The sequence below is a fragment of the Felis catus genome, chromosome F2, assembly GCF_018350175.1.
Source record: "Felis catus isolate Fca126 chromosome F2, F.catus_Fca126_mat1.0, whole genome shotgun sequence".
NCBI lineage: Eukaryota > Metazoa > Chordata > Mammalia > Carnivora > Felidae > Felis > Felis catus.
In genome coordinates this window covers 36,441,117-36,585,295 of record NC_058385.1, presented here as the reverse complement: position 1 = coordinate 36,585,295, position 144,179 = coordinate 36,441,117, and the positions used below count along the sequence as shown (strand labels likewise).

Below are 144,179 nucleotides of genomic sequence, written 5' to 3'. Positions count from 1 at the left end.
TAAAAAAATCCAGGAGTATGAGGGGAAAATTAGAGAAATAACTGACACGCTAAAAAGAAATAATATACGCATAATTGGTATCCCAGAGGAGGAAGAGAGAGGGAAAGGTGCTGAAGGTGTACTTGAAGAAATAATAGCTGAGAACTTCCTGATCTGGGGAAGGAAAAAGGCATTGAAATCCAAGAGGCACAGAGAACTCCCTTCAGACATAACTTGAATCAATCTTCTGCACGACATATCATAGTCAAACTGGCAAAATACAAGGATAAAGAGAAAATTCTGAAAGCAGCAAGGGATAAACGTGCCCTAACTTATAAAGGGAGACCTATAAGACTCGCGGCTGATCTCTCTTTTGAAACTTGTCAGGCCAGAAAGGATTGGCAGGAGATCTTCAATGTATTGAACAGAAAAAAAATACACAGCTGAGATTCCTTTATCCAGCAAATCTGTCATTTAGGATAGAAGGAGAGATAAAGGTCTTCCCAAACAAACAAAAACTGAAGGAATTTGTCACCACTAAACCAGCCCTACAAGAGATCCTAAAGGGGACCCTGTGAGACAAAGTACCAAGACATCACTACAAGCATAAAACATACAGACATCACAATCACTCTAAACCCATATCTTTCTATAATAACACTGAATGTAAATGGACTAAATGCACCAACCAAAAGACATAGGGTATCAGAATGGATAAAAAAACAAGACCCATCTATTTGCTGTCTACAAGAGACTCATTTTAGATCTGAGGACACCTTTAGATTGAGAGTGAGGGGATGGAGAACTATTTATCATGCTACTAGAAGCCAAAAGAAAGCTGGAGTAGCCATACTTATATCAGACAAACTATACTTTAAATTAAAGGCTGTAACAAGAGATGAAGAAGGGCATTATATAATCATTACAGGGTCTATCCATCAGGAAGAGCTAACAATTATAAATGTCTATGCACCTAATACAGGAGCCCCCAAATATATAAAACAATTACTCATAAACATAAGCAACCTTATTGACAAGAATGTGGTAATTGCAGGGGACTTTAACACCCCACTTACAGAAATGGATAGATCATCTAGACACACAGTCAATAAAGAAACAAGGGCCCTGAATGACACATTGGATCAGATGGACTTGACAGATATATTTAGAACTCTGCATCCCAAAGCAACAGAATATACTTTCTTCTCGAGTGCACATGGAACATTCTCCAAGATAGATCATATACTGGGTCACAAAACAGCCCTTCATAAGTATACAAGAATTGAAATTATACCATGCATACTTTCAGACCACAATGCTATGAAGCTTGAAATCAACCACAGGAAAAAGTCTGGAAAACCTCCAAATGCATGGAGGTTAAAGAACACCCTACTAAAGAATGAGTGGGTCAACCAGGCAATTAGAGAATAAATTAAAAAAAATATATGGAAACAAACAAAAATGAAAATACAACAATCCAAATGCTTTGGGACGCAGCGAAGGCAGTCCTGAGAGGAAAATACATTGCAATCCAGGCCTATCTCAAGAAACAAGAAAAATCCCAAATACAAAATCTAACAGCACACCTAAAGGAACTAGAAGCAGAACAGCAAAGGCAGCCTAAACCTAGCAGAAGAAGAGAAATAATAAAGATCAGAGCAGAAATAAACAACATAGAATCTAAAAAAACTGTAGAGCAGATCAACGAAACCAAGAGTTGGTTTTTTGAAAACATGAACAAAATTGACAAACCTCTAGCCAGGCTTCTCAAAAAGAAAAGGGAGATGACCCAAATAGATAAAATCATGAATGAAAATGGAATTATTACAACCAATCCCTCAGAGATACAAACAATTATCAGGGAATACTATGAAAAATTATATGCCAACAAATTGGACAACCTGGAAGAAATGGACAAATTCCTGAACACCCACACGCTTCCAAAACTCAATCAGAAGGAAATAGAAAGCTTGAACAGACCCATAACCAGCGAAGAAATTGAATCGGTTATCAAAAATCTCCCAACAAATAAGAGTCCAGGACCAGATGGCTTCCCAGGGGAGTTCTACCAGACGTTTAAAGCAGAGATAATACCTATCCTTCTCAAGCTATTCCAAGAAATAGAAAGGGAAGGAAAACTTCCAGACTCATTCTATGAAGCCAGTATTACTTTGATTCCTAAACCAGACAGAGACCCAGTAAAAAAAGAGAACTACAGGCCAATATCCCTGATGAATATGGATGCAAAAATTCTCAATAAGATACTAGCAAATCGAATTCAACGGCATATAAAAAGAATTATTCACCATGATCAAGTGGGATTCATTCCTGGGATGCAGGGCTGGTTTAACATTCGCAAATCAATCAACGTGATACATCACATTAATAAAAGAAAAGATAAGAACCATATGATCCTGTCAATCGATGCAGAAAAGTCCTTTGACAAAATCCAGCACCCTTTCTTAATAAAAACCCTTGAGAAAGTCGGGATAGAAGGAACATACTTAAAGATCATAAAAGCCATTTATGAAAAGCCCACAGCTGACATCATCCTCAATGGGGAAAAACTGAGAGCTTTTTCCCTGAGATCGGGAACACGACAGGGATGTCCACTCTCACCACTGTTGTTTAATATAGTGTTGGAAGTTCTAGCATCAGCAATCAGACAACAAAAGGAAATCAAAGGCATCAAAATTGGCAAAGATGAAGTCAAACTTTTGCTTTTTGCAGATGACATGATAGTATACATGGAAAATCCAATAGACTCCACCAAAAGTCTGCTAGAACTGATACAGGAATTCAGCAAAGTTGCAGGATACAAAATCAATGTACAGAAATCAGTTGCATTCTTATACACTAACAATGAAGCAACAGAAAGACAAATAAAGAAACTGATCCCATTCACAATTGTGCCAAGAAGCATAAAATACCTAGGAATAAATCTAACCAAAGATGTAAAAGATCTGTATGCTGAAAACTATAGAAAGCTTATGAAGGTATTTGAAGAAGATATAAAGAAATGGAAAGACATTCCCTGCTCATGGATTGGAAGAATAAATATTGTCAAAGTGTCAATACCACCCAAAGCTATCTACACATTCAATGCAATCCCAATCAAAATTGCACCAGCATTCTTCTCAAAACTAGAACAAGCAATCCTAAAATTCATATGGAACCACAAAAGGCCCCAAATAGCCAAAGGAATTTTGAAGAAGACGACCACAGCGGGAGGCATCACAATCCCAGACTTTAGCCTCTACTACAAAGCTGTCTTCATCAAGACAGCATGGTATTGGCACAAAAACAGACACATAGACCAATGGAATAGAATAGAAACCCCAGAACTAGACCCACAAACGTATGGCCAACTCATCTTTGACAAAGCAGGAAAGAACATCCAATGGAAAAAAGACAGTCTCTTTAACAAATGGTGCTGGGAGAACTGGACAGCAACATGCAGAAGGTTGAAACTAGACCACTTTCTCACACCATTCACAAAAATAAACTCAAAGTGGATAAAAGACCTGAATGTGAGACAGGAAACCATCAAAACCTTAGAGGAGAAAGCAGGAAAAGACCTCTCTGACCTCAGCGGTAGCAATCTCTTACTCGACACATCCCCAAAGGCAAGGGAATTAAAAGCAAAAATGAATTACTGGGACCTTATGAAGATAAAAAGCTTCTGCACAGCAAAGGAAACCACCAACAAAACTAAAAGGCAACCAACGGAACGGGAAAAGATATTTGCAAATGACATATCGGACAAAGGGCTAGTATCCAAAATCTATAAAGAGCTCACCAAACTCCACACCCGAAAAACAAATAACCCAGTGAAGAAATGGGCAGAAAACATGAATAGACACTTCTCTAAAGAAGACATCCGGATGGCCAACAGGCACATGAAAAGATGCTCAGCGTCGCTCCTTATCAGGGAAATACAAATCAAAACCACACTCAGATGTCACCTCACGCCAGTCAGAATGGCCAAAATGAACAAATCAGGAGACTATAGATGCCGGAGAGGATGTGGAGAAACGGGAACCCTCTTGCACTGTTGGTGGGAATGCAAACTGGTGCAGCCACTCTGGAAGACAGTGTGGAGGTTCCTCAGAAAATTAAAAATAGACCTACCCTATGACCCAGCAATAGCACTACTAGGAATTTACCCAAGGGACACAGGAGTATTGATGCATAGGGGCACTTGTACCCCAATGTTCATAGCAGCACTCTCAACAATAGCCAAATTATGGAAAGAGCCTAAATGTCCATCAACTGATGAATGGATAAAGAAATTGTGGTTTATATACACAATGGAGTACTACATGGCAATGAGAAAGAACGAAATATGGCCCTTTGTAGCAACGTGGATGGAACTGGAGAGTGTGATGCTAAGTGAAATAAGCCATACAGAGAAAGACAGATACCATATGGTTTCACTGTTATGTGGATCCTGAGAAACTTAACAGAAACCCATGGGGGAGGGGAAAAAAAAAAGAGGTTAGAGTGGGAGAGAGCCAAAGCATAAGAGACTCTTAAAAACTGAGAACAAACTGAGGTTTTTGGGGGGTGGGAGGGAGGGGAGGGTGGGTGATGTGTATTGAGTAGGGCACCTTTTGGGATGAGCACTGGGTGTTGTATGGAAACCAATTTGACAATAAATTTCATATATTGAAAAAAAACATATTGATTGCCAATTCTTTTGTTAATTTTGTTCATATTTATTGAGATGACAAATCTATAGACTATATTTTTTATGTTAAAATTTGATCTGAATATTAACCTTGAAATGTTGTGATACAACTTTGTCCTTTTTTCCCCACAGTTTGATATATTATTCTTCAATGACATTGTTGAAATTTTACACTTTTTTTGGTTATTTAAAAAATGTGGGGTGCCTAGGTGGCTCAGGTGGTAAAGAGTCCGACTTCAGCTCAGGTCATGATCTCGGGGTTTGTGAGTTCAAGCCCTGCGTCAGGCTCTGTGCTGAAAGCTCAGAGCCTGGACCCTGGTTCAGATTCTGTGTCTCCCTCACTCTCTTCCCATCCATGCTCATGCTTTGTCTGTCTGTCTCTCTTGGCAAAAAAAAAAAAAAAAAAAGTTAAAAAAAATGAAAAATTATATTGAAAATGCAACAACTATTGATTATTTATTTTAGAAATATTCTCCATTTATGTTGGACTGCAAACTGAGTTTCTTCCTAGTTAGGTCTAGGACAGCTAGGACTGAGAATGTAAAAGGTCTTTGACAGTACAGAAGGAAAACAGCTTTGATATATAGCTTCCAACAGGAAGGAAAAAGAAAACCTTTGACTCCTGTGTGCCCATCTCAAGACATCCTAATTGCAGATTTGAGGTTCTGTGGTCCAGGTTTGGAGTTTTCCAATGTTAATGCAAACAGAACTGGCACACACACATTAACATGAATGTGATTATTACTCCTTTTGCTGGTTACTACCGTTGCTTTCTATTTCTCTTTTTTTTTGTATAAATTCTTTAAAGGAAAAACTTCTTCTAATGACCATTTGCAGTTTAAAAATCAATATATACCATACTTTCTTAAAGTTTGTTTATTTATTTATGGAGGAGGGAGGGAGGGAGAGAGACAGACAGACAGACAGACAGACACAGAATCCCAAGCAGGCTTTACACTGTCAGCACAAAGCCAGATGGGGAGATCATGACCTGAGCTGAAACCAAGAGTTGGATGCTTAACGAAAACCAACTATGCCACCCAGGCACCCCTATCTCATATTGGCAGAGGGGTGTTGGGAGAAAAGGAAAGACAAGAGAAAACTTTCAGTTTTCACCACTCAGTACAGGATTAGCTGTGAGTTTATCATGTTATGGCCTTTATTGTGTTATGTGTCCTCTGTACCCACTTGGAGTTTTTATCACAGATGTTGAATTTTGTCAAATGCTTTTCTATACCTATTGAGACAGTTATGATTTTTATCCTCCATTTTGTTAGTGTGGTTCATCATGTTAGTTAATTTGTGAATGTTGATCCATTCTTGTGCCCATGGAATAAATCTCACTTGATCATGGTATATCATCTTTCTAATGTATTGTTTATTTCTTCTCTGTTCTGTTCTCCCCCTCCTGTCCCTTCCTCTTTATTATTATTATTATTATTATTATTATTATTATTATAGTTATTATTATTATTTATCATTATTATTATTTGAGAGGGGGAGAGAGCACACGAGCTGGGGAGAGGGCCAGAGGGGAAGACACAGAGGGAGAATTTTAAGTAGACTCCACACTCAATGCAAAACCTGACATAGAACTCAGTCCCACAATCCTGGGATCACAGCCTGAGCTGAAATCAAGAGTTGGATGCCCAACCGACTCAGTCACCTAGTTGCTCCAGGCCAAAGACTTTTAGGATCACAGTAATGCTGTCCTCAGACAGGATTTGGAAGTGTTCCTCTTCCATTCTTGTGGAAAAGTTTAAAAGGATAGTATTAATTCTTCTTTAAATGATTGGATAGTATTCACTAGTGAAGCCTTGTGGCCCTGGACTTTGATTTGTTCAAAAATTTTGGTTACTTATTGGATTTCCTTGCTAGTAATCAATCTGTTCAGATTTTCTATTTCTTCATAATTCAGTTTTGGTAGTGTGTGTGTTTCTAGGAATTTTTCTCTTTTGTCAGTTGTCCAATTTGGCACAATGATTGTTCATAGCAATCTCTTATGATCCTTTGTATTTCTGTGGCCTCAGTTTTATCATCTGTCTTTCATTTCTGATTTTTGAGTCCTCTTTTTTTCCTTGACAATTCCAGCTAAAGATTTATGAGTTTTGTGTATCTTGAAATACACAGCTTCTAATTTCATTATTTTTTTTGTCTGTATTGTTTTATTTTTGCTCTGATCTTTGTTATTTTCTCTCCTATTAATTTGAGCTTCATTTCTTCTTTTCTTTTCTAATTCCTTGAGACTAAGCACCTCAGCCTCTTCCCTCTCCATTGTGGCTCAGGGGAGGTAGCCAGCTAAAAACTTCCTCTGTTTGGGGCACCTGGGTGCCTCAGTCGGTTGAGCGTCCGACTTCGGTTCAGGGCATGATCTCACGGTTTGTGAGTTTGAGCCCCGCGTCGGGCTCTGTGTTGACAGCTCGGAGCCTGGAGCCTGCTTCACATTCTGTGTCTCCCCATCTCTCCACCCCTCCCCTGCTCATGCTCTGTCTCTCGATAATAAATGTCAAAAAAAAAATTGAAAAACTTCCTCTGTTTGTTACAATCCTGTCACTTGTTAGCATAAGCCCAAGTGGCTACCAGAGCTGGGCAATCCAAAGCTATGTCATGAGTAGCAGCCATAAAACTCAGGGAACCAGATGAGTACAGAAGCTGCTTTCCAGGAGATACTGGTGAGCTGGAGCCAGGCAGAGGGAGTATATAAAAATGGTACTCACTGGCCTCCATTTTGGAAGTGTATTTCATTAGGCCCCTAAAGGCATGTTAAATGAAGATGTCTGCTCCCCAAGCTGACGCTTTAAGAGAAGCAATAGTCTTCTTTCACAAAAAGTCTGGGTGTTTTTCAGTCAGCTGCCTCTGCTACGTGAGTCCATGTGTGTGAGCACTTTAAGGAAAGAGTCTCTGCTATAACCTCGTGGGTCTTCTGAATATAAGCCAGAAGTTGGCTCTCAAAGCTAGATGTTTTGGGACTTGTTTCTCAGGTTTAGGTTTTAAAAATTGTGCTAGATGTGAGGTTCAAATCCTTACCTCCTCAGGGGAAGCTCAGGGTTTTGAGGCCCCTCTCAATTGTGTGTTGTTGTGTCAGTGGTGGGGTTTGTGGTGAAATTGTGTAGGCCTCTCCTACCCACTTGAATTTGTTTTTTTTTTTTTTCCTAATTTACCCCCTATGTAAAAGTCACTCAGCCAATCTTGGGGTTACTTTTAGAAAATATTGTTGCACGTGTAGCTATAAAACCTGTGTATCTGTTGGAGGAGGTGAGTTCAAGATTCTCCTATGCTACCATCTTGAACCGGAACATTATTTTTTTTCCTTGAGCTCTTACCATTCTCAGATACACTCTATCTTATTTTTATTGCCTCTTTCCCCCCTTATGGTCCATGGCAGCAGATTTTGGTCTGTTTTATTACCTCTTTTATCTCTAGCACATACACTCGTGTTTGAGGTAAAATATGTATTCAATTAATTTGTCATAAATGAATGATTAAATGAACAAATAATAGAAACATCTTTTATACTGAAGTGACCCGTGGATGGCAAATAGTAGAAAATGATTGTACAAGAAATACTTGGTGTTCTTTTTTATTGAATCCATTTTATATTTGCTTTATTATTTTGTATCTTGTGCAGTTCTAAACCCGAGTTGCAAAGGGCAGACTTCACCAGCAAGAGCATTCACATGAAATAAGAGCCCACGGTGATCAGAACATAAATTCTGGCTTCACCACTTACTCGCTTTGTAATTTTTGTCCAGTTACTACCTTAAGTATCAGTGTTTAAAGTACAAAATAGAAAATAAAGTAGCACCTACTTTAAGTATTATGAAGATTTAGTGAGATAATCTCCATAAGATAATTGAAATGAAGTAGCTAATAACTGGGAGCTGCTGCTACTTTTACTATAACCATTATTATAGACAGACTAAAACATGAATACAGCCTTTTTTAGAAATGGAGTTCCATAGAATAGAGAAACACACTCCACCTGCTTCAGTAAATTAAGAAATTTATTAGAAGATCATTTGCGTGACTACTATTAAATAAGTAATAGATAGATATCTATTAGAACATTCTCTATAAAATTAAGAATCATGCTCACAACTAGAATGAATATTTTCTAGGACACAACACGTCATGCACTTTCCATCAGATTATTTCTCCAAAACAACCCTTGCTCTGGCGGAGGCTTTCCGCGAGGCTTTCAGCCCTAAGATTTCTCTGCCAGGATTACTGTAGCCATTTCCCTGTGGTCTTCAGCTGTCCAATGGAAGGTAGAGTTTGGAAAATGTAAGAAATTTTTTTGATTGTAAAAAGTTTTGGCCTCATCGTTAAAACCTTAATGACATTGAAAGTAAGCATGATCACTGATACCAATTCTAATTTTTAGAATATTTCAGCTTTCCTGTTGTGACAGTAATTTGTTTGTAATTTGTTTGAAAAGGCCTCTTGCTTTTTCGATCGTTGCTTTATCCTACTCCAGGGAAAGCAGAACATGAATCAACATCATGCTATCTATTCATTTTTTCATGTTCGGCTTTCTTGCACAGTTCAGGGGTTGTAGAGCTGGAGAAGTTCAAGGTCCTGGATGGCCCCTTCCAGAAGCAGGCAGTACCAGCATTGAGAAGTCTCATGGTATGAAAACTAGGAATGCTGCTTATCCTGTATATCTGAGAATACCATGCATGAGAACAAGGCGAGGGTGTAGAAATAAGAGAGAAGAAACAGCCCAGAAAGGGCTTCTGTAGCCCAGATAGATAGAACCCATCTCAGAATCTAGGTGTATATGCATGGACACGATACCACAAAACAAAATTTAACTTGGGTATAACAATATGCAGATAGAAGAACATGATCTAAAGGTGAAGCTGAAGTGTGGCAAGGCCAGAGCCCTGAGAAACCAGGTAAAATCGTATTGGATCCTTTATATCGTCACTGTCCCTCTTCAGGGTCTGCTGCCCATGTTCTAGTGGATCTTAATAATCTTATACTCCAGTTGTGTCGTTTGTTACTATTTTCTCTTCCTTCAGCATCTGAGACCTGAGGTTATACAACAGCTATTTGTACAGCTCTCGTTTGTACAATGTTAGCATGATTCTTCTAAGTTAAAAACACTTACTGAGGGCCTACTGTGTGCATTGCTTTAGATTGGAATTAGATACAAATCATTGCTTTCTAGTAGTGTAAACTATAATGGGGGAGTTGTATGAAAAAATAAAAAAAAAAACTAAGACTGAGACATACGTTACAAAACTTTTTTATAACTGAAAAAGATAAGAGCTAAGGGACTGTGGGAATACTGACGGCTCTCAAACCTCCATAATGACTTTCAACATCTTATTTACATTATAAAATGGGATGGTGATGGTCCTGCTCACATCAGACGGCTGTGAGCACTCAGTGAGCAGATTCTCAAGTGCTTAGCACTGTGTCTGGGCCCAAGAAACAATCAATCAACATTGGCTTTTACTTGAAATTTTTTCTATAACTTTTATCTTGGAAGGCCTTTTGGAGGTAGCTCTTCCTTGGTTTTAATGTTTATTTATTTTTGAGAGACAGACAGAGCTCAAGTCGGGGAGTGGCAGAGAGAGAGGCAGACACAGAATTGAAGCAGGCTCCAGGGCACAGAGCCCCCCATGCGGGGCTCGAACTCAGGAACCGCGACATCATGACCTGAGCCGAAGTCAGACGCTTAACCGACTGAGCCACCCAGACGCCCCGTCTTCCTTGGTTTTAGGAGAGACAAATTTGGGGGCTTTCTTGTCTGTCCTTCTGTAACCCCTTATATATGATTTCATTATGACACTTCACACTACTCTCATTGTTTGTTTCTGCTGATGGAATGTGCTCTTCTGGAGACGGACCATGCTCCATTCACTTTCCATTTCCAACGTCCAGCACAGAGCTTGGTGCACAATAAGAGTTTAATAAATGTTAAATGAAAGTTACTTAGGTTCTGTAATTATGTTCTGTTTTCACATAGAGTGAGCCACAGTGGCATAGCTTGCAATATGTCTCCAAATCTTACTGGCATCCTTGTTTTGCTGTCATCTATGGCAGTGTTTCAAAGATTCAGATGTGTTTTCACACTTCATTTCATCCTATGAGCAATCTATCCTTTATTAGCTTGCCACAAAGAAATAACTCGGGAATGCAGCTGTTCTCCATCAGTCTCCCATACCCTACTCACTGAAGCTAAATCTCCGTGGATGTTGTCCTTCCCTCAAAGGCGGGCAAGTTCCCTGGGGTTTGGTTAGCGGCAGGGATAGAGGACAGGCAACAGTGCCCGAGATGGGAAGGGTGGAGCAGGAGAATCCAGTTCTGATCCTGGGGAGACACTCAAAGGCCTCAGGATTCTTGGCTTAAACCAGAAAGCCAGCCAATATCCTCATGTTCCTGCCACGCTTCATCTTTACTAAATGAGTACATTTTGCTTGGAGCTCATTTGTAAAATTGGAGAAGGTGGGGATCCTCTCTCTAGACTGTTTTAATAAAATTATATATATATATATATATATATATATATATATATATATATATATACATATTTTATGTTTAGATAGATCGCTTTAATAAAATTATATATATAAATGCTTTATGTTGATAAATATAAATGTTTTGTGAACTATGAAGCAATAGACAATGAAATGTAGTATTAGTCATTATCTACTTACATATTAGGCTGTTCCTGAAGAAGCATTGTTATTTGTTGACAGCTAATTTTTAAGTTTAGCATTTTTGAGGTCGCCGGGGTGGTTCTTGCCTGTCTGCAAGGCATGGTTTGTGAGGGTTTGCAGGGCAGAGTGGTGGGTTGGCTTGTGGTTGCTGCCTGGGTTGTCAAGGTATGGCCTCTCTGCATGCTGCCCCAGGTGCTGTGGTGTCATAGCCTTGGGGTCTAAAGTGCTCTCTTGTCTCACAAAAGAGCGGGACACAGGATTGAAAATGAGCGATGGCTGATGTCCGGGAAAAGAAAAGAACTCCAAGTAAGGGTCCTTGCCCTGTTTTTGTTAGGATCAGAAGACTTACAAATATGGCAATGGATGTGCACAAAGAGACAATGAATCTGTGAACGTTAACTTGTGGATGTGAAGGAGAGTGGGGGTCTTGAAGATATTCGTGGTTAGGGGTTTGGGTTAATACAAAACAAAATCTGGGCACTGGGCAGTCCGGAGGAGGGTTGTTTACAATGGACATGAGGCAGCACCTGTGTTTATCTTAGCCTAGGGGATGAGACAGGTAGGAGACATAACCTCAGGGGTAATAAGTCACCTTTTCTTTTGTTAACCATCTCCGCTCTGGGCTGCTTTGCCTGCAGCGCAGGTGTCCATAGTCCAATTCACCGATTTACCTAACCTGGCCCTCTCCTCCTGTGAAAGCAGCTTTCCTGCCATAGTACTAAATTGGGGGTGCTTTCACCCTGAACATCTAATCTTGTTTATTTCATATACCTATGTATTGGGCACCTTTGCATCATTTGTATTTCAGGCCTTTGCCTCTCCCTCTCTATTTTGGAGGCTCTGCACCCCCTCTCTATTTTGGGGTGCATCACACCTCCCTATTCCTGGCACCTTTGCACCCCCCTATTCTTGGGGTGCCAATCTGGTTTACCCAAATGCGGGTGTGGGCATTTTATGGCTTTGTATTTCCTATGCCTTGTTAACCTGTTGGTGTAAGCCCAGGGGATTCCGAAGCTTATCCTTCACACTGTGGGTCACTTGCTTCTTAGCAGACCATTTGGTCATTGAGGGCCAAGCTCTCCCTGTGCCACACTGGACACTGGTGTGTTGTGGGGCTGGAGCATTGGCTCCTTCTCTTTTGCCCTCCACTCTTGTTAGAGGTATCTTAAGGAATCAGTTTGTGTGCCAATGCACTGCACAGTTTGCTGCAACACTCAGAGAACAAACCAAAGTTCTGGGGACTGATTCAGGTAAAAGGGATCTTCGTGACTCTGAATCCCACCTCCTCCTTTGTGTTGACAAGACAAGCTATTTGTCTGGATTCTTCTCCACTGAAGGTCAATAGTTATGTCCAAAGAATCTCTTGCATCCCATATATCACCTTCTCTGCCCTGTAAAATACTTGGGAAGACTTTGGTTGACAGTGCTGACATCATACCCAGGTTGTGCATGACTATCAGCAACAGACTCAGCTTGCAGCCTTCCCCTGTAGTCTTCTTGGAAACTGTAGTATTTTGTAATGTCTCTACTACCAGATCAGTGAACATATCTTAAACTTCCAATGAGGAGTTTTAGAAAGTTATGGCCGATGGCTATACTCTGGAGCATCTAAAATAATTGTAAAGTTTTCTAGTATTAAAAAAGTGGTGTTTCACGTAATGACTTTCATTTATACCAAAGGACAGGAGGAAAAGCCATTAAAGAAACCTGTTCATTGAAGGTATCGGCCAGCTCTTCACCTTAAAGAATCTTCAATGGTGCTTGCCTAACTCTGTGCGTGTACACAAGGTCAAGCAATAATCTGATGTAGTTAATCATTTTTATTAATGGCGAAAAATACTGAGCCATGTCTCAGGACTTGGTAAAGTTAACAATAAAGCTAAAATCTTCTCTGTGAGCTCCTGTTGAATCAAAAACCTAATAGCATGGTCTTTATATTGGGAATGCTGTATGTTTCACCTTTGACATATGTATATTGATTTTTGTTTACTTGCCTTGACTAAGATGTGAAAAGAATTTCATTTCCTAATTCTCATTCCCCAGATAACTACAGTGCATTCTACATAGTGTTTTGCTTACTGAAACTTGACCTGATTAATACAGTGTCCTATGAAAACAGAAAAAAAACACTATTGACACTTTACTATTGATGGTATCCTGAATACATTGAATTGCTCTTAAAAGATCTAAACTTAGTAGATCATATTCTTGTTGAGAATAAAAAAATGTTTTCTTAGGATTATGTCATCCTATCCAGAGTGTTTAGAGGACATTAGTATTCCAGACTTGTGTGTGTTGCTATGTACAACAGCTGTACCTAGCAAATTTGCTGTTTTGGTGACATTGGCCATTTTGATGAGCCTGCAGAAAAGAAAAAAAACCATGCCAAATAGAGTACAAACTCTTAAATAAAATGTACTTTAGAATTACCAGTTTGACTTTGCAGGGTTAGCTTTCAGAGGAAAACCACAGCAAGCAAAACAAAAAATTGACAAGGTTGATAGACCTAAAAAAAAGGGGGGGGGGTTTAATGATATGTCAATACACTACAAAAGCAGCAGAACATAACATTAAATGAAGAATTCAAGGTAAAGTTTATGTCTAAAGGAAAACACAGGCTTATTACTATCTGATCTGGAATCTATTGGGAACTGATTACCTCTTTGAAATAATTTCTGTAGATCATTCCTTCCTTCTGAGCTCCAAATTAGCTGCCCCTATTGGGTAGTGACAGTGATTTTCATTGTAAAGTTAGTTCAGCATTGAAACGTTATGTCACAGTTCAGTGTGGCTTGTTGTAAGCATTAACATAACTCCAGATGAATATAACTTGCACATTCCAGTCACAATCTTTCTCAAAACTGTAAAGCTAAAGCTTGAACTGAAGTTATGATGACTTTTCTCAAGAGTTCTAGAGAAAAATATACATCCTTTCTTAAAAGCAGTCTTTGATATTAGAGAAACACTTTATGGGATAAAGGACATCTTTCCGCATTTTGAAAAGTACTTTTATATATCATTAAAGTATATAGATAGCTGGCCACTTAACAAAATTTTTTGACTTCAATTTATGAGTGTTGATATAGTAAAAGCAAATGGTTTAAGGATGCTTCAATATTTGTACATTCAACTTCAGAAGCTTTCAGGGAGGATAATATACCTTCATGCATTTAAATTATGCATTATATCATACAAACTGGGAACGTTCTGAAGAGATAGTAAGTGAAATTCCAGCTTCAGCTCTTGGATAATGAGGTCATTGAATAGAGAAGAGAAATTGAACAAATTATCCTGAGAGTTGAAGTGATGTGAATTTTATTTTTTACATGTGATTCACTTAAATTTCAACCCTTTTCAAGCTGAAGAGAAAGAAAGAAAGTGCCTATCAGGAGACTTTTAAAAATCCACTTACTAATTGCAGAGATAGGATGGGTAAACCCAAACTCATGAATATCAGAATATTTAGTATATATGGAAATAGACTTAACCAACCATAGAGTATTACTCTTCTTGAACATCATAGGTGCTTTTGGCCATATTCATTTATAAATGGTGTAAAGGCCATTTTAGTTGGCCAGGGCTACAATGGTGTTGAACAATACAACTTAAGTTACTGGAAAGCGTACTACAAAAGGCTAAGCACTGTGTTTGGTAGATATGTAGGAATCATAGATCTATTAATGCAGAGCAAGTGTAAGTCCAGTCCTAGAGAAATCTGCCATCTCAAACATGAGATCTATGGCACACCACAAAAGAGAATATACTACAGAGTGCCTATACAGTCCAGAGTAAGGGGGATACATCTAAATCGTTGAGAACATATTACCTGCCTTCTTAGAGTTTTGCATAGTTAACTTCTGGGAACAACGTCCATTTCTCTTGATAGAATGCCGAGAAAATTTTTGAGGCAGGGAAGGAAAACAATGCATTCCCCCCTTCATAGCTGTTATCTATAATATCTAAAGATTTATAATCGTGAAAATCTTGACCAAATTACCACATAAGCTTTCCATTTTATTTGCCAGTGTAATCGAGTAAACTATGTATTTGCTGAAGGCACTGCTTTATAAGTTACCTCCAAAAAGCATGTGCCATGCATGGGGTTTTGCACCATTCTTTAACCATAGGTAACAAAATTAATTTAATATCATCCTGATCTCTCTTTTCCCACTATTTCTCAAATTTTCTTCTTATTCCTTCCATTGATATCCTTTGACGTTTAATCTAACGGGTGTGAACACCTTTTTTTTTTTTTCCTGTATTTTTGTGGCTCCTGGCCAGCTACTGCAGCTCTGTTAGAGCTGGGCTGAATTCCTGGCAGGTGGTGATCATAAGCTGACTTAGAATTTTCCCTGAAGTGCTTGGGTTGTTAGAAAAGGGGCCAAATGGACATCACACACCATGGTGTGGTGTGCATCCAAGCTCTCTATTTGATCTTACTTTGATATGAAGAATAGTTACAGAGGAACATGTACAAAAAAGGCTCTCCTGAGAAATAGGCACACATAGCCCATTCGAGCAGATACAATACTAATGACTGTGGTTTAATTTCAGAGTTGCAATATCATCGCTAGTTTAATGGTCTTGATATGCTTTAATAAAGCCTGAGCTGTTTTCCCATGTTGTGTAATAGGGCTGGTCTTAATTAAGTCTCTAAACATTATTGGTTGCGTCAGCACAAAATGTCTATCTGGTCAAAGATTCATATTTTGTTATCACTGTCTACATGGTTATGAACAAGATTTTCTTCTTAGTATGCCTTTGGCAGATTTTACAATACTTCTAATTAAAAAACTTACAATGTTAAGAACTGGACTAGCCTCAGGTCTGTAGTGGGAAAAATTAACAATGTTTTTTTTTCCTTTGAGTATCATATCTTAAAGGTTATCTTTTCCAATTCAAACTTATATGCTCAAGACCTTTAAAATGAAGAGGATAAAGACAAATTACATCGGCAAGAATATAAGAGAAGACTTGTCCATGTTAGGCAGAAAGAAAAAGATACCAAATGTAAATCTACACAAATAAATGAAGAGATCAGAAATGGTAAAAGTGAGATCAATATAAGTCAATATTTTCCCATCTTAATGGCTTAACAAACTGTTTGATCTTCTAAGAATATAAGTAACAATATGCTGTGTTTATAACCTACAACATAGTAAAATATGGCAATAGTATAGAAGATGAGTAGGTACAAATGGAAGTATAACACAAAGGTTTCTACTGTAATTCTACGTGCAAGTAGGCTATTACATGTTCACAGTACACATTATGTGCCTTAGCTCAACCACTAAACCAATAAAAAGAGGTATAACTAATAAACTCATATTAGATATTAAATTGATCCTTAAATCTAAAACAAGGGAGAAAACAAAGAGCACAAGAGGGCAATAATTAGAAAACAAGACAGTAATTTGAAATCTATATGAGTAATTAAAATGTAAGTGATCGAAAACTCCCATTTGAAAGGCAGAAAATGTCAGCCTCAAGTGGATTAAAAAAAAGGGATAATGAACTATGTGTTCTATACAGGAAACTATGGTAAATATTAAGACAAAGGTAAAGACAAGGATCAGAAAAAAACATTCCATGCAAACACTAATCAAAAGAGGGCTGGAGTGATGGCATAATCACAGAAAGGAAATTTCAGGGTCAGGGTATGATATATAATATTAGATGTATTATAGACAATACTAGATAATAGATTAAAGATAGACATTACATAATGCTAAGAGTCTCCTAGAAGAAATAACCATCCTAAATGTGCATGCATCGAGCAACAATACTTTGAAGTTCATAAAGAAAAAAAGTGAAAAAAGTGACAAAAGTGATAGAAATAGAGAAACCCACAATTACAGCTGGAGACTTTGTGTCCCTTTAACTGATTGAACAAAGTAAGAATTTGGAAAATTAGAACACTATGAACCATATTCAGAGTATTCCATACAACTGTAAAATGAACATACTTTTCAAGTGGAAATGCAGTGTTTCTCAAGATAGACCGTGTTCTGAGACATAATACAAGTCTCAACATACTTATTTTTTTAATTATAAAAATAAAGACCAAGTATTTCCAATAAACGAAAGAGAAGCTAAAAATTAATAACAAAGTTATCTAGGAAATCTCCAAATGTTTGGAAATAATGACACACCATGTGGATGAAAAACTAAATCTCAAAGGAAATTGGAAACTACTTTGAATTTCAAAAATGAAAACATATCAAAACTTGTGGGATAGAACTAAAATGGTGCTTGGAAGGAAATTTACAGCAGCGATTTCTTTCTTAGAAAAGACATGATCGCAAAACAAGCTAAATTTTCTTAAACTAGAAAAAGAGCAAATTAAACCCAAATAAGCTAAGGAAAGGAATAAAAAAAACCCGTAAAATTAGATATTAAAGAAATTGGAAATGGAAAAAAAAGAAAAGTAGCAAACTCGGAAGAATGCAAATTGTAAACTTCCAATTATATCAAGAAAAGACCCACATTACCAATATCAACAATGAAAGAAGAGACATTAATACAGATCTTCCATATGCTTTATGATAATAAGGGAAGTGTATGAATGTGTTGCCAATAAATTTGATAAGTTAAGTGAAAAGAACAAATTTCTTGACTGATTGACCTGTAAAAATCAACAAGACAGATAATGTGAGAAGATTGTAGTTACCTTCCTGCAAATAATAAAACAACAAAACTTCTTGCCACTTGGAATCACTAGTAAATTTTATCACAGTTATGAAGAATCAATAATACCCTTTCTATATAGAGTTTTCAAATAGCGAAGGAAAATATTCATATCAACAAGGTCCTCAGTATCCCAATATTAAAAACTAAGTCAAAACATTACAAGACTTCAGACCAATATTTCTCAAAGAAGTAGACAAAGATCCTTAAACAGAATATAGTTAGATTAAATCCAGTGGTACCGAGTCATGATTTATTGTTGTTTTATGTATTGTATGCCAGGAATGTATGGTTTGTTCAATGTTCAAAAGTGAATGTACTTCTCCTTAGCAACAGACTGAAAACACGTAAAAACAAAACACATGACCATAGATGCAGAGAAAAGCATTTGGTAAAAGTCAACATCCATTTATGATAGAAACTCTCAAACTAGAAATAGAAATTACATCAACCTGAAAAAGGTTATCTAAGTCATATTTAACATTATACTTAATGGTTGAAAAACCAAATGCTTTTTCCCTAAACTAGATTAGAAGTATTAAGAATAGACACACTTGTCTTTTCAAAACTATGCTGGAAATTCTAGCTAGTACAATAATACAAGATCCATATAGATTGAAAAGGAAGGAAAGGAAGAAATGAAATAATCTTTATTCTCAGCAGCATGATAATCCATATGGAAAAGCACAATGTACAAAAAGCTACTGGAATTAGTAAATGAGTTAAGCAAAACCATCACAAGATAAAAGGTCAAGTGAGCAGACTCCTGCAGACTGCCACTACCATGACCATTTGAACTATACTTATGATAAACACAAATTAAAAAAAAATGACATTGACAGTAAATGTATTTCCATTGTATTAAAGTGCAAAAGTTACCTTGTGTTTAAAACAATTTGAGGATTCCGGTTTTTGAGCTAAAATGCTAAGTAGGTTAGGAAACATCATTTTTGTTGTAATTTGCAACATTTATTAAGTGTAATATATATACTAGGTACTACTGTGTTTTGCACTATTTTAAAAAATTTTAATGACAATCCTGAGTCAAAAAGCAATAAGATCTTAAATTTGTAGATGAGGTACTGAGGTTTAAGAAAAGCTAAGTAACTTGCCTAATGTCAGTCTACCTAATGTCATGCAATTAGTAAGTGTAGAACTATGATTCAGACTCATCAATAACTATTAAAATTGCATTAATAGATATGGCCAAATGGTTCAGGAGTCAAGCGGTATTGGCTTTAAAAAGCAGCATTTAAAATTATTGACCATAAGGTTGGCAGAAAATCAGTATAATTCTGAGCCATGATACAGACTAGTTTTAAAAAAATTTTTTTTAATGTTTATTTTTGAGACAGGGAGACAGAGCGCGAGTGGGAGAGGGGAAGAGAGAGAGGGAGACATAGAATCTGAAACAGGCTCCAGGCTCTGAGCTGTCAGCACAGAGCCCTACGCAGGGCTCAAACCCATGAACCACAGTATCATGACCTGAGCAAAAGTCAGACACTTAACCGACTGAGCCACTTAGGCACCCCCAGAATAGTGTTGATAAAAACTATAATCCATTAATATTGTATTAATGTAAAATCACACACAAAGCTGTTTTTGTGTGTGTGCGTGTTTACATATTTCAAAATTGTGTATTTCTACTGCTATCTTGAACTATCATTAGGGGTTAAAACATTTATAATCTCCAATTCTTTTGACTATACCCATCTATTCAATACATTTATAACTCAAACCAAAATTGTTCATTAAGTTACTGTTTAATGTTTATATTTTTAGGACTATTTTCCAACTTTTCTTTTGGGTGAGATACTCTCTTTATCTACCCAATCATCCCTTGCATCGTTATTTTTTCCTTCAACCTCAAAATTTTGTTTTTCCTGTCTGTTTTCTTTGCTGGGAATGTTGTCCCTTCCTGTCCCGACTCTGCCTTCCTGTTGGTTCCTACTACTCTAGCTTTATGTATCTGCCTATGCTTCATAGGCATCCTTCAGGTCCTGACTCAAATTTCATCTCAGTGAGGTCTTCTCCAATAGTCTTGGTAGCTTCCTCATCCTATGTTAGCTATCACTGTACAATATTTTTCTCCATTTCTTACACCTGTGCTCATTTGTACACATGTATATAATGATACACATACTAGAATCTAGCATACATTTATACCTCAGGAAGCACCAATAAATTGAATGAATAAAGGAATGCATGATTAAAATGGCTTGAAGCAATCCAATGAACCATAGAAATAGTAATGCATCAGAATAACCCTGGAATACAAGAGTATATGACTTGTAATATGAATTTGAAAGCTGATAAATGTTTTTTCCTCAAGAACATTTATTTTTAATTCTCTCGCCAAAACATACATCTATCTTTTCCCTCACCCAAATCTAATGTTTTAATCTCCTTAAAGTTGTTGAGGTCTGAGATATCTGCTTTTCTGGAAAATCTGTGTTAGAATAAATTGAAGTTAGGCTTTGAGAACTGAGCATCAAGTATGGTCAAAGCTGTTTGCCAGCTGGGGAGAATTCTTTTCCTCTGAGAAGTGCATTGGATTCTTTTAGATGTAACTTCAGCCACAATTTCATTAAGTTCCTCTTCAGCAGTTTCTGGTAAATTGTCTTGAAAATTAGCAAACATTTCAATAATGCAGTCTGGGAAATTCAGTATGTAATTTTTAGCATATTTTATTGCAATAATAAGGTCTTGACAATTTTGCTTTTGCTTAGCCATTATATTCTTTGTTGGCTTTAATTGAACACTGACAAGCTTGATTGCAGATCAGGGCAGTAAGTCCCAGCAGCAATGGACTGAGTGATTTGGAAAATTGTCCCACTGGAAATGAGGAAACATCACATAGAAGCCATTGGCAAAACCAATTAAAGTCTCACAAAAGTAAATTCTAAATGTATTAAACAAATTTCATTGAAATATAGCCTAAAAACAAAAGTGTGTACAAATCATACATGCAGAACTCAAAGAATTCTTACCAAGTACATGTATGTAGTAACAAGCTGCTTCAAGAAATAAAACATGGCTACCACCTCAGAAACCTCCTTCATGACCTCTTCTACTCTTTATTCACACCTGAATGTAGCTCCTTTTCTTACTTAAAGAAAAAACAAATTACTTTTGTCCATTGCTCAGCTTTTTATAAAACAAAAAACAAAAAACATAATAGATAACTTCTCTGGGCTTCTTTCACTCAACATGATGTTATACATAATAGCAATGTATTCATTTTCATTACTCTGAGTATTTAATTGGATGCATATGCCATTATTCGTTTAGTCATTCCACAATTAATGGACCTATGAGTGTTTTCCAGTTTGGGGAATAGATAAATACTGGTGCCAACCTTTTCATACCAAACATTTGTAGCTCATTTCTTTAACAGAAGAATTGCTTCTTAATAAGTTAGAAGTACATTCGCTTTATGAAATTATCTCACACAATATTTACAAAGTTAGAAACTGGGGAAATAGATTCTACTTCCATAAGTGGGTTAGAAAAAAGCTTTGGGCAGAAATCTGCCACCATGGGGCAAAAAGACCCGAGGTTAGCTAGCGAGATCACAAGTAACTTGTTATCACCTTCAGGAAATTCCTTTCCGTCTGGCACCCAGGTATCTTGATCACAAACACCACTTGTCCCCCAAACCCCTTGCCTCTTACACACACAGGTTAATGATTACTGTCTGTTTTCTCCATATTCATGTGTGTAAGTTCTTGTTTCCTTCATGTTCACCGCGTGGGTAATATCTTGCGAGCTCAAATACAGAGACGAAACCCCTGTTCGGGGCTCTTGTCACCTCACAAATATTAGCCTCTCTTGTATTCAATTCTGAATCCATTCTCTTGCTAGACGAGAGAACTCCTTCCTGACTTGTAGTCTGTGACAATATACTGTTTTTTGTTTTTGTTTTTGTTTTTTTTTTTAATGCCAGTAGGCTGTGAGAATTCCAATTGCTTCATGGCCTTACCAAGACTTAATATTTTTCATAGTTCCAAATTTTGCCTTTTGGGTGTATGAGTGGTTATTCTTCATTGTGGCTTAAATTTTGTGCCGATAATTTTTATATCCCTCTTTTTTTTTTTTTCAACGTTTATTTATTTTTGGGACAGAGAGAGACAGAGCATGAACGGGGGAGGGGCAGAGAGAGAGGGAGACACAGAATCGGAAACAGGCTCCAGGCTCTGAGCCATCAGCCCAGAGCCTGACGCGGGGCTGGAACTCACGGACCGCGAGATCGTGACCTGGCTGAAGTCGGAGGCTTAACCGACTGCGCCACCCAGGCGCCCCTATATCCCCTTTTAAAAGCATGTATTTTCATCTTTCCATATTTAAAATAGTATTTTTCTGTATTTTTCTCCTTATTGGAGTTGTTTTTAAGTTCTGGATCTGTGTTGTCCAATCTGGTAGACACTAACAATGTGTGGTCATCAAGCAGTTGAAATGTGCCTAGTCAGAACTGTGAAGTCTCATATTCTGTTTCTATTAGCGTTGTTTAAAAAACTGTCAAGTACATGTTTTACAGATATTTTCTCCCACTTGTGTGGTTTTCATTTGCACTCTTAGTGGTTTCTTTTGCTTAGCAAAATCTATAACTTTAAAGAAGTCCAATGTTTTGAACTTTTCCTTTATGATTATTGCTCTTTGCGTTCAAAAAATTGTCTACTCAAGAACTTAGAAATACTTTACCATTTAATCTCATACAGGCTTTCTTCTGTTTACTCTTCCCGTTTATATCCATAACCTCACCTGGAAATGACTTCTTGATTTTATGTGAATTAGAAATCAAAATTACTTTCTTAGAATTTTTTAAAGATAACTGTAGATTCACATGCAGTTACGAGAAATAAGATTCCATGTACACTTAAAACACTTTTTCAGAACTATGGTACAATATCACAAACAGGATGCAGAACCTCTCAAACACCACAGGGATCCCTTGTTTCCCCTTTATAGCCATCCCCTTTCCTCCTACCCCTACTCACATACCCCTAATTCTTGGCAACCACTAATTCTCTATTTCTATAATTTGTCCTCTAAAGAATGTCCTATAAATGGAATAGTATAGTATGTAAGCTTTGGGGTTGGCTTTTCTCACTTAGAAAAATTCTCTGGCAATCCAGGTTGTTGCCTGGATTTATTAATTAAGGTTTTTGAGTGAACCTAAGATTTCATGCCCAACAGTACAAAAGCCAACTCATATGGTAGTTGTAGGTTTAGTTTTATAAGAAACAGCCAAACTATTTTCCACAGTGGCCACACCATTAGGCATTCCACCAGTAATGTATGAGTGATCTAATTTCTCCACATCATCACTAACATTGAGTGTCACTATTTTTTATGTGAACCATTTTGATAGGTGTATAGTATTATTTCATTTGGGATTTAAATTTGTAAATTTTTAATTTGTAATTTCTCAATTGAAAATGATGTTGAACATATTTTCATGTGCTTCTTTGACATCTGTATATTCTCTGGTAAAACAACAGCTCATGTATTTCTCCATTTTAAAATATTTTATTGAGTTTTGAGAGTTATTTGTATGTTCTAGATATAAGGGGTTTCTAGAAAAACAGAACCTGTTGGTGCCATATCCATAAAATCATTGCTAGGATCAACATCAAAAATTTTTCTTCTGTTTTCTTCTAGGGATTTTACAGTTTCAGGTCTTTTAAATGTTTAATCCACTTTGGGTTAATTTTTGTGAATGATTTAAGACAGGTGTGCAGGATCATTGTTCAGCATGTAAATATCAAGTTCTCTCAACACCCTTTATTGAAGAGACTGTCTTTTCTCCATTGGGTATTCTTGGCTTCCTTGTGAACTAATAGTTGACCAAATATGCATGGGTTTATTTCTGTGTTCTCAGTTCTGTTCCATTTGTCTATTTGTCTGTTTTCATATCCATACCATTATTATTTAAATTACTATAGCTTAGTACTATAGTTTGAAATCAAGAATTGTATGCTTCTAGCTTTGCTCTTTCTCCAGACTGCTTTGGATCTTTGGGTATTTTGTGGTTCAAAGTAAATATTAGGATTGTTTTTTATATTTCTGTGAGAAATGCCACTGGCATGTTAATAGGTATTGCATAGTATCTATGATGGCTTTTGGTGGTATGTACATTTTAATATTAAGTCTTCCATACATGACTGTGGATATTGTTCCATTTATTTGTGTTGTCTTCAGATTCTTTCATCATTGTCTTCTAGTTTTCAGTGTATGGGTGTTTCCTTGGTAAAATTTATTCCTACATATTTTATTGTTTTTGATTGTATTATATACCAATTACTTTCTTGATTTCTTTTCCAGAGAATTTGTTGCTGTATAGAAACACAACTGACATTTGTATATTGAGTTTTGTATCCTACAACTTTATTGAGTTTGTTGATCAATGCTAACATTTATTTATTTTTTTTTTGGTGGAGACTAGGATTTTATATACATACATATATATATATATATATACACACATATATATGTATATATGTAAACATATATATGTATATATGTAAACATATATATGTATTTACATATGTAAATACATTTACATATATGTAAGTGTGTGTGTGTGTGTTTGTGTGTGTAAATATATAAAATCCTAAAGAAATAAAAAGTATATAAATTGAAGAGGTATTGTGGATGGCATGATCATATATATTATATAATTTTTATATATTAAATTTAATATTATATATAATATACATATGATCATATATATATGTATATATATGATAATGCCATCTCCAATACTTCTCCAAGTTAGATTCTTTTTATTTCTCTTTTTTTTCTTGCCTGTTAAGTCTGGCTAGAACTTCTAGTACTACGTTTAATAGGAGTGGTGAAAGTAGGCACCCTTGTCTTATTCCTGATCTTAGAGGAAAATCTTTCAACTTTTAACCACTAAGTATGATGTTAACTCGGGCTTGTGATTATTATGGGCCTTTATTATGTTGAGATACATTCCCTTCACATCTAATTTGTTGAGTTTTTATCATAAATTATTGTTGAGATTTATCCAATTCCTTTTCTGTATCCATTGAGATAATCATATATTTTTATTTTTCATTCTATTATGTGATATCACAGTAATTGATTTTCACGTGTTCAATAATACTTTCATCAGAGTTAGATTTCACCTGATAATGGTGTATGATCATTTTAATGTGCTATTGTGTTTGATTTGCTAGTATTTTGTTAAAAATTTGCTTCTATTTCAATTGGGAAAATTGATCCATAGTTTTCTTGCAATATCAGTATCTGGTTTTGGTATCAGGGTAGTACTGGCCTTGTAAAATGAAATTGGGAGTGTTCCGTCCTCTTCAGGTTTTTCTTTTCTTTTCTTTTCTTTTTTTTTGAAGAGTTTGAGAAGAATTTGCATCAACTCTTTACATGTTTGGCAGAATTTACTAATGACACCATCTAGTCTTGAACTTTTTGGTTAGCGATTTTTAAAATAGTAATTCAATCTTCTTATTACTAGTCAGTTCAGATTTCAATTTCTTCATGGTTTAGACTTGGTTGTATGTTTCTAGGAATCCATCCGTTTCTTTGAGATAGTCCAATTTATTGGCATATTACTCATAGAAGTCTCATGACCCTTTGTATTTCTGTAGTATCAATGTCTCCTCTTTCACTTAAATTTTATTTACTTGGGTCGTCTCTCTTCTTGGTTAACCTAGCTAAATCTTGCCAATTTTGATTATCTTTTCAAAGAATAAATGGTTTTTTAAACATTCTACTTTTGTATTTATTTCATTTATTTCTCATCCAACTTTTATTTCCCTTTTGCTAAACTTGTGTTTAGTTTGTTCTTTTTCTAGAGCTTTAAGATACAAACTAGTTTGGGCATTTTGGATCTTGATGTAGTCATTTGTTGGTATAAACTACCATCTTACAAGTGCCTTGCCATATCCCATAATTTTTTTATATGTTGTGATTCCATTTTTTCCTCTGTATCTTCCATATATGTGTGTATATATGTATATATAATTTTCCTTTCTCTTTTTAATGTTTATTTTATTTTTGAGACAGAGAGAGAGACAGACCATCAGCGGGGGAAGGGCAGAGAGAGAGAGAGATCTAGGCTCCAAGCTGTCAGCGCAGAGCCCCATGTGGGGCTCGAACTCAAGGACCACCAGATCATGACCCCAGCTGAAGTCAGACACTCAACTGACTGAGCCACCCAGGCTCTGCTCTAATTTTCCTTTCGATTACCTCTTTGATCCATCAGTTCTTCAAGAGTATAGTTTAATTTTCATATATTTGTGTATTTTCTTGGTTTCCCCATGTTTCTGATTTCTAGTTTCCTATCATTCTGTGAAAAGATACTTGCTATTTCTATCTTCTTTAATTGGTTGAGACTTGTGGACTAACATATAATCTATCCTAGAAAACATTTCATGTGTGCTTGGAAGAATGCATATTCTGCTTCTGTTGAATGTAGTGTCTTCTGTGTATGTCTGCTGGGTCCATTTAGTCTATAATGTTCAAATACTCTGCTCCGTTATTGATTCTTTGAATGATCTGTTCATTGTTGAGACTGGGCTATTAAAATCCCAACTATTGGGGCACCTGGGTGGCTCAGTGGGTTAAGCGTCTGACCCTTGATTTGGCTCAGGTCATGATCTCACAGGTTTGTGAGATCAACCCTCGTGTTGTGCTCTGTACTGACAGTGCAGAGCCTGCTTGGGATTCTCTCTCTCCCTCTTTCTCTGCCCCTCCCCTGCTTTTGTGCATGTGTTCCCTCTAAAAATAAATGAATAAACATTAAAAAAATAAAGTCCCAACTATTATTGTATTAATGTTTATTCCTCTTTTTAGTTTTGTTAGTATTCACTTTATATTTTTAGGTGATCTGATGTTGGGTGCAAAAATACTTAGAATTGTTGTGTCTTCTTGATGGATTGACCTTATTATCCTTACATAATGACTTTATATAATTATACGGTTTCTATAATTTTTATATAACTCTATAATTTCTATGTAATTTGTGTAACTTTTATATAATTGCCATAGTGTTTATATAATATAATTTCTATAATTTTTATATAATTACATAGTGATTGGCTAGAAGCTATACTTAACAGTTGGGCAAAGCTGCTGGCTTGGTTCCCTCTCTGTCTATAAGATGCACTTGGTGTCTATTTATGTTGTCTGGTCAGGCTTCCTCATTAGGTGGGACTAGAGGCTGTACTCAGAAGTTGGGTGAAAGAGGTTGCAAATTTCCTTTTTTGCCAGAGTGGGGCTGTAGAATAGACCCCATAGCCAGTAAGGCTTTTTGTCTGAACCCAAATAAGGCACAACTTCCAGGTGGACTCCCTGGCCAGATGGTGTCACCAGCTCAGCACTGCTGATGGTCAGAGCTACCGGCTGTGATCTCTGCTCTACTGTAAGTAGGAATGCAGTCTGATAAATTACGAGCACTAGTTGCTGTAATCCGCACTCTTCTCTTCCATTGCTGTTTGATCTCTGATGGTCAAACCCGACAAGATGCCCCCATTGATCCCCATGAGGCAAAACCCAAGTGGAAGTGCCCTGCCATGGTAGGTGAGCTGGATGTACACCAGAGACACTCTTCTTCTCACTGGAGAAACCATAAGCCTGAGAGGAAGTCCTGGGTGTGGCACTGTGCCAGCCTGGGAGAGGGGTGATGCAATCAGGCTGTAGTCACTCTTCTTACCCTTCTACTGCAGTCCCTTTTGATTAAGTCCAACTTAACTTTCAGGTTGTGGAATTTTCACAATGGTTTCTCATCTACGAAGAGTTGCTATTTGGTCATCTTGTGAGGGGTACTGAAGTTGGTAATAACTCATATTGCTAAATCTGATTACTTCACTTTTTAATTTTTGTTTTTTAACCTGTTTATATGATGGATTAAATTGACTTTTTAATACAGAAACAAACTTGTATCCCTGGAATAAGCGCATTTGATCATGGGGTATACTTCTTTTTATATATTTCAGACGTCAATTTGCTAATATCTTTTAAGGATTTTTGTATATACATGAAGGATATTGCTCTCTAGCTATATTTGTCTTTGAACTACCTCTGGTTTTAGTTTCATGATAATATTCACTTCATTAGATGAATTAGGAAGTGTTTCCTCTTCTATTTTCTAGGAGGAGTTGTGTACAACTGGTGTTAATCCTTATTGAAACATCTGGAAGAATTCTCTAGAGAACAATTCTTAGCCTGGAAAATAAAGTGGAGAGGTAGTTCTTAAATTATAAATTCATTTTCCTTAATAGTTATTATCAGCTTAAATTGACTGACTTGTAGTAGTTTTTGTCAAAGAATAAGTCTATCTTGCCTAAGTTGTCAAATGTATGTGTTTAGGGTTGTGTTGTAACAGCTTCTTTTACTATCTTTCTGAAATCTATAGTCTATAGTGAATCTCTGTTTCATTTTATTGCCATTGATGTTTATTTTCCTTTATCAGTCTTTCTAAAGGTTGGCCAATTTTATCTTTTCAAAAAGCCAACTCTTCACCATTGATTTTTTCCTGTTTTTTCTATTTTCTATTTCATTGATTTATTGTTGTTGTTATTTCATTACCTCTGCTTGTTTTGAGGTTTTGTTTAGATTTTTCTTTCTTTGATTCTTATTGTAGGAGGTTAGTTTACTGATTTGAGATTTTTCTCTTATGTGTACATTTAAATGCTATAAATATCACTCTACCGAATTAGCTGTGTATTTTCATTTAGTTCAATCTTTATATTCTCTCTCTCTTTTTTTAGAATTTAAATTCCATTTAGTTAACAGGAGCACCTGGGTGGTGCAGTTGGCTCAGCATCTCTTGATTTCAGCTCAGATCATGATCTCATTGTTCATGAGTTTGAGCCCTGCATCAGATTCTGTAATGACAGTGTGGAGCCTGCTTGGGGTTCTATCTGCATCTCTCTTTGCCAATTGTGCACGAGTGCATGTTCTCTCTCAAAATAAATAAATAAACATTAAAAAATACATTCCATTTAGTTAATATACAGTGTGATACTCATTACAGGTATACAATATAGTGATTCAACACTTTTTTACAATGCCTGGTACTCATCACAAGTGCCTTCCTTAATCCTCATCACCTATTTAACCCTTTCTCCCCATCCCCTCCCCTCTGGTAACCATCAGTTTGTTCTCTATAATTAAGAGTCTGTTTCTTTGTTTGCCACTCCCCTTTTTTCCCTTTGCTCACCTGTTTCATTTTAAAAATTTTACATATTGGTGAAATCATATGGTATTTGTCTTTCTCTGAGTGACTTACTTCACTTAGCATAATACTTTGTAGTTCCATCCATATTGTTGCTGAGTAATATTCCATTGTACATACATATCACATCTTCTTTATCCATTTATATATTGATGAAGACTTGGGCTGCTTCCATAATTTGGCTGTTGTAGATAATGCTGCTATAAACATTGGGGTGCATGTATCCCTTTGACTTAGTGTTTTTATTTTCTTTGGGTAAATACCTAGTAGTGCAATTGCTGGATTGTAGGGTAGCTCTATTTTTAACTTTTTGAGAAAACTCCATACTCTTTTCAAGAGGGGTTGTGCCAGTTTGCATTTCTACCAACAGTGCAAGAGAGTTTCCCCTTTGCCACATCCTCACCAACACCTGTTGTTTCTTGTGTTGTTTATGTTAGCTGTTATGACAGGTGTGAGGTGATCTCTTATTGTAGTTTTGATTTACATTTCCCTGAGTATCAGTGATGTTGAGCATCTTATCTATATGTCTTCTTTAGAAAAAGGCCTAGGTCTTTTGAATTTTAAATTGGATTATTCAGTTATGTGGTGTTGAATTGTAGCAGTTCTTTGTATATTTTGAATACTATCCTTTCATCAGATAGGTCATTTTCAAATATCTTCTCCCATTCTGTAGGTTGCCTTTTAGAGTTGTTGATGGTTTTCTTCACTGTGTATAAGCTTTTTATTATCATGAGGTTTCAATAGTTTATTTTTGTTTTTGTTTCCCTTGCCTCAGGAGACCTATCTAAAAACAAGTTGCTATGGCTGATAGAAAAGTCACTGCCTGTGTTCTCTTCTAATTCTTATGGCTTCAGGTCTCACATTAAGGTCTTTTATCCATTTTGAATTTGTTCTTGTGTATAGTATAAGAAACTGATCCAGTTTCATTCTTTTGAATGTTGCTGTCCAGTTTTCCCAGCACCACTTGTTGAAGAGACTTTCTTCTTCCCATTGGATATTATTTCCTTCTCTGTCAAAGATTAATTGACAATATAATTGTGGGTTTACTTCTGGGCTTTCTTTTCTGTTCTGATGATCTATGTGTTTGTTTTGTTTATTTATTTATTTAGCCAGTACCATACTGTTTTGATCACCACAGCTTTGTGGTATAACTTGAATTCTGGAATTGTGATACCACAAGCTTTGTTTTTCTTTTTCAAGGTTGCTTTTGCTATTTGGGGTCTTGTAGTTGCATACAAATTTAAAGACTTTTTTCGTTTCAGTTCTGTGAAAAATGCTGTTGGCATTTTTATTAAGACTGCTGTAAATGTATAGATTGTTTTGGGAAGTATAGAAATTTTAACAATATTTGTTATTCCAGTCCATGAGCATGGGATACCTTTGCATTTTTTGTGTCCCCTTCAATTTCTTTCATTGGTTTTTATAGTTTCCACATTACAGGTCTTTTACCTCTTTGATTAGGTTTATTCCTAGTTATCTTATGGTTTTTGGTCCATTTGTAAATGGGATTGATTGCTTAATTTCTTTCTGCTGCTTCATTACTAGTGAATAGAAATGCAACAGATTTCTGTATGTTGAAATTGTACTCTGTGACTTTAGTAACTTCATTTATCAGTTCTAGCAGTTTTTGAGTGGAGATTTTTGGGTTTTCTCTATATAGTGTTGTGTCATCTGCAGATAGTGGAAGTTTGACTTCTTCCTGGCTTATTTGGATGCCTTTTATTTCTTTTTGTTGTCTGATTATTATAGCTAGGACTTCTAGTACTATGTTGAATAAAAGTGGTGAGAGCGGACATTCCTTTCTTTTTCCTGACTGTAGAGGGAATGCTCTCAGTTTTTACTCCATTAAGGATGATATTACATGTTCATTTTTCAAATATGGTCTTTATTATATTGAAGTATGTTCTCTCTAAACCTACTTGGTTGAGGGTTTTTATCATGAATGGATGTTGTACTTTGTCAAATGCTTTTTCTTTGTCTATTGAAATGATCTTAAAGTTCTTACCCTTTCTTTTATTTATGTGATGCATCATGTTGATTTGATTTGTGAATATTGAACCACCCTTGCAACCCAAGAATAAATCCCACTTGATCATGGTGAATGATTTTTTAAATGTATTGCTGAATTCTGTTCACTAGTTAGTATTTTACTAAGATTTTTTGCATCTGTGTTCATTAGGGATATTGGCCTGTAGTTCTCTTTTTCACTGGTACATTTATTTGGTTTTGGTATCAGGGTGATACTTGCTTCATTGCATGTATTTGGAAGTATTTCTTTCTCTTCTATTTTGCAATATTTTGAGAAGAATAGATCTTAACTGTTTTTTAAGTGTTTGTTAGTTGCTTGTGAAGACATTTGGTCCTGGGCTTTTGTTTGTTGGGAGCTTTCTGATTACCAGCTCACATCCTTTGTTGGTTATTCATCTGTTCAAGTTTTCTGTTTCTTCCTGTTGCAGTTTTATTAGTTTATATGCTTCTGGGAATTTACCCACTTCTTTCAGATTGTCCAATTTGTTGGCATAAAATTTTTTATAATATCCTCTTATAATTGTTTGTTTTCCTGTGGTGTTGGTTGTTATTTCTACTCTCTCATTTGTGATTTTATTTATTTTGTGAATTTTATCCTTTCTTTTAGATAAATCTGGCTAGGGGTTTATCAATTATATTAATTTTTTCAAAGAACCAGCTCCTGGTTTTATTGGTCTGGTCTATTATTATTTTTTTAGTTTCTCTATCACTTATTTCTGCTTTAATATTTATTATTTCCTTACTTCTGCTGGCTTTAGGCTTCATCTGTTGTTCTTTTTCTAGCTCCTTTAAGTGTAAAGTTAGTTTGTTTATTTCAGCTTTTTCTTCTTGAAGTAGGCCTGTATTGCTATATACTTCCCACTTAGGACCACTTGTATTGCCTCCCAAAGGTTTTGGATTGTTGGATTGTCATTTGTTTCCATGTATTTTTTAAAATTTATTCTTGGATTTCCTTGCTTACCTATTCATTGTTGATTAGCATATTGTTTAATCTCCATGTATTTGTGGTCTTTCCAGATTTTTTCTTGTGGTTGGCTTCTAGTTTCATAGTATTGTGGTCAGAAAAGGTGCATGGTATGACTTCAATGTTTTCTTATTTTTGAGGACTGTTTTGTGACCTAATATGTAATCTATTCTGTAGAATCTCCACATGCACATGAAAAGAATGTACATTCTATTTTTTTAGGATGAAAATATCTGTTAAGTCCATCTGGTCCAGTCATTCAAAGCAATTTCTTCCCTTTTGACTTTATGTTTAGATAACTTTCCTTTGGTATAAATGATTGTTAAATTCCCCTATTATTACTGTTATTATCAATGAGTTCCTTTGTGTTTGTTATTGATTGTTTTATATATTTGCGTGTTCATGTGTTGGACACATAAATATTTACAATTGTACTATTTTCTTGTTGGATTGTCCCCTTTATCATTATATGGTGTCCATTTTTAAGTTTATTTATTTTGAAAGAGGCTCCACATGAGCAAGGGAAGAGCAGAGAGAGATGAAGAAGGAGAGAATCCCAAGCAGGCTTCATGCTGTTAGTGCAGAGCTTGACATGAAGCTTGATCTCACAAACCATGGAATCATGACCTGAGCTGAGATCAAGAGTCAGACACTTAACCAACTGAACCTCCAAGGAACCCTATAGTTTCCTTGGTCTCTTGTTCGTCTGTGTTTTAAAGCTTATTTTGTCCAATAAGTTTTGCTACTCTGGCTTTCTCTAGACATCCATTTTCATGTTAACTGTTTCTCCATGCCCTCACTTTAAGTCTGAAGGTGTTTTTAGGTCTAAAATGAGTCTCTTGTAGGTAGCATATAGGTAGGTCTTGTTTTTTAATCCACTCTATGTCCTTTAATTGCAGCGTTTAATCCTTTTATGTTTGAAGTAATTATTGACATGTTTTATTGCCATTTTATTACTCGTTTTGTGGTTGTTTCTGGAGATATTCTGTGATCCTTTCTTAAAGTCCTTGTCAGATAATTCTAACATCTGTCATATTTAAATTGGCATCTATTGACAGTGTTCTTCAATAAATCTGTTATCTTTTTGGTTCTGGTTCTTGGAGCCCAGCATGGAGACCAACAAGGAATTTGGTCTCATGAACTGTGAGATCTTGATATGAGCCAAAAGAGTTGGATACTTTGCTGACTGATCCACCCAGAAGCCCCTAGCCCATTCTTTATTGAGCATACAATTCCAGATTTTCTACTTGGCCTCCAGTAACACCCAAGAGGATATACCCCTCATTGCTGGGAGATGGTGTGAATTTGGGTTTTCTACTAGCTCTCTGGCTGAAAGTGACATTTGTACCTCATTATTTTCCCAATGGAACATCAACTGACAGACTGGGGCATGACTTTTTTTTACTGCTGAGTGTGGTTAATTTTAACCTGTCACCAAGTTTCCTCTGAGATTATTCCAGTGGGGAGGGAGGAGAAGTTCATCATTACTGCTGAGTATGCATGGAAGTCCAATGTCTCTACTAAGCTAAATTCACTTATTAGTGCTAGTGTTTTGTTGTGATTGTTATTGTTTCAATCTCCATATCCCAGCATCTACATTTTGTTTTCCAAGTCTTCATACTTTTATTTTAAATTCTTTACTGAAATGATGTGATGTCGAGTGTTAATGAAGAGATTAGACATCTTGTATTTTTGCTATTTCTAGTATTTAACCAGTAAGTATAGTATTGACTATACTTTTTTCATAGATGAGCTTTATCACAATGAAGTAGTTCCATTTTATCCCTGGTTTGATGAATGATTTTGTCATAGGTAGGGACTGTCAAATACTATTACTTGATCCAATGAGATAATCATGTGTTTATTTCCCTTCATCTTGTTGATAGGATGTTTAGCATGAATTCACTTTTCTAATGTTAAATTTGAATTAAAATCTGTTTCATTATAATGTAGGATCCTTTTTATATTCTGCAAAATTTAATTGGCTAACATTTTCTATAAGATTTTTATAGCTTATGTTCATGAAAGAAGCTAGTCTCTAATTTTTAAATGTGTCATATTTTGGTAACATGATTATGCTAATCTTATAAAGTAAGTTAGGAAATTTTGTTCATTTATTTTCTGAAAGACTATGATCAGTTTTGAGAGATTGGCATGATTTCTTTATGAGATAACTGAATGTATAAGTGTACCAGTGAAATATCTGTTCCTAGAATTTGCTTTGTTGGGAATATTTTTGATTATGAAAATCATTTTTAATATATGTGAACTATTTATATTTTTATTTGATTCTGTGTGTTTTCTTAAGAACTTTTCAAATTTCATCCAAGTTACTGGATTTCTGGCTATAATTCTTGACATGGGTTTATGGTTATTTTATACTCTGTAGTACCTTTTTTTTTTTTTTTTTGTCTTTTTTCATTCCTGGTGTTGGTAATTTGTATTTTCCCTCTCATGTTTTTGATCAACCTGGCAATAAATTTATTAATTTTAAAACTGGTTTCATATTAAAATGTTGGGTTAATTTTCTGGCTAAACTCTTAGAAAATAAATGTACTGGGCTTATTATAATAAAACTAAATATTAAGGGAAGTCACTGGGTTGACCATAGTATAAATACACTCCGAATGGCAGATCTCTATCATCCATAGACTATAATCAATGTGACTTATATAAAATTGTTCAGTTAATGAAATTTGTATTTTTCTATTCTTAGTGCCTTCAATGCCCTTTTGACAGTTACTTGACAAGGCAGTAAATATATTTGGGAGCTTTATACTGAGGTCCTCCTTTCCTACCCACTTTCCCTTTAAGCATATTTTGTCCAGCATCCTTGCTCACCCAATAAATCTTTTATCTATTTATCAGCCCAGATGTTTCTCCTTATTCTTTGTCTATGCATATGACCACCAACACTTTAAAAAATTTGAATTGTGCTGGGGCACCTGGGTGGCTCAGTCGGTTAAGCATCCAACTTCAGCTCAGGTCATAATCTCACTGTGAGTTTGAGCCCCGCGTTAGGCTCTGTGCTGACAGCTCAGAGCCTGGAGCCTGCTTCAGATTCTGTGTCTCCATCTCTCTCTGCCCCTTCCCTGCTCACACTCTGTCTCTCTCTCAAAAATAAATAAACGTTAAAGAGAAATTTAAAAAATTATAATTGTGACAAAATCTGTGTCTTTCATAGATCAAGCATTGACAAAGATTATCATTAAACAAAAACACAAAAGTATGGCATCTAGATAATTGTGGAAGAAAGATGACCATTTAAAAAATAGGCAACATTTTAGTATTATTAACAAATCATTTTACAATAATAAAAATGCTAAATTCACTAAATTTTCTATGTAGGAAATCAATTGTGAATTTACAGCCCTCACTAAAACTATAAGTAACTGTGCCAATGATCAATAATGATCATATAATGAATTCATGGCTTGTCATGGCTTTGACATTTGGAACTACTGAATAATGTATAGACTGTGTGGCACTTAAATAAGACAAAGTTTCTGGATACACTTGTAAGGTAAATAAGAAAGGAATTGGTAGCCGTAACTTTATCTTAGTTCAGTTACAGTTTTTAATTCACTGTCAGAATAATAAATTTTGCATACGTAACACAATTGTATGTGCAAGTGGGTGCAAGTCTAAATGATCTGAAGAAAAATATTTAAAAATGTACCAGGAAAATAATGAAAATTTATTAAAATTTCAGAAATGACATATGTAAGGAATAGGAGGATTGTGACCTGGAAACCCCATTCCTATTGGTGGCTATTGCCCTTGCCTGCTTGATCCCTCTTTGATCTGTGTAACACAATGCACACGAGGAATCACTCTCTCCAGAATCCCCTACTGATTATTGATATTTTCTTGATATCAATAGCTGCTACCTTTTTTCATTTTAGCCTCAATGGTGTGAATCTCATAATCAACCAGCTTTTAAACTTCTTAAAGGTAGAATACAATGGGACTGACATATGTAGTGAATATTTCTATCTGTTGAGAAACTTCTATAAGTAATTTCATTTAATTGCATCATCGTAACTGAATAAGGTAGGTTAAAATGGAAACTTAGGGGGATCTCCAGGGAAGGCAACTATGAAGTACATTGCAAGATGTAGTAAATCAATTATTCTCCAAGAAGAAAATACAGGTAGGGGTTGAAAGTAAGAACTTTGTAGCTAGAAGAAACTGGCTCTTGTTTTAAACTATCATAAGTTGTGTTACTTTTGGAGCCATTCGAACTGTATGAGCTTCCATTTTTAGAAGTTTCAAAATAAGATAATAGTATTTATCTCTTAGGGTGTCTGCAGGGATTAAAAGCTATATTCAAACAGAATTCTCACTTGCATATTTAACATATCATTCTTTTCTTCAGTACACAAAGTATTGTCATTAAGTCAGGTATTATCTCAAATTTTCTATTTTTCCTACCATCTAAAACCATGTGGAGCTCGAAGCAGACATTCAGTACTTCTTTTGTTCACAGATATTGATAATACATGTCCCTTGACTTATATAAGTCTGTTTAAAATTTCTCATTTTATATGTATCTGTGAAATGGATCAGAAGTATTCGAGTCTCCACCTTAGCGGAGTAGGAACTTCAGTGCTTTTTAGTGGCTTGTTATTCTTAATTACCCTTCTAGGTTTAAGCAGTTAGAGATCCAAGTATTAGCAACAGAGAGGTCTCTGAAACTGACTTAGATCACAGTGGTTGTCTGTGTGTATGTTTTGTTTATTTTTACCATTACCCATCTCCATTTTAGTCATGTTGAATATTGACAGTTTCAAGGTAATACATTGGAAAATACAACAAATGACTTTGTTGTCATAGTCTTTTCTATATCACCTCAGAGCAGCAGACTTACCATGAATATAAGTACTACTTTAGTGCTTGGGACTGCACAGAGAGCATTAGGCATAGCTTATGACCTTAGAATTGAAAATGAAAGATGAAGCAATCAATTATGCAATCACCATTTGGGCAGTAAATTTAAGAATGTCAAAGGAAATAATGTCATTCAAGGCTATGCTGGTGGGATACCAAAAGAGAATTTTTTTTCATAAGTCTTGTCAGGCTAAGATTTAAAATAAATATTTCAATTATCATTTTGATCTTTTGTTATTTGCAACCATCTAACACTAAAATTACTCATGTGTATCAGTAGACTTGAAATTTTATTTTTGTCCAAAAATTGTATTTATTATTAGCTATAACAGTGAAATATCTTACATCCCTTGACTCCTAGCATCAATGTTTGCATTTTTCCTACTTCCTTATATGATATGTCCATATTCATAAATCATGTTGAAATAAATGGGTAAATATAAGAAAGTATTGGTTACTCTACTTCTAGGAATTTCAGAGTCCTTCTTTTCTCGACACATTCCAACAGACATAGTTAAGGCCAAAGTCTCTATTGGTTACACTACAAGTGGCCAGATGCTTTAGTTGCATAAGCAATGATGGAAAAATATATTTACAAATGATGAGTACTTATTTTATTTAAAAAAATTTTTTTTAACGTTTATTTATTTTTGAGACAGAGAGAGACAGAGCATGAACGGGGGAGGGGCAGAGAGAGAGGGAGACACAGAATCGGAAGCAGGCTCCAGGCTCTGAGCCATCAGCCCAGAGCCCGATGCAGGGCTCGAGCTCACGGACCGCGAGATCGTGCCCTGAGCTGAAGTCAGACGCTTAACCGACTGAGCCACCCAGGCGCCCCAATGAGTACTTATTTTAAAAAGATTTCTGGGACTCGTGTATTTTTAGTCCTTTTTTCTCCCCCCCCCCCTTTTTTTATCTGTTTATTCACTCAGTTCATACTAAAACTGTTCTTGAGCTCCTATTTTATGCCAGCCGGGGATGTAGTATGGAACAAAACATGCAGCCATGGACCACACATTCTAGATAACTGAAATGGATAACTGAAAACTTAAAAATGTCAAGTGACAAATGCTATAAGGAAGAATCAAGAAGGGTAAGGGATAGAAAGTACAGGATCTATTTTATGTAAGGTGGTACTGAAAGAGTTTTCTAAAGTGAGAATGAATCCTATGGCTATCAGGCAGAGAGCAGTATGGGGCCAAGACCCTAAGACACGAACTTGCAGGGGTCAGTGTGATTAGAAATAGTAAGGTATATATATTTGAATATAATCGGAGACGCGATTGGAGTGAGATCATGTAGGAACTTCTATTTCAAGGCAAAAGTTGAGTTCTATTTGAGGATTTTTAATAGCAAACTGACACAATTTGATGTAAAATTTAAAAAGGATCACTCTGGCTACTGTAGGGAACATAGACCATACAGGGCCACAAATAAAAATCACAAAGGCGAGTTGCAACCTTGCTAGGGTCCAGGAAGAGATGCTGTGCTTTAGATAGAGTAGGAGTTTTGGAAATAGAGGTCAGTAGACTCTGGATACACTTTGATAGAAGAGACTACCATTTTGAAGGCTGTAGAAAATACGGTTGATGACCTCTCGTTATATCTAGGCAGTAAGATGTCTCCTAATAAAACACTGGACTTAGTTTAGTTATCTAGAGTGAGAGATGATCTAGGGGTGTGTAGCCCAACATTTGTATTGTTTTCCCCAATGATGTTCCTTGGAACAATAGAGGAAGGGCTTGATGAATAAAGGCCAAAGTTAAATAAATGCTGAAATCCTTTTTTTTTTTTTTTTTATTTTTGTGGTGGTTAAACCTCTGAGAACACCCAAACATAAAAAAACCTCTTTGTTACTTATCATTCTCTGATGATTTAACCTGGGAACTCTTGTTTATCATTTGGGGAAAGGATGCCATAAAGCCTTAAGTAGTATACCTTTGCTTAGCAAAGTCAGCTCTGTCTGACCCCCAGGAGTCAGCGAGAGCAGCAAGCAGGTCATCAAAAGTTCAGAATCTGAAATCTTTTAGTTCTAAGAACATTCTCTTCACAATATACATACAATTGTTTTACCTCTTTTAAAATTTTTTGATATTAGAACCAGTTTTCTTGCTGCTAAATGACCATAATTATTAAAATAATTTGAACTGCATGATTGTGGTATTTTTGTAGGTTGAAAATGCTCCACTCCCCACCATTTTCTGTTTCAATCTAGTGCTTTTTTAAGAGTGACAGCAAATTTAAGAGTCAACACTTTTTTTTTTATAGCATTTTCTGTCTTCCAGGCACTGTGCTTAATGGTTTTTATATATCATCTAATTTAATTATCAAAATGACCCTATCAGGAAAAATTGTGAGAGACTTTAAAATGGGTAAAACGAGGTGAGTGGTTGATTAATATCATTCATTTGGGTGTGTCTGCACCTTTTGTCTTTTTCAATTCTGTAAGTCTTAAGAAGGTGGTGTTAATGCAAATTATTCTTGCCTGTAGATATGGAAAACAACCACATTTAGTCAATCTGGGTAGACTCATTTTTCATCTATTTGCATATTCATGTGTGTGTCTGCTTTTTTAATTCCTCTTAGATAAAGTATCTAACTGGTTCTCTCAATACTAAATTAAATAAGATCTTTAACATGATATCAGGTTATGTGTGTATGACTCTTGGTTAGAGCCTCTTATAAAAGGTATCCTTTAACCACTCGTTGAGATATTATTACCTCTATTTTATAAAACAGGATGTTGACACTGAGATTTTATGTGCTCAAATATGTTAATATTTGTAAAATCCAGAATTTGAACCTATCCTTGAAAAGTATCGTAACCTGTGTTAATGACTATGATAAAAAGTCAATATTCCATTTGATTGTTATACTCTAATATAAAGAAACCAAAGACACTTACTGATCTTGAAGAGAAAGCCTCTAGTTACTAAAAAAACATATTTATTCAGAACTTTTGAGAAATGGTAGGATGGAGTAAGAAAAACAATGAGTAGTCTGTTCTCATGTTATCAGTGAGAGCTGAACCCCCAGATTACTTTGCAGCTGTTATGGTCAGTCCTCCCCTGCTTCACCCCTAGGAAACTCGTCCTGCTGGTTTTGTTCATTTCTATTCATCTCCACCACCAGCATAGAATGGTTAAATCTCTTGCCTTTGGTTCAGTGAGTTTACAAATATTCAGGACTGGTCAGAGGCAGATGGTCCACAGGTGAATTCATCAGGGACTCCACGCTGTACTCAGAGTCCATTTCACTCTGACTTTGGCCTCTTTAGATCAGGAGGGTCTTCCTAATTGTTCTTGGATTCCTCTTTGTGCTCCCACATCATCCACCTTCTTCCACACTATTCTCCTATTGTCCGTTGAAGTTTCTTCCCTGCATTTGGACTATAAGCTTCATAGGACAGTGACTTTTATTTGTCCTCTTCATGGCTTTATCCCTAGGACTAAAAAAAAAAAAAATGTACATGGTGCATAGTAGGCATTCAAAAAATACAGTTGAATTAATGAATGAATTATCTTCTCTTCCATTTCTCTAGGTTGTTACCTAGTCTCTTGCAGGTAAAATATGATTGACGGGTAATAGGCACTGAAGGTCTATCTCCAAGAAAAGAATATTCCTCTAGTGAACAGATGGGCTTTTTTTCTTTTAATTTTCTACTCTTACATGGACTAGAGCAAGGACAAATGCTCCTTGGGGAGCAACTGAAATAGAAGAAAGTGTGAGCAATACAAGGACAACAATTCTGTTAGTTGTAGATAGAATCCTGCCACATGTTGATTCATCCATTTACCAAATATATATTGAGCACCTAAAACTCCAAGGAAGGGAATCATACAAAAAACAAAACAAAACAAAACAAAAAGTAGAACAAGAAACAATTACTGTCCTACAGGTATAAGTGAAATAATCTAATAACAATTACTGATTCTTAAATTTGGTACATGTCTAGAAACTGCTAACTTTTATACGTAGATAATTTTCAATATTTATAATTGCCTTTGAGGATAATTGGCATAATTTGTGTGTGAAGAAACTGAAGAACAATGACATCAAAATCACAAGTAAGTTGCAGAGTTGGGAATTGAACTCCAGTTTTTGTGGTTCCAATTCCTCTATTTTTTCCATTTATGAGATTCTCATACTTTCATATAGTTAAAGTATTTGCTGGTGTTTAGAATATATTGCTAGGTAAGTTATGTAGATATGTTATTTTTTCATAATAATAAGTATAATAAAATTATTATCACAATTATCTTCATTAGTGATAAAAATTATGAAATAAAAATTATTTATAATACATCTCCGAAGAATCCATTTCATTCTCAGTGCTGAATAACTTGAATGGTAGGTTAGTTTGACATTTCATTGATTTCCTACAGTTTGTCTTCACTAACTTAGAAAATCCCCATTCACAAATATGCATTGCCAGGTAGTGACTGAATATTTGAAGACTCTATTAAATACATATGGCATTAGATAGGAAGAATATCCAGAAAACATAGAAAGTTATCTCATGAAATTTCTTTTAACAGCTCATCAAGTGAAAATCAACATGCATATTATCCTCAAAAGCTGAAAGGTTGACTCTTGAAACTGAGAATATAGGTGTGAACGTGTTCCTAATCTACTCTTTGATGGCAATCAAAGTGTGACGTATTTCTACATTTTTTATTAGCGCAATGGGATGTTTTTAAAATATGCCCTGAAGCAGTATTTCATTGATTTCTTTCTTTAACAAGTGAAGGAAATTATTTATGAGAGTCAAACTTTTGACAGTTGAGGCACTTGTCCTATTGTGTGGTCGTGTTTTGAAATCCTGGTCTTCTTTTCAAAACATTTAACCTTGTGGTATGTTAGCCCTTAAGAAATAGATTCGGCTACTTAAGATTCTCGATATATCACTGAGATAGGCCACTTGAGCCAACACTTGAAATCACAGATGTGAGTTTGAAGAAATGTTGTTATTTCACATTTCATAAAGTCATGGGAGCACCTTTCCCCTTGACAGCTAGCGTGTCTGATCTAAAAAAAAAAAAAAAAAAAGACAAAAAAATGGAGTCCTGTACTTATTGGCCATTTCTCTGCTCAGCATGCTGAAAAAGAAACAAATTCTCCGTGAGCATGGTCAGATCATTTTGATGATTTCCGTCAATACTGAATCAGCTCGTGTGGGACATTGTTGACAAGCAACTGTTACTGCAATGAATAAATCAGTGGGTGGATTGGCCTATGGAAGCATCCTCCCTTATTTATATGTCAGTACCATATCTTGTTCCTATACAACACATGCTTTCTCAGAACTGAACCAGTTCTACTCTTCTAGTCTATCCTGTTTCATGGAATCAAGTTGACAGAAATACAGTATAGAATCACGTGTGTTCAGTGATTAAATAGAACAAAACACCCATTTTTTTTTTATTCTTTGTTCATTAGTTCATTCATCAAGTATCCATTGCTCACCTACTGTGTGGTGTTCCTTAAGGGAGGGCAAAGGTAGATGTGTTTCATGCCTTGTGAAGGATACACTTACCAATATCTCAGCGTGTGATGAAGTTTTGGGGTGATGGGGGTTCATGGGTTTCAGAGCTGATGGCCAAGAAATAATTCTTGAAAACTGGCTTTGGTGTAAAAAAGTGATTTTGTTAAAGCATGGGGACAGGACCCATGGACAGGAAGAGCTGCACTGGGGTCATGACCGGTAACCCATTATATACCTTCAGGTTGGGAGGAGGTCAGGGATAGACAATGTCTCTAAGGAATTTTGGAAGCAATGTTTCCAGGAGCTTGAAGGGCTAGCCGTTGCTAGGGAAACACTATTTATTACCATTTACTCTCAGTCATAAGACCTTTCAGATGTATATCGAGGGGCCATAAGCTTGGAGTATGATTGCCAGCATATATCTTAGGGCAGTTGAGATAAAGGAAGTTGACTTACAGGATCTTGAAGGTTGGGATAGTGTTAAATTTAGGTTCTCTTTTGCCTCCAGCAAAGTGTCATCCTTGAGGCAGCTGAGCTCTTAGAGGGAGGTCACTCTGCTGGTCTCAAGGACTTGTCAGTGGGCTATAGGCAGTAAGAGAATTTAATTTTTCATTTGCCTTAGTCTCCCACATTACCACGGCAAGCACTTCAACCGCTTTCCTTTGTTCTTGGGTAGCCAGGAGTGTCCAAGGAAGATCAGAACTCACCTGTGTTGATGGTGGTGGGATGCTAGCTTGTGCCTTGCCCCTCAGCCTGCCTCATGCTCCCTCATCATGTGCATGGTAGTTTTCTCTTACTTTAGAGATGATACGCTTCTCTCATGTTCTGTGGCATCAATATTATATGGTCATCTAATTCTGTTACGAGATGGAGGAAACTTGCCAGTGGTCCATTCTGCTTTCTCTCCACAGATGATATTCGACAAACGTTTTAGACTTGTTTTATTTGCTGCTCTGCAACAGTGAGTCACCTGTTTTTGCCAGGAGAAGCCTGACTTTGAATGATGTCTCTGAGTCTTTTCTTCTCCATTTTTAACACCATAATGCACTATTGTCCAGGCACTGTGCTAGGTGCTTAGGATACAATAGTAAAAAGATAAAACTATTCCCTGTGTAGTCAATTTAGCAGCATGTTCATTGGGCTCTCGAAAATACACAGATCAGATTTTTTTCTCCATTAATCAAATTGCCCCTTTAGGTCATTTAGACTATAGTAAAACCTCCTAATCTATCTGCTTCTTTGTTTATCTCCATATTCTGCTCTAAACAGAACAGACTAGGTAATCTTTTTAAAGTATAATTTAGATTATTTCACTTCTTTATTTCTAACCCTCTAGTAGCTTTCCATTACAATTAGACTTAAATCTAAACACTTTTCAATGGAATTCACGAGTCCATGGACCATTTCCTGTCTGATCTCATTTCCTATAGATTTTTCTTTTATGCACGGTAAAATAGATGCACTGGCCTTTTCATTCCACTTCACAGCCTTTTCATTTGATTTTCTTTCTGTCCAGAATATTCTTTCCTCAATATTTCTACTTGACTTTTTGTCATTCTTCAGATACCAATTGAATTGCAATTTGTACATTGAGCCTGTCTTATGAGCCTATTAAGCAGAGATTTGGTCTATTTTAAGAGTACTGGGAGCATACCACATGCTCACAATTGTAAATAACAAATGAAGTAAAGAAAATAATGTTGAATTGTGGGAAGAACGGAACAAATGGAATCACTCTGGGAAAGGCACTGCTTTAAACAAGATAGGCCAAGCTTTTAGGAGATTTGATAGCTTCATTCGAGTGTCTGCTAAGACTTTAAGGATAAGCTGGGGCCAGGGATGAGCATTCCAGTTATGGCAAATAGCAAATGTGAAGCCCCTAAATTTGGAAATCTTGGGATATTAATGATACATGTCCGATGTGCCTGGAGCACAGAGAATGACAAGGGTGGAAATGAGGGACGAGCCTGGAGATGTGTGTAGTTCGGCAGAGGTTTATAGACCATGGTAATGTGTTGAATTTTATTCTAACTGCAATGAAAAAGTAATGAAAGATTTGTAAGCAGGGGAGTAACATGGTTTGGTCAGTAGTGCTAATCACTCTGGTTGCTCTGTTTAAAAAAAAGAGAGAGCAAGAGAGAAAACAAGGATTCTAGTTAGAATATTACAAAGTAAATCAACTGAGAGGTAGTCATGGCTTGGTTTTTCTACTCACATTTATTTTTTCACTGCTTTGTTAAACTGTAGACCTCAGGAAATCACATTTTCCTCCACTTACAGATTCGAATTTGATATTCGTGCGTCTGTTGTGTTGTGTATGTTATCCTATTTTAAGTCATAATATTAGCAGCACACTTTTTTTCTTTAATCAACAGTTTACCTAACTGGAAGTAATAATTTAATCTACTAAAACTGGAACTATTATCTAGGGTGACCATAGGTCCAGCTTTCCAAGAAAGTTCTGATTTAGATCTCCTATTGTCCCATGTAATTAATAACATTAGCTCTTTTTATTTGTAGATGTTCTGGCTTATAGGATATATGACTACTCTACCATAATAGTAACAAAAATGCTAAATTAAAAGAGATGAGTAAATGCATTCCATGCATTTGCACATGTGTACAGATGCAAGTAACCATGTGTCCTGTGATATTGGCTGCTTAGGATGCCCCAGGAATGCAGAGATGAGGTGGGAAATGATTAGCATGGCCCTGTCATGCTCAAAGGGCAGTGACAGACCTGTTCTTAGGTTATCTGCCCTCGGTAAATTTAATCTCTGAGGCAGCTTTCGGGCTTTGAGTAGCCAGGAAAACCAGAGCACTGGTGCATTTTCACCCATGACTCTATACCACTTCCCCACAACCAAAATGGCCGTGTGTTTTCATGTGTGAACTTTCCACTAGACCAGAGATGTCAGGTACAGAGCATCGCTCGCCTGCCACCACTCCCTTTTGGTCCTGGGGGCGGGGGGGGGCGGTAATAATTCTCCATCACTGCCCTCTGAGCCTAGACGAGTTCTCAAAATCCTGAACATCCTTCTGAACATGGTATTCTCAGCACTCTCTATCCATTAGCGAGACGGGCTGGCCTGCAGGAAGAAACCTGAGTGCCGTCCCCACAGAGCCCATTCTCCTGTCTGTTCCGTTTGTGCCCTCACTCTTGAGAAAAGAATGCAAAAGGACACTAGAGATGTGTACATATTTGGACTTAACCTTTGTTCTTTATTATAAAGATATTAACCTCAGCATGGAATGCTTTACATTTCAAATACTTGTATCATTTGTCTTTAGAGCTAACGGGAATTGATTTGGGACTTCCAATGAGGCGCAAGTTGAGAGGAATTTTAACTTTTTTCTACCAAATTAGAAAGCAGGCCAGTGACACTGATTACTTAAGAGGATTTCAAGGGTTCTTATATCTTCTAACCTCTTTAACGGCTGGGCCACTTCTCCAGACTCTGTGCTGTCATGGTTTCCTGTGCCATTAAAAATACAATAAAAATATCGTGAATGACTTACTGCATCCAGCAATTTCCAGGTGTTTTCTTCTTGATCTATGTGGCCTGTTTTAGTAATGCTCTTGAGAGATTTTTCAAAAACTAATGTCAGAGTACTCTTGCGGAAAACTGATTGTTCCCTATAGAAAAGCTGGAAGGCAAAGAGAAAAATAATATTGCTCCTGTGTACAATATCAAAAAACCTAGGCATAGAAAGTCTACATTTTTTTGCCAGGGGTTTACTTGTTGTAGGTTGCCTGGAAGTGGCAAAATATGATTTATGACAGCCGTGTGATGTATATTCTTCCTGTCTTTCCTCGTAGCAATTGCTTTCTTCCGCCTTAGTATGCTTCACACTTCATACCCCACAACCCCCCGCATGTGCTGAGAGAGGAGAAAGAGGATTTCGTGTCCAATCCAGGAAGGGATAGATGATTCTACAGCTGCTTTTACTTTATTCTCTGGGCGAACGATATCCAGACTAAGACACAAATGAAACTAAGAAAAGGAAATATCTATACTCTGTTTGAAATGATGCCAAAAGAGGAACGATCGTTGGTACTTCTCAGGAAGAGAAAGGAAAACATTTTTGTTCTTACCCGAAATTGCTTGCAAGAGTATACACTTGGTTTCAGCTGCTAGAAAAGGGGATGTTCCTTTATTGACATAACTTGGGGAAAAAGTGCTGAGCCAGTTCATTATTTGTTGATTTCAGCTTTCATGTTCTAATTTGGGATCCACCGCAAGATACACAGCGGTACTCTTAGCTTCATTAATCGTAATAGAAGAGTTAATCATTTCGGTAATATTCTGTCTAATGAAATACGTGATCTCCTCTTGTGAAAACAGAGTGTATGTTGGTTGGAAATGTTCATTCTTGTGATCTCAGCCACCATATATCAAAGGGCATCCAAGGACACTTACTAGAGTAAGACATGGGGGATGTATAGAAAAGGAAGATGACCTAAAGGGACAACTGAGGCTAATGTGGGAGGGGCCCTGAATGAGGAATGAAGGTGAAAATAAGCAGAAACTTTAGACCTGACTCGATGAGCTCTTTTCTATGTCTTTCTAAGTGATACTAAAAATAACTCTTGTTCTTTGCTTTCATTACAAATATCTTGAGGAAGTGAAAATAATGTAAATACTGTTTATGTAGAATAATTGTAGCATGATACTGGTTTTTATTATTAGGTGTTCCTAATAGACTCCGTGTCATTTTTGATCAGTTTTGATACGGAGTGTTGAAATTTGACACTTGCATTAAGGTATGCTGAGTCCTGTAAACTCTAGATCCCAGTGATTATTAGCAAAACAAAGGTCTATTTCTCAAGTAGGTCGCAGTTGGTGCAGGTCAGCAGGAAAGCAATTTCTCAGTCTTTGACTTAAAGGTGAACAGAAGAGAGAAAGAACATGAGTGATCTCACAAGAGGGTTTAGGAGCCAGGTCCTGCATATCTGACTTGAAGCCACACTCTTTCCCAGTACTCCGTCACGTGGAACCATCTAAGTCCAGGGAGACTGGGATATGTCCTTGAGCAGTGTGCCCCCCCAAAGGGAGGACCCAATACTAGTCTGCCACAGCTCGTTCTACAAGGTGAGCCACTGAAAAGTAAACTATTTTATGACTGCATGCTGGGTTTGGCTTATCACAGAAGCCTTTGCATTTAGCCATCTGTGTTGCATTACAACGTATGTTAAAATGACATTTTTTTCCCCTTATTTTGTTGTTTATCTGGATTTGCATGAGAAGAGATTATATGTTTAAATCTCACATTTCTTCCTACTCTTTGAGGAGTTGCCCTTTGGAGAATTCTGCATTTGTGTTTACCAGAAATACCATTACTTTGGCAACAATGCAATTCAATATTATATCTATCTATATCTATATATATCTATATCTATATCTATATCTGTATCTATATCTATATCTATATCTATATATCTATATCATCTATATCTATATCATCTATATCTATATCATCTATATCTATATCTATATATCTATATCTATATATCTATATCTATATCATCTATATCTATATCATATCTATATATCTATATCTATATATCTATATCTATATCTATATCATCTATATCTATATATATCATCTATATCCATATCTATATCTATCTATCTATATATATATCTAGATCTAGATACATAGCCATACTATTATTCTCTACTCTGAAAGTGGTTTTCCCACAATTACTGCACTGCAAACCAAAGTTGTCAGAGCTGTGACTTTATTCCCAGATGTACCGCCTTTCACTCTCAGTAAGAATCTTATTGTCCAGACCATTTCGCAAAAAACATTAAGATACAATTACAGCTCCAAAGATCAATTTCTTTTTTATATTTTTATGTCTTCTAATTTCTGTTTTAAAAGGTGTATATGCCCACTTCTGTTAATTTTCAATCTGCTAGTTATCTTCCAGTCTCATGCTTTCTTTCTGACCCTTAATATTAAGCCTGGTTTCGTGAAACTCCAGCTTGAACAGAAATATAGATTAAAATCTTTTGTAGTAATTCATATGTTGTTAATGGTAAAATAGGTGTATCTAAAGTCCGCACGGGCCTAATTTTTCTAATTTGAATTATATTGGAATGTCACTGAGAACCTCCATGGACTCACATGTAAACTTAAGAGAAATAACTTCCTAATTTACCTGTTCCATAACAACAAATGTCCTTTTGATTGCTCAGTTTTTTTAATTTATGTTTTTAATTCCGGTAAAATGACCATATAGTGTTGTATTAGTTTCAAGTATACAAGAGTGACTCAACAATTCTATACATTACTTAGTACTCATCATGGTAAGTGTAGACTTGGTCCTCCTTATTTTACCCATCCCCCTACTCCCCGCCCCTCTGGCAAAAACCAGTTTGTTCTCTATATTTAAGAGTTTGGGGCTTTTTGTCTATTTGTATTTTGGTCATTTGTTTTGTTTTTTTAAATTGAACAGATTTTCTGGGGCGCCTGGGTGGCGCAGTCGGTTAAGCGTCCGACTTCAGCCAGGTCACGATCTCGCGGTCCGGGGGTTCGAGCCCCGCGTAGGGCTCTGGGCTGATGGCTCAGAGCCTGGAGCCTGTTTCCGATTCTGTGTCTCCCTCTCTCTCTGCCCCTCCCCCGTCCATGCTCTGTCTCTCTCTGTCCCAAAAATAAATAAACGTTGAAAAAAAAATTTAAATTGCACAGATTTTCTTACACTGAGTGTTCTTAAAATGCAGTTTTGCTTTATTGACAGGATTTCAACTGTTGTAGCAAAAACAAATTCATTTGCAATCTCTGACAAGAATAATTTGACATTCATGTATATAATATCATCTAAAATTTGAGTCCAGAATATAGGGGCATATGGACAATAGACTTAATATTGACTTTTGATTTATTTTACCTGAACTTGAATGCTAATTTCCTTATAGTCCTGAGGAAGGGGAATTCATTTCTTTCAGTTGAAGTTTCCTCTTCTGCCAAGTTGGAATAAAACCTGTATCGCAGTGTCTTTGTAACAATTTAATGAAGTAAAGTAATGGCTTTCAACTTTTTAAAAATTGTGATCTGTATGATAAAAATACTTTAACATTTGGAACATATACAATGTGTGTATAAAAATATAAAAACTAAAATTTCCCAGAATGAGGGGCACCTGAGTGGTTCAGTTGGTTGAGTGGCCAACTCTTGATTTCTGCTCAGGTCATGATCTCACAGGTTCCTGAGTTGGAGATCAGATCGGCTCTGCACTGACAGTGTGGAGCCTGCTGGGGATTCTCTCCCTTTCTCTGCCCGTCCCCCGCTCACATTGTCTGTCTCTCTCAAAATACACTTTAAAAAATTTCGTAGAATGATACTTACACAACTTTACACAATAAAGGTATTTTACTGTATCAAAATGCTAATTTGAATTTACATTAAAATGTAAATGTTACATGATCTGACTTCTTGAACAATAATGGGTAAAGATTTAAAATTTTAATAATACCATGGTACTCTAACTTTTTGCCTGAAAATTGGCTTTGTTGGTAAGGCTAAGTAAGACTGGATATCAAATAATATGCAGCTTTTCAATGATATCAACACTATGCTGATTTCTATGTATGGTTTTTAGACAATTCTGGAAATTAAAAATTGTTTTGTCCTTTATTATTTATATAATGGTCTAAAACTTCTTCAATTTCAGGCCACAGATGTGGCCCATATTACATATATTGAAATTCTGGGCACATTTACATATTTACTTCCCTCTTCATTTATTAAAAGTGGCCTCTTTCAAGTCTTAGAAACTGATGAGAATTTCTCTAGAGAGCCCAAATCATGGGGCAATTAGCATGTTTTTTTTTAATATGACTCTATAATTTATTCTTAGAGTAGATATTAACATTTTCCAGAGAGATTAAAAGCCACTCTCTTGGTGAGAGTTTGAGGTCTATGTCGGTTAGTGTTGTTGTAATAAAGTTAGGTAAAAATTGGTAGGGATAGATTGCAGAAAACTTTGCAAACCTTGTAGAGAAAATTGAACTTGTTTTAGGAAGCAGAGAAAATCTTGGGATAGGGAAACAGTAGGGGAAGAGGAGAGTCTTAGGTCATTTTGTCAAGCAAATACTCAAAAAATCATGGACAGAGAAAAGATATGCCAGGCAGGCTGTTATGAATAAATATTCAGTGCAAATATAAGCATGTATTGGTAAGGACTCAGATTAGGTGGTGGTGAAGTGATGCAAGGAAAAAGGAAAACATTTAAACATATACATATTTGTCTTTTTTTTTTTTAAGCAGAAGAGCTTGATATATCTAGGTAATTTCCCTTTTTTCTCCATGAAAAAATGAATTCTGCACATATCCAAATTTTCTATCCTGGAAGAGTGGCATAATGGTGGTAATAACAAAAGAAACATATACAGAAAGGAGCTGGTCTTTGAAGGAAGATACTATGTGTGCCCATGTAGATTCTAACATGCTTCTGGAGTTGAGAACAATGTATTAAAGCAAGTCTGTAATACAGATTTAGATACTTAACCTAAGTTAAATAAGCAATATGTCAAAAATCAAGGAGAAAAAAATGGCTAAGAATACAAAGGGTTTGCCTTGGGAGATAATATCCTTTTACTGGAAGAGCTTAAATGGAATGCTGACCACTTTATAAAGTAAGGAACCCTTTGCTTTGTAAAAGAATCTATGAAAGTTACATAGAAGATTGAATGAACTGAGATCCTTTCTTCTGGTTATTTGCAGTCTAAGCTTGAGAATAATCATACCCATGAGAAGCTGTTCTGGACAGGCAGACTAATGAAGAGTTCCTTCCCTGCTTGATAAGTTTTGTCCAAAAATCCTGGGCTTAGTAACAAGTGAAAGATGAAGATAGATGGAGGCCTTCCCTTTATTCTTGGAGCTAATCTGAACATCAGACTGTTGCCTACTAATCTGATCCCAAGCACATAATGATGGGCCCAGCTTCCAGGAGACTGTCTGCCTTCAGAGTAGTATGGTGACTTATGTGAAGCCTCATATCTTTAACCACATTGTTAGGGTGAAGGAGAATGTGGCTGGGAAGCACTTGCCTCGTGTCCTCCAGCCATTTACCTGGGGTTGAGCTCTCATTCCAATTTGTCACAGTTTTTCTTTAGACTTCTTAGGTGCTATAAAAACCAATCCCAGAGTAACCCTAACTTTGTCATACCCTTTAAGACTTAGCACCATAGACAGTTTGTCCTTTTCTAGATTGGAGGAATAAAGTGGGGGAAAGTGGCTATCCATGTTTCTATGACGTGTATTTCTTGTACTCTTTCCTGATGTGGATTTCATGTCAATCCATCCTCCTCCTTATCCTGATGGAGGCTTGTTAAAATAGGTTTCTTTTTCAAGAAGGAACTAAATCTAAAGTGTGATTTTACAGGGGTATCCAGATGCATGAATACGGGAACACTGGTTGAAATGAATAGTTATGGAACAGACTTGATGCAGGCTGCTTTCATCAGATATTTTAGTCATGAATGCATCTTGCCAAAATGGGACTGAAGTAAAGATGACAGCTCAGGACTAAAGGTTCATATTTGGCAGATATCCACCTAAATATAATGATTGAAGTAGCAGAATGGAATGTTCCTTTAAGGGTAAGATGCTTGGCACATGCACAGAAGAAACAGATGGAGGTGAAGGAAATAGGAAGAGCCAATGGAGTCAAATCCCCTAAAATGCTCCAGGATGATGAGAACAAAGGACAACAGTTTGGTAATTTATTCATATAGAAAAGAGCTATGAGTGGTTGCATGTTGCAAGAAGGGAGACCGTGGATAGAGAGAAATAGAAAATGCTGAAGGAGATAAGTAGGAAATAGGGTCTGGAGAATGTGGGCAAGGGTGAGGTCCAGAGTACTGGGGCAGGAATGAGATTAAGATAGTAAGACAAGTGGGGCTCCTGGGCAGCTCAGTCAGTTAAGCAGCCAACTTCGGCTCACATCATGATCTCATGGTTCATGAGTCTGAGCCCTGGGTCAGGCTCTGTACTTGACAGCTCAGAGCCTGGAGCCTTCTTGGGATTCTGTCTCTCTCTCTCTCTCTCTCTCTCTCTCTCTCTCTCTCTCTCTCTCTCAAAAATAAACAAACATTAAAATTTTTTTTTTAAAAAGATAGTAAGACAAGTGCCTAAAGGAATATGAGGGGGATAGATACGGGAAGAGTGATGTGCTGCCATAAAAGAAAATGAATTCTATTTGGATAATTGATGGCAGGTCTTCATGTGAAAAAATACTGGACTTGAGTTTTAGGGAATATGCTGAAGTAGATAGACCCATGTCTTGTCTCCAGAGACCCTTGCAAAATGGGTAATCCATAAATGTCTTTCTGGTAAAGTATGACTTAAAAAGCTGTAAATTATTTGTTGGACCTTTAATGTCAAATTTCGATCCTAAAATTCTTGAAATCCCCATTGTACATTGAGAATGGCCCTCCATTTATGTACTATTATTTGTGTTATAATTTGAACTACTTGCTACCTACTTCTTCATTCAAACCATCATCTGAACTTATAAAGAAGTAACATTTTGTTGTCTTCCCTGCTAATAAGCAATGAGGCAGTGTGTTATAAATCTAGTGCTGCTGGCATTAGTCATCCCAGCACTATTATAATTAAATATGTCTTGTGCCACAGTTGAATTGGAATAGAATTGCAAAAAGCCACTATTGAATTAGAAGCAACACCGGTTTCTGTCCCTTCATTATGTAAATCTAAGTTTCAAGAAGATGTCTGAACAGCGGGAGCTGTCAGGCCACCTGCAATTACCTGCCATAGAGTCTATCTCTGCCACTAGCAAGAGCTTCTTTCTCTGCAGGTGCTATAAGTTCCTCAGGGGGAAATTTATTATCAGGTAAAGAAAATGTATACATGTTTTATCACTCAGACGTTTTCAGAAGAATTTTAAAATAAAATTTTCTTTCAGTCTTTGTATATTTCTCTTTACGGAGATCTTCCACGAGTGTTAATTGAGCCCCTACTGTATGAAAGGGATGATATACAATAGGTATAAAATAATGCCTTGTATTTATATAGTTCTTTAAAATCGTCTGAAAACTCCCATAGATAATATCTCCTCTGGGCTTCAAAACAATTATGTAAGGAGCATAGGACAGATATAACTATGTATGATAGCTGAGGAAATTGAAATTCATAGTTGTTAATCTTAACTCTTTCTTCCTCACCTTATATACTTTCATTAAAATACCAGTGATACAGCCTCACAAATTCCTATATTTTAAAGCCTGAGGAATTTCAACTGCTTATGTGGAAACTTCCTAATATTTCACTTGGGACTCCAATTGTTTGTTGACTGTATAAATAAATTATTAGCTTAAGAGTGAAGCAATTATCCTAGACAGGAATTTTTTTAAACAATGACTTTCTGTGAGATATTTTCTGTTCTAATAGAGCATATCATCTTGACAGATTAGAAAATAAATAAATAAAAAAAAAACAACCTAAAAGATAATTCTGGATAATGTCTGAAATACGGGGAGGATAATTAGTAAGATTAATTTTACATCGGTTTAATCATCTATAACAAAGGCCAATTAGCTATTCAAGAGAAATTTCCACAATTTGGATTATGCCACAGGAATTTAAATCTGTGCTGGGATGAGAATCACTTCATATCCTGCCTTCTGCTGCTTCCATAATCTATGAAGGTATTGGCCTGAGTATATGATAGACCTCTGCATACAGCAGTCTGGGAAGCAGTTGAGGTGAGAGAAAGAGACTTGAGAAAGAAAATTAATACTTAAGAGGTCACAAATCCAAGAAATCACATAAAGGCACATAAAAAGCTCAGGTGTAATCTAGAGTTGACATGAAGGGTCCGCTCTGGTTGGAATGTTTCTCAGGTAGTTGTTCTCATGCTTGCTATGTCCAAGGTAGGTAGGCTGAATGACAGAATTGACTTGTGAAAGCTGATAATGTGCGTTTCTTCTCTATTCTGTGTTTGATGAGGTCAGGTTTTTAGCTTTTAACCATGGTGGGAGTATTTACAGTCTAGAAATTGGTAATTATTGCAAATCAGACTCCGTCTCCATGCCTGCTACTCTTTTCCCCACAGAGCCAGTTTGTAAACACCAGAATATCAGTCTACTACCTCAGTTCAAGAATTTTGTGCAATGTGAAGCAGATCACAGCCAACATACTGGGAACTGGGGCTCAGGTTCACATTCTTGTCAGGAGAGTGGGGTACAGTTGTGAGAAGTAGAGACTGGTAACAGCCAACTTGTAAAGGCTTGAGCCAACAAAGGGTTTGTAAGGCAGGAACTATGGACTTGACGTGCACCTCTGGGGTTTGGAGGAGGCTGAAGCATAGTGGACATGTTGATATTCAGAAGGCATATCTATAATGACACTAGTCTGGAATGTAAACCTAGTCTAGAACCAATGCTTTAGTTAATGAAGGTTTTCTAATATGCTTCCAGTCATTGTCAAGATTGGCTTAGGAAAGAACGGGGCTCATGTTCATGGTTGAGACATTAATAAAAAGATATACATTCTATGTAATTTATATAGGTTGCTTAAATCATTACAACAATCTTTCAAAGGTTGGTAGGGTTATTCAGATTTTGTTGGGTAGAAAGAGCCTCCCAGTGACAGGACTTTCTTCAACGTTTATTTATTTTGGGGACAGAGAGAGACAGAGCATGAACGGGGGAGGGGCAGAGAGAGAGGGAGACACAGAATCGGAAGCAGGCTCCAGGCTCTGAGCCATCAGCCCAGAGCCCGACGCGGGGCTCGAACTCACTGACCGCGAGATCGTGACCTGGCTGAAGTCGGACGCTTAACCGACTGCGCCACCCAGGCGCCCCGACAGGACTTTCTTCAAATCACCCTGCTGGCAAATGGCAAGCTTGATTTGGCATAGTGATCTTCTTGGCATTTTCTTGCTGTGCCAGATTGTGGTAATGGAGTTAGGGACCAAGTGCCATTAGTACCCCAAAGATGAATCAGTTCTGTTTATGTAGGGGTTTATTCTATAGATGAGGATTTATTTGTGGAGGATGGCTCCAAGTTGGTAGGGCTGTTGGTGAGAGATCATTAAAGACCATGTAATTCTATGGGTCAGATGAGAATTGATGAGATCCTGTTAGGATATTGTAGAAGGAATGTGAGAAAGGCACATATTCAAAAGATGTAACAGGATATGGGATTAGATTGATTTGAGGGTGATAAAGAGGGGGACACTCTTTATAATGATTCTGATTATACACATGAAACTTCCTGTTGAAATACACTATCAGAATGTATTAACATTATGCATGTTTAGATTTTCTATAGATATTTACAGTCATTTTATGTTCAATCTCCTTTTTTCTACTCTGCCAATCTTTTGAATTAAGTGAGGGTCCTTCCATAGTATCTTGACCACCTTTCCCCCCTCACTGCTTCTCTCCTCTCCCTTTCCCTTTCTTTGTCAAGTCCAAATCTTGTTCTTCTGACAGTTTTGTACTCACCTTATATTTCCCTACTCTACAAAACTAAAGCCAAAAAGAATAGACCTATTCCCATTGGTTTTATTTTAATGAGAGTTTTCTATTACAGAATAAATACACACCATATTTAACACTCAGAATAACAAAAAAAATATTCGTTGAACTCTTCCTCTGTGACTCAGTAGATGCTATTATTACCTGCTTTGCAGAATTTAAACCAAGGCATGGAATGTTTAGCACAGTAATGTGCCCAGAGTCACATAGCTAGTAAGTGGTGACATGAATATCAAACCTGGATTTGACTCCAGGCTTACGCTTTAACCACTGTGCATGTATGTTATCCTCTATTCAACAACAGTAGGTTGGAGCAAGTGTTCTGCTGGTGTGGCATACAGAATCTACACTCGAAAAGTTTCTTAATAGATCATGGAAACCTACACGAGAGTCTGGATTTTTCTCTTGAGTGCCCAAATAGGGTAAGACACCTTGCTTTAAATAATTATAGAAGACTTTTATCATTCTAATCATATTTCTATAGACTTTGCAGTTTTACTTCTGCTTGGAACTGTTAAGTTAGATTTCTTTTTTCAACTCTTTCCATTAATACTATTGGAGTTATTTTTAAAACTGACCCACGAAGAGAATTATTCAGGAGCCACAAATCTGTTTTTCTACCATCATTTTCACACGTGCATCAGAGACCATCTGTTCGAATGTGCATTGTTAGTTTTCATTCATTTTGTTTTTTAATTTATGGTCTTGACATAGGTATAATTTTGTGCAATGCCCTGTGAAGGGTGGGCCTTTTTAAAAGACAATTATCAGAGAAATTAAAGATAATAAATTTTAGAGAACAAAACCGTAAGGAAACTCCAGCTTGTTTAGAATGTCTGCAGTGGTTATATTATACATTTTATTGTCAAGCACACCTCTAACATTGTAGCAACTTTAGTAGGGGTAATCATTGGGCTTCTAAAAAGCAAAAGGGCATTTAAATATGGAGATTAATGTTGCTAGAGAGATAAGATTCGAAGTATTTTGTGAATCCTACATTAACCTATCTAGATAAATCTTGTTTTCCTTCCTGGAAGTACTATAGGTATTAAACTGAGGATTAATAAACATTACCATCAAAATTATTAATTTCTTTCTCCTATACAAAATCTTCTTAGTTTTCTCTGCTAACAAGTTATAAATAGGTCATATGTATATATCACCAAGTGTATCTATATATCTGTATACATATAAAGATATGTATCACTGAATACATAAAATACATAATGTAATTATATATGTATATGTACATGTATGTATGCATTTTAATTTTTTTAATGTTTATTTATTTTTGAGGGACAGAGAGAGGCGGAGTGCAAGTGAGGGAGGGGCAGAGAGAGAGGGAGACACAGAATCTGAAGCAGGCTCCAGGCTCTGAGCTGTCAGCACAGAGCCTGACACAGGGCTGGAACTCACAGACTGCGAGATCATGACCTAAACTGAAGTCGGATGCTTAAACGACTGAGCCACCCAAGTGCCCCTGTATGTACGCACTTTTAATGACTGTGTTCAATTACCATCTGTACAAATGACAATAGCAGAAAGCTTGCCTCTCTCAGGTCAGTACTAAAATGAGCAATTAGTTTTAGGTGGATTTTCTGAGCAGAAAGAAATACAATGAATGGGACTTCTTCACAGACTATTGTTTAAAACTCAGTGAAACCCTGGATCTAGAAATAGTTGCCCATTTCATTTAGGTGTCACACCTGATTAGTGAAATCAATAAACAGGGGAAATAGAATTTCACCTGCAGCAGCCATTTTTGTTTTTCTACACATTTTTCCCTAAAATTTCAATATCGGAAACCACAAAAATTCAAAGCCAAAGAAGCTATGTCCATAAAATACCTGTAACTCTTGAGAATAATTCTGCCTACTGCATTTTGTACTTCTAAAGAGATTTTTTTTGCCCCCAAATCCTGCTTGCTGAAGCACAAATGGAGAGTCTCATCTTTCATAGATAATGCATGTCCAGTACTGTATATAGTTTTAGCTATATTGCAATATCTTTTAATTCAAAAGGTTTTAAATTGCCTGCTATCTTTCAATGAGGACTGTTTTGGTACATTTCCCATTCTGATCCTGTTAAAACAGCTTGCTAGTTACCAGAATTTTTGCCAAGCGTCAGCATGTTGCTATCGTGTTTCTCTTTGTGTAGCCATCTTTCCTCTAATCAACTTATTGCTAAAACACTTTATATGCATACTCAAATTAATTCAAGTCCAGGCCTATGTTAGGATCCTATCATATAATTGCCAAAAAGTAGCAGAGCTGGGTACGATTTGCTCCTTGCTAAATAATTAGACCATGTCAATGATTTAAGACCTAACTATTGGAGGAAGGCGGTCTTAATGAATGAGTCTATTATTTTAAGAAGATTTAGCAATCATGCATTTTCTAATATTGATTTCCACTAAATTCTATCTTGAAATTAATGAGATTGATAATAAAACCTTTCATTCAGTTCTATCATAATATATTTAATGAATAAATTGGCTGCATGTGTAGCCCCACAACCAGCTTCATTTAGGAACAAATGGAATAATATAATAGAAGATGTAATAATTGCAATTAAAAAAAAAACACAGGTGTGGCTGAGCTCAGGAATCAGTTAATCAAATATGAAGACAGGGGAAGCATGGCATGCTACAGATCGGTTAACGTCATTTTCATATTATTTAGCGTTTCTCTTTGGATTATATTTTCTTACTTTATATGGTAGAGTTTAATTTACCTATTACTGTGGACTGCCATCCATGAGTGGGTCCTTAAAGAAAAATGCTACAATAAAATGAGTAAGATAAAAAATGTGGCCATCCATATTTGAATATGTGGGCATGACACATTAGATGAAAAACTGCCACTCTGAGCTACTTGAGAAAATATATGCACAGGGTCAATTTCGATGAAGAGGTAAAAACTGAAAAGGAGTTATTTTCCCCACTGACTTCCATCTACTAAAAACTAATTGATTTCTAGTCCTTTGGACGCCTTGCTAAAATGCTTCAATTTATAGTATAGTATCTCATTAGTATTTCAGATTGAGAGTTTATCTACAGTCCACCTTCTTTCTTTGGGAAAATTAACTCATTCAATTATAAGATCAATGAATTTAAATAAATCTCATAGTATTCACAATCTTCATGTCTTTTTTTTTAATCCAATTCAAGGGCAGCATTTAATATTTTTTAAATAATAGCTTTACTGAGATTTCATATACCATAAAATTCAGTTTTTAGCAGCGTACAATTCAGTAGTTTTTAGCATATTCACAAAGTTGTGCAACCATCACCACTATCTAATTTCAGAACCTTTTCATTACCTCAAAAGAAACCTAGTACACTTTAGCAGACACCGTCACCACCTCTCCTCCTAGCCCCTGTCAACCACTAATCTATTTTTGTTGCTACAGATTCGCCTAATATGGGCATATTATGTGAATAAATACACAATATGTGGTCCTTTGTGGCTGACTTTTTTCACTTAATGTTTTCGAGGTCGTAGAATGAATCAGCATTTTGTTCCTTTTTTGTTGCTGAATCGTATTCCATTGTAGTATATACAAACTACATTTTATTTTATAAGTTTTAATTTAAATTCCAAGGGGCGCCTGGGTGGCTCAGTCGGTTGGGCGTCCGACTTCAGCCCAGGTCACGATCTCGCGGTCAGCGAGTTCGAGCCCCACGTCAGGCTCTGGGCTGATGGCTCAGAGCCTGGAGCCTGCTTCCGATTCTGTGTCTGCCTCTCTCTCTGCCCCTCCCCCGTTCATGCTCTGTCTCTCTCTGTCTCAAAAATAAATAAACGTTTTAAAAAAATTTTAAATTCCAGTTGACACACAGCGCAGTATTAGTTTCAGGTGTTCAATACAGTGATTCATCACTTCCATACGATACCTGGTGCTCATCTCAAGTTCTCTTCTGAATCTCCTCATCCACCTCCTCTCTGGTAGCCATCAGTTTGCTCTTCATAGTCAAGAGAATTTCTTGGTTTGCCTCCCTCTCTCCTTTTTTTTCCTCCTTTGCTTGCTTGTTTTGTTTCTTAAATTCCACATATGAGTGAAATCATATGGCATTTGTCTTCCTCTATTTCACTTAACATAATACTCTCTACCTCCATCCACATTGTTGCAAATGGTAAGATCTCCTCTTCTACAGGGCTGAGTATTATATATACAATGCCACCCATTCATCAGTCCATGGACACTTGGGAGGCTTCCATAATTTAACTATTGTAGATATTGCTGCTATAAACATCGGGGTACATGTATCCCTTCAAATCAATATTTTTGTCTTTAGGTAAATACGTAGTAGTACAATTGCTGGATCATTGGGTAGTTCTATTTTTAACTTTTGAGGAAACTCCACACTGTTTTCCAGAATGGCTGCACCAGTTTCCATTGCCATCAGCAGTGCAAGTGGGTTCCCCTTTCTCCACATCCCCACCAAAACCTGTTGTTTCTTGTGTTGTTTATTTTAGCCATCCTGACAGGTGTGAGGTGATATCTCATTGTAGTTTTTATTTGCATTTCCCTGATGATGAGTGATATGGAGCATCTTTTCATGTGTCTGTTAGTCATCTGGATGTCTTCTTTGGAAAAGTGTCTGTATATGTCATCTGCCCATTTTTTTAATGGCATTATTCTTTTTTGGGGGGGTGTTGAATTGGATAAGTTCTTTACAGATTTCTGATACTAACCCTTTATCTGATATGTCATTTGCAGATATCTTCTCCTATTCCATAGGTTGCCTTTTAGTTTCCTTGATTGTTTCCTTTGCTATATAGTAGCTTTTCATTTTGAAGTCCCAACAGTTTATTTTTGCTTTTGTTTCCCTTTTCTCGGGAGACCTATCTAATAAGAAGTTGCTATAGCCAGTGTCAAAGAGGTTACTGCCTGTTTTCTCCTCTACAGTTTTTACGGTTTAAAGTTTCCCATTTAGAGCTTTTATCTATTTTAAATTTATTTTTGTGTTTAGTGTAAGAAAGTGGTCTGGTTTCATTCTTTTGTACGCTGCTGTCCAGTTTTCCCAACACCATTTGTTGAAGGGAGTATCTTTTTTCCATTGGATATTCTTTTTTGCTTTGTCAAAGATTGACTATACAATCTCCATATGTTCTTGTGCCTTCCATATAGCAGTTCCTTAAATAGTTTTTGAATGCATAAATGACTAATTAAATAAAATATTTCCCACTCTCAAAGAACTTTGCATTTATTATGGGAAATGGGACAAGACAAAAAACAGCCATAATAAAATTAAGAGCAAGACCAGCGTCAGAAGATATGCAAACAAAATGCTGTCGTCAATGAGTAGATTTGAAAGAGAATGTATGCATAACACACGTGGTTGAAAGATTAAGACACGAAAGTCTCATTCTTATTATTTTATACATAGATGATACACTTTTCATATAGTTCAAAAGTATCCTATCAAAATCCCTGTTTTTCTTAAAAAAATATCCAATAAATGGTAAAAGGCAATAAAACTCTCTTCTTCTGATTTCGAAGAAACTTAATTGTAGGCACCAAAAATTTAGTAGGGAATTCTAGCCTTCCTACCCAAAGTATCTCTATTGCCTTCTGTATTGCTTCTTTTGAGGTTCTGGTGTGCTTGCTACAAGACTGGAGTTGAATAAGGCATAGGTTTAAATTTTATTGTGGATTCTAGACTTCTTCCCTTTCCTCTCCAGAAGTCATATTACATGGGCCCAGCTGAATCGCCCACACTTTGCGTCAGTACATTTTTTTTACAGTTAGTTTCCTTGGGTTATTCAGAGATTTATAGTTTGATTCCTGCCATTTCTGGCTTGAGGGAAAATTAGGCCTTAAACAGCTTATGTGTGTTCTTTCTGCATTCTTTCTATAATATAAGGAGTTTGGGAGAGAAACTCAGCAAAGGGGAAACAAAGCAACTTTGGTGACATAGTTAAACAAGAGGTTCCATAATGGGTTTAGAGTCAGATGATATGGGGGTTGAACGTGACTTTGCTATTTAATATATGTGCATGCTACACTAATTACACATATATTTTAAGATGTACTTCTTGTAACAACTTTGAGAGATATACATTTCAGCTCCATTTAATCAATGTATTTGAAACTCAGAAGTAAAGTAACCTGCCCAATTTTGTACAGCTACTAAGGATGCAATGAGGGGAAATTAAAAAAAAAAAGTCTTGTGAAACCATATTGGCTTTGTCATTAAGGCAAAGCATATCGCTTTCCTTTTGTATAATAAAATATAGTCTGGACCTTAGTACATTACTGACTCAGGATATTAGTTATGGCATCAAAGATTTTCAATTTCTACTATTTTTACAGAAAAAAAGCCATTTAGTCAGTAAATAATATTAATAATCTAAAGGGTATTGTCATTAAATATATTTATTTCTGTTTATGAGCAACACAAGATATTTTGCTTTATAATGTTTAAATAATTAGTGTGTATTTCATTTTCATGTAATGACTAAAACTATAGCATTTTATCGAAGCAAGTTACTCATTTTTTAATTAAGTGCATGATAATATTTATACCAATATTCAGAATGTTCCTATTAATATTCATATGTTATACTGTGATGTTTTATAATGTGAAGGTTGCTTTTTTCCTTCAGCTGAAGTTTCTGAGATTAATGATACAGTGATAGTGAAATTAGCCTATTAAAAGAGGTCAAATATAGTTAAGGGAAATATTCACATCTGCAACTGCGTATAACTCTTGCATTTTGTTTTTTTATGGTGATGTTAGAAGACCAATTATATATATAGGGATGTTAGGGACCAATTCTACTATTGTCAGAGGTAAGAAAAATGGCATTATGGTCTTCCCATATTAAAAGGAGAAAGATCCTTCAATAGGCATTGGAGTATTGAATTTAATCAACCCAAATCCATATTAAAGCAACGTGTGTGGGGAAGTGACGGGTGATGGTTAAAGTTAATGCTCTCTTCACCTGGAAATCTCAAGTGACAAACAACCATGTAGAAATACTGTTAGAAGTAGTCCAAAGAATAGTTAAACCAAAAAATATTTTCTCAGAGTGAATTAATTCCTTGAAGTGGGGGGGGGGGGGGAGGAAGAGAGTTAGGAACCTGAGAAATGTACTTTTCAATTACCAGTGTTGTGACTTTGGACAAATGACTTAACCTTTCTGTTATTTCCTCATCTCTAATGTGGTTTTAGAGTGAGTTTTGGAGCAAGAAAATATAAACTGTGTAAAGCCCCTCACTCAATGACTGACGTGCAAAGGACAAGTAGGGAATGATAGGTCTTAGGGAAGTCCAAACACTTTCATCTACCATCTATGATTGAATAGTGGTGAGGTTTTGTGAGATAATTTTCTCTGGAATGCTGTTCAGCTTGTTTCCTGCTGTAGAGTACGGTCTGGGCTTTGTTAGGCCAGTGTACACAAAAATAAAGCAAAGATGTAGTTTTCAGTAGCTTTGTATGGAAACTTTAGTTAATAGTAGGTTAATGTCACAAAAGGCAAAGACCTATTTTTTGTTTACTCTTTTGACTTCTGTGTGGATTTTGTGAGTGCAGTATTGACCACTAAATTTAGAACCCACCTCTGAAAGGAGAGGGGCATTAGAGACCAGATATACACTCTTATGTTCTTCTTATCCATTAGATGTATTGTTATCTTGAGGGGGAGGGGTTACTTACTAGCTTTATTGCTTTCCTTTAGAAATGGTACCTCAATTAAAAAAAAATAAGTCTAACTGGCTGAATCAAAAAAAAGTAAATAATTGGCTTGGGTAACTGAAAAGACTTGATGTTGAGCTGGCTTATTTTCTGCCTCTATGTGAGGACTCAAATTGCAACCCTCAGATTCAGTCTCTATTTGCAATCTTAAGTCCTGCTTTCTCTGGATCAAGGTTCCATAATTATTGGTAGTAGTTTACATATAGTTCCTGTTCCTTTGTCTAGATTTCCTGAGATACTCATTCTCTGAATTGCTACTTATCCACAGGGAGAGGTCAGTTAAATTCATTACTAGTTGGAGCACAGGCAGCATTAAATTCTGAGATAGAGTGTTGCCATAAAAGTGTCCTTGGAAAGAATAAGAAAACACTTCTACTTCTGTGAATTCTGGAGCAATTTTTCTTGTTTATCTTTTACTTTACTGATTAAATTTTCTGAGTGCTTCAGGCACATTTTAGTTTTCAACAGTTTTCTCAAAAGCTTTCCTGAGTTGATTTGGTTTCTTTCCATCTCAAGTTGTACTTGTGTTAGATTTTCATCACACATTTTACTTTTCACCGTAGGTTTATTACTTAATGGTATTCAATCTGCAAATTAAGATGGCTCCAAATTTTATGTGTTTTCTGTAGGAAGTTATTGTCACTATTAGGCTTTTCCTTTGCATATTCAGAAAATTATTCCCTTTTTGTTGTGTTTCACAATCTTTTCATGATTCTGTGATTTTTTTTCCCCTCTGTTGATCTATGTTCAAATGGTGCATAAAATTCTATTACCCTTCTTGTCTAGTAATTAGAGAAATTCTTTTCTGATATCATCTGGATGATAAAAACATTAGTTCATTTAATCAAGATACTATTATTTAATGGACAACTAAGAAATTTTAAAAATGCTGTCAGTTAACTAGCATACTATTTTCCTATTGCTTAGCACTATTATTCCTTTAATTAAAATGCTATCATGAGTTTAAATATATATTTTTAAAACTATACAATACAGTTTGCAAACTCCAAAGGAAAAGGTAAGAGAGATGAATAAGGAATTTCTACAACTCCTTCACATTCATTCATTCTCCTCTAAATCAATGTCATTTATATCTACTTTTTTTTCTCTGCATTTCACACTCTGCTCTAAAGAGAGTTGGTGATGCAGCACGTAAAAACTGTCCACTGTTGTCACAGAGTATGTTTTTCCAAATAGCTGTCACCTATGCTACAAGCTTTGATGCTAATATGTTCATGCTTTTACCAGGAGATGTTGACGGAAAGTTTTCAGACAATAGTGTGAATGTATATGTATGTGTGTGTGTATACACACACACACACACACACACACACACACACATATACATACAAACACATACATGCTCTCGCGTCAAGTGCCCTAATGGTAGGAAGGCTGAAAAGTTGAGGAGCTTCTGGAATGACTCCAGGCATAACCACCGGGTTCACACATTGATAAGTAATTTACAACTGCCCCAGAAGTGTCTCCCTGCAAACAAAAATTGTAAAATGCTATAAATTGTAGGATGAATTTTGAATTTCACAGATAGATTTTTAACCTGTGCATTCTAGAACTGATGAAATCTTATGGTAGCATATTGGTACTAACCAACCTAACCCGACTTAGAGTTAGCTCTACTAGGAAGATAAGAGACATGTGTGCCATCTTCTATTAAACTCAACTGTAAACACTTCCCTTCCACTAACCTGTGTAGTTTTTAGTTTAGTGGTGGAGTAAAGGCTTCACTTGGTTGTATTCCCTCCTTAGTTCAACTGTGGGAAAGAAGGCCTCTCCACGCAGTCAGAGATGAGTTAATAATCTATACACAGATAGTTGGGGCCAACTTTTCTCTACCCTAAGATTAGATGTGACTTCCCTCATGTCAGATCTCTTTTGTCTTTTACTCAGAATTTCATCTTGTACCTTCTCATGCTTGTTTCTTAATTTGAGCTAAATTTAAACTCTTAGGTTAAAAAAAAAAAAACTACTTAAAGATAGACAAGTGAGAGTGACCAGAGAAGTCATTTTGCTTATCTGTTTTCATTGTTCTAAAGAAATTTCCAGTTCAGAATCTGTTTGAAGTAAGGGAATAAAAATATGTTTTATGACCCATTTTATGTTATTTTTTTTTTATTTTTTATTTTTTTAAATTTTTTTTTCAATGTTTATTTTTGGGACAGAGAGAGACAGAGCATGAACGGGGGAGGGGCAGAGAGAGAGGGAGACACAGAATCGGAAGCAGGCTCCAGGCTCCGAGCCATCAGCCCAGAGCCCGACGTGGGGCTCGAACTCACGGACTCACCGCGAGATCGTGACCTGGCTGAAGTCGGACGCTTAACCGACTGCGCCACCCAGGCGCCGCTGTTATTTTAGAATGTACATGCACATGCCTTTTCTTTTCCTCAATGAAAGTGTTTTTGGCTAATTGCTTTTCATTAATGTCGTCAATCAAAACATCAGATGCTCTGCTGTTCACACATGAATCTGCTTGTAAAGTCAACAGTCATTCCACATATATCTGGCAAGTGTTTGGTGTGCGTGAAAAGGCTTCAGATCAGGCTTGCTTCAAGTACAATTGTCCCTTTTGTTTTCTTCTCCAACTTTCTATTGGTTATCATTTTTTTTTACATAACATGCAATATGCAATTATCCAAATGCAAAGAGATATTATACCTAATATGAAATATATTTTTGATTTCAGCATCCTCTGACTGGAGATTACTGTAATTACATGGAGAATCAAAGGGCAGAGTGACATTAGAAGTGGGGTAAGTTTGATGTTTTATCTACTGATTACTGTATCAAATTCACAAGGTCACCACCTGCAGAGTATTTTCTTCAAATAGTAAGTATGAGTCTAGTGAATATAGACCTTGAACTGTCTGTCATTAATAGCCATGCTTCTTTTTATTTAGAGGTTACCAAAAGGAATACCTAATTTTACTGATAGCAATGCACAGACTCTTTAAAGAATTCTTTAGTAGCAGGTCTAAGGAATATGTTTGTTCTTTAAAAGTAAGTAGGTTAATTCAGGAGGGAAAAAAAAAAAAAACCTTCCTTGGACATCAAGGAGATATGGTTGTGCCACTTGCTTACTACAGGAATTTCAGCAGTTATTTCCCCTCCCTAATAAAATTGTTCCTGTTTGCAAAAGGGAAGCAAAAATAATTATCTCCAACCTCACCCTAGAATGAAGGCAATGTGAGAGTAGGATCCTTGTCTGCTTTGTATACTCACCAACCAAGTACCTAGAACACTCATCTGGTGAATTAGTTGATGAAGAATGAACTTTGAGACATAGAGGAATTGTGATTATTCAAGTATTTTGCATGTAGCAAATGCTTAACTAGGATGACCATCTACCCCAATGGCTTGGGACTAAAAGCCATGCATCCCAGGAAACTTCTGTCTTTGGCAAATTAGAGCAGTGTTTCATCCTGTTACCTCAGTACAAGCTGGGTGTTGTGAAAACGGCAAAGGTGATTAAGACCTCATTTAAGTGGCCCAGTGCCCAGTAGTCGAGCCAAGAAAACAGATGTAGAAACAAGAAAGTTACAGTCTAACAAGGAAGTGTCTTAAGAGAAATTTAAATGAAGTACTGTGGAAGACGAGAGGAAAAGATAACTCATGTGGTTCAAGGTTATTGAGGAGAATCCTACAGAGAGCATGACATTGGACTGCTGCTTGAAGGCTGAGTAGAAGCAGGGTCTGTTGGTTGGTTGGCTATTTTGTCTCCTTCAGGCATAGGTATGATAGAGATGCATTGCCTTTAGCATTCCTAGCTGTTTCATTTAGATCATAGTACCCCTAATAGCCATCTCATGAGAAACATGACAAAAAAGAGGGAAAGTGTAGGAAAGTGATTTAGTTGCTTTTTGTCTTCTCAATCATGTTTAGCAAAATATATAGAGCAAATAAGCCTACAGTATTTGCCCTGGACACTTAGTTGGATAAGGGCAATATTGGATTTCAAACACCATTATTGCCGCTAAATAAAACAGGTAATTTTTCTATTGCAGGGGTTTTATGTTAGTTAAAATCAGCAACACTATTAAACTCTTAATATATTGTCAATTTGCATGTATAACAGAGAGAGTGACATTTAGATTTGGAATAAAAATGATTAAAAAGAGAAGGAACAGTAAAACATGGTGGCTATGTTGAGTTGACAGACAAAATACAAAATGCGAAGAAGGCAATGGAATATTTAAATGTGTGTTTCTCACATATGTGAATCAGTGCAATTCTTTTCAGCAGTTTCTTAGCTCCAGTCCCTTTTTGGATCATTTCTCTATTGAAGAGGTTTTAATGAGTGACCTACTTTGGGATCCCTTTCATTTAAAAAAGAAAGTATTTGCTGATGCCTTTTACAAATATCCCACATGGTTAATATCATACTGCAGTAGGAACCTGAGGGAGCATATGTGACCCAGAAAACTTTTAAATCAAGTCTGTTTAGAAATGATAGGCTGCAATGCCCAGTCTCTTCACTCCAATGGACTTTGCAAATAAAATGAAGGAATAGGGGTCTGAATAAATGCTAGTATTGCTGGGGAGGGAACACAAAGTCCCTTATAGACATTATTCAAGTTGTCATTTGGAAATCTTGTATCAGACTTCCTTCCTAATTTTAATGAGGTTCTTTCACTTTTTGTCTTCCTCTCATATCTATCTATATCTATTATCTATCTATATCTATATCTATATCTATATCTATATCTATATCTATATCTATATCTATATCTATATCTATATCTATTTCTATATATCTATATATCTATGTGGATTTGTGGATATGTAGATATGTAGATATATAGATTTTTGGCTTAAATATATCTGCAAATAGGTAGCACTGAGTTTGTCAATTAGTTTAGGATTTTGAAGTCCGGTGAATGTCAATTTTATAATTAAACGACAAGGGGCGCCTGGGTGGCTCAGTCAGTTGAGCGTCTGACTTCGGCTCAGGTATGATCTCAGTTTGTGGGTTCGAGCCCCGCATCAGGCTCTGTGCTGACCTCTTGCTCAGAGCCTGGAACCTGCTTCAGATTCTGTGTCTCCTTCTCTCTCTGCCCCTCCCCCGCTCACGCTTTGTCTCACTCTGTTTCTCAAAAATAAATAAACGTAAAAATAAAAAAAATTATAATTAAATGACAGAAAGTAATTTAGAGCAATACAAAGATCCAAAACATAAGAACATTTATTACCTTTCTTCTTAGCCATGCAGCTCCTTACTTCCTCAAAATACATCTGAAGAAGAAAAAGTTAAAGCCAATTAAAATAAATAAATATTCAACATGCAATGACTTATTTTGAAAGGAGCACAACTATAAAGATGGTATTTCAGATACACACACACACATACCATTTTTTAATTTATTATTATTATTATTATTTGCATTTTTTGGTGTAAACTGTCTGAACCGGAGATACGCTTTATGTCATTGCCATCAGTGGCTAAGGGAGTATCTTGGATTGTCTGTCTCTGATAAAAGCTATAAACAGTCCTATAAAGAAAAATCCTGTAGGTTTCCAAGGAATTAGCAAAAGAATTTTTAAAGTTGGCAGTCTTGGGAATGTGGTTAAGAGAAATTATTTTGTGTGAGATAAGAAGAACGAAAGGTAGTGAGCTTTAAAAATTAAGCTTCACCTTTAAAAATTAGCTTTGTTTTGGGGTGCCTGGGTGGCTCAGTCATTTGGGTGGCAGACTACAGCTCAGGTCATGATCTCAGGGTTTGTGAGTTTTAGCCCTGGGTCTGGCTCTGTGCTGACAGCTCAGGACCTGGAGCCTGCTTCGGATTCTGTGTCTCCCTCTCTCTCTGTCTTTTCCCTGATTGCTCTGTGTGTGTGTGTGTGTGTGTGTGTGTGTGTGTGTGTGTGTCTCAAAAATAATAAACATTAAAATATTTTTTTTAATTAGCTTTGTTTTGAACGTTTAGTAATATCACAGTAAGTGTGAACAATTATAAGGTACACAAAGGTAAGTCAGTTTTAGAAATCAGAGGATACTGAGAAGGGTCTAATGGGTAAGAGTCTGGGATCTGAATGAAGTGGAACAAACCCTAGGGAAAATAAACACCAAGATGGGATTAAAAATGTAGCACATGTATCACTAGAAACACATGTGAGAGAGAATGGAAGGGGGAGCCAGAAGAAACTGGAAAAAAAAAACCATCAGATTACAATATAGGTTTGATTCTGGGTGAAGGAAGGAGGGATAAGGGGGTAGGACAAGGAAGAAAGGCAGGTTAAGTACAGTATAGTTCCGAGAGCAACTCGTCAAGGTCTTTGGGAATGTGTGTGAGCTGAGGGTGGGAGTGTTCTTGGAGTCTGAGCTGGCCGTCACAGTTGTCTAACATCTGCCAGGATAGAGCATGCCTTGGTATCCCTGCTGTGCTCATTAATTGGCTGGGAGAAGCCACTGGGAAATGTGGCCTCAGCATGAACTTAGTGATGGATTTTTGAAAGAATAACAGCTAGAGCTACTGGTCAATTATGTTCCCTGCACTTGGAGACCTGAAAGAGACATTCTTATGGCCACTACACCAGTCTCTGCATCTGAAAAACCCATCTCACAGGTTGAAGAAAAAAAATTAATTTCATTTCTAAGAGGAATGAAAACCTAGGCTTGATCCAGACATGCTTCCTCTCTTCCTTCCTTAAAAACATTGACCTAAGCACCACCCTGACAGGTTCTGCACTACATACCTTGCTAATACAGGGATTCAAGTTGATACCATATGTAGAGTTGTCTAGGTGATCATGGTTTGGACAGTTGATAAACCAAGTGTCCCAGGCATTGTCTACTATTTGAAACAGTTCAACTGTTGCTTTTTGACATCTGAGAAAATGATACTGTTTGAATCCGTGTAAAGAAGAATGGCTAGAAAAGGCTAGACAGGAACTCATGGGCCTGGCTAGATGAATTGTGGTTGAAGATATTCTAAGTCGTTCAATCACAAAACCAAGAAAACAGTCTAATGCAGCAGATCTCAAACTTTTGGGGTCTAAAACACCATAACGCTATGTTTGTGTGGGTTGATATTTATTGATATTGTCTACTGGTACTGTCTATTGATATTTACTATGTTGCAAATTAAAACAGAGTTTTACAACACAGAAATATACAAGTTCATATTTCATTGTCCGTCAGGATAAAAATGTCAGAACAATGAGGTCATCACAGGTCCAGTTGCCTCTTAAAGTCCATCACAGACTCGTGAGATAGAGTGCAAAAGGCAGATAATACATTAATGATTTTATGAATCTCAAAAAGTCTTAGGGCTCCCCAAGTGTTCTTAGGCTATATTTAAAGAACTGGTTGTGTAATTCTATTGACTGACCACAAAATACTACTGGGTTTAGGAGACTTCAAGTCACTGGGTATGTATGTGCCAAGTAGTTCATGCCTGTGACAACAGATACCAGACTTAGGGCAGGCCCTGTTCTGGTGAGACTGGGTTTCCTAATGTAATAATTGCTTTACTCACATTTGGACAAGGAATTGTTTGGGGTTAAGTCTGTAGATACCCAGTTACCAACACCTACACTTGAGGGCTAACAGGGCCAAAGAATTAGAACTATCAATGATAGACTTTTCCCACTATAACTCCCTACTAGAAGCAAATAAGAGGAAAAATCAAAGAGAATTTCTCAAAGCTGAGACACCTATCTATTGGTGGTTGGTGGGGTAAAATCACTCAGGTACAGATATTTCTCGTTACTGCAATATAATATAGTTATCAACTCAGACTGGGAACAGGAAGTAGAAGATGCTTTACTAATGAGTGAATCAAGAAATAAAATGCTCACTTTGGCATTGAACAAAGTGTTGGGTATAGGGTGGTAGGTAAAAACAACAACAACAGCAACAACAACAACAAACAATAGGCATGAACCTTCTTGTGAAAATTACAACCAAGTGACAAAACAAACTGAAAGAGTAACACTGGTCTTACCTCAAATGGGCAAGTTCTTGTTCATTTCTGTCTTTGAACATGTTTTTCTACCTAGACTGTCCTTTCCCAAAGTGTACAAATGTGCTGCTGGTAAGTCTCAGATAATTGGTTATAAAATTATATGTTAAAATGGTCCTGTGGGCAAGTCCACCAATTTCCTTTCAAATTGTAAGCTCTTTGAGAATAAGATATGAACTTGTTCCATCTTGGAATTCTTAGCACTTATTACAGTGGTTGATAAATAATTAATATTGTTTGCTGAATGGATGAATAAATAAATACATTTCATGAAAGGATAAATGAATGGATGATCTCAAGAAATACATGTAAAGATAATATGCAAAATAAAAGAATCAGTGCTTATATGTTTCCCCTTGGTATTGATCTTATGAACTCAGCACAGGCTTTCTACTCACTTTTAATCATTGTTTTGAATATCATGGTGTAGTTGCTATCCTAAGGTAAATATTTGTGAATAAGGGAGTTGCTGACCATACCCAGTGTCTTTTATAGGGTTTTATAGACCAAAGAAGGGAAAAGAAAGTCTTTTTTTTTCAGACTTTGCTATTTCAGGAGCCTAGAACCAGATACAAAAAGCCACAAATTATGATTCCATTTATATGAAGCCCCCAGAATATGTAAATTCATAGAAAAAGAATGCAGAGTAGTTGTTGGCATGGGTAAAGGCAAGAGGAGAATGGGAAGTGACTGCTAAATGGGTTTCCTTTTGGAGTGATGAAAGTTTTGAAGCTAGACAGTAGGGTGATGATTGCACAACATGGTGAATGTTCTAAAATGTCATTGAATCGTATACTTTAAAACGGTAAATGGTTAAATTTATATTATGTGAATTTTACTGCAATTGCAGAAATTGTAGGACCCAAAGTTCAGAGTGCTTTGCAGGACTATTAGGAATTGGTTCAACTTTGGGGTGGTTGGGAACTACCCTTGTACTACAATCACTGCCTCACTTCTTCCTTTATTCAACACATATAATCAGGTGCTCTCAGCTGGACACTGTGCTATCTTTTTAGGAGAATGCATAAATCAGACTGATATGGTCCTTAACCTCTTGCGACCTACAATCCAGTCAGGGATCTATTCATTAGCTTACTTTAACATAGTGTCATTATTCTCTTTACATGATTGTGTTAAATGCTACTTTAAAAAAATAGATGTAAAGATGTCACTTTTGGGAAGGTGATAAATTTTTATTAGTAATTATTTGTACCAATCCTATCAAAAAGAGAGTTAAATACATTTTTTTCTTTGTAACTGCAGAGTTTTCCTTAATCGTTGCTTAAATTAAGGAACTTAAATCTCAAATATTATATCAGAATTCAATTTCTCTTGCTATTGAACTTAAATTCATACATGCCTGTGATTATTTCCTTTCGTCCCATATCTGTAGACTTAATAGATTAACATGTGCAATCTGAAATATGTAGTCATAGATGTCATTCCAGTAGTGATATATATATATATATATATATATATATATATATATATATATGCATAATATAAATTTAAATGTAATGACAAACCTAAAGATATGTATATGGAATAGGATAGGGAGTAATCCAAAAGGCTGCTACAGTCTTTTTGAAATGTTGGTTATACATGGCCTTCCTTAATGATTGTGCCATATTTGACCATGCTTTCTATATTTGCATATGAATATTTGCCTTGTTTGTATGCTACTTTTTAAAATTACTTTTAATATTTTGGATTATACCATACAGTTCTCTTTAACACATTTGCTTTGAAAATACTTCCCCTGCTTTTAAAGTCCAAGAACAGGAAAAAACCATAAAATGTAAAATAATTAAAAGAAACAATGTTATTCAATTTGAAATGGTAAATTTAACAATAAATAACCAATTATCTAAAAATAGTTACAAAATCTAGCTGATTTATAAAAATGCGTATATGAACTCCAATTCTTCGTGAGAAAAAATGGAGTATTTTATGGTTAGCTGGAAACAAAGGTATTTCAAAATGTTTACTTTGAAATGAAGATAAAAGTTCTGTATCAATAAAATGATTCAGCAGCTAGTTGAAAAGGGCAAAACATTTTAATTAGTTTCCCTAAGAGCCTGGGATCCTGAATATTGATTTTCACTGAAATCTTTTATTGAACACATTTTCCAAAAATGACAGCCTTTTTCAATGATTTTTTATAAATTGATATGTTTGGCATAACTGATGTTAAAATGGGTAGAAAGGTGTTAGAGCAAGCTGTGCAAAGTACGATCGAAGGAATTTGGGGAGTCATCAAGGGTGGCACCTTTTTCAAGCTTTGTGCCCCAGGTTGGCCCTGTTCCACAAAGCTCTCACTTTGAGGTGAGAACTCAGCTAAATTTCTGATAAAGGGGTAAGGGAAGGTAAGAGCAAGAGGGCGAAGAAAAGCTAATTCTCTGACTTGGCATCTACATGAGAGTGTCAATAATAGGAGTATTTGAACCAGGGTTCTGGATCCTTCTAATGAATAGTGTATCAGGTTCTAAATCTAAGAGCAAACCTTAAGAGCAGACGTGCCAAAGCAAGATCAGAATATGATGCATGGAGTTAAAGAGCTCTCTATGTGTGACAATATTTGCCAAATTTTTGTTTACTTCCCAAACTCTGCACACTCACAGATCTTTCTCTTTTGCCTTTAAACAATGATTCTTGTAGGGACACCTGAGTGGGTCAGTCGGCTAAGCATCTGACTCTGGCTTTTGTCTCAGGTCATGATCTCATGGTTTCGTGAGTTCAAGCCCCACGGAGAGCTCTGTGCTGGCAGCGTGGAGCCTGCTTGGGATTCTCTTTCTCTCTCTCTCTCTGCCCCTCCCCCAGTCACACTGTCTCTGTCTCTCTCAAATAAAATAAAGTAAAATGAAAAGAACAATGATTCTCCTAGATAAACCCTTCATTGCATAATCGACATTAAATGTGGAATTCAGTTGTCTTTATCTGTGAAAGCAAAGAGAAAAATTAAAGTGGTAATAGCACAACTACTGATTACTTGGGGTGGGATTGGGAAGTAGGGATAACGAGCAGGCATTTGTTCTTCTTCAGTTTGTCCCTCTTCTCATTTTTTGATCTCAATCTCTCCCCTAGCTGGATTATATAGTGAAAGCAATGTGTGGCTATTAGAAAGACTGCCTAGTTTTGTTTGTTTATTTGGGTAATCCCTGTACCCAGCCTGGGGCTCAAGCCTACAACCCCGAGATCAATAGTCCCATGCTCTTTGTACTGAGCCATCCGGGTGCCCTGAAAGCCTGCCTGTTGGCAAAACAGACCAGACAGAAAACAGTCTGGGATATCTACCCAGGCAGGAGGCAAAGAAAGAAACAAGTGAGGAGAAAGAGTATCAAGATGTAGTGATATCCCAAGTTAAACATTTTGAGAATAAGGGAGAAGCAGACCATACAAATACATATTTGGATGAATATTTACTATTCATTCAATATAGACTGAAGAATGGAGGATAAACAGTTGGGTGATTTTTGTCCTACCCCCCTGGAATTAAATTTATGTCAAGTTGTATACCTGAAACTAAATGGAAAATGGGTCCAAGCATTAGTCTGTCTTTGGATCTTATCGCGTATTGGTTTGACACAATGCTCCCTTTGACTATATCTCACCTTCACATGTGGGGTTTCTACCAGGATTCCTCACCGCAGGCTGCTGATAGCATGGACTCATAATCTCAAATACGTCCATTTTCCTCTCTTCTTCCTCTTTGAGATTCAGTAAAAGAGAGAGAAATTATGTACATAAAGAGATTCCACATAAATTGCAGTTCCAGAAACTAACACGGCATAACATAAATCAATTCTGATAACAACTACTAATTTTGTCAATTAAATATGTATGAATCATGTTCATGTAGGTTACCACATAGGAAACAATGACCCTGTGAAAAACATACTATTGATACTATTTTACACCAGTCATTGTCATTTGAGGATTGGAAAAATTAAGTGAACTGCCCAATATGGAACAACTTGGTAATGAAGAGGCAGGTATTTTAACTTGCATCTAATTTCTAGTATCATACTCTTTCTATTATAGTGTAGGTCTGAATTGTAATTGAGATAGCAAGAGACTAACAAACAGATACATTTTGGTATGACAAACGACCATTGAAGCCCTGTTTACATAACCATTGTTTAAGTGAACACTGTTTCCCTACTCAGTTATGCTTACTTCTTGCTGCTTGCTGGCCTCTCCAAAGAAGCCACCAAAACTGTTCATCAAGGAAAACTAAATTTGTTGCTTACTCTGCAGTAAAGGAAGACCCTACCTTCACAATATTAGTACCTCTTTGAAAGGCGAAGTCAAAGGCAGGCTGTTTATAAGATTTGTATTTAAGGCAAGTCTTTCAGTGTAGGCATTACTGACTCGGATTTGGTAAAGTTCATGTTATAATAGTAGGCATGACTTAAAGGGTAGCCATTTTCTTGATGAGTCCAATTGAGCTATTCACTGTTGTGAGAAGGAGCAGTTTATGTGATGAAAGCAAGTTGAGTAGAATGTTTATTGGATAAATAAATTTTCAAGGCCTTCCTAAATGATAGGTTTATTTGCAACTTTACCTTCCTGGGAAAGAATTTACTGGAAAAGTAAAGTCTTGTCAAGGTAGATTGTCAAATAGTAAGCTAAGTGGATATAGATGTGTCATTTCTCTTTACAAAGAACATACAAAATTATGGTAGCACTAAGAAATAGAATAGAGGTAATGCATCTTTAGCTCACTATCTGGCTCAAAGTAGAAATTAATATTTGCTTTGATTAAAGAACCAGTAAATTAATGCAAATTGATAGGACTTCCTAAAATGCATTGTAAGGAATTCCTATGAATTACTTCTGGACAAAAGATTTATATAGTTAGTCAAATAGACTTAGAAAGTATTGCATTTTATATCCTGTTATTAATGAGTCATAAGATCCATAAGATCAGGGCATCTGACTCCAACGCTCTGCAGTAAAGTGAAGCAGCCGTTTTTAGTATTAGATGGAGTAGTGAGGCCAGTGGCAAATTGAAAAATACATGGCTGTTTAAAGGCATTCAAACTTGAAAATATAGTGTAGGCTAACACATAGAAGTGGAGAGGGAGAAAAAGAGAGGGGAAAAGACAAAAGGAGGGATGGAACATATGAGCTAAATTCAGTCCTAGGACTAAGATGTAGATACGATTCAAAGTCTTACATTAAGTGAAATTATATTGAATAGTGCATAAGATGACTATATATTATCTATACCAGTACACTTTGGAGTGTTAAAGGAGGCTCTGCATGACCTGGAACTGTGTTGGGCAGTTATATTTGGAAAACATGCATGATCTGGAACTGTGTTGGGGAAACTACGATATACGATCATCCTACACATTTTTATGCAGTACATATTTGGAGTCCATGTTCTAAGTGACAACCTTGAGGAATGCTAAGAATAATCAAAGTCATACCTTAAAAGCTCATCCCATAAGAATTCTCTAAGAATTAATATAGCTCTGAGGGTCAGGGACCAGCTTCTTGTCCCTAACACCAAATCACCCTAGCTTACCTAAGATTTTCGAGAATAACTTTTAGAACTTAAGTATTCTATTTATCTATAGGCAAAGGAAAAGGAGATACCAATTATGGTTTCTTGCCAATTGAATTATTTATTATAAACTTGAAGAGTTTTTCCATAAATAATGGCAATCCATGAAGTAATATCAGGTGACCAGATAAGTACAGTTAGGAAAGCTAAAAGATTCGTGTCTTTTTTGACACTTATTTTCTTTGGAATATCTTAGAGCATTTACAATAAAGATCACCCAACTCAAAAGGCATCAGAGCCAGATAGATAAGGAAATGAGAAGACTATGCAAATAGAGTAATAGGGAGGAATGGGGATCAGGGCCCTACTTGTAAGGGCAGCTAGTATTTAGCTCCAGATAACTGTTGCATAAGAATGTAGTAAAACTACTTATGGACATTTGAAATTTTCAGAAGAGGTATCTTCATTTCATTATAATTACCCAATTTTAAGACATTGACACAATTTTAACAACAACAAAGACCTAGCACTGGCCCAGTAAAACATGTGTTCACAGGGTTTGGGTTTGTGGGCCTCTGGTTTTCAAACTTTTATGTAAAGATTGATCTTATTATTAAATAAGTGAACACTTAATCCTATATTAAGTTTTTTTAAGTTCTATGAAGAGGTCATGTTAACTGAATTTAGTGTGGTAATCCATTTTGTAACATACACATATATAAGTCATGTTGTATGCCTTAAACATACATCATATATCAATATTTCCTTTCTTTATATGGAAAATGTATTATAAAAAAGTATTTCCTCTAGTGACACCAACTTGAAAGCTTGTTTTATATCATAAACCTAATATACTCTAAAACAAAACTTAGTAAGCTTTTATGTGATTCCACCTTGACCATTGTCAAGACTACACCTATCTAAAGGAAAAGTTGACAAATCTAGGATTTTATTTATTTATTTATTTATTTATTTATTTATTTATTTCTAGGGTTTTATCTAAACAAATGGATAACTCATGGCCCAGAGTTGTTATTCTTTAAATTGAACTTCGTGTTAGTTGTCATTTTTTTTCCCTGAATTCACCGAACTGCTAGGCTAACAATATTTTGACTGCAATTTCTATATAACCTTATAGTTTACTTGATTGAGAAGGAGACTGAAAAATGCTTCCATGTCTCAATGCTACCATGTCTCAAAATTCTATTCACAATAACCTTTGGACGTACCACTGTTACTTGGCCTACTTTTATTATGTTCATTTTTTGCCCCTATAAACTCCCTTGTCCCTTGGCTGCCCTCCCTCCTTTAGGCCCTTTGGAAGATGACCTGGAGAGTTATGAGAAAACCAGTAGAAGGCAGGGGGCGTATATGGCAGCAGCAGGAGGTGGCTGACAAAATCACAAAGATTCTGGAGAATGTGTTTTTGTTCCTTCTTTGATTTTCTTAATAATATATTGTTGGCATATAATCTACTCTTAACAACAGAAGAAGACCTAAGGGTACAAAAAGCTGGGCCAAAAAGGAAGTTTTGGAAATATTTCATGTTCTCCTGATCAACTAGTTATCTCTGTAAAATATGCAGCAGCAAGACCTTCTTTGCTTTTGCGACTAATTCCATGTACTGTTATTGAGACAGTAGTATTTGTGGTAGGGAAGCTCATTTCTCCTTCACTAAAAAAGGTCTCTAAAAGCCAACTCTAACCAGGCTAAAGGATACAGATAAAGAAACTTAATGGCTCAAGTACAGAGAACTGGATGCTGTGATATATGGAAGTTTCTGTCTTGAAAGGTTTTAATCGATAGAAAAAAAAAGATTCATAACTACTTCCTCCCTGTCTAAATAGAATAGCAATTAGAGTTTAGAAACTCGATTACAAGATCCTGATTTACTGCTTCACATTTCTTTTTGAAATATACGTGTTCCTTCCTTAAGTGTGCTGTGTAGCATGTATGTACTGTTGTGTATCATACAACAATGCTACTGAGCTGACGTTTTTATGTTTGGGGCCTGCTGAAGGGACTCAGCCCTCACGTGACAACTGCTATAAAGGCAGCCGACCCTTGCATCAACAACTTGGTAAAGGTCAAAGACAAAGAAGTTAAAATTCTTCTCTCTCTGACCAGAGTACCTTTAACCATTAGGGACCAGGAACCCAATCTTTTTCCCAAAGGAGAAAATTCTGAGCATTTGATCAACTTGCTTTTAGTTCTGCTGATTTTGCTTCTCTCCCAGCCCCTGTCTTATGAGGGATATGTTATATGATTCTGTGTCTTGATACTGTTTCGGTCTATTCTATTATCCCAGTCTGTTTCCTTTAAGTGATTTGTCTTTGCTGATTTTACTATATTTTATAGCTTTTCTAATTTTCTTGATATCTACAGATTTTTATCTTAATATTTTATCTCATACTTTCAAAGTCTTATTCCTTCACATTCAGTGATTTTGAATTATTTATATTTGGATTAAATTTTTTATCCATCTTCTGTCCAAATTTCGTATAAATTTTATTACTTTAAAATATTTTTAGATTAATTTTTATTTCTCGACTTTTTGTTTCCACAACTATTAGTTTTATTTCTCTTATTATGTCGATTATCTAATAGATTCCAGTTACCTATACTTCTACTCAATTTGAATTTTACTTTAGAATTTTTATTTTTATTTATTTATTTATTTATTTATTTATTTATTTATTTATTGAGAGAGACAGCATGAACAGGGAGGGGGCAGAGAGAGAGAGAAGGAGACAGAGAATCCAAAACAGGTTCCAGACTCTGAGCTGCCAGTACAGAGCCTGACCTAGAGTTGGAACCCACCAACCTTGAGAATTATGATATAAGCCAAATTCGAACACCCAACTGACTAAGCCATCCAGGCGCCCCACCCCATCAAATCTTAATTTTAAAGAATATTTGTGGTTTTATTTGTATCCTATTTTAAATTGCAATTGTCATTATGTCATTGTATTATACATAATATAAAATTGTCATTATAATTACATAATACATAATATAAAATTGTAATTATGATAAATATACTATATGTTATTTGTTAATGATGTGAGTTGTGAGCTTGTCATATTTGGCCTTTAAATTATGGAGATATGTTCATTCGATGTCTGATTCTTTGAATGTTTTAATCAACATTTATGTTGATTAAAATCCAACATGTTTGATTTTGTCAAATGCTTTTTCTGTCTTTATTGAGATGATTTTGATTCTTTTCTTTCATTCCATTAATGTGCTATATCACATTGATTTGCATATGTTGAACTACCCTTGCATACTTGGGATAAATCCTACTTGATCATAGTGTAGGATCCTTTTAATGTGCTGCTAAATTCAGTTTGCTAGTATTCTATTGAGAGTTTTTGCATTTATATTCATTAAGTATATTGGCTTTTAGTTTTCTAGTAGTGTCCTTTCCTGGTTTTAGTATCAAGATAATGTTGGACTAGTAAAACGAGTTTGCGAGTGTTCTTTTTCAAATTTGTTTTGCAAGAATTTAAGGACAATTGGTATTAATTCTATTTTAAATGTTTGGCAAAAATCATTAGTGAAGCCATCTAATCAGGCTTTTCTTTGTTGGGAGATTTTTTTTTTCTATTATTACTGATTCAATCTCCTTTGTAGTAATTCATTAATTCAGATTTTCTATTTCTTCCTGTTTCAGTCTTGGTTAAGTTGCATGTAAGAATTTTTCCATTTCTTCTAGGATGTCTAGATTTAAGTTCTTTCTCTTTCCCTTGGGTTAGTGTAGCTAAGGATTTGCCCATTTGTTTATCTTTTCAAAGAACCTACTTTTAGTTTGGTTAATCTTTTCTATGTTCTTTTCCTGTTCTCTATTTCATTAATTTCTGCTCTAATGCTTATTATTCTCTTTCTTTGGCTAACTTTGGGCTCAGTTTGTCCTTCTTGCTCTAATTCCTTAAGGTGTGTAGTTCGAGTGTTTATTTGGGAGCTTTTTTTTACATCTTAATACAGGTGTTTATTGCTATGAACTCGCCTCCTAGGGTTTCTTTTGCTGAATGTCACAAGTTCTGGTGTGTTGTGTTTCCATCTTCATTTGTGTCAAAAAACTTTATTTCCCCCTTACTTTTCTTTGATCCATTTATTGTTCAGGAGAGTGCTATTTAATTTCAATGTGTTTATAAAATTTTCAGTTTTCCTCCTGTTAGTGATTTCTAGTTTCATTCATTTGTGGTCAGAGAAGATACTTGGTAAGATTTTGGTCATGTTGAGTTTTCCAAGACTTATTTTGTGGTCTAACATATGGTCTATTCTAGAAAATAGTCCATGCGTAGTTGAGAATAATGTATTGTTGGATATAATGTTCTCTTTATGTCTGATTTGGTCGGTAGTGTTCAAAGCCATTTTCTTACTGATTCTGTCTGGACTATCTACCCGTTGTTAAGGGGAGTGTATTAAAGTCCCCGATTGTATTAGTTTATTTCTCCTATTATAGCTCTGTTAGTTTTTGCTTTATATATTTAGATGCTCCAATGTTGAGTGCATAAATATTTCAATTGTAATATTTTAATGCATTGACCTTATATGATGACCTTCTTTTTCTCTTTTTGTCATTTTTAATTTAAGGTCTATTTTGTTTGATAGAAGTGTTCTTGCTCTTTTTTGGTTAACATTTGCTTGAAATGTCTTCTTCTATTCCTTCACCTTCAGTCTATCTGTGTCTTTAGGGAGAAAGTGAATCTCTGGGGGGCACCTGGGTGGGTCAGTTGGTTAGGGGAACGACTTCAGCTCAGGTTATGATCTCACGGTTCACGGGTTCGAGCCCCGCATTGGGCTCTGTGCTAACAGCTCAGAGCCTGGAGGCCAGGAGCCTGCTTCGGATTCTGTCTCTTTCTGTCTCTTTCTCTCTCTCTCTCTCTCTCTCTCTCTCTCTCTCTCTCTCTGCTCCTTCCCGGCATGTACTCTGTCTCTCTTGGTTTCTCAAAAATAAAAAAAAAAAAAGTAACAAAGTGAATCTCTGGTATAGGCAGCGTATTGTTGGACCTTATTTTTTTTTTAATCCATTCAGTCATTCTCTTTTAATTAGATAATTTAATTTGTTTATGTTTAAAGTAATTATTGATAGCTAAGGACTTACTATTGCCATTTTGTTAATTGTTTTCTGGTTGTTTTATAGATCTGTTTTTTCTTGTTTCTTACTCTGCCTTTTTTGTGTTTTGATATCTTTTGCTATCATTATGCTTTTACTTCTTTAGTGTTTTATTTTATGAAATTACTACAGGATTTTCCTTCTTATATGAGACTTATGTAGAATATTTTAAACATAAAACACTGTATTTTAAACTGGCAATTTCAGTAAAATTTGTAAACTTTATACTTACATTTCTCCACCTCACATTTAAAGTTAATGCTGTTACAATTTGTTTTATATATTGTGTAACTAACGATAGATTATTGTAGTTACGGTTATTTTTACTACATTCATTAAAAAAGTTTTTAAGTTTATTTATCCTGAGAGAGAGAGACAGAGTGAGCAGTGGTAGGGGTAGAGAGAAAGAGGAAGAGAGAGAATCCTGAACAGGCTTCACGCTGTCCATGTGGAGCCTGATACAGGGCTCAAAGCCACAAACCATGAGACCATGCCCTGGGCTGAAAGCACAAATAAGTCACTTGACAGGCTGAGCCATTCAGGTGCCCCACTACATTCATTTTTTAAAACTTTCAAACTAGAATTCTAAGTGGATCATGCACCACTGTCACTATATTGCAGAATCTATGACTACATATTTACCATTGCTAGTGAAATCTAATCTACTGTTTTATGTTTTTATCATGTTAATTAGCATTCTTTTACTTTCATTCATCGAATTCTCATTAGTCAGGTCTGGTAATAATGAACTTCCTTAATTTTTGTTTGTTCTAGAAAGTCTAAATCCCTCCGTTTCTGAAGGACAGTTTCACTGCATATAGAATTCTTGGTTGACAGTTATGATCATTATTTTCAATATGTTGCCCAGTTCTCTCCTATGCTCAAAGTTTCTGATGAGAAATCTGTCAATAGTCTTATGGGATTTCCTTATCCACGACTTTACTCTTTTGCTGCTCTTAAAATTCTTTGTCTTTGACTTTTGACAATTTAATTATCATGTGTTTCATGTAACCTTATTTGGGTTCAATGTATTTGGGGTCCTTTGGGCCTCATGGACCTGAATGTTCGTTTCTCTCCTTAGATTCAAGAAATTTTCAGCCATTATTGTGTTAAATATAATTTCTGTTCTTTTCTTCTTCTGGAATTCTCATAATGTGGGTACTGTGTTTTGCTTTTTGTTTTTTGTTTTTAATTGTGTACAATAATTCCTGTAGCCTTTCTTCTCTCTTTTTGTTTTATTTTATTTTTTTGTAACTCTGGCAAGGTAATTTCCAATGTTTGATCCTCCAGCTTACTGATTGTTTATTCTGCATGAAATGTCTATTTTTGAAACTCTCTGTTGAATTCTTAGTTATTACATTTTTCAACTCTAGGGTTTGTTTCTTGGTTTTTTTTGTTTTTTTTTTTTTTGACGGTTGCTATTTCCTTATAGATAGTTTTGTTCATGCACTGCTTTCCTAATTTTATGAGTTACTTATGTTTTCTTGTAGTACACTAAACTTCCTTAAGAGAATTATTCTGAATTCTTTGATTCGTAGATTTACATTTTGTTAGGATTAGTTATTGGAACTTTATTAGTCTCCTTGATGGTGTCATATTTACCTGATTTTTTTTTTTTTTACCTGATTCTTTATATTGGTATCTGCACATTTGAACATTTGGCTCTTCCAGATTTCACAGGTTTGCTTTAGCAGAGATAGCTTTTCAACAGTTAACCCAGTTTGGGTTTTGGGATATTTCTGTTGGTAAGGCGGGGCTTTCTATTGTCTAATTTTTGGGCAATAAACTAAGCTCTGAGGATGGGGATGTGGGGATGTGCCAGAGAACAGTTGGATAGGGCAGCTTGCTTGGTTCCCTACCCAAGTAAGGCTGAAGGACTATCATAACATCTGGGGCACATGGAATATAACAACACTAGTCTCCACAGAGATATCTATACAGCCTGTTTGGGAACTCAAATCAAGCCAGAGCATGCCCTGCATTTCAAGTGAGGTCACTAATTTTGCTCTGTAGATGATAAAAGCCTTGGGCTGTTCTCTCTGTTCAAGTGCCACTGTAAACAGGGATGTCAAATGGGTTATGTAGCTTCCTGTGTGCTCTAGTTAGGTTCCTTAGTAGGACAGACTGAAGGCTGTACTCAGTGAAGAACTGGGCTATGATTTAGGTTCCCTACCCAGGCTCAGTATGAAAAGCAACTCTAAAGCCAGACAGCTCATTTTTGTCTTAATTCAGGTGAAACTGAACCCTAAGTTCCTTGAGCAACCAGGGCCATGGCTTTGCTCTACAAGTATCAGCTGACTTGTTGCCTGTTGGCTCACATGCCACTGGGCCAGCCAGCTTCCAGGAGTTATCTCTAGGTCTTGTGGTCAGATGGAGACAGAAGACACTCTCTACAGCATGTGGGGCTATGTCTCTATTCCCTTATCTGAGTGAGAAGGGAAAGGTCTACTCTAGGCTATTCCTAATTTCTTGAACAGGCTTTCTAGTAGTAGCCTTGCTTAGGAATTAATCCCCTGCCTGAACATAGCACAGAAAGGCTCCGGGCGCATTACTGGCTTTGCTTGAAGGTGATTACCTCTGTCCACCTGTCCCTCACCTGGAGTATCACAGGCTGCACAGCTTCCAGGAGTTTTCACCAGCCCTTCTGGTCAGATGGGATGAGAAAACAGTCTCATCAGCAGGACAGGCTGTGATTCAACTTCTTGCCTGAGCATGGGCAAACCGAGTTATAGGGGTGGTAAAACTCTTGTTGGAGAATCTGAATCAAGCAGATCGGCTTCCCGTAGAGTTCCTTGGTCAGAGTGTGCCCTGACTTGTTCTGCAGGTAAGCAAGACCACTGGTTGGGGTTACTACTTGGGTAATAATGCTGGTATGAACTCCTGTTTGCCAGGATCCATGTGCTGCTTGTTGCAAGCTCCTCCCCCACTTCTCCATTATGGTCAGATTCTCAGTGGTTGAACCCTGCAGATTCCCCTGCAGTTTCCATGGTGCAAGCATCTTAGTAGAAGCTCCCACAAAGTGACCCACAATGGGAAAGGGTGAGGGCATTGTTTGTTCTCCCCAGGGTCTCCTTTACCACTAGTGGAACTGGAGATTCAGGAGAGACCTCTTCTGGTGATGCTATGCTGGCCTGGGGGAGGGCCAGTGTGGGCCAATTTGTAGCAGCTTCTCTTATCCTTTTATCCTTATCTCATCCCTATCTTAGTCTCTGTGGTGGAGTAGGGTGCTACAATTTCACCTTTGTATTCTGATATCCTCTTAGCGGTGTCTTGTTCTGGAATAATTGCTAGCTGTTCTTGTGAGGGCTAGTGAGGTCTATAATAATGTATATCTCTATCTTGGTGGTGTCACGTCTCCATTAATTTAAACATCTTTAGCCTTGTTTAGGATTAGGAAGCATGAACTGGAATGAATGACAATAATAAATTGAATATAATTCATATATAATGAATTCATAGAATGAATTATATGGTAAACTTGTATCATCTGAGTATTGAAATTTTCTTAGGCTTTTAGAGAAAAATGTTCACTCTATTTCTTAGTAATATCAATTTTTATTTTAGTTCCTGTTTTTATCTGAGGTTAATCTTCTAGATATTTTTAATGTTTCTGTATGTGGCAAAACTTCTCATACATGTTTTTACAAAAAACAGCTTGATTTCACCTTAATTTTTAATACATGGTTATATGGGGCATGCAGTCTGTGTTCCTTTCTATTTTCTCTCAGCACTTTGAATTTATTATTCTACTATGTTTGTTTTCTCAATTGATGTTATGCTTTCAGCTGTCTACCTAAATATCAAGACTTTCTAGTCTGATTTTTCTTTTTTAAAAATCTCTTTTCTTTTGTTAGTGCGATGTGTCTCAATCTATTGTCTTTTCTTACTAGAGATTTGTCATCAATTCTGAAGGATTGGTAATGTTTATAAATTGTTTAAATGTCTCAGTTATTATTAGTTACTACTTTTCTCTTGCATGATCCCTCTTATCAGAACATGCAACTTGACTGTACCCTCTGGTGTCTCTTTTCTTTTTCTCACGTTCACCTCTACTTTTCTGTCTTATTGTGGGCAATATTTTCAGCCATATCTTCTATTTACTAATTCTGTCTTCATTTTTGTCTAATCCATCTGACCAATCTGTTTAATTTCTTTTTTAAAAATGTTTGTTTATTTTTGAGAGAGAGAGAAAGACAGAGTGCAAGTTGGGGAGAGATAGAGAGAGAGGGAGACACAGATCTAAAGCAGGCTCCAGGCTCCACACTGTCAGCTCAGAGCCTATCACAGGGCTCAGACTCATGACCCATGACACCATGACCTGAGCAGAAGTCGGATGCTTAACGTACTGAGCCACCCAGGCACCCCCAATCTGTTGAATTTCTAACTTACTTCTTATATTTTTCATTTCTTCCTGTCATTTTGAATACTACTTTTCATTTATACTACTTATAATACTTTGATTTCTTTCAGCATATTGAAATATTTTATATGTTATGTATGACAATGCCAATATGAATCATCTCTTCAAATCTAACTCAATGTCTTGTTCATGGTGGTTTATTTCTATGTATGTTTGTGACTATGGGCAATAAGCTTTGACTTCTTCAGAGTTTAACTAGAGAAAATTTTTAAAGCTTACAAGGAGTATATTTGTGTTTCTCTCTTCCAACTGCCTAGGGGAAGACTATTTTTTCAAGACCACTTGAAACTGAGTTTTTGGCTTAAACAGATATGAGTATTGGCTGGTTTTAGAAGTTCCCTGGGTAGAATGTTTTCTTTCTTTTTTCAATTTCACCAAGACTCAAGGCCAAGACTGACAATTATTCCTAATGTCTTCCTCTTAAGGCATATTTTTCATTTTTCCCCCCAGTGTGCATACCTATTCACTCATCATTCATGGATACTAGCTTTATCTGGTGTTCTCTAATCTGATCTTCTAGCCAATTTTATTTTTGCCTGTCCATTTGCATAGAAGGACAGGCTTAAAAACCAGTGAGAATCAGCAAATATCCCCAGATGAATAGTCTAAACTAGTGTTGTTTACCTTATAGGATCCATGTTTATATTGCTATAAATGATATCTTAATAATAAATGATATTTTAACAATAAATGATATCTTTAAAAAAAGATACTCTTTTTTTTTCAACATTAATAAATGAGGTTGTTCTCTTTTGGCTGGGTTTCTACAAATAGCCAGCTTATCATATCCCTAGAAAAAGAATTAAGAGTGTTTCTGCCATTAGTTACTAAAAAATTGCAAAGTATAGTTACAGTTAAGAATTAAGTACGACTCTGAATTGTGGCCCTGGTAATTTTGAATTGTTTATCCTATAAAGTTTCACAAATAGTTCCCCATGTGTAGGAATTCAGAATTTAATAATCTTACTTTAAATGAGCTAATTACTTAACTTATCCAAAATATCAAATTATTACCTAACATGGTTTAACACTAGAAGGGGTGTCCTTTTGCCAAAGCACTAGTCTGACTTCTCTGTTCTGTTCGTGGGATGCAGTTATTACTACTTTATCTGTTACACTTTTTCATACATATTTGTATTGGTCAATATGTGGTTCATTGTACATTCACTTGACTTCATCTTGGATCTTGAGTCTATTTTAAGGAATTAGTTGTAGCCTGAACATAAACATGTGATGATTGAACTTTTGGGGGGGAGGCAGTAACAAACTCACATTTTAAAATGACTATAAGTACCAAAAAGCATCAAATACTTAAGAATGTATCTAACAAAGTAACTGTCAGAACTTTATACTGAAAAACACAAATATTGAATTAAAGACCTAAGTAAATGAGGGAGAAATCATGTTCATGGGTTGGAAGAAATAATATTATATGGTGCTAATTTCCCAAATTGATAAATTCATCCAATGCAATCAAAATGAAAAGGTTTTTTTGTTTGTTTTTTGTTTTTTGTTTTTTGTTTTGCAAAATTTAGCACACAGATCCTAAAATTCATATGGTAAATACAAAAGCCTAGAATTGCTAAGGCAATTTTGAATAACTAAAACTGAAGAACTTACATTACCATATATTAAGACCTATTAAAAATCGACAGTATTTAAGAAAATATGGCATTTGTGCGAGGATACACAAACTGACCAGTAGAGCATAAGGGAAAGTCCAAAAATAGATCTATACATTTACCCTTACCAGGTTTGTCACAGACATGACAGTGCAGTATCATGGGGAAAAGATGTACTTCTCAATAAATGATGCTGAATCAATTGAATAGCCTAACTCACATGGTATATAGGTAGGTATATAAACTTTGTAGAGATTGTAAATCTAACTTCAAAAATCAAACAATGCAGTTTTAGAGCAAACCATAGGATAAAAATTTTGTGACCCTAGAGCAGGCAAAGATTTCTTAAACAGGACCCAAAAAATCCTTAAACACCCCACTTACATGAACACTTGTAACCTATATCCTTTGAAAGACACAATAGACTCCTATCTGAATACACATGTTTATATATATATAATGTATGTATGTATCTATTTACAATTCTTATGAATCAGTAGGAAACTGGGAAATTCACTAAAACACGGACACATTTTTAACTTACAACACTTGTGAGAACATCCAAATCACTAACAACAATTACAGTCGCTAAAGAAGTATAAATTAAGTCATAAGTAGGTATCACTATATACCTGTCAGATTTCATAAATGATGAAATATAAAAAACCAATTGTGTGGAATAACTAGAACTTGGATACATTGCTTGGATACATATATTTTCATAAAACCACCTTGGAAAACTACTAGAGTTGAACATGTGAAAACTTTAATAGCGTAGAATAATCTCACACAGCTAATGTTGACAACAACCCCAAAAAGGAGTACACCCTGTGTTTTTTGTGTATATGAGTAGAAAAATGGGTAAAACCAATCTCTCTTTTTAGAAGTCAGGGTGGTAGTTGAAGTTAGCTAGAAAGGTGCATGAAGAGTTTCTGCAGTACTGACAATATTCTGTTTCTTAAGTTGTTTGCTGGTTTCACCCTTGTGCTTACTTTATTAAAGTTCTGCAAATTGGATTCTACTACATGCTATCTATCTATCTATCTATCTATCTATCTATCTATCTATTTATTTAATATTCAAGTTAGTTAACATACAATGTAGTCTTGGTTTCAGGAGTAGAACCCAGTGATTCACCTCTTAAATAAAACACCCAGTGCTCATCCCGGAAAGTGCTATCCTTAATTCCCACCACTGCGAAAACCTTGAGTTTGTTCTCTTTAGTTAAGAGTCTCTTACGTTTTGCCTCCCTCTCTGTTTTTATCTTATTTTTCCTTCCCTTCCCCTATGTTCATCTGTTGAGTTTCTCAAATGCCACATATGAGTGAAATCATAGGACATCTGTCTTTCTCTATTTCACTTCTAGTGAATATTCCCTCTAGTTCCCTCCATGTTTTTGCAAATGGCAAGATTTCATTCTTTTTCATCACCAAGTAGTATTCTAGTGTGTGTGTGTGTGTGTGTGTGTGTGTGTGTGTGTGTGTGTGTGTGTATACATACCACATCCTCTTTATCCTTTTATCAGTCAATGGACATTTTGGCTCTTCCCATACTTTGATTATTGTCAATAGTGCTGCTATAAACATTGGGGTGCATGTACCCCTTCGAATTAGCACTTTTGTATCCTTTGAATAGATACATAGTAGTGCAATTACTGGGTTGTAGGGTAGTTCAATTTTAAATTTTTTGAGGAAACTCCATCCTGTTTTCCAGAACGGCTGCACCAGTTTGCATTCCCACCAACAGTGCAAAAAAGATCCTCTTTCTCCACAACCTCGCCAACATCTTTTGTTTCCTGAGTTGTTAATTTTAGCCATTCTGATAGGTGTGAGGTGGTATCTCGTGGTTTTGATTTGTATTTGATGAGTGATGTTGAGCATCTTTTCATGTGTTTGTTAGCCATCTGGACGTCATCTTTGGAAAAATGGGCTATTCATGTCGTTTCCCCATGTCTTCACTGTATCATTTGTCTTTTGGGTGTTAAGTTTGTATAGGTTTTGGATAATAACCCTTCATCCAATATGGCTAACTAATCTTCAACAAAGCAGGAAAGAGTATTCAATGAAAAATACAGTCTGTTTAGCAAATGGTGCTGGGAGAACTGGACAGCGACATGATGAAGAATGAAACTGGGTCACTTTCTTACACCATACACAAAAATAAATTCAAAATGGATGAAACACCTAAATGTGAGACAGGAAACCACCAAAATCCTACAGGGGAAAACAGGAAGCTACCTTTTTGACCTAGGCTGCAGACTTATTTAATATATATCCAGAGGTAAGGGAAATAAAAGCAAAAATGAGGGGCGCCTGGGTGGATCAGTCAATTAAGAGTCTGACTCTTGCTTGCGGCTCAGGTTATGATCTCGTGGTTTGTGAGTTCAAGCCCCATATTAGTCTCTGCACTGGCGGTGTCGAGCCTGATTGGGATTCTTTCTCTTTCCATCTGTCTCTGCCCCTCCCCTGTTCATGCTCCCTCTCTCTCACTTTATCTCTCTCTCTCTCTCAAAATAAACACTAAAAAATTAAAACAAAAATGAACTATTGTATTGGGACCTTCGCAAGATAAAAAGTTCTGCCCAGCAAAGGAAACTACAAGCTTTTCTTTATGTAATACTTCAACAAAATTTTTAAAACTGATAAGGGCTAACTAACATTTGTAATAATATTGTACAGATCAGATGTTTTCAAGCAATGTACAATGTTTTTGTTATCTCTTTAATGTAAACGTTAATGAGCACATTAATGAACACACTTGTGATTGAGGTGAATAGTGCTCACTGCCACTGAGAATGGAAAGAGCTACACTATGTTGGTTATAACATTGCATTGTCACAAACTAGTTTGAGTCTCAGTGGTTCATGAGCTCATTCTTTATCATTAGAGAAAAAAAAACATTCAAAGACAATTATTGTTTAAACTCAAATTATCATTTTTAATTGATGTGTTTCACAATTAGTTGGCTTATTTCCAAAAATTTTGTCTAGGAAATCAGATAATTCAACTATCTTATGGCTAATTTTGTAACTGATCTAGCTTGGTGGGCATTCAGGAAATCTCACAAACGATGAAATTGGAGATTGTTGAGGACATTTTTTGGGATTTTATTTATTGTCATGCTGATCATTTGTTTTTTGTGCTTTGACAGCTGTTTAGGCTAAAATTATTTTAGCTATAGTGTATGATGCAGACTTTGGGGACCACTGTTTGCCCAGTTTTCTAATTTTGGAGGAGACCTACAAATGGTTTCTGAGGAAATTATAGACCCTTTTGGCAATAAGCCCCTTGAGGAAAGAGTCTAGGTGTCACTCATCACTCATTAGTGTTCGTCAAATTCGACACGTAGTAAATATTGAACAAAGAAAATAACATAGGTAGTCCTTATATTTAGACCTCTGCCTAAGTGGATGCCATAATTTTTAAAGCATGTGTTTATTTTCTTGACAGTATATTTATATATCAGTTTTTGTCCTCCTAGACTCTGTAGCCTTACTCTCATAGTGTAAAAGTGGCACCTCTAACATACATTCCCTGATATCTATAATGCCTTAAACATAATATTTTATTTCCTACATATATTGCAGTTATAATAAATGGCTCACAAGATCACTGAACTCCTATCTAGCCAACCAGAAGGTAAAGAAAGCACAGAGAAACTGCCTAGGAGTATTTTTTTATGAATGAGTCTTAGAAGTGAAATGAAATAACTTAGAAGTTATTTGTAACTCAATCACATAGCTACACTTAACAGCAAGGGAGGCTGGGTATGCAATCAATCTGTGTGCCCAAAAAGTTAAAGAGAATATGGTTTTGGGTGAATATCTAACAGTTCCTGGTATATAACTAATCCTCAAACTACTCTAAATTTTACTCTTCAATAAATGCGGATAATCTAAGAGCTGTGGGCTTGCACAGTATGATTTTTATCATAGAATTGTTTTTATTAAACATGAGTTTGTTATTTTATCATTGTCTCTCACTGAAGATTATTACAAAAAAACAGTGAAGATAACTCACCACTTTATCTACTGAAGGTATATTGAGGAAGAGGTTCCACACACTATGATACATGTCTTTTCTATGACTCTCCATGTGAAAAATTTCTCTTAGATTTCAGAAGGAAAAAGATGAATTTCTCTTGAGCATATGGTTTATTTTTCCCTCACATATTTTCCACTTCTTAGGACTGTGTTTTTATCTTTTTGCCATAGATCCAAAGAATTTTACAGTCAAAGCTTTGACATTTTTTCTAGCTACTTTTCAGCATTTTTTTTTTTGTGTTCATTCTCATGGACTCACTCTATTCTTTTTTTATTTTCAAAATTCACTTCCACTTGCCATGTAGCATAATATTTAAAATCATACAAGTGCATTCTGAGGTAAATACTTCTATTTAGCCTTATTTTGTTATCTAGGAAATGTAGATACTCATAAGGTGTGAATGTGGACTTTGAGTTACAGAGAAAGCAATCCTGGAGGAAAGGGTGACTTTAGGACATGCTATGATGGTCAGAGGGAAAGAATAGTGTCCTGGGATTGGGTAGTGCAAGTAGGAAAAGGAAGAAGAAGATTTACTTCAAGTATCAATTAGAAGCTGAATGTAACATAGAAGCTGTGAAAAAGCTGCCAAGGATAAATAATACCTAAGTTTCCACCTGAACATTACATCCAATGAAGTAATGATTTATTATGATCCAGAACATTGGTGGAGGAACAGATTTTGTATGGTTAGAAGCATGGTGATTTCAAATACACTAAGGGGAAAGGTAGAAAAAAGCAATAAATATCTATTTTATTGACATTGAGACTGTGTGTTGGTGGGTTTTGCATTTTTTTTGGTCATTTTTATTTCTAAATGTTGGCTTATTTTTGAGAGAGAATACAAACAGGGGAGGGGTAGAGAGAGAAGGGGACAGAGGATCCACAGCAGGCTCTGCACTAACAGCAGAGAGCCTGATGCAGGGCTTGAACTCAAGAATTACCAGATCATGACCTGGGCTGAAGTCAGTTGCTTAGCCAACTAAGCCACCCAGGAGCCACTGCCTTTTTGTTACTGAAATGTGTCTTGATCAGTGACATCCTAGAATCTCAGTTATTCACGCAGCAGTTTTGACACACTTGCCGTGCATGTTGTATTGAACTTAGTTGTTATTCCCATTGCCATGACTGGACACCTACAGTCCCTTAGTGTTTCAGGCAACAAACTTTGTAAGGGCCACTTGTGGAAGAAATAAGAATCCTGATCATTGTTTTAAGAAGTGTTTAAGGACGTTTTCTTGTAAGTTCAAAGTGTCAGTGTCAAACTTTGCAGGATGACATCAGCAGTTCGGAAAAAGTTCTCTGCCACAACAGTAGATACTTGTAAAAACTGCTATATTACCCGTACTTTTGATGGTGCCAAAGATGATGCTGTATGAAAAAACTGAGGCATGAAAAACGATTCACAAGTGTCTAAACATAGAGGTTTTAGGATTGTTTAAGCAATTAATTTCACTAGGAATTTTTATACATGTTCAATATTGATGTGATAAAATTTTTATAAAAGTCTAAATATATATATATTTTTTATTTTTTTTAGTTTTTTTAATGCTTTTATTTATTTTTGAGACAGAGAGAGACAGAGCATGAGCAGGGGAGGGCCAGAGAGAAGGGGAGACACAGAATCTGAAGCAGGGTCCAGGCTCTGAACTGGCAGGACAGAGCCCGATGTGGGGCTTGAACTCACAGGCCGCGAGATCATGAACGGAGCCGAAGTCGGACGCTCAACCGACTGAGCCACCCAGGCACCCCTAAATGTATATTAATATACATGATAAATATTAAGAAAGTACTGATTAAATAAAAACACTTCAGTTATTAAGTTTCTGTTTTTCTTTAGTGATAGACATAATAGCAGTGCATCTTAAACTAGATAAAATTTTGGAATCAAAGAAATATGGGATATGAAAGCAGATCTCACAAGAGAAACTTGGTCTAGGCTTATGTTTGGATAGATAAAGATAGTCATTTTTAGTAGATGACCTCTTGTGAAGGAAACAGGATCTAGAGGAGAGGCTAGAGGAACAGAGACATTTAAGGATGGACAAAAGAAGTGAAAATTAAGGAGACTATATAGAGATGATCAGAGAAGTCAAAAGAAATTAGGACTGTCATGAAGGCCAAGGATAAAAAGGGAATAATCAATACCGTCAAATATTCCTGAAAGTTAAGATGGATAAAGATGAAAGAAATTTGATTGAAGTGACATAGAAAAAAATCATTAGATATTGGATTAAGGAACAAAAAGGACTGTGAACTGAATCAATCATTAACTTGGACATTACAATAGCCCAGGATGATGGCAGCATTTGGAGCGGAGAGGATGAGTTATATGTGCCTTGAGAATTGATAAAGATAGGTTACGACTCATTGGGAAGTATTTCCAAGAGAGCCAAGCACTCCTCTGAAAGTGGTGGTAAAGAGTCACTGATCTCAATTCTAGACTTGGAATGTGTGTCATTTTTCATAATAATTCTGTAACTTTATTGATGAAGCCACCTGTTGTGCATTCGTGTGTGTGTGTGTGTGTGTGCGTGTGTGCACACGTACATCTATAGAGACTGGAGTTGTTATATTCCATGTGTCCCCAGTTTTGTGATAGTAACTGCTTTTTTTTTTGAGAGAGAGAGAGAGAGAGAGAGAGAGTGAGAGAGTGAGAGCGCACACAGGTAAGCAGGGGAGGGGGACAAATTTGGAGAGAGAGAGAATCTTAAGCAGGCTCCATGCTCATCAGAGCCTGATGCAGGGCTTGATCCCATGACCCTGGGATCATGACTTCAGCCCAAACCAAGAGTCACACACTCAACCAACTGAGCCACCCAGGTGCCCCATAGTCACTGCTTTTTATTAAAAAAATGACTGCATAGGATTTTTCTCCTTTTTGAGAGATACTTTATGATGGCAAGAAATGAGGTGACCGTAAGTCGAAACCCGTGAATTGAAATGTAAATAACTTTGAGTATGTCAATTTTTCTTCATTCAGATATTCACTGGAGCTACCTTCAAAATATTACATTACTATAAGTTTAGGCTGAGTTCCTACATTTTATAGGAATTTATTTTATATAAATGGAAATGAGAATTCAGTCATTTCTATTTCTATTTATTACTTCGAGCAGATTTACTTTCCAAATTGACTTCCACCGCTGCCACAAAATGTGTGTTTGTATATGCATGTGCACACTGGTACATGCATATATAATTGTAAATGTCAGTGTTAATTCCATTGAAAAACCTCCCAACGCTCAAATGTGCACTCATTTGTGGTTTTGATTACCCATACTGTATTTTCCTCTACTGCCGTGGATGATGCTGAGCAGAATTTTTTTAGATTTCTTTATTGCTTTGAGAGTTCAGCATTAAAATAGTTTCTGGTTGTCTAGGTAATGGATTCTAGTTTCAGGTAGCGGATTATGAAAAATCAAGAGTTTTTTGTTGTGCTAATCTCGGGTGTGTTTTGGTTGTTATTTCAGTAATTTTGTGAAAGATCTGCCGTGGTAAGGTTTAAATATTAGGGATGGCGGTGATAATAGCAGCACTTTGACTTGGGTCAACAGTTTGCTAGATATTTCTGTCCACATTTTACAATTGCCTAGAGAAAAGAAGCAATCATCAACTGAACAATATTTGGTAAAAAAAAAAATATTTGATAAGACTTACTGTATGACACTGAAGTAAAAGCAACCCTGTCCAAGCTGTCAACGCATTCTGCTGTGACATTTGTGAATGTTTTAGGCAAGAACCTGTCTCAGTGAATTTCATGGTGAAGAAATCACCTGGAAAATAGGTCTCCATTGCCCGTAATTCATTCCCCCACCGCCGAAGTCCTATAGGATAGTCTGACGTTCATTTTGCATCCTTCCAAAAATGATATGTTGCCTTTGGGGGTTATTTGTAGCTGCAGCCAGGTGGGAGTAAGAGATTCTTTATTCTCCCTATTTAACCCATTACTATAGAAAGCTGCCCAGAATGAAACTCCAGTTGTCTCCTGTCAGGTTGCATTACAGAGTGTGGTGCTTAGATAAGAGCAACAAGTGTCACAACATGGACTAGAGGTGGTAGAACATAAATCAAGTTCAATTGATTACTCTTATCCCAGAGGAAAAACTAATCCCCCACGGAGGCAGACAACTGTCTCATGTGGCTCCATTGTTCACAGAAAGACATGATGAACTATGATGTGTGTGTGTAGGTATGTGCTGTGTAGATGTGTAAATCACTCTTTTATGGACACAGTTTAGACATCTGTTTGGGAATCCTGCATACATAGCCCATGCGATTTGTATGCTTCCTGGGGGCAATGTGAATATTGGAAATCTATATCTTCATCGAGCCCTTTCACACTTTAAATATTTTAAGTTTTTATTTCAAAATAATCTAGTCTCTTGTATATTTCTCAGACAGCATGGAGACCCATAGTTTATGCAACAAATGCTTCACTGGGTTTTCTTACTTTACCCCCCCTTTCCTTCTAGTATAAGTAACTGTTCGGTACATTTCCTTCCTCTCTCTCTCTCTCTCTCTCTCTCTCTCTTTCTGTCTCTCTCTCTCCTTTTTAATCCTGTTTATGTTGTGTGTGTGTGTGTGTGTGTGTGTGTGTGGTTCTTGTTTGCATTGCTCTGTGTAAATTGCTCCATATGTACATTTATCTGCATCTTGCTTTTATTGCTTAAAATATATTACAGAAATATTTCCAGCTAATAGGTATAGTTATAAATCACCCATGGTAAAAAGATATCCTAATTTATCACATTATTCCCCTCTGGTAGCTTTCAATTTATCTCTGGGTTGTTGTTGTTGTTGTTCTGTTTTGTTTGGCCCCTAAAGACCTTGATGTCATAAACTTCCTTACTGCAATAACTAGCATTTTGATTTCATGAGATAAATTCCAAGAATGATATTACTGGATTGAAATTTATATGTATTTTTAATTTTAATAGTATTACTAGATTTCTTTTACCCCAAACTATAACTATTTGTATTTTCATGGGCAATATAGGATCACACATTTCCCTACATATTCTATTAGCTATGAAGGTTAGCATTTTATATTTTACCAATGTCAGTGGGAAAGTGATATCCCATAATTGTTTTAATTCTCATTTTACTATTATTATTGAAGCTGAACTCTCCTAAACTGTGAATTTCCTTTTCAGCATTGTTGCCTATGTTTTCCTGTCTTTCATTCCTATACATCCTAAAGCTTCTTTGTAGATTATAGGTACAAGTCCATCTGTTACATAGATTTAAATGTTTTTTCCAGTGATCACTGTTTTAATTTTGTTTTTGTTAATCATGTGTTTTGCCATACAAAAAATACCATTTATTTAATGCAGTCAAATATGGCTTATCTTTACCTTTACAGCCTCTAAGTTTCCTGTTTGGCTTCAAAGGTTTCCTTGATCCTAAACTGTTATATCTTATTTTTAAAGGGAGCTTATTCAGAGGTAAGATCTCTTTCTCTCTTCTCTATTTGAGAAGCTCTACAGTAAATGAACAAGTCAATAGTACTTTGATTTCTCTGTTACTATTTGAATATTTATAGATGTTCTCAATGTGCTAAGAACTGTGGTGGATAAAAGGGCAAATCAGATAAAACAACAAAGCTTCAGAGAACTTAGAGTTAAGGAGGTATACGGAAAATATAAAATAAGACGGGAAGTGACAAGTACCACAAGGGAGAAAGAAATAAATCACTGTCCTCCCAGAAAGAACCTCTCCCTCTCTCTTGTCTCAGCAACCTGGTTGGTTGTGACAGGAACAATCAATTGTAATTTGCTGTGAAATATTCCCTCAGCTGTGGGAAAAGTCACTTTATAATCTAAAGCTGTTATTACAAATCTATTGCATGATATGATTATATTTTTTATTCCTTTGAATATTATTAAACCTGTATATTCATAAGCTTTCTCTCTTATACACACACACCATGGTCATTCCCAAGTTATTTATATACATCCTTATAGTTTTTACCACTGAATACCTTAAGGAGTTAAAAGGTGACTATTTTATGTTGAATGTATTTGTATTAAAAATATACACAGAGAGGCGCCTGGATGGCTCAGTCGGTTGAGCTTCCGACTTTGGCTCAGGTCATGATCTCAGGGTTCGTGGGTTCGAGCCCTGCATCAGGCTTTCTGCTAACAGCTCAGAGCCTAGAGCCTGTTTCAGAATCTGTGTTCCCCTCTCTCTCTGCCCCTCCTTCACTCATGCGCGCTCTCTCTCTCTCTCTCTCTCTCTCAAAAATAAATAAACATAAAAAAATATATACACAGAGATTACAGCCACAAAAGTTTGCTAAAGTTTACTAAACAACACAAACCTACATTTATAACATGAAGATCTGTTATTTGTTTTACCGTTACCACATGCCACATTCTCTATATACATTATTTTATTCATTCCTCAGAGGAGACCTCTGAGGGGTTTTGCTACCTCCATGTAGTGTTATAAAACTGAAGTCAAGAGGAACCTGGTCATGGACACTTAGCACGTAAGTGGGGCAGCTAGACCTGGGATTCTGACCCAAACCATTGACATTGTGTCCTGTGCTTTCAACTACATCCGTGTACAGTTGGTCGTGAGCTGCCCAAACCATGGTACGTGCGGAAGACCACTGTGAGCTTGTTCACCCTTCGCTCATCCTTTATTCTCTCTTTCGGAAAAGATCTGAACTAAATTTAAAACAGAGAACTATTAAATCATGCTTGCCTGTGTCTTGTAGTTACCTAGCATTTCTTGTTGTCCATTTGATATTCAGAATAACGCCAGGGAAGATGTAACACTTATTTATCTTACCATCTTCTAGACAAATGAGCCCTATTATTTAGCCTTTGCATTAGTGTGTTTCCTCTAGCTTAAAATCAGAACAATATCCACTTCACAGGGGTATAATGTAAAATACCGATCACAGATGAGTGCCAGTAAATTTTGAGTCTCTTCTTGTTTCTCCGTCTTATTTGTCTGCTACATAAGCGTTACGCATGTCTTTCTCTTCTCAGAAATCCTTGTGTATTTTTCTGCGGTGTATTGTTCACAGTGACGACCAGCGCTGACCGTTCTCTAGGTAGAAGATGAATGTCTAGGGTGAAATTAGGTCGAATCTAGAAACATACATGGTACTGTTCGCAAGTCTTCATTTGCAAAATTTGGTTCAGTGGGTAAGCAACGAGAGGGATAATGTTTGCACTTACCCCTCCTGGAATATGCTCCGTTGAGGTAGAAGGAATGAACGGCTGCTTAGTGCCAGAAATCTCACTCTTAAAGTTCCTGTTCTCACTTAAAAGAAATCAAGTGTCCTTAGTTCTCTGATGAAAGCAAATGCTGTCTCTGTGAAGCTAAACTAATTATTATTTGAAATTTCAATGTGAATTTGATTATTTGGCTCCATAGTACGTGCGAGAGAAGGACCTTGAGCAAACATACACAAGGTGATTAGCTTTTAAGGATGACCGAGGCCAAACTCCAATGTTATGACAAGATTTTCTTCTCTGGGATAAAAGTGAAGATACCCTAAATTGGGAGAAAGGGGAGGATATGAAAATGGGGCGCCACCACACCTCAAACCTCTGCCAGCTGCCCGACTGTATGTGCAGCTTGATCTCGGTGCTTTCACCGGGTGGAACTCTCTTATGCTGTTTTCTAGATTGTTTCATGTTTAATAGATAACCGGCCAATGATTTGCCAGTCACCTTCATCAGCCTCAGTAATGATAGGCTACTTATTTATTTAGGAAACACTTATTTAGCAGCTTTTATGTAGCTAAAACCGAGGGAATAGAAATGAGTCATTCTTTCCAGGTTGCTTAGAGCTTCTGGAAAAGAAACGTTGTATTTCTGCCTTTGGCAGGAGTGGTGGCAGTGGGATATTGGAGCACTCCAAAAACAATCCAGGAAGCAATACTGAACTATTTTGGAATAGCAGATAAAGTCTTAGAATTCTTGACATATATTCTTCAGGGTACTAAGCAGCTAGAATTCATAGGGGAAGCTCTCCAACTAAAATGGTAAACAATTAAGTGCGTGCCTCTTTCTGCATCTTCAAGAAAACGATTGTTGCAGGTAGATATCACCAATTTCAAGACAGTTGCCCCAGAAAACATTTGTCTACCGTCGAAGGAGCTGCTGCTATGGTCAGAAGCCATGTTAAAAACTACTCGTGTCCAAATATATATAATTGAAAAAAATGCAGGTTTAATTTCATTTGAAAGTTGTGTTTATTTTGACACTGTGAGCATCCCTATCGCCATGGAATTGAGCGATTGAAGGAAACGGCTCCTAAATGACACTTTGCTGAAATTTTTCTAAAGGGATTTTTATCCCCAGTGAATTTTCCTGCCAGGTGTGATACACGTTTATTTGGAACAGATGTTCTGTGGCCTGCTCTTCTTAAATGTCACAGTTACTCTGGGCATCCTTGCCTAAAATCACTTTTTCCCCCCTCTGGCCTGGGCCTCCCTTATGGGAAGTGGTAGAGAATGGGGTTCAAACCTGTGTTTAGAAAGATCCCGAAGTCGTTTCACGTCTGTCTAGCAGATTTTCCAGATGATAACAATTGCCTCTTTCATTGCTCTTGGTAAGGCCAGTTCTAGGTTCTTTCTGTCCTCTCTAAGGTAGGGTAATGCATCATTTCCAAGGTCATTGTGAGCATCAAGTGATGGAAACACACACACACACACACACACACACACACACACACACCCCAAATACACACATGTGCTAATTTGGAGCCTACCATATACTAACACTGAATACATGGGAGATTTTCAAATATCTCCTGGAATACAATTTGGGTTGTCTGGCAGTTTTTTTTTTTTTTTTTAAGTGATGGCCCTTCTATTCTAAGGATATTGGAAGGCATCTGAGTAGCCAGTTAGCTGGTTCATTACCACTTCTCATTATACAGGGAGGAACATCTCCCCAAGACACATAGAGAGTTCTGTAGATAAGGAATATCTTAGTATGCCTGTTTCTGAGAGCTTGCTCAGTATTAACAGATTTTTGAGCTGTAATTTGGTGGGGGGAAGATTCCATATCTATAACTGTATTGAGGAAAACACTTCTTAAAAAGGAAGAATGTCATGAATGATTTGTGTCACCCATACTACATTCTTTCACCCTGGTGAGAGTTTGTAAAAGCTTTCTGAATCGCCTATACTTGTTCAAAACCTTGCATTACTAGCTTTGTGCTTACACACTCTCAAATAGCTTATAATCCTTGAGAATCAAGTTTTATTAAGTTTTTATGTAAATTCCAGTTAATGTACGGTGTAATGTTACTTTCAGGTCTGCAATATAGTGATTCAACACTTCCATACACCTCCCTGTGCTCATCACAAGGAGCACACTCCTTCATCCCCATCAACTATTTCCCCCATCCCCCCACCCGCTTCCTTCTGGTAACCATCAGTGTGTTCTCTACAGTTAAGAGTCTATTTCTTCGTTTGGCCCTCTTTTTGTGTGTGTGTGTGTGCCTTTGCTCATTTGTTGTGTTTCTTAAATTACGTATATCGGTGAAATCATAAGGTATTTGTCTTTCTCTGACTTATTTTGCTTAGCATAATATTCTCTAGCTCCAGCCATGTTGTTGAAATGGCAAGATTTTGTTATCTTTTTTTAATTTTTTTTAATGTTTATTAATTTTTGAGACAGAGAGAGACAGCATGAATGGGGGAGGGTCAGAGAGAGGGAGACACAGAATCTGAAACAGGCTCCAGGCTCTGAGCTGTCAGCACAGAGCCCAATGCGGGGCTCAAACTCACGGACCCTGAGATCATGACCTGAGCCGAAGTCGTATGCTTAACCGACTGAGCCAACTAGGTGCCCCAAGATTTTGTTATCTTTTTATAGCTGAGTAATATTCCGTTGCATGTATGTGCCACATCCTCTTTATCCATCATCCGTTGATGGACACTTTGGCTGTTTCCAGGATTTTGTTATTACATACAATGCTGCTGTGAACTTTGGGGTGCATGTGTCTCTTTGAATTAGTATTTTTGTAGAGAATCAAATATAAAAAATGACCTTGAGTTAGTCTTCACAGTTTTTGATAAATAGATTCCTGAAGCTTTACCAAAACTGCTAATTAGTATGATATTGGTGAGATACCAGTTAAGAAAGAGAGATTTTCATTTGGGCTAACTTATGCATGTTAAAAAGAGTATAAATGACTATTTGTCATTATTAATATATTGCAAAATTATATTATTCTACTTAGATATGATTTTTTTGAAAAATTTTTGATGTTTATTTATTTTCGAGAGAGAGAGAGAGAGAGAGTGAGTGAGGGAGAGGGACAGAGAGAGGGAGACACAGAATCCAAAGCAGGCTCCAGGCTCCGAGCTGTCAGCACAGAGCCCGACACGGGGCTCAAATCCACGAGCCATGAGATCATGACGTGAGCCAAAGTTGGACACTGAACCAATTGAGCCACCCAGGCACCCCTAGATAGGATTAAAATTTTATATTTATGGCAAATGAAATTATTTTGTAACCTTATCACAAGCCGTATTTCTATAATTCAAAGAACACCAAACTCAGTTTTGCCTGTCCAGGGTCAAAAGAGCAAAAATGTCAGTGTTACTAAAATTTACATTACATTTTATTAAAATCAGTTCAGTAGTATTTTAATTCAGCCAGTGTGGGATGAAGATTGTTCCGTTGCTAGGAAATTCACTGTTTCATACTCCATCCTAAATGATGACTGAGGAAATAGTGCCAGTTGATCCTTCTCTGTCTCAGTCTCATGTAGAGGTAATTTAATTCCCAATAAACTGTCAGCTTGATTTGGGGACATGGCTTCATCTTCAAAGCAGAAAGGTTAATTCTTGGTGCCAAAAGTTCTTGTTGACCAGTCTGGATTGTGAAATCTCAAGAGATGATTAAAATATTCTCTGTATTGAGTATCTTCATGTACTGAATAAAAGCCATCTACATGTTAGCTATGGATTAATTCTACAGGCACAGTTTGTACAGATGCTACTTGTTAGGAGCAAGAACTTTGGAGTCAAATACTAACTCCTTAACCAGCTCTTTGACCTTCAGACAGTTCAGAGACCTCTGTCTCCTCATTCATAAAATGTGGATAACAATAAAGCCTACTACAGAGAATTGTGAAGAATATATGAGGTCATCCTTGTAAAGTACTTAGAATAGTACATAAAACTCAAATTTCAGATATGATGATTACCGTGGAGTTTATTTTAGAGCTCATTCATGTTTCTAGTTCCTACAAATCCAGACCGCTGATAAATGGTACCTGAAAATAAGATGTGCATGTGCGGTGGTGACGGGGTAAGGAGCTCAATTCTGTGATCCCAGTTAACACAGAGCGTCCTAGAATATTCTAATTTTTGATAATAATTCTTTAGATTTTTATTTTAAATCTGGCCAGGTAGCTTGCTACATTAGGAAATCTAAATTATTTCTTAAACTTCAAATGAGTCAGTACCAGTGTATGAGATGTTTTTCTTGAAGACTCCCATGTCCAAGTCCATAGTTCTGAATAGTACTGTAATCTCTAGCAGTTGCTCTGATTTTCAGACATACATAGGTACAAGTATTTGTGTCACTGTAGGTGTCTCTTTGCCCTTCAATTACGTTTAACTGTATAGAGTTCAGAGCACAGATATCTCCCCCTTTCCTAATATTTCCCTACCAGTAGCTGAGTAGTTTTTCTGAAAGTTTATTGAATAATAAAGGTCAAGTTGAAACACTACTGGAAGCAGAGGAAATGAAACTGAAGAGAAACAGGGAGAACACTTAATTTATCGTATCACAGTCGATAAATTCTGCAAGAGGTCGGGTGGTTAAATTAACGTTTTCTTCTCTCTCTTGCCTGTGCAATAAAATAGAATTACATACTATATCTTTGTATAGGTTTTAGCACTTAATATATTAAACAGACTCACTAGCCTGTCTCTTTGGGCAAACAAAATGCATCTTCTCCAGGTTTGGATATCTCTAAGTACTGAAGAGCACAGGTGATCTGGTCTTGGAATCAGTTAAATAGCTCACTGATACCATTGGTCTTTAGAGGAAACCATCCCTTCAAGTGAGACTGCCCATCATTTTTTATCTAAAAGTTTCTCTCTGAAAAAAAAAAAAGTTTTCATTCTTATATATATGTATAGAAAGCCAATTGGATATTATCTGCAAACTGAATAATAAAGATGCTGAAAATAAATAATGACCAGACTTCCACGAATTTTTAAAATTCCTCTTTGCATCAAAAGCATCTAGTATTTTGCCACTAAACTGTCAGATCTAAAAGGGGAACTCTTTACCATTACAAACAGGAATCTTTATATTTTACTAATAGGTGACAAAAATAGTTTATGTTGAAAAGACTCTGTTTTTTGATCTTTTGGAGGCTCAAACCCACAACACTCAATAAAGAGTGTCATTTGGGCACTTCTGAAAGATGAAGGAAGTAAAAGATATTTGCTTCCTTTATGCAGGAGAGCAATGGCTGCCCTTAGGTCTCCTTTCTGCTACCCTTGCATTTTCAGAACATCATCTGGACTAGTTAGGCAAAATGATTTTTATTTTCTTTGAGTAGACAGATCTTTTTCCATTCTTGAGTAGTTTTGGTGGCACACATGTACACAGTTCTTCCTTGGAAACAGCTGTGTTAAGTATTGACAGAAAGGCAAGAGAATTACACTGAACATTATGCAAATGTTAGAATTGAGCAAATGTGTTAAAAATAAGACCTGAAAGTAGACGTAGGGGGTAAGCTTCTTGACATTGGTCTTGGAAACAATTTTTTAATTTGACACCAAAAGCCAAAAAAAAAAAAAAATAGAGAGAAAAGAAAAAGAAAAAAAGTCCAAAACAAACAAATAGGATTACATCACACTCTAAGGCTTTTGTATAGCAAAGAAATCTATCAGCAAAATGAAAAGGCAACCTATGGAATGAGATAAAATATTTGCAAATATCAACATTCAGGGACTAATACAAATCAATAACAAGAAAACCACAGATAATTCCATTAAAAATGGACAAAAGACCCGAGTAGAATTTTTTTTTTCCAAAGACATACATTGGCTAATAGATCCATGAAAAGGGGCTCAGCGTCAGTAATAATTAGGGAAATGCAAATCAAAACCACAATACCACCTCATACCTGTTAAGCTGTTGATTATCAGATAAAGATGAGAGAGCAAATGCTTGTTGGTTAACCAGCATTTACTGGAAGAGGGAACCATTTTACATTGTGGGAATGTAAAATGGCATAATATATTACATGGTACATTACATTGTGGAAAAACACTATGGAAATTTCTCAAAAACTTAAAAATACAACTACCGTATAATCCAGCAGTCCTATTTGTGGATTTATATCTGAAGGAAAGGATATCACTATTTTGAATACATATCTGTATTTCCATATTCATTGCAGTACTATTCACAATAGCCAAGGTATAGAAACAACCTAAGTATCCACTGATGGATGAATGGATAGAGAAAATGTGATACACACACACACACACACACACACACACACACACACACAGAGTGGGATATTATTCAGCCTTAAAAGAAGAAAATAATGCCATTTGGGACAACATGGATTAACTCAGACGACATTATACTGAGTGAAATAAATCAGAGAAAGTTAAATACTGTCTGATCTCATCTACATGGAAAATCTAAAAAAGCTGAACTCATAAAAAACAGAGGCTAGTATGTTGGTTGCCAGGAGCTGGAGAGTGGGGGAAATGAAGAGGTGTCAGTCAAAGTACAAAAGCTTCCAGTTACCAGAGAAAGTAGTTCTGTAGATTTTTTTAAAAATTTTTTTTAACGTTTATTTATTTTTGAGACCGAGAGAGAGCATGAACGGGGGAGGGTCAGAGAGAAGGAGACACAGAATCTGAAACAGGCTCCAGGCTCTGAGCTGTCAGCACAGAGCCTGACTCGGGGCTCGAACTCACAGACCGTGAGATCATGACCTGAGCCGAAGTCGGATGCTTAACCGACTGAGCCACCCAAGTGCCCTAGTAGTTCTTCTGTAGTTCTAATGTGCAACATGGCGACTGTTGCCGATAAAACTATGGTTTAACTGAAATTTGTGAAGAGTGTGAAGCTTAAGTGTTCTCACCCTTAAAAAAGTTAAATATGTGATGAAATAGATGGTATCTATTCAGTGGTATCTTTTCACAGTGTATATGTAAGTCAAATAATCATGTCTTACACTAAATATATAAAAATCTCATTTGTCATAATACCTCAGTAAGGCTGAAAAAAATCCTGCAGCAATTTGTTTCAATAAAAATTTATGCTGAGAATTTTATGTTCAGATTTTTTTCTGTAGTTTTATATTGTTTTAGGTTTGTCTCTTAAGCCAGGTGGAAATGATGGCTAATTGTAATTCTGACTAAAGGTTCATTCAGGGCAAAGCTGTTAATAGTAAAAAAAGCATATTTACACTTAAGAAATCACTTCATGTTTCTTTTTCTTAATGTTTATTTATTATTTATTTTTGAGAGAGAGACAGAGACAGAGACCAAGACAGTGAGCAAGTCTTCCCAAGTAGCAGAGGGATAGAGGGAGAGGGAGAGAAAGAACCCCGACTCACAGCACAGAACCCGACATGGGGCTTGATATCCTGACCCACAAGATCATGATCTGACCTGCAATCAAGTCAGATGCCTAACTGACTAAGCCACCCAGGTGCCCCAAATAGAGATTATTTCAATCTGGTATGAGTATAGGGTGCTGTGGAACTGTTGATGGTGGCAGGACATAAGGTTGGAAAAGAAGTAAGACCAAGGTAAAGGGCCTTGAATTTCTAGGGAGGCAACGTATATGTTCTGTTATAAGCAATACATAGCCAAAAACATTTTCTGAGTAGGATAGACATCAAGCTTAATTTTAGGTCTCCTACTCAAGTGGTGCCAAGGAAAGTGGAGTGGAATGGGAAAAAAGAAGTTGCAACTGTCCAGGACACAGACACCAAGAGTTTTTGTTTCTGTTTTTATCTAACTGTTTATGTTTTCTCTTTTTTTTCCCCTGAAGCACTCTACACTAATAGAAAGCTTGGCCTTCTTTTTGTTTTGTTTTGTTTTTTTTTTTTTTTGTCTTTCTGAGATCTTATAAACTTTGAGAGTAAATTAAGTTGTACCTGTCCTACATATCTCTGTGATGAATTACCAAAAGCAAAGTCCTAATGTTGGATGAAGAAAATAAGGGAGAAAAACAGAAAAAAAGAAAAAGCAGAGAGAGAAAAATAGAGAGGCGGGGGGGGGGGAGGGGCAAAATGAAAAGGAAAGAGGAAAAGCAGAAGAAAGGGAAAAGAAGATGGATGGCTTAAAAGGAAGATCGTAGAGGGGTGCCTGGGTGGCTCAGTCAGTTAAGCACGTGACTCTTGATGTGGGCTCAAGTCATGATCTCACAGTTCATGAGATTGAGCCCTGCATCAGGTTCTGCACTGACAGTGTGGAATCTGCTTGGAATTCTCTCTCTCCTCCCCTCCCCCCTCCCCCCACTCTCTCTCTTTTTCAAAATAAATATTAAAAAGAAAAAGGAAGATGAGAGAGAAATGAAGTGAAAGTAAAAAGAGATTTGAAAATGATGGATCCTGATCCCTCGCATCTCCACGGTGTCCATATTTCATCATCAAAAATAATTCCTGGGGTGCCTGAGTGGACCAGTCAGTTGAGCGTTAGACTTTGGCTCAGGTCATGATCTCTTGGTCCTGAGTTCAAGCCCCACATCAGACTCCCTGCTGTCAACGCAGAGCCTGCTTTGCATCCTCTGTTTCCCCCTCTCTCTCTGCCCCTCCTCTGCTTGTTCTCTCTCTCTCTCTCTCTCTCTCTCTCTCTCTCTCTCTCTCTCTCTCAAAAATAAACAGAAAAAACTAATTCCTTTGGATGAAAACATTTTCCGCTCTTAAGATAGGATTATTTAATATAAGATATATGCCACAGCCCATGGACTTATCTTTAGGTACAGTGGGTTCAGCTTTTTTTCCTTAACAACAGCAACAGTAGTAAACCTACCCCCTTCCTTGTCCCCCCCCCCATAATATTTTAAGTGGGGGCCTCTCTATGTACGGTAGGTGAAAGTTCAAACTCTGTTTGAAGCAAGGATGAAAAGCGTAGAATTCCTTCCTATTGATTTCCAACTCATTTTTCACAGTAGCCCTTGAAATAATTTTAGCAACCTGGGCTCTGAAAAGTATTACAAACCTCTTGCTTAACATGGGTGATTCGATTATCTAGTTTTAGGAGTGTGACTTTAGGCACAGGTGAGGCAGAATGTGGAGACTGACCAACTGATAGAAGTTCACTGGCAGAGTGGAAAGGTGAATGGTTCAGAAAGGTGGCTTCAAGAAAATAAGTGCTTTCTGTTTAGTTATATTTGTTTTATCACTTTGCACTTTTGCAGAGGTTGGCTCTGGGTTTGTACTCTGGAAAGGAGCAAACAGCTATTGAATGTCTAGCCTCAGACCTGGAACAATGATCTGGCCTTAGCTTTTATTTTTATCACCTGAAAACAAGATATCTTGCACTTTTCTTCCCCCTTGTCAAAAAATTTCCTCCTTAAAATATCTGAAGATAAATATCGGCAAGACCGGTGAAGACCAGCACAAATAAAATGATTATATTTAAATTTTATCGTTTTAAGTTTATTTATTTTGACAGAGGAAGAGAGTAAAAGTGGGGTAGGGGCAGAGAGAGAGAGAGGAAGAGAATCCCAACAGACTCCATGCTCTCAATGAGGAGTCCCGTGCAGGGTTCGAACTCACAAACCATGGTATTGTGACCTGAACAGAAGTTGAGAGTCAGACACATAACCGACTGAGACACCCAGGTGCCCCTAAAATGATTATATTTAAAGTGGTAAACAATCTTTTATACCTCTGTTCAGTTACTAAATGATACCTATCTAGATGCATATTTTTTGTAATTTAGTCAGTTTTTTTTTATCATGCAGATTTTCTCTTAAAGCAAATAAACACCTTTGATGGTGAGCCAGAGCAACAAACTACTGAAACAGCACAGCAGAGTTTTGATTTCTATCTTTGTTGTTCTTGATCTTTTATTTAACAAAATCACATGCTGACATTCGATGTAAAATTAATTTTTAACTGGTTTGTTCTTCCAGGAGTTTTCTTTTCTCTTTCCCCCCTCTCACTCTGTAAAATTTTGTTTCCTGAAATGTAAAGTGTCATGGTGCCATGGTTTATTTTAATTTCCATATCCCATGGTGTATTTTTGGGAAACTCAAATGCTCATTGTAGATTGCTAAATAACATCTGGCTTTGATGCACTTATCATAGTACATTTTCTCAGGAGTCTTAACTATATAGAAGGATAAAATATCTGTGAAGCCTAAGTCCCTTCCTGATATCAACTTAGGCACCTAGAAAAGAGACTTTTCATCTGCCTGGACAATTTGAGTTGGAGGTGATAGAAATTTAAATAAAAAAATGGCTAGAGAGTGAGGAAGAGAGACAGGAAATGAAGGTGTTGACTGACCTGTGAAGCAAAAAGCCCGGAAGTAGATGTTGCTTCCCATCCTCAATAGACCCAAATGGTCCAAATGGTTGTGTTACAACACACTTTTTCCATCTTTCAACTCGGTTTTTCTCATTAGGTTTGTTCTCCGTCAGTCTCGTCCTTTGGCGAATGGAGAACCAGGAACAGGTTCATTTGCATACTACCAGTTCAGCAGATGTAATGGGATGACAGTGTGTCTTTTGTAAAAGATCCACAAATGGTCTTGGGATTTATCTTCTTCATTCATATGCCAGTTCCTTAATTACTACAGTTAGCAGGACCTGCTTGTCCACTTTTAGAGCTGGGTGTCCAATGAGCTTTAGCATGAAACTCATGGAGTACTAGTTGGGTGGCTATTTTTTCCAAGAAATTTGGGGTTCTCTTGCTAGAGGTGGGGAGGTGTTGTTGGGCAGGCAAAAATAGCATGTGCCTTTTGTAGCCACCTCAACAGTGTAATGCCTTCCTTCTTCAGTTATTTTTCCTTCCTCCAGACAACTACTGCTCATGCTGTGTAATTCCCTTGTCATTGTCCAAGGAAATGGAATGGGTAGATACTAGGTATCTGTGCATGTCTCAATGGTGAATTACCTCTATTACAATTAGCCCATAGCAAACACTGGCCCAGAGCTACCTGTTGGATAGAAAAAAAGCCCGTGTTCCCTTAAATTCCAACTTTAATCAAGCCACATGTGCCACCAAAAGGGACAAGATATGTGAGCTATCTGAAAGTCCTATAGGGAAACAGACTTATGATCAAGACTTTAGGGGATCTGATTTCTTGGTGACCCTGAGATACTGTTCTCACCCTGATGTCTGAAGATTGACATAACTTTTGAAATATGGCATTTGAAAGCCTACTGGGTGACACTTTAGAAGTCTTTGAATCCATTCTGTGTTCTTGATATTTGTATGCTGTGTTGCTAATGACTGGTTGCCTGTATACGTTTGTTTCCTATTTTCTCTTCTGTAGATGGCGCAAGTGATAATATGTGTCGTCTCCAGTCTATTCCAAGACTGTGATTCTGATAGTTTTACTCTCTGGGAATGACTTAAGGGGGAACGAGGAGAAATGATCTCAATTTAATTACAAAAACTACTTTAACAGTTTGATTTATATCCAAGTGTGAAACTTACATACTTCAGTGGAAGCACAGAATATAAGAAATCATGCAGTAAAATGGATCTTTATGTCAGGGAACAAAAGGAGGACAGAAGAGTAGAAAGATATAAAATTATGATTTAAATAAGATCTTGAAGACACATTTTTGCTCCCTTTCTTTGTCTTTGTGTCATTATTCTATTAATCAAATCTTCATATATTTATTCATAATGTTTGGTGTTCTTGAACTAGCTTGCATTAGTGATACTTGATTTATAAAATAAGAATAGTTATTTTAAAATAATATTTGAAAATTCCATATATATATATGAATATATATATATATATGGAATATATATATATATATATATATATATGGAAATATATATATATATATGTATGTTATGGGCTGGGATTATGGTTTAAAAAATTGCAACTGCTAGAAATATAAATGATGACCAGTTAGTAATTGATTAAAAATCTACAGGGGCGCCTGGGTGGCTCAGTTGGTTGAGCATCCAACTCTTGATTTCAGCTGAGGTCATGATCCCAGGGCCGTGGGATCGAGCCCCACATCAGCTCATGCTGAGCATGGAGACTGCTTAGGATTCTTTCTCTCTCTCTCTCTCTCTCAAATAATATATATATTTTAATCTACATAATTTTATCCTTAAAGTCTATGACATAATTAAATACATAAAATATATATTTATATATTAAACATATAAAATATTTATATATATGTTTATATATGTGTAAAATATTTATATCCTTAAATAAAGGATAAAATCCTTAAGTAAGGATAAAATGTTTTATCCTTAAAGTCTATGACATAATTAAATATATAAAATATATATTTATATATTAAACATATAAAATATTTATATATATGTTTATATATTTATAAAATATTTATAAGTTTAATATACAAAATATGTTATGTATTTAATATACTAAGTATAATATATAAATATATAAATATATAAATATATAAATATATATTTATAAATTTAATATATAAAATGTATTTATGATTACCTCAAATAGGAAAAACAATTTTTTTAATGTTTATTTATTTTCAAGACAGAGAGAGACAAAGCATGAGCAGGGAAGGGACAGAGAGAAGAAGACACAGAATCCAAAGCAGGCTCCAGGCTCTAGGCTCTGAGCTGTCAGCACAAAAAAGCCCAATGCAGGGCTCAAACTCACGAGCTATGAGATCATGACATGGGCTGAAGTCAGATGCTCACCTGATGGAACCACCAAGGCACCCCAGGAAAATTAGTATTCTTTTTGTATCTTACCTGAATTTTGACTCAGTATTGGAAAAAATACCCACCATAAGATTATATTATTATGAGATGGCTTATCTTTTCACTTCTCTCTTTGGCAAAAGAAGTAGGAGTGGTTAGTGAACTTTTCAGGTGATTTCATCAACCTTAGCAAAAGCAATTAGTAAATGCAAAGCTTGGAAGTTCAGAGGTTCAAATTCTGAGAACCCTTTAGAAAAATACTGTTGATTTTAGACTATTTCAAAGAGCACTCATATGTACTGAAAATGGACATTTCAAATGCCCCCCCCCCATTGTATTATGTACAGTCTCCATGGCAGCTAAATCTTTTAACTTTCTAGAAGGTAGCTATTTGTCAAAATCAGTTTCTCATACTTAAATATCTAGTTTCCCTGATGAAATCTTAAGAAGAAAGCATGACCTACCTTTCTCCTGAATTATTTTCTATATGCTTGGTATATGGTATAGTGTTGTGAGTTCAATGGGCATTTAGCACATCTTGAATGACGGAAGGAAAGAATAAAGAATAAATAAAAGATTGTTCCAATTATTTTTTATACTCTTCTTGTTCCTAGTTATTTATTGGGATTCCATCTACTTAAAGCATTCCTTAGAGGGGCCCTTCTCTCATTACAGAACAATTATGAATATGTTCCCAGAGCTATTTGAATTTCTCTACAGATGCTCTCTTCTGGCATCTGTAAATGCCAGCTCATAAGCCATTTTCATCCACTAGTATCAAAGTTGGCAACTTTCTTATATCCCCAAATTACTACTATTTATTCAGTCAACAAATGATTATTGAACCTCCATATATGCAGGAGAACATGGGTGGCTATGGTACTGTGTATAGTGAACAACCAAAGTTGTGGACAAATAATTACTATTCTGAGAAATGGTTTTGTAAGATAAATGCAGGAAAATGTGATGAACACCAGGTTATATCTGTTTAGCAAACTGCCATTTTGATTTGCCTTGTGACTTCTCATCTACATTGTTCTGATCTCTGTTGGACTCTAACTCACACATAGATGCTGTCCTATACAAGCTCCCTGTTCACCACCTACTCTTTTGCTGCCCCTCAGCTGATAACCCATTTTAGGGGACCATGTTAACATGTTCTAGACTCAAGAGCTGCTTTAGTGAACTCACGCACAAGTAGACACCTCTACTTCTTTGAGGGTGGGGCTAACCACCACTTGATAGCCAAGAAATACTTAAAATTGTTTATTAAAAACATTTTTCCAGGTAATTTGGTAATACTCTAAAACAGATAATACAGATAGAGGATCAATAGAATGTATTCTTTTTTTTTAACATTTATTTATTTTTGAGACAGAGAGAGACAGAGTATGAACGGGGGAGGGTCAGGGAGAGGGAGACACAGAATCTGAAACAGGCTCCAGGCTCTGAGCTGCCAGCACAGAGCCCAATGCGGGGCTCGAACTCACGGACCGTGAGATCATGACCTGAGCCAAAGTCAGCCGCTTAACCAACTGAGCCACCCAGGCACCCCAATAGAATGTATTCTATAGGAGTTACTTTCATTCTGGAAGCTACAGTCATTGCTGTGTCTTTGGACAAGATACTTGTTCTAGAATCTGATGATTTGTATTTACATTAAGCCAATTGTTTATTGTGCTTTAATTTGATAAATTTACCTGTGTTTAGATGTTTAGATGTTTGTGCTCTCTTTAAACTATTATATAATTCATGAAGAAATTGTTAGTCTTTAGGTGATACAGCTGCTAAGAATTTTAGTACAGATGACATTGTCCACTTTTTGTTTTGTTTTGTTTTTTTTTTTTAGAGCCCTTGGGTTTGTATGCCCTGTCTGCAGTAGCATAGTCTCCCAGTAACTGATGAAACCTGTTTTATAAAATTAGCAATACTAGTCCACTGTAGTATTTTACACAGCATTTAAAACCTCAAGTGCTGGGGTGCCTGGGTGGCTTAGTCAGTTAACCGTCTGACTCCTGATTTTAGCTCAGGCCATGATCTCACAGTTCCTGGGATTGAGCCCTGCATCAGGTTCTGTACTGACAGTGCAACGTGGATCCTGCTTGGGATTCTCTGTCTCACTTTCTGCCCCCACTCACGTGTGTGTGAGTGTGTGTGTGTGTGTGTGTGTGTGTGTGTGCATTCTCTCTCTCAAAATACGAAAATTAAAAAAAAAAAAACTGAAGTGCTAACATTTCTGCCAGGTTATACTCAGCAATATGGTCTCATTGTGGATGGTGTGTTATTAAAGATGCAAGTTTTCTACCTATCAAATTGTGAAGTAATCTCTGATGAAGAGAGAAGTGTTAATAATTGGAAGGTGGTTTTGCATGTAAAGTGGTATATGTAGTTTTTTTAGAAGGTGAAGAAGGGACAGTAAAATATCCTCCAGACTAAAAAGGCACTTTGAGACTGAAACCAAAGCAAGCCACTCCGTACCATTTACACAGGATTTTATTCAGGGTAACTTACAAATAGGGGGATTGGGTAGACAAATGATCCAGGTGCTATGCAGCTTTTCTCCATCAAGTCTGGACCTTAAGCCACAACTCTTACAGAGCCAGGGGCAGAGGTCAATAGTAGTTATCTAAAGTGATACCTTCTGCGTGTCAGTTTAGGGGAGATGACCTCACGCCCTCCCACATTCCGGTCGGGGCATACGTTAACTTCCAAATGGCTTGGAACACATAGCTCCAAGTGCAGCCATTGTGTGGGCATGAACAAAATGGAGGGCCAAAGATGGAGTCTTTGGAGACCCCAAAGCCTTGGGAGAATACCTACAAATCTCCAACCTTAATCCTGTCCACTGGAGGTGCCGTTATGCCATGTGATGAGCTCTTAGAATATGTCCTTGTGAAAGCAGATGTTTTAACAAATGAATCTTACTGTAATTTTAAATCTTTATATGAAGAGGATGGGTGGGTGCCAGAATGCTATAATCCATCTATACCAGCTACAAGATTTTGAGCTATTCCCAAGCTCTTATTCATGATTTTCTGAGAGCAGGTAATGGGTCTCCAACGTCGTATATTTGAGTACAGCATGTCTCAAATCCAGTCTGGTCTATGATAGAGAACAATTTTATTTACAAAAGCAACACATTCACATAAATCAGTGGTGGATTTATGTAAATATTTAATAGGGCCACTGACTCCTATTGTAGAGAAAAAGGACTTGCTGACTGTATATTTGGAGGGTAAATAAAGACGAATTCTATAAAGCATAAGAACTGTTTAGAATTTCTATATGTTACTAATTTGCTGATTCGTGGGTAAGTCTTTCTATACATCTTACACTGAGTTTGCCTTTACGTCTCTAAATCATCTTTGCATAAACCACAGAATTTCATTTTAATTCAGTTTCTGTTAACGTGGCACATTGTCTGATGCCTAAGCACAGTGGAAATGATACACTGCAAACAGACCAGGAAATAATTTAAACGCTGCCTCTCTGAGATGCTGAGCTGAAGACAATCATTTTTATGTTTGTAACCTAGTTTTCATTTAATTTCCTATCACCTTTATTGAAAGTATAATTTGTGAGTATCCAATGAAAGGGCTCTTACTTATGTTTAATGTAGTCAAAGGATAATTACTGAGAACCTATTACGTGTAGATACCAAGTTAGACGACGTAGGAAAACAAAGATGAAATACTAAGTGTCCTGCCCCAGGAATATAAGATGAAAACAGGAACAATTACAGTATGTTATAACTCTAAAAATGTATGGGAAAATATAGAAAGTGTCTTCTCTTAGGAGAAAAAAAAAAGACTCATTGAATCCCTACCTTCGTGCCAGTCACTTTTCTAGTTATTTTTTATATGCACATTTAAGTTTCCCTTAAAACCCTCTGTTAAGCACGTAGCACACTCATGTGGGCCCTATATTATTTATAAATCAAGAAAATTTTCCATTTTTTTCCTAAGTTCTAACATTCTGCATAGGTAAAATACTCTCATGTTACTCTTCCCATTACTAGCTTGAGTAGTGTGTCAGGAAAAATTAACAATGGTGTCCCAGAGAGGACAGTGTTCCTTCCTGGGGACAAGTGTGTGGTTTCTTAAACATTCTAGGAAATAAGCTAGGATCGACTGCGTACTTGTGATGATGCTGCACAACAGGGGAGATAGGGCCCTGCACAAAGGGAGCTTGGGCCCTTTTACTCAATATCAAACCACATGCAAAGAAGTTTTCGTACTACTGTGTTGTTCAACTCATCTTCTATTTATCTCAGTGTTCAAAGATACTCCCAGTTGGAAAATGGGAATGAAGTTAATTTGCCTAATCTTATTAAGTCATCACTGTGTGCTAGAAACAAAACAAAACAGCAAAACAAAACAAGGGTGAGGAAAAGTTATTTTGTGTTCTTTTTCTGAGAACTTCCTCTTCTCCAAAAGTTCACAGGGCTGGTGATTGAGGCAAGAGAAACTTGCGGGAGCATAGATTGGTCTTAGATTCATTTCCAGAGCTTTGTCCCAATGTCCTATTCTAATTTGTTCTTTTTCAACAAATGAGATTGGGAATAACAAAGTTTTTATGCTAAGAAAAAAAATCTTTTTTTTTTTTTTTCTGTGTCAGTGGATAGAAGTCAAGCCCACAGTTTGAAGGACCAGTGTTCAACTGTTAGCTTCCTGAAAATGTTAAATTTTCAATCCTTTTTTTTAAGTTATGGAAAGAGAAAGAGAGAGAGAGAGAGAGAAAGAGAGAGAGAGAGAGAGAAAGAGAGAGAGAGGCCCAAGCAGGCTTCACGCTTGTAGCACAGAGCCTGACATGAGGCTCGAACTCATGAACTATGAGTTCATGGCCTGAGCTAAAGTCCAGTTCAGAGGCTCAAATGACTGAGCGACCCAGGTACCCCAGATTTTCAATTGTTTTAACTCATTTGAATATCAATGAAGATGATAAGACAATGTCCTTTGGAGCACAAATGAACCTTTTCTAGAAAACACTCAAATTTGTATGTTTTGTTAGACCTTCCACAAATTATATCTCGCCACCATTTAGGTGGCTGTGGAGAATTTTACTGTTTTAACAAATGAAAAACTGAATGGATTTTACCTAGACTTAATGCCTTTTGTGAAAATGTATGATTTACTTTCTGAGAAGAGTTAAAACACTGAAATTTGGTTTTTGATTCTACTCTGTTTATATGAGGAATGAGCATATGGTCAGAAATAGGTTTGAATCTCAGCTCCGTCCCTTTGAATCTCAGCTCTCTGTGACTTGGGACAAATATTTACCATGTCTCAATCATACTTCCAACATCTGTCAAATGAGAATCAACCTAACCCACAAGATGGTTTTGAGAATAAAACTAATATGGAATGTATGTAGCATACTATTAGACATGCAAGAAAAGACTCAATATTAGTTTTTCCCCCCTCTTCTTTGAGAGAGGAATGTGGTGGGCATATAGGTCATTACGTGGGTTATAGGAGTAGGAATAAGAAAGAATATGGGAAAAGTTTTCTCCCTGACTTGAACTTGCAGGTAATAGTGAGCATGTGAATACTAAGTTAGTCTGAAAAGATGAATTGAGTTTTGCTATTTTTAGGGGGAAATTTTGGTGAAAGTAGTTCACACCATGTAGTAGTAATCACTAAGTACAAAGGATTCTCTAAGGGGCTCATCTTCCCAGATCTGGTTTCACCATTATTCTGGTCTTTTACCTGAATTTTTTTTTCTCCCAAATGGGGCTGAGTTTCCTAATACCTTCAATCTGTTTGGAAAAATTTCCCATGACTCCTCTCCCTTACATTTGTGATAAAATTTAGGTATTTGGGGTCATTAAGTTTGAATACTAAACCAGAAGATAAATAACAAACTAAGAGAAGGTTACTGCAAAAATTAGTAACAACTATCCCAAGTGTAGAAATAAGGTTACTTTGTATACGTTTTCTTTTGAGCACTGCTTTATATCTTACTTGATTCTCCAGTGATTAGTAATTACAGCTCCAGTATATGCCATGTCAGCTGGAAACAGTTCTTAGGCTTATTGAGTTTGAAAGGTATACTCCAGCTGCATGTTAATATATGATCTCTTAGTAAAGTGTATAAAAAGAGAGATAAATACTGATCAAAAACATCTGGCAATGCTTAAAAGGTCCTATCTACTCAGCATCATTTGATATTGGGTGAGAAAGTGCTAATCAAAATGAATTTATGTGTATTCATCAGTGTATATAGGTGGTGCATTTTAGTTCAGTCTAAATTAAAAGATATTTTTTTTAAATTTAAACAGTAAATCTCCTCTGAGTAGACTTGCACTGTTTTTTGTCCACTGGTTTCCCAGAGTTTCAGTTCAGTTCCTTGTAACTATAGTATGCGAAATGCCAAAATGCCTAAAGATATTATATATATATATGTATGCGTGTGTGTATATACACATGTATATACACATGCATACATATACACACATTATGATTTATATAAGCTTTTTTAGACTCTGAATATCAAGGAGAGTTACATGTCAAAGTTATTAAAACTTTTAAGTTTGCTAATATACTTTTACATCATGTATTAATATCCTTCAGACTTTAACTGTAGCTGATGATGAAAAGTATAGACATGGTCCTAACATTTATAGCTAGATAATGAATGCCTGAAATATGCCTTTTGTTTAGTTTCAATAGCTATCGCTGTTTTACTCTTTTTTCTTTGCCTTTGGAGTTTCACATGGTGACCACATAAAAACTGTATCTTTGTGTTTTATAACACTGCTGTTAAAAGTCTCACTTATGTTCAATACTCCTTACATGAATATTATGGAACAAACTTCTCTTAAAAGTGAGTACTAGGAAAAAGTTGTGTGTGGCTTTTTTTTGGTATTATTATTATTTTGCCTAAAGAAGAAGTATACTTCCTATAAATAGAAGTGCGAGAGGTATCTGTTTCCCTTTTTGCATTAGCTGCCAAATTAAATGTATGCTTCCATACGTTTAGCCTAGGGTTTCTAGTACAACAGTTTCCTGTTTCTGAATTTTTATTCTCTTCTCAAATCTTCCCCAGCCCAGATATTACTAATGGTACTCCTATTCTTTTTTTCTTCTTACTTTAATGTTTTTACTGAATATGGGTCTTTATTACAAGTGGTCTCTAGAGAAAGAAATGGTGTAAATAATAAATTAAGGGCTGCATAAAGTCTTTGTTATAAGGAATGCCTTGTGTTCTTTCTCCATTGCTGGTTCCCAGCACGGCATGCTACAGCTCCATTGCTAAAAGTCATATTTCAGAGTATCTGTATAATACCTATTCCATTCACATGCTCACTTTAATAATTTTACTTAAATCCAATGGTACACGAGACTCTGTGGAGATGGTCATGATTCAGTTGTGTCAAGGCATTCTTTTCGCCAGGACAAGATTTTTGATGTAAGCCTTTTAAAGTACACATGGTGAGGAAATTCAAGCCTCCCATTCACCTGCCTTTTCTAGTTCATAATGACAGAAGGTCACCCTATATTAAGGAGATTTTCGTGAAGCAGCATTTTTAACATCCATGTTATCTGAGGTAGGTCTAGACTTCGGCTCTCAGAGAACATGCAGAATTTAAAGGTTAAAATAAAGAGCATTTATAGAAGAGTAAAAATAAAAATAAAAAACAAAATTTGAGCTAATTTTGAGTGAGAATGATCGAGCTACTGACTGACCTGGGCTCTCCTGACTAAAAATGGAATAAATATGGGCAAGCAATTTCAGCTCTTAGTGCACAGGCACCTTATAAATCAACTGGGAAAATAGCACAGGCTTATATTTTAGGCCCTCAAGTAAAATGATTTTTAGCTGGCAAGGATCTGATAATAGGCCCAAAGAAAGGCCTTGCAAGTAAAGTCCTAAAATATATGAAAGTTGTACTGCTCTATTATTTTACTTCTCTTCTGAAAATGTACCTGGAATCTTGGCAAGGGAACTAAAGTCTCTGTTTAAATGAGGTCAAATGAACATTTTGATGTGGATAAATTTTCAAAACTATTATTGAGAACTAATGTCTCAGTAGCTGAAATAGCAAGAAGTATTTCATTAAGCCCTGCATTGTTTTAATGCCCATATTTAAATAGCTGGATGTATGATTTTGGTTCTTGGCGTTGGAGCCAGTATTTTGGGACCCACTTGAAGGTCGCCATAAGAGCCAGTCCTTATGGTCAAGGTGTCACCGATGTGCAATTGTAGTGTAGTGTGAAACCAGAGACGTTTACTGCCTCATTGTAGGTTAAAAGGCAAGACTTGAATATATTTATATGATGGGGCTGCAGGATCAAAGCAAATAAGGTTAAAAGAAGATACGAGGCATACTTTACAACAATACTTACCTTTTTATTAAAAAAACTTTTTTCAACATTTATTCATTTTTTCAGAGACAGAGTGTGAGTGGGGGAGGGGCAGAGAGAGGGAGACACAGAATCTGAAGCAGGCTTCAGGCTCTGAGCTGTCAGCACAGAGCCCAACACAGGGCTCAAACTCAACGACCGTGAGATCATGACCTGAGCTGAAGTCGGACGCCTAACCAACTAAGCCACCCAGGCACCGCACAATAATACTTATTATTAATCTTACTACAATCACAAATAATATCACTCATATTTCCATTTCACTTTTATACACCAGTGACTTCCCATATTGTATAATCAACCCCAGTCTTTATCTTCCACGCTCCCTCTCACCTCTCCTGAGCAGAATTCAGCCTTTCACACAGCAGCTGCTAATTAGTGATTTCGAGCAATTCTAGGCTAGTATTGCGTGCTAACAATGCTTGCTATGAACGTGAAGGTGTTCTCCTTACCTGCTAGGCTGCCATAGTCCACAAAATACAGAACCTGTGGAAGCCACAATTAGGATTTTATGGTTTGTTTAGCAACCTGAAAATTCGTTTTCTAAACATTAGATGTATGACTTGATTTTCACAGATTAAGGGTATTTGGGGGGGGGGCGTATTTTGACATACATTTTGTAGGAAATAGTACCTTGATATTTGAATGTTTTTAATTTTCACTTGGATTAATTATAGGAGAATAAAATGAAAAGTAGAAGGGTCAATCAATCAATATTTGAGAAGAGCTAGGAGATACATGAAGAATGTAGTGGGAAGTAATTGGTCATTCAAAGGAACATGAATATGAAGCAGTGCCATTAATGTGGAACAAAAGAAATAGGGTGTAGTTTGTGAAAATTAAGAAGTTGGTAAATGACTGGAGTGATACAGGGAGTTTATTAAAAAAATTAAATTCCAGAGCCAGTAGCCCTAGTTAAGGTTGACCATCATGCAGCTGACCGTAATCACTTATTGAAATTCTGGCAATTTTTATTACGATGCACAGAAAACTGGATGCACAGGAAATGGGTGTAAATGGGCGTTTTGTTCTTGAAGAATCAAGAAAGAGAAACCTGCAAAGGTTTTAAAAACCAGAGGATACTAGGATATACTCTTTAAAAGATCACTGGGTTAACTTATTTTATTCTTTTTAAAAATTTTGACAAAACTTTGTTTTTTGTTTAATCTAAAGGATATCTTAGAATTTAGAAAGAATTGTGATGGGGCCCAAGTTTTGCACAATCTTAGTTTTTTGTGATATCATAATCTCGAAAATAGTTTCAGAGCATGGCTATTATAGTTGACAATACTGTTGTATATTTGAAAATTGCTAAGACAGTAGATCTTAAAAGTTCTCATCATACACACAAAAAATGTAACCGTGCGGTGAGGGATGTTAACTTGACTTCTTGTAGTGATCATTTTATAATATATATAAATACCAAATCATTGTTTTACATTAGCAACTAATATAAAATTATATCATACTTCAATTTGTAAAAAAAAAAAGTTTGATATTGTTATAACCATAGAAGATAACAGTAAGACAGTGCAAATAACCCCCAAAGGGTATTTTAAGCAATAACTTAATATGTGATTGGCTGTATCAAACACAGTAGAAAATAGAAAAAAATTATTTAGTAAGTGGTATTTAACAACTGGGTTTTATTACTTAAATTGTTTTCCAATGATACACATGTATACATTTAAAAAATTCAAATAGTTCTTTGGGAGTTTTTACTTTGAACAATTACCTGTTCCCCCACAGATTCCATTTCCTAAGTGCTTATCCTTTTAAAATCTTGTAGCTCTTTCTTTGGTGTTTAACTTCAATTTCTGAATTCTTTCTTTTCCTTTATTTCTTTCAGGTTTGCATCTTATCTGTCAGGTCCCTCTTACTGCCCATGAGAAACATTATTTTTCGTGCTGCCTCCCACCCCAAACCACAAATGATGCTGCTGCATCTTTCCCCCTCACCTCCTCGTCATGTTATCATAGAGTTCCTGCATGATTATAGTTATGTAAATATGATTCAGAACAGAATCATCATCACATTTTCTTTGTAACACGTTGTTTGAGCTGAATATCTGACATTATTTTCATTTGTTCAGTTTTTTTTTAGTTTTTCATTTTTTTATATTTATTTGAGAGAACAGAGAGAGTATGAGCAGGGGAGAGGGGTAGAGGGGGAGAGAGAATCCTAAGCAGGCTCCACACTCATTATGTAGACCGACATGGGGCTGGATCCCATGACCTTGGGATCATGGCCTGAGCCAAAATCAAGAGTTGGCCACTCAACCAACTGAGCCACCCAGGCTCCCCACATTTGTTCAATTTTTTTTAAATGTTGATTTATTTATTTTTGAGAGAGAAAGAGCACAAGTGGAGGAGGAGCAGAGAGAGAGGGAGACACAGAATCTGAAGCAGGCTCCAGGCTCTGAGCTGTCAGCAGAGCTTGACACAGGGCTTGAACTCATGAACTGTGAGATCTTGACCTGAACTGAAGTCGGACACTTAACCAACTGAGCCACCCAGGGGCTCCCATTTGCTCAGTTTTTTTTAATGAACCTGAGACTACTTCATTCCTTAACTCTCTTCCTGTAGTATAAGGTCCTCTCAAAACATTCAGACCTGACCCATTCTCTTTTAATGTCCTCTACATTTTCTTCTGATCTAGACTGTGTTTGCTCTAGGCCTGTTATGCATTTCTCATTCTGGGCACTTCCTCTTTAGCATTTGTGTGATTTCTTCACTTTTCTGTCCCATTTAATCCTTTGACTTCCTATGTCCCACAGCTTTCTCATTCTTAGTTTCTCTTTCTGATGGATTGTCTCCAGTAATTTATGATCAACGGTGCATAGAACATAAATGTTTTTGAAGTCTTTCACATGTACATCTTTTTTAAAAAATTTTTTTGTAATGTTTATTATTTTTGAGACAGAGACAGAGACCAAGCAGGAAAGGGGCAGAGAGAGAGGGAGGCACAGAATCGGGAGCAGGCTCCAGGCTCTGAGTCTTCAGCACAGAGCCCGATGTGGGGCTGGAACTCACAGACCGTGAGATCATGACCTGAGCCGTAGTCGGCCGCCCAACTGACTGAGCCACCCAGGAGCCCCTTTTTAAATTTTTTTTTAACATGTATTTATTATTGAGAGACAGAGAGATATAGAGCATGAGCATGGGAGGCACAGAGAGAGGAGGAGGCACAGAATCTCAAGCAGGCTCCAGGCTCTGAGCTGTCCGCACAGAGCCCGATGCAAGGCTCAAACTCACAAACTGTGAGATCATGACCTGAGCCAAAGTCAGACGCTCAACTGACTGAGCCACTCAGGCAGATGTACATCTTTGACCTCATGTTGAACAGATAATCTAGAATGATAAAGAATTCTCATTTGAAAATCATTGCCTCTTAGATTTTAAAGGTGTTTCTTGCTTTTCTTTCTGCTCCCAGTATTGCTTTTCAGAATTCTTGTTAAGTTCTAATTTCTAATTCATCCTTTGCATGTGCCCTCTTTATTAGGTAGATTTTTGGATCTTCTCTTTTATTTATGTTATGAAGTTTTGTAAAGCCTCTTGTCATCATCTTCTTCTTTTTTTTTTCATTTACAATGTTAGCATATGGTGAATTTGTTAAGTTGGACATTCATATATTTCAGGTGTGGGACAATTTCTTGAGCTATTTTTTTTAAGTTTTATTTATTTTTAGAAAGAGAGAGGGAGAGTGAGTGCATGAGCAGGGGAGGGGCAGAGAGAGAGAGAGAGAGAGAGAGAGAGAGAGAGAGAGAGAGAGAGAATCTCAAGCAGGTTCCACGCTGTCAGTGCAGAGGCCAATGTGGGGCTCAAACTCACAAAACATGAGATCATGACCTGAGCCGAAACCAAAAGTCATATGCTCAACCAACTGAGCCACCCAGGAGCCCCTCTTGGGCTATTTGTATTAGTTTTTCTAGAGCTTCCACAACAAAATTCCACAGACTGGGCAGATTGAACATTAGCATTTATGTTTTTACAATTCCAGAGGTTGGAAGTCTAAGATCAAGGTGCAGTGGGGTTGGTTTCTTCTAAGGCTGTTCTCCTTGGTTTGCAGATGGTTATCTCCTTCCAGTGTCTTTAAATGGTCCTTCCTCTGTGTGTATCTGTGTCCTAATCTCTTCTTCTTAAAAAGACATTAGTCCCATTGGATTAGGGTCCACCTATAAGAACCCATTTTACCTTAATAATCTCCAATCACATTGCATTCTGAGGTACTAGGGCCTAGGATTTGAACATATGAATAGGGGGGGGGGGGACACAATTCAGTTCATTATACTCTGTTTCTGACATTTTCTTTTCTTCTGTTTTTTGGTTGGCTTTCTTTGGAGTTCCTATTTTTAAATGATGTAACTTTTGGACTGATTCTCTAATATCCACCGATTTCCATTATCCAACAATTTCTTTTAGTTACATTTACCAAGAGATTTTAAGTTTATCTTTCCTCCCTTATTTTTGTTTTTTCCTACTTATCATGTCTGCAGTTTCCACATTCATTCACTCTCTTATTTTAAGATGTACTATCTTTTCTTTTTTATTTTTCTTGCCTCATCTGTGTTTCTTTAAAGTTGTTCTGATTCTGCCTCTTCTTTAAATCTAGAGTTTTCTCATCTAATGCCTCCTGATCCTTGATTATGAATTCAAGTTTAAGAATGAATCACTGAGGGGCTTGTTAACAATGATGTTCTCTGTAGGATTATTTGGTATGATGGCTTGATTAAGCGACTTCTTAAGCTCAGTATTTTTGAGGCTGGGTCTCCTCAGCTAGTTGGATTCATCAGAGGAATTTTTGTAGTTGTTTCCTTCCTGGAGAGTTTAACACAGTGTGCCAAAATTCTGGGAACTCTATGGAATAAGTAGGCTAGGGTTTTGCTACTTGATATGGAGAAAAACCCTGAACCTGGGTAATGGTAATTTTTATGTGTCAACTTGGCTGGACGATGGGGTCCCTAGATATTTGCTTAGACATTATTTAAGTATACCTGTGTGGAGGTTTCTGGATGTGATTAACATTTGAACTGGTAGACCTGAGGAAAGAAGACTACCCTCCCTAATGTGCGCAGACCTCATCCAATCAGTCTGAAGCCTGAACAGAAAAAAGATGGAGAACTTATGCTTATTCTCTGGCTATTTGCCTGACTCGCTGAAACTATACCTGACTGCAGACCTTGAGAATTTTCTGCCTTTATAATTTCATGAGACAATCTCTCATAATAAATCTCATGTATGCGCATATATTCATCTTTTTGGTTCTATTTCTCCGGAGAACCCAGATTCTTATGACTCCCATGTTTTTATCAGGGTGGTATCTGTCACCAGTCTGGCCGCATGAGCCGCAGTATAGATTTCTTCAGATTCATTCTTGCCAAAGAGAAAATACTATCTCAGGGGAAGAGTTACCCGTGGTATCTGAAATTCTAATTATTTCCTAAATAGAGCTTTTAACTTTTTTTCTTGGTTTATGTCTCTGTCCTAACCACTGCTTGGTACTGAATCCTGCTGCCATTCCTAAACTTTTCTTGGGCTTTTAAGAATAAAGTGAGGGTTACTTCTCGAGTTTGCCAATTGCATATCTGGGTTTCAGCTTTCCAAATCTCTCATTTTAATTAGCTAATTTGATATGCTTTCTGGATTCCAAACTTTTGTTTTGTCCTTCCCTTTCCTTATCAAAGATTTATACTATTTTTATCCCTTTGTTGTCATTTTGGAAGGATATCAGAAGGGATATGAGGATCTGTATTCAATGTAGCATTGTTAGCTGAACTGCAATTAGAATTTTATGAAAAGGATCATCACCTCATCCTATATAATGAAATAAATTTCAAGCAAATTATAGAGTTAAAATTAGCAAATAATTATATTGAGTAAAATTGTAATGTTTACTATGTCTCTGGATGTGGAAGCAATTTTAATACCAAAAATCATTACAGAACTCAGAAATGTATTATATAAATGCAAGCCTGTCATGTGAAAATACTCTAAAAATCAAATTTTAAAAATTGACAAAATGTTAATATAGGTTTCTACAAATTATGATATAAATATTAAAACCTAAATGGATAATGAGTAAAGCATAAGACCTGGCTGTTGACAGAAGTAAAATTATAATTGATTATATCCTTATAAATATAAATGGTATATTTATAATTAAGATATAATTTTAAACCAAATTTAAATCAAGCCTTATAAATTAAAAGCAAAAATAAATTTTTAAGTCTATTAAATTATCAAAGACTTTTTAAAATTTCAGCACTGAATGATGTTGAAGACAGAGTATGACAGAGCCTCATATATTATTGGTGGGAAGCTAAATTTCTGTTTCCTTTTTTGAAAGCAATCTGGAAATAAGTATCAAAATTATTAAGAAAATTAATTTTTACATGTCACATTCCTGGAAATTTCCTTCTAAAGAAAATTCTAAAAGAGTAAGAGAGAGTGTAACAAATATATTTTTAATAATGAAAAAATGTAAACAACTCAAATATCCAATCAAGCAGAGATAGTTGGACTTCAGAAGATTATTAAGCATCATTAAAAACAATCTGTCCTAGAAGTGCCTCTTGTTCTTATGATGGGTAAGCCTGGTGTGAGGGGAAAATCTACAAATTTATAAGTAACATGAAATTAAATGCAAAGCAAGCACCAAGATACATGTTGGGAAGGAGAAACACAGAGTTGGGCAGGGTGAGTGGACAGGAGTTCTAATAATAAATTATCCTATTAATAAATAAAGAAATTGGAAATCATGGAATCCATACTATGTAGAGATGGATTCATAAACAGTAGAATACGGATAATCTGAAGGAATAGGGAGGTGACAGTGGACTGGAGATGATCAGGTAAAGGAACAGATGGCATGAAGGAGTAGGAGGGAAGGACAGTGCAGCACATTTCGGAGATCAAATCAAGGAGTTGCAACAATTAGGAGTGCTAAGGCATTAAGTGGTATGTTCATTTATTAAACAACTATAGTGACTCTGAAACCTAACAGACTCATACTCCACAGTGAGTGCAAGAGTGTGAGAATGAGCTTGAGAACTAGTCCTCCTTCTAGGGATGAGGATGGAGAAAGTGGGGTAGTGTGTACTTCTCAGCCTAATTGTGTGTCCTACAGGACCCTAGAAATATTGAGCAGCAGTGACAACTGAGTTAGATGTGAAAACAATTTTATTCTCCAGATGTGTTTTTCCTGAGTTTAAGGATTTGTATATCATCTTAAAGAATCAAAATACATGTCAATTTAGCCATTTATTTAAGTAGTTATTAGAAATTCAGGTGTAGGAATTTACTCGGGTTTTCTTCTGGGTAGAAAATTTTGGTTTCCCTTTGTTGATCATTTTTCCTGCTGTTTAGAAGAGATGAAATAACGTATTTGTGATACTGAGTAGAAAACAAAACAAAATACCAAAAATGAGTTTTCTTTTTAGTTCATTGACCACAGCCTGGATTGACAGTGGAAAAACCAGATTATAGGCTTTTAACCTTATATCTTCTAATCTTTAAGATCCCCATGTTTTATAACTTACACCATTATGTCCTTTCACAATAAAATACTTCCACATAGTAACATGCTAAAAAGTGTGCCTTTGAGTTGGTGAAAAACTGTAATTATATATTGTTGAATGGATTTGTAGGAGAGGGGCAGTTTGAATTGATCATGTGTGTATTGATAATCCTTAGAGCAGAAAAGAATGGAGATTATGCTATATTCTCTTTCTCAGTAGTATCTTGGATTCTCGAAAAGTGATAGAAGTTTTCTTGATTTGCATATTTTAAACTAAAGTCCTATGTTTTAAAGTCAATTATAAGTTTATTATAATATCCTTTATTAACTTTGGTGCATAGATTGGACAATATGAATACAAGTTCACAGTATCTTTAATTTCCTCTTTGGTATCTTGACTGTTTGAAAGGGGATTATTTTACAGTTTCATGAAATTTTATTTTAAAACTGGCATGCAAGCTTTTATTTGGGTATTGTTTAGGGACTGCCCTTAAGCTAAAACTTTCCTTGTTCATTCAATATCCAGTCAGATAGCAATCATAATTTCCTTTGAAATGGAAAGGGTAGAGAAGAATTACACAAATATAAGCTTTCATCTATTTAAAAATATCATGTCATTTTGCCTTGATTGGTTTCTGTTCAAGAAAAATTCCAGCTCATTTACTGTTATAGCTTTTACTCTCTTTTGAGGGACTATATCTTGATTCTGTAATCACTCTCTTAATTATCAAACTCATTATGAAGGACACATGCATATCATAATCATCTTTTATTTATTACCTTCTCTCTATAAAGTAAAAACAGATGTTTATTTTTCCTTTGTCAGAGTAATTGCCAAATTTACCTACATCTCTAAGGTAAAACTCACTCTAAATATATCTGTTTATTCATTTACCTTCTGATTTGGTAAATATTGGTTGGGCACCAATTATGGTGAAGTATTGGGAATACAAATAAGATCATTCACACACACACGTGCACACACACACACACACAGTTCATACCAAAGTACACAGAGTCTAGGAGTGGAGATAAACTTGAACACAATCATATTTAATAAAACATACTGTCTATAACAGTAGAGGTAGGTTTAAGACATAGTGGCAGCACAAATGAGGGAAATGATTGCCTGAGCCTAAAGCAATCTTGGTAGAGGGCGTAAGGATTAATCTGAGGCTTCAAAGATGAGTAGAAATTCTCGAGAAAGGCAATTGGTCTGGGTAGGAAGAAAGAGCAAGAATTCCAGGTGGAGTCAAAATTTGTGCATAGATGTGGAACTACAAGGTATGGAATGATTGAGTACTCTAAGCATTACAAAATTCTGGATTATGGTTTGTGGGAAAGGGAATTTTGAGTAATACATTGGTTAGAAAGAAGGGAGTCATATAGTGAGGACCACATTTTGAACATTTGGAGTTACTCTACAGGTGATAAACACTAATTGAAGGGCATTATGCATATTTGTAATTTAGTCTGTAGGAAGAATTGAAAAGGAGAATTTTAAGGTAATACCAGCTAGAGAGTTATTTCAGTAAAACCAGGGAAGAGCAAACAAGGCTCTAAGCTACAAAGATAGCATTGGGTGTGGAGGAAGTGATGGATGTGAAAGAAGTGAGGCTGGAAAAATTTTTTAATGTAGTTATTGAATTAAATATGCAAGGGAGAGAAGAAAAAAGTCTGGGTTGACTCATTCTCTTTTTTGTATCTGGGTGGCAGGTAGAGTTAAGGAAGAGAAGTGCTAAGATCATTGAGTTTAAGAAAGAATTGCCAACAAATATAGACATAGACACAGAAGTTTCTCAGGATTATGTCAGCATTAATACTGGAGCAGTCAGGAGTGCCTATGTAGCTCAGTAGGCTGAGTGTGTGACTCTTTATATCAACTCAGGTTGTGATCTCATGGGGGTGAGATTGAACCCCACATTGGGCTCTGTGCTGGATGTGGAGGCTGCTTAAGATTCTCTCTCTCTCTCTCTCTCTCTCTCTCTCTCTCTCTCTCTCTCTCTCTCTCTCTTTCTCTGTCCCTGCCCCATGCATGTGTGCACACTCTCTCACAAATACATAAACTTAAGAAAATTGGAGAAGCCAACTGTATGCCAAATGTGAAAGTAGCAATGACTAAAGTATAGTTGAAGAAGACTTAGGTAGTGGTTAAACAGGAGGGTGATGGGTAGTAGAGTCAGATGACATAGGCTTGGAGCATAAGCTTTTACCAAGTGTTCAGCAAAGGCTGGGCTGCTTATGTCTTCTTCACCCCTGTAAAGTTTTATGCAGATTTTAGAAGAAAATCTCTAAATGTTAAAATAACTTTTTCGTGTTGAAGGTTTTGCTTGTTGAGGCTGGCCTTTAAGATTCTTCACAATAGTAAGATGTAGTGATTCTTTGAAAATATAGGACAGCAATAGGTCACTATGGTAGTGGCTGTAAAATCACTGTGACTGTAATGTAAACAACACTGGCTGGATCTGAATTTTATAATCCCAGCTATCAAAAAAGAAAGAAGGAAAGAAAAGAAAGAGAGAAAACTATAACTTTGCATAATGCATTGTGTTCAACGAGTTCAAAATTATACTTCCAAACATCTTCATTTGTTACCTTTAATGTTAAAATAATATCAGGGACTGTCACATGACTAAGCTATCTTTATTTTTTATCATAATACATTTTGATTGCTGATAAACTCTCAAAAAAAATGGGTGGAAAGGAGTTGTGAAAGCAAAGGGCCTGGAGTAATTTGTTGAGATGATCTTCCCCAAAGTTTTACTTCACTAGTTTAGATATTCAAAAATTGATTTTATTTGGAAATCAGAAATTATCTATCTAGAAATCAAATAGTCTGTGAGAATCTGATACTATTAATAAAGAAATATTTTTAGGGCACCTGGGTGGCTCAGTTGGTTAAGCAACGTGCTCTTGATTTCAGCTCAGGTCAGGATCTCTCATTTTGTGAGTTCAAGCCACATGTTAGGTTTGGCACTAAGGGGTGCGGAGCCTGCTTGGGATTGTCTCCCTCTCTTTGCCCCTCCCCTGCTGGTGCTCTCTCTCTCTCAAAATCATACTAACTTTTAAAAAAAAGAAAGAACAGTAAAAAAAAAAAGATGCACTTTATTTTTTTTTACCATTTTATTTTTATTTTTTAAAGTTTTTGTTTTAATTCCAATTAGTTAACATACAGTAGATTCAGGTGTACTTCAAATATAGTGATTCTGAAGCACTTTAGTTGAAATGTTACCCAGTCAGTTTGTTACTGAAGCTGTAATTCTGGGCAGGGAGCTTACAAGGGAGGAGAATATCATTGCTTGGCTATTATATGAAGCATGTCTGAATTCATTGGGTAGCAAATCTTGTATTTCAATTTTCTATCTGGAAAAGAAAGAAATGTTCGAAGATTCTCATAATAACTCTTTTTCTCTCTACCATAATCTAAATTATTAAAAGTTGACAGGGCACATTTTCCAGGTAATTTCCAGTTTTCAACTTTTGTTACCTGGTTCTGAGAAAATTGGCTAATAATAATGATAATAATAATGTCTTTAGCAAAGACAGGTTAGAACTAAAACTTGTCTTATTTGATTATTTCTCAGAAATAAGTTTAAAATTCAGGTAAAAAACTTTTAATTATGAAAGCCTCAAAAGTATTTATTCTCAGCATTAAAATGTTTTATCTGCACTGTTTCCCCCAAGTAGCTATAAAATTACTAATATGACAGAATAACACAGAAAGAGACAAGAAAAATAGACCTTATCATTTTTAACAGTTAGATTCTGGATTTTTTTTTCCAAGAGAGGAAGATTTAATAGTTAATAGCAACTTAGTTCTTCTTGATTCTCTAGCCAAAACTCTTGTAGTCTTCTTTGCCTTCTCCTTCTCTTATCCCACCCATTTGGTTGAGCCTACCTTCAAAATACATCTGCAATCCCAGGGGCACCTGGGTGGCTCAGTCTGTTAAGGGTCCAACTCTCTCACTGTTCATGGGATCAAGCCCCATGCAGAGCTCTGTGCTGACAGCATGAAACTGCTTGGGATTCTCTTTCTCCCTTTCTCTGCCCCTGCCCCTTCCCAAATAAATAAATATGCATATCCAGAATTCCATAATTTCTCAATTACCTTTTCTGCTAATATCAAGTCAAATCTACATTATCTTTTGTCTTAGTTTACCAATAAGTCTTATTGCTTCTTCCTTGAGTATATTCAACACAGCAGGAATGATAGACAAATAAATTTATATTGTTTTGGTAGTATCAGTGTGTGTGTGTGTGTGTGTGTGTGTGTGTGTGTGTGTGTGTATTTTGTAGTGTCGGTCAGATCATGACATCATCTGTCTGCTCAAGCCCTCCCATTGCTCTCCTTTGTCACTTATGAGGCCAGGGGTTCTCAAACTGTCGTGAGCATCAGAATTAACTGGAGGGCTGGTTTTAAGGCAGATAACTGAACCCTACCCCCTGGAGGTTCTGATTTTTGTAGGTTTGAAGTGGGACTTAGAAATTTGTATTTCAAACAAATTCCCAGGTGATGAATGTTCTTCCACGCTGATGTTTCTGCTGCTAATCCAGGGGCTACCTTTTGCAATTTGTAAGACCCCTATAGGGTCTTACATGATTGATACTATTACCTCTAATATTACTGCCTACTTGATTGCCCATAGCACATTAGGCTATAACCGCATCTCCAATCACAAACCTGCCTCAGGGCTTTTGCCATTAATTTTTCCATGCCTGGAATACTTCTCCAGTTACCCACATGGCTAATTTCCACATACCCTTCAGGTCTTTACTCAAATATCTCAAGAAAGCCTTCCCTGGGCACCCCATGTAAATACTCAAATCTCTTCCCACCCCACAATCCTCCTGACATTTCCTATTTCTGCTTTAATTTTTCTCTTTGGCACTTGTTATTTTCTGACATACTAATTTACTTACTTACCTTGTGTATGTTCCACCTCCCTGAGTATTTTTCATTGCTGTTTCCCCAATGCCTAACACATTGCTTGGCATATAGTAAGCACTCAATCTATGTATGTCGATTAAATAACAAATGAGAAAGTCAAGAGAACACATGAGACAAGGAGAATGGGCACATTCAGTTGATATTGTCTTTGTGGAAATATAGGAAATAATTTGACTTGCTATTGCTTGCTAAACAACTTGAGTTGTTTTCTAGAACTGGTGACAATGTTAGTATTCTACAAAGCTAACATAGCTAAACTAGTTAATCTTGTAAATATAGAGGCTTATTAGGCAGTTTATCAGTTCAGAAAAAGAATGAATATGTATTTGCTGATTATTTAATGTATCCTAGGTACAATACTAAGTGCTTTATCTGTATGATTTCATCCATTCCACATAACTTCCCCACAAAAAATTATTTATTAATGTTTTATAGATGAAGAAATAATGTAAGCAACTTTCTCAAGGCTATACAATCAACCAACTGGCCCTCAAGTACTCAGTAAAAGTTCTGCCTCTCTATAAAGCCTACTATACTGTACTTCAGCCTGAGAATATAAGTGTATTTTTGATAGCACCAACATCACTGGTGGGGGTTATGGAATGGGATAGGTAGGGTTCAGAAATGATATTTCATGTTTATTTTAAAAGGACCTGCCATGTATATATTAGGGAAGAGAAGACTCAATAATATCACATGTCTTTAAGTATTTGAAAGGATTTCATGTGGGAGATGAAAAATAAATGTGTTCAGCTGCAGAATGAAAAATTAATAACAAAAGGTAGCTACTATAGAATAGAAAATAGGAGAGCCTGGGTGGCTCAGTTGGTTGAGCATCCAACTCTTGATTTCAGCTCAGGTCATGATCTCAGGGTCATGAGATTGAGCCCTGCATCTGGTTTCACTCTGGGTGTGAATCGTGCTTAAAATTCTCTCTCTCTCTCTCTCTCTCTCTCTCTCTCTCTCTCTCTCTCTCTCCCTCTCTCTTTCTCTCTCTCTTTCTCTCTCTCTCTCTTTCCCTCTTCCTTGCTCACATTCTCTCTAACACACACACACACACACACACACATGCACGCAGAATAGAAAATGATTAGTCTTTGCAAAGACTATTTTGGTCATTGGTCATTTGGTAACAAAACAAGTGGCTATGATATATACTGAGATTGAGCCACCCTTCCCTGGAAGTGTTGAAACAAAAACTAGATAAGAAAACTACAAAGACATTTTAGATCCACTTCATTTATTGGAGGAAGGAGGATTAATAATGATAGTTGTAAAATCTTCTCCAGCTCAGATGGTCTTTGAGTCAACTCTTTGGGTTCTGTGAATAAAGTGACTCATCTATTCAACCAACACACTCAATTCAGCGTAAATTAAATTAATGTGTTTTTTTATTGAATTGCTACTGTTCACTAAACTCCTAATTCACAAAGAAACAAATAAAACAAGACAACAAAAAGAGCCAAAGCCACCAGACAAAAATGCCCTCAAGTTGCTTTCTCCTTTTGCTCACCATATACCTACGTCTATATTCTTACATATTCTTTTTCCTGTCTTATCTCCATGTAAGGATTGTCCCTCCTTGTATCTCTAAAGCAAATATGCTACTGTTGTTCTAGATCTGACCTCTCCTACCTTCTCTAATGGATCTTTTCTCCAGTCTGCATCTTCATCTTCTCCCTCTGTTTAGTTCTTCCCTTTAGCACATACACGTTTGAGTCCTTCCCAATTCAATTACTTCACAATCACATGTCTTCTCTTGCATTTCTGTAAATATTTCCTTTTTGATTTTTTAAGGTCAAGGTGTTGGAAGACTTCTAGACTCTCTCCATACCTCCTTCACTCCAATTGTACTCACAAATCTGCTGATGGTTTCCACCCTTATCACTTTTCAAAGGAAGGCTACCTATGACCTGGGGTAATCTTGTTTGATCCTATTTCAAAGCCCCCCAAGATCACCCACACAGTCAGCAATTCACTAGAAAGACTCACAGGGCTAAGAATATACTTGGGCTCACTGAAAACATTTACTACAATGATAGAGTAAGGTTCTACGGACAACGGTAAGAGGAAAAGACAAGTATAGTTTGGAAGAATCCATTCGGAGGTTTCTGATGTTTTCACCTTCTCAGGAGAAGTCACAAAGAGCACACAGTCTCCTGTAGTGATAGTTCAGCCATATGTGTGTAGTGTTTATGCCTAGGGAAGCCTATCTGAGACTCAGAGTTTAAGGGTTTTATTGAGGGCTGGTTTTGTAGGCATTCTCTGCCTAGCAACTACCAAAATTCCAGAATCCTGCTAAGAAAGCTGATGTTCACCATCAACACACTGTATGAGTAGTTTCAACAGAACAAAACCACCTCATCAGAGGATGATTCAGAAGCCAAGTTCTCAGATGCTAGCAAAGAGCCAACCTTACAAGCAGGGTTTTGTCTGGCCTGCTATGTTACCTCTTTCCTGAACGCTTTCCATAACACCAAATATTCTCCATTTCCTGATGAATCCCGTATCACTCTCTGTGTCTTAGCTATGCTCTTTGGCTAAACTTACACGTACACATGCCCGCTAAGCATTACCATTAAAATGTCCCACAAGTACCTCAAATGCAACTTGTGCGTATCTAAATTTTGTATCTTTGTACTTAGCTCTTTCAAATGTTCCCCCAGTACTCCCTGCCTCACTGAATGACCCCAACATCCCGCTGGTTTGGATAGCAAAAAGGCTGGCAGACATCCTCGATTGTTCCATCTCCCTCATCCAGTACAACTAAGTTGATCTGTCAATCACATGGGTTCTCTGTCTTCTGTTTCCATATAATCTGACCTCTTCCCTTTATGTTCATGCCACTGACTTCATTTATGTTCTGTATTCTCCTGTGTCATCATTTGTTACCTAATGTTACCTAATTACCTCTAGCAATCCTCTAAATGTTCTGCCTGACTCCAGAGCAGACCCCTGCAAGTTCATTCTCATTACCAGTCAGACCTCCAGCATGTTATTTAGCCTTTCTGAATCTCGTATTCCATATATGTAAAGTAGGAATACTAATAGTCCTGTTCTCATAAGATTGTCATGCAGAGTAATTGAGATAGTAAGTGTAAAATGCTTAGCACATAGTAAATGTAAATAAACATGAGTATTAAATGTTAATGTTGTTACCGTGATATTTTAAAATGTATTTAAAGGGACGAAATGATCTTGTTACACCACTGAGTATTACCAGTGGCTTAAAAAGACCTTCAGGATACAGTCAGAAATTCCTTACCCTGGCACCTTTTCTGTCATAATTTGACACTCAATCTCTCAGCTGCAGTCCCAGTGAGCCACTTAGGAAGCTCCAAGTAGGTCAGACTTTCCCCTTTCTCTCTCTCAAGACTTTCTAAATCCTGGTCCTTTCCTGAAATTCTTACCCTATTCATCTCCTCGCCCTGCCTTTTTTTAAAATCTCAACTCCCTCATCCAAAAAGATTAAACCTCAAACATTAAGTGATTAGGAAGTTTTTCTTCTGTTCTCCCCAGTCTGTGTTATGTGCCTTTTATATGTATTCCCACTGCAAACTATGAACTACTTCTGGATATACATATTACACATTATTATAATTACCTGCTCGATTGTTTATCTTCACAGTTAAACCTGAGGCTTTTGAAAATAGGAACTGTATTTGATTCATCATTGTGTCTTTCCCTTAGTCCGGGACCTGGTATGAGGAAAATGTTTGATAAGTACTTTCTGAACCAACGAAATCAAGTGAAGGGGATATAACCGTAGGAATAGCCTCAAAGTTTAGCAGGAGATGCCGTGGCTCATATTAGAAGAATCTAAAATATAAATGAAATGTGTTTTATACACAATGTAACTTATCTAAATAGCTGAATTTTGGGTTTAGTCCTTTAGAAAATTCAAATAGGCTAGCTAATTCAAATGAAGAAAACTATTTTCTTGAGCGAGATTTTGTTGAATAGCCTAAAATGGTGAGTTTTTTCTATTTTCTGCCCCAACCACTAAACCCTGTTTGAATACTCCCATTCTCATGGGCACAAACCATCTTACCCCTGCCAGAAGCAGTAAAGATAGAATTTGCCTCAATACCTGTCCCAGAACTGGTCTGGTTTTCTCCCAGGCCTTTTAAGGTGACAATAGTAACCCCAAGAATAATTTTGCAGAGGAGGAAGAGTAATCTGGCGAACGAGGGAGTGAATTATCCCTAGACCTGTTATCATTCAAGGGTGGAAAGAAAGATGGGAAGACACAAGAGCACTTCTGAAAGTTCGACCTAGAGTCCAAGAATTTCGGAAATATCTGCCATTGTCTGACTTTGCATTTTAGCGTAAACAGAAAATGAATAGAGATGATCTTTGAATAAACTGGCTTATATGCAACAAACGTTATTTTATAATCCATCAAACAGATCAGGCCACTTAAAAATGACTCAAAAATCTCTCAAGAGTCATAATTTCAACCCAGCTTGGTCATCCCAATACCTGTGTTCTCTGCTGTACTGCACTCCAGCGCCCCTAGTGGCCAAGTGTAGCAGGTCGTGTGATACACCTTTCAAGATGTGGTCCTCAATCCTCAAGCTGCTAGGAGTGTTGGCTGCATTAGGTTCAGGGCTGTCCCTTTCTGTAAATTGTCCTCCAGTAAAGGAAGCTGCCTGGCCCTTGGTAGCCCCTGGCTGAGCGTAGCCTTTCTGCACTGAGTGGTCAAGGAGTTTATATACAAAGACCTGGCCCCTTGTTTCAATTTAGGACAACTCCGAATGTTGAGTCTCAGCTCAGAGTGAACTGACTGAAGCTTTTGTAGCACTACAATTTGGGGAATTTCTTCTGCATAATAATGTTTTTCTCACTTGTAACTCTTGTTCCCTGGAGTGTACTTTCACTTCACTGACCAAAGACAGGTTACTTTCTTTATGTAATACAATATCCCAGAGATCTAAATTCCATGGAGAACACTTAGGGAAATAATAGAATGGAAATTTCTGCAGTATTTACTGGTAGCTATTCCATCTTTATCTAGCAGATCAGATAATAAAGATGAGTAAGTAATTGAACCTAAATGACTTGTACTTTGGAATTTACAATGATGAGAAAACAACTTAATCTTTTGTGAATAAAACATAATAGGTAACAATTCTAAGGAAAGAAGTTTAGTCAAGCTGATTTGTTTAAGTTGCTAATATGTAATACATGGAGTATTTATTACATTTTTGCTGTATTAAGCCACTCTTTTGATGACAGTTATTAAAAATCACAATCACTATTGAATTTTTATTATTTGTTTTCCCTCCTAGACACTCCATTAATCATGTTATGTTTTCCTTGGTTTATCTTGTTCTTCCTAATGTATTCATGAAATTTTATATTAATCATAGACAGCAGAGACTTTGAGAACTGAAAGAGTTCTTGAAATCCATTGTCCCCAAACATCTCACTTTGTGAATGAGAAAGAGAGTTTTGGAGAGATTATGAAGCCTGACATGACATGAAGCCTGTCTGCCTTCTTTCCCCCTTCCCATTATGAACCAACTGCACTGGCTACTGGAAACTGCCAAGCATCTTCTCTCCTCGTTGCACTCTCTCTATCTGGAATGCTGAACTCACAGAAGCTGTTACTGGCCACTCAACCAAAGAGCCACTTAGTCATTTGCTATTTCGTGAAACCTGTTTTAATTCTGAGATTGCTTTTATGTATGTGTTGATTTGCTTCCTTACTATCTGTTCTTCACTTCACCTCCCCCCGCCCCATTATATAAGCTCTATGAGAATCCTCCTAACCTAGTCATGTGTCTGACATAAGATAGGGGAACAAATATTTGTGGAACAAATGAATGAATGGATGTAATTGATTAGCCCACCAGCCCCATACCTGGGTAGAGTAAGAGCTGAACACTAACCCAAATCTCTTAATTCTCAGTTCATTGTTTTGATTTCTACAACGTGTTACATAGAATTCACTCTAATTTATGTAACTTTTATGCACAAGTCACTCTGCTAGTCATTGTGGGGAATTCGGACATTAAGATACTGTCTCTGCCATGTCTATTGACATTTATTTTATTCATTGAAATTCTTTTTTTTGCTTTTCAGCTCATCTGAATCTGTCCTGTATACTTCACCCTTCCTGATATTTATCCCTGATTCTTCTTTTATTTCCCTTCATTTCACTTTATTAATGAAAAATACGATTTTATCTTTATACAACATATACTCTCTTGCCTTCATAAAAGTACTCTAAGGTCTTATACTGCAGGTGCTTGATGCTGACTAATTAAGTGTGGAGTGTTGAGTTTACCTACAGATGGCCATATCATTACTGGTCTTATTTTCCTTACTATTGTTTTAGCTAACTTCTTATATGGAAAAGGCTGTATTTAAACTGACCATCTACAATAGGAATAGGTGACTATAACAAAACTTCCATATGTTACAAAACTCAAAAGCTACAAGGCAGAAATTTAATCAATTCTCAGCCCAGGTTCATAAACGACAAACATAAATGTTAAAGTGGCAAAAATATAGAGCACTGTATCTCCTAGTTCATTGTTCTCACTCAACAAATTAAACCTACCAATGTGAAAATGCCAAATGCCCATTGAACCATTTCCAAGTTAATAACATTCTGTATGAATCCATTTGGATTTTTCCCCCAATCTGGCACATTTAATATCATTTCAAACCCCGTTGGTTTGATTATAAATGAAATGCAGTGGCATTTCCAGGGTGCAGACTCCACAAAATGGATCCAATTACCAAATTTGCAAAAAGTGTTTCAGCATGAAATAACTTGACTTTGCCCACTATAATATCACAAATGGATTTAAAATGAGGGAGATGATTTCTGTGTGTGTGAGAGCCCATGCATCTTTCCTTTGCTTTCAAGTTATTTGTTCTAGGATTTTGCCGCCAGAACTGTGTCAAATGGCCATGGATGTAAAGTATAAAAAGGGGCTAATCATGTCTTATACATATGAAATTTTCAGACTGTAAACAATTTACTTTGATAAGTATTTCCAAGTTATGTTCTGTGTAACGCTACTTCTGTAAAGTCTTTGTAGATACTTAATGAGAAGAGTTTTGATTTTTGGATTAATAAGGAGATGTTGCATACATTTCTCTCTTGAAAATCTGCTCTGAACTTTAGCATATTAAGGACTTTGGGGATTCCTACAGGTAAGAAACCCTTGCTGAGATAGCTCTTCCTAAGATATTTTTTGACAATTATTATTTTTTAAATCGCCTTTTAGTCTAAGTCCTAGAAACAGAGAAAAGTGGTTATCAGGAGCTTGGAAGTGGGGGAGATAGGGGGAGATTGATAGAAGTGTTCAAACTTTTACCTATAAGGTGAATAAAGTCTCATCTAATGCATAACATGGTGACTACAGTTGATAATACTGTATATTATAATTGAAATTTGCTAAGAGAATAGAACTTAAATGTTCTTAACAAAAAGAAAAGGTAAATTTGTGAGTGTTAACTCGATCAGAGGGAGTCCTTCTCACAAGGTATACATATATCAAATCATCACATATTATACTTTAAATATATTGCAATTTTATTTGCCAATTATAATAAATCTGGGGAAAATCAGCACTTTTTATTTCTCATGAATCAAATACAATCAAGAAAATAGAAAGCACTGTAAGCATTTCAAATGGAGGTAGTATATTACAAATAAATTCCTGCACAAGGGGTAGACAAGCTAATAAGTCTCACATGGTACAGTAAGGCAATCCAGGAGTTAGAAATGCCAGAAAGCTACTATGACCTCTAGGTGGGTGGCATCATGGGAGTCAGGATCTGGGGTCACCAGATAAAATCCAGAAGCTGGGTTGACATGCCTGTAGAGCTGGGATCATGAAATGACTGTTTGTCAAATGAAAGCCAGCAAATACAGAAAAGTTCCAGTTGTTGCTGGAAATGCTACTCTCCTGAGCTCAAAGTCTAAAAGTATTCTGGCTTTCCATTTCTAACACTTTCCAGTCCTTACCAGATCTTCCATTGGTACATCACAGCCAGAAACCTGTTGGCAGACATGTCTGGGAAATACAGTTCTTCGTGTTGCAGAGTAGATTATAAGAAGGATGAAGGGAATCTAAAAGAAAACAGGTGAGGGACTAGCATGAGGTATTTGGGATTCCAGCTGGAAAATGCTGACTCAGGTTGTTCTAATTATTAGTTGGTAATGTAAACAATTTCCCATTAAGATGTTTAAGAATTATAATTCTATTAAGTAAATTTCATGAGCAAGTAAATTTCATCACCATGAGCAACAAATTTTCTAATTTTGAGGCTACATATTTACATTTATGTATATTAGGGTTCTCCAGAGAAACAGAACTCATTGGATATAACTATCAATCCGTATCTCTAGCTACCTCCTTCTCTATTTTTCTCTTTCTTTCAACTCTCTCTCTCTCTCTCTCTCTCTCTCATATCTCTATCTACCCATCCATCTATTGAGAAAATGAGATTTATTATACAAGGAACTGGCTCATGCTGTTAGGGGGCTGAGAAATCCCACTACCAGTTGTGGTCTGCACGCTAGAGATCCAGGAAAGCCTGTGGTGTACTTTCAGCACTGGAGAGCTGGAGAGCTGTTGGTGTAGATTCCAGTCTGAATCTGAAAGGCTGAAAATCAAAAGTTCTAAAGGCAGGAGAAGATCGATGTTCCTTCCAACTCAAATAGGCAAAGAATAAATTCAACCTCCTCTGCTTTTTTTTTTTTTTTTTCCCTGTTCAGGCCCTGAATAAAGTAGATAATTTCCACCCACATTGGAGAGGGCCATTAGCTCTGCTCACTTAACCAATTAAATGCTCATCTCTTTTGGAAACACTCTCACAGACACACCCAGAGAGAATGTTTGACCAGGTATCTGGGCATCCTATGGCTGACACATAAAATAAACCACCATGGTGTCATGTTGGTTTGAAAATATGGGAACGGTTAATGAGTACCCTTGAAGTTAAGATAAAACTTACAGGAATCAACCAAAAAAGAATACTGTGTATTTATGTGCTATTTTGGAAAACTTCCTGGCTAACCGAAATAGGAAGTTTACTTTTAAGTTGCCAATTCATGGCACTCAATATGGAGAGTAATGCTTGTTTTGCAGTGGTTGTTTACATGTGTGCCTCTCTAAATGCTTGTCCAGCACATGTAGTTCCTCTCTTGGATCCAAATTATAGCCAGATGGACAGTTATGTCTACCTGGTTCAAGTATGTCTGATTTATAATACCTGAAATTGCATGATAATTTAGACTAATGGTAGCAACACAGAGAATTAGATGAGGGAACCTGAACAATATTATTGATAAATTATGTACAGATTTACTTAACAAGCAACTTAGACACTTGGAGCCATTAGCAATATGGAGGCCATCTGTGTGATGTTGTTTGCATTCCAATCTCTTCTCACCAGAGATTTGTAAACATCTCTCCTCCTTCCTTAGTCCCAGGTATCTTATCCTTCAGTGCCATCTAGCCATTGACGTTTACTGAAAACTTACTATATGCCAGGCTCAATACACTCCGAGCTTTTATATTTTTAATTCTTTTTAAAACCCTTGAGGTAAGAATTATTATCCCTTGTTCACAGATAAAATAAGGCTCAAAGCAGTTGTCTCACAGCACAATAATAAAAGATCTTGTATTTGAACGCATCCCATTTTAGACTATGTTAAGTGTTAAATCATTGTCAGGGCTCTCAAAAATCCTCTCCATACTCCTCATATGTTATTAACTCTTGATTTACTCATTGGAAAAGCAATTTTTAAGCACCCACTCTATGCCAGTCTTGCTTAATGTACAATGACCTTGCAGTTCACAAATTTGAGCCCCGTGTCGGGCTCTGTGCTGACAGCTTGAAGCCTGGACCCTGCTTAAGATTCTGTGTCCCCCTCTCTCTGCCTCCCCCCTGCTCACACTCTGTCTCTGTTTCTCTCAAAAATAAATACACGTTTTTTTTTTTAATTTTTAAAAAATGTTTTATTATTATTTGAGGCAGGGGAGGGGCATTTTTAGGTTAACGGCAAAATTGCAGGGAAGATACAAAGATTTTGCAGAGATTTCCCACTACTTCTACAGATGAATATACATGCAGATAGCCTCCCCCATTATCAGCATTCCCCAACATAGTGGTATGTTTGTTAAAATAGATGAACCTACATTGGTATATCATGTAGGTATCATGTATCATGATTGGTATATCATTAATTAAGGTTCATTCTGTTATACGTGCTGTGGGTTTGGACAAATGTATAATGACATGTATCCATCATAATAGTGTCACAGAAAGTACTTTCGCTGCCCCAAAATGTCATCATATGCCACCTATTCTCTCTCCCCCATCATCTCCAACGCTTTGAACTTTGCATGTTACAATATCCAGTGCTGTATTCTTTTTCCTTTTCAGACCATTTCTTTTGCTGCATTAACACGTTATACTTAAATGTATACTTTCTATGACCATATGTTCCCCTCCCAAACCTCGAGCAGCCAACTGAACGCCCAATCGCTCAATAACGGAGCTTAGATTTCCCAATTCTCTGTGAGGTTTTAAGTTTCAAAGCTTCAGGATAAGTCATCACTAGTCACATGTTTCTTGTTCAGATATTTTTGACCAGCATGGTTAGATTGGCTATATAATAGTGGCACATGGTGATCATTCAAGTCTCATAGTCAGTAGTGCTTAAGCTGATGATTTAATCTTTCAAATATCACTGACTTCCACTGTCTGCATTGATTGTGTCCTTCAATGAGATGTATCCATCCTAGACATTTTCTACATGTCATCTGATTTAATACTTCTAGCAATAATCTGAGGTAGATATTATTGAAAAATTTTATTTTCACATTCATTTATGTTTGAGAGACAGAGTGAGGCAGAGCGTGAGCAGGGGAAGGGCAGAGAGAGAAGGAAACACAGAATCTGAAGCAGGCTCCAGGCTTGGAGCTGTTAGCACAGAGTCTGACGCAGGACT

The 144,179-nt window shown here is 36.4% G+C and overlaps 1 long non-coding RNA gene across 1 annotated transcript; it reads left to right on the top strand.

Moving 5' to 3' along the window:
* Positions 1 to 28,158: 28,158 nt before the first annotated feature.
* LOC123383212 lies at positions 28,159 to 137,694 on the top strand. Its single transcript, XR_006592719.1, has 3 exons — positions 28,159 to 28,253; positions 66,524 to 66,590; positions 137,363 to 137,694. It is a non-coding gene; the product is annotated as an uncharacterized LOC123383212 (long non-coding RNA).
* The last annotated feature ends 6,485 nt before the right edge of the window (positions 137,695 to 144,179 follow it).